This window comes from Alexandromys fortis, unplaced genomic scaffold (genome assembly GCF_014885135.2).
Source record: "Alexandromys fortis isolate MF-2015 unplaced genomic scaffold, M_Fortis_MF-2015_v1.1 scaffold_55, whole genome shotgun sequence".
Lineage (NCBI taxonomy): Eukaryota > Metazoa > Chordata > Mammalia > Rodentia > Cricetidae > Alexandromys > Alexandromys fortis.
This window is the reverse complement of record NW_026067936.1, coordinates 10637946-10782124: the sequence shown is the minus strand read 5'-3', so window position 1 is coordinate 10782124 and position 144179 is coordinate 10637946. Positions and strand designations below refer to the sequence as shown.

At 46.0% G+C, this 144179-nt stretch overlaps 1 protein-coding gene across 2 annotated transcripts; it reads right to left on the bottom strand.

Annotated features, from left to right (window-relative positions):
* Window positions 1–36261: 36261 nt before the first annotated feature.
* Prag1 (PEAK1 related, kinase-activating pseudokinase 1) lies at window positions 36262–90956 on the bottom strand. 2 transcript variants are annotated; one of them, XM_050146859.1, is made up of 6 exons: window positions 90774–90956; window positions 85166–85583; window positions 80618–82425; window positions 52838–52995; window positions 43805–44562; window positions 36262–37795 (listed from the first exon to the last, which is right to left on the bottom strand). In XM_050146859.1, exons 2-6 carry the CDS (start codon window positions 85454–85456, stop codon window positions 36665–36667), a joined length of 4146 nt encoding a protein of 1381 aa, XP_050002816.1. In that variant the 5' UTR covers window positions 85457–85583; window positions 90774–90956; the 3' UTR covers window positions 36262–36664. The 2 variants fall into 2 exon arrangements, with proteins under 2 accessions (XP_050002816.1, XP_050002817.1); XM_050146860.1 differs by lacking the exon at window positions 90774–90956 and adding an exon at window positions 90104–90251.
* Window positions 90957–144179: the final 53223 nt, after the last annotated feature.

Here is a 144179-nt window from a genome sequence, read left to right as displayed (position 1 = left end):
TATGCGATGTTGCCAGTGCCTCACAGCTTGAAGAAGTTGGTGTGGGCTGGGAAACATTGTCCAACGTCCCTAAGCCTCCATTTCCTCATTTCTAGAACAGGGAGAAACGCCCACTGTAATCAACAGAAACCCTTGTTTAAGCTGGCTTAAGTGATAAAAAGATGGGTTAACTCAGAGGAACTGAAACCTGCTCTGGGACAGTGTGTCTAAACTCTGGCTCGTGGCCATGCCCTACTCAACTCGCCTGCTATCCTCTCCCTCTCAAACTCACTTTATTTGTGTGTGTGTGTGTGTGTGTGTGTGTAAGTGTACGTGCACAGAGGCCAGAAGAATCAGATGCCCCTGAATCTGGAGTTAAAGACAGTTGTGAGCCCCCAGGAGGATGCTAGGAACTGAACTTGGGTCCTCAACAAGAGCAGTACACATTCTTAACCACTGAGCCAGGTCTCCAGCCCTAGTTACTAATCCTGCTTTTCCTGGCCCATGCTGTCCGATGAACAGGTTTCAACTCCAGGCTTGTTGCATGTCAGCAGCTCTGAAACAATCTCCTACTTCTCATGTTTCTCTTGGGGATGATGGAACACCCCAGAACTTTGGAGTGTGTCCCCTCCTTAGCTAAAATTGGGTCCGGTGCCCATTCCTGAAAAATGATGAAGGGCAATTGGGTAGACAAATCAGGTCCACCCTGGAGCAGAGTGTTGGGGGCAGTGGGAAGTGAGAAGAGGGAGTGAGTGGACTCTGGAGACAGGAGCAGGGCATCCTTGGTGCTGGACGAGGGCTGCTCACGGGTATAGGATGCATCAGTGAGAACGACATGCCCAGTGCCAATGACTGCAGAGCACTTGGACAGCCGACTCAGCGACATTGCTGCAATACAAGGACAATTCAGGAGACTTCTGGGGCTCAGTGGGGATCAAAATACCTACTGTGTTCCCTTCAGCTCCAGCCGGAACACAGCACTGGACACTTTTCCCAAGGGTGACCCATTTCCTAATAGACTTGCAGTCGACTGTCAAAATAAATCATTGGGCAGTGGCTGTCAGTCCCGCAAGGGGGACATCTCAGTGAAAGATACTGGGTATCCCCAGTTTTGAAGACCTGAACTTTAAGAAATCAGAAGATTTTTTTAAAGGACCACCTGAGTCTTTTATGCAGCTTCTGTACGTTTCTTCTTCCATGTACCTCCTTCTGAAACTATCTAGACCATGGTCCTCAGACCGCTATTTCCATTAGTTCTTTCTCCAGTGACTGTCTGACCTGGGACACTGATCCCAGCCACAGCTGTGGTGACTTTTATCCACTGTGATAATGGGAGATTCAACTACCTTAGAAATGTAAGGTCCGGTCCCCCTGGGAACATTCTATGAGACAGAAGTAGGGAGAAGCCATGGGTAAGAAGCTGGAGGTACTGGTGGGGCAGGCATTACTTTGGGTCTCTATTAGTTCTAAATGCAGCCCACTGACCTAAGAGAGTGGTCTCTGGCTCCTTCTGGGAGACAGCACCAAGCCCTTCTTTCTGTTGTTTTGCTAACCCATTTGGCATCTTTACCTTAGAGCTCACTCTCTATTCGGCCCTTGAGATCGCTGACCCAGTTTTTACAATGTTTATTCTGGCTCCGACTTTGCATTCCTTGGGGACCTGACTTTTCAGTATGTGCCTGTCTGTACATTGCCCAACTCCCGACAATTACTGCCTCACTTCTCGGCCCCACCCAAGCCACAGTCTGAGTATGCACCTGGGCCAGGGCCCAGAGATGATCCTAGAATCCATAGTCACATCTCCTTTCCCCCTACCGTGGGAAAACCGCTGTTCCTCCTGAGATCCTAGGTCATACGGGAAGGACTAGAACCCACTCTGTGCACAAGGGTGCATCTTAAATTTATCTCCGGCTTTTTAGACGTCAGTGCGTATAATGAGGTGCAGTGTTTAAAATGCCATTGAGTTGATCCCTTCTGAGAGAAGGGCTCTCCTCACCCCAGTCTCAGCTGGGCCTTTGAGGATGTCCCTGTCCTTACTTCTGAATCCATGGACTTCCAAAAGGCTTAGAAATTTCAAATAGTTTCGGTGTGTGTGCGTGCGTGCGTGCGTGCGTGCGTGCGTGCGTGCGTGCGTGTGTGTGTGTGTGTGTGTGTATGGGGGTGGCTCACACACGGGCATTCAGAGGCCTGTCTGAATGGCATGTTTGGGTTGTGAACAACATATTTAATTTACTTTAACCAATACTAAATCTTTTCTGTGTGTCTAAGTAAGCTGTTGCAAAGGGCACGAGTGCACAAGCCTTTGCTTTCAACTCTGTCTAGAACATTCACTTGGATAATGGCTTTTGTGTTTGCGGCTTCACTCAGTAGAACTTCCTTCACAGGATGAAAGGCGTGGGGGAGGGGATTAGACTTAGTAAAGGAAGAATTCTCTCTCCTCTGTTTTCAACGCCAGGGACCAAACACGGGGCTTTAGTGCACGCCAGGCAACCACTTAACTCTTCTTGTTTTTACTGTCAGCCTTAAGTGAAATTTTAAGATGGGGTCTGTCTAGTGCTCTGTGTTTGGAAAGGTTTCGAGTGAGGTTCTGTTCTTCCTTATAACCTGTCGTAGAGAAAAGTCAGAGATTGCAGATAAGCAAAACCTGCCTCTAGGCAGGGGAACCTGTCCTGCAGATATTTAGCAAAACAATGAAAGGATTAAAGTGAGCAGACTAGGGGCTCTTCCCAGGTGAGGTCTGGTTAAATCCGTGGAACCACGGGCTGAACACTGAGTCACCAAGGCAAACGCAAACGAAGATCCGTGTGACTTTATAGACTCTAAGGATGTAGAACTTGCTAGACTAAGCATTTATTATGTATCTCACCAAGCCTGTGTGAAGAAAACCTTCCCTACTGCGGAGTCCAAGCCTTTGAACTCACCTGCACAGACAGTTCTCATAAGTGCCGGGCTATTTTTATGAGGCTGGAAAAGAAAACGTTTGCATAAGCATATAAAACCCCTTTTAATGCACGTCTCTGGGATCGTAGTAACATACACGCCTCTAAGGAGACCATGGGAGGTCAGCAAAGAACACAAACGCACCCTGGGCTCTCACGTGTTGTGCCCCACGCAAGAACACGGGACATTTCTCCACTCAAGGACGCTTCCGTGAGCAAATGCACCGTGGCCCAGCATCAGTGTGGAACTGCGATCTGCTGAGTCAGCTTATGCATGAAACGGGAGGTCTGTGTCAAAGTCAAGTTGGTAGTGATGTTGACTGACAAGGTTTTCAGTTGGGACGCCTTGGGGTTAGAGAGTGTGCACAGTCTCGAGGCCAGGTGCTCCCACGTAGTGATAATAATTCCGTGGTTATTTGGAAAAACTGGCTTGGCCTCCGGAACATTTATCTATATACATGGCAAGACCAGAGAACATGTCTGCTGACATTCGAGATGAAAACAAAACAAACAAAATGCTTGCAGCTAGAAGAAAACCAGGGGAAAATGCAGCATTCCTAAAACTGAGTATTTCTCAGATGCTGACGGACTCTGTTTCCTCTGAGCTGCTGAGAACACTGAGGCAGATGCTTGACCCTTTCTGTGCTCCGCTTCAGAAGCACAGCCAGAGAGGAGCCAAAAGAATGAGAAATTTAAGATTACTATAAAACTGCCCTCGCTTTTCGTAATTAAAGAGCAGGCTAGTCTGATTCACGGAAGGGCTAAATGAGAGAACGCCTCATAAGAAAGACAATTTATGACAGGAGAAGGAGAATCAACTTAAAAGATTGAGACTTTTAAAAAGTACCAATAAAGACGGAACTCTTGTAAATCATTCATTACTGCACACAAAGGATACACTAGACTGGTTTCTCGTATTCTATTGGGAAAAGCACATTCACGTCAATATTTATGAGACCAAATATGCCCTTTCTTTAATGATCACCGTCCCGCTGTGTGGTTCGTCTGGAGGGACACCAAAACCTAAATCAAGAGTCCAAACTAATGAATTACGTTGGTTTTCCCACTATTGGACCAGTGAGAGTTTACATCAGTAAACACTTTGGCCTTGCCAATAACACGGCTTGTAGAGCTCTGGGTTTAGGGAGATACAACTTTTAATATTTTCAGGAAAAAAAAAAATTTTGAGTGTGTGACAACAAAAATGCACATTCCCAATGTGGCCACCAGAGGTCTACTGGAACTGCAGAAGTGGCCGGCTGCCGCCGGAACTGTGGGTGCACACTTGCACATGCGCACTCTGCCTGGTGAGAGCCGCAGACTCTCCAGCCCTCCCTCTGCTGACTCAGAGATTTTCTGTAACCCCCACAGGTGACTCACATTTGCGAGGAAGAGCGAGAAAGACTGCTGCAAGGGATGAAAAGGAAATTTGGTATGTTCTATGTGTGAGGGAGATTAAGATATTTAAAAGTTCAAGCAAAGGCACATGCCTTCAATCCCAGCACTCAGGAGAGAGAGGCAAGTGAATTTCTTAGTTCAAAGCCAGCCTGGTCTACTAGTGAGTTCCTGGGCAGCCAGGGCAGCCAGGGCTTCACAATGGCACCTTTCTGTCTGTCTGTCTCTGTCTCTCTCTCTCCCCTCCTCCTCTCCCCTCTCTGGGACACACATATTCAGAGGAAGATGTCAACCCCCCCCCCCCCACACACACACTTAACACGTTTTTCCTAACAGTGTTACAACTCAGATGCTACTTTCTTCTCAAAACCATCCTACCTGGACCTGATGTCACAGGCCTGTGACACCACAGCTCTAGATATAGAGGCAGGGGGATCACAAGTTCAAGGCCTACCTGGGCTACGGAGCGACTCAAACAAGACTGTCTCAAAATAAAAGGTTAAAATGGGTTTGGGGATACAGGTCAGTGGTAAATAAAAGTAAATGTTGTTATTTACCCAGCTTGCATAAACTTCAACCTCCAGCAAAAAAACAGTTTAAAATAAGAAGAAAAACACTACTCTGAGGTATTTCTTGTAGGGTACAATCTAACTCCGTAAATGACCAAAGCTGTATTTTTAATTTATTATTTGGCTTCCAGATACTTGAAAGGGGAAGAAGCCTTACATATCCCCCAATGCTAGTCTACATTTTCTTATTTTACAGAAGAAACACATGACCAGGGATTGGTGTGGGATTCCACGCTCGATATGAGATAGTTATCTTTTACTAGAACCCAAACCTCCAGAGGGGGGGTCACTGAGGCTGTGGGTTCCTACTCTGTTAATCAAGATATCAAGAAGTTCAGAGCCCTGAGGTACAGGGGTTCTTTCACCCCAAGTCTGTTGGGATTCTATGAAGGACATCCCTGAACGATTATTAGACTGTTTTTATTCAGGGACAGGATTTCCTGTTGCCTTGTTTCTCTGTGTCTTGCCAACTCTCTTTTTTAAAGAATGTATTATTATCCAGTTACTGAGGTTCCAATTTCCATTTTTTTTCATTTGGGTCCTTCTCCTCCTCCTCCTTCCCTCCCCCCTCTCTGACAGTGTCTCACTACATAGACCTGGCTGGCTTGGAACTCACTATGTATCTCAGGCTGGCCCCAAATGCACCGAGATCTGCCTGCTTCTCACTGTAAAGTCATGCAGCTCCACACCTGGCTCTCACTTGGTTCTTCTTCAAGTCAATTGTCAGTTCTCACACCTCTGACTCCACTGTCATTCTCTCAATTCACCAAATACCACTTCAATATCCATTGTCTCTAGACACCTTTCTTTCCCCATGGCTCTGCTGAACTGCTCTCAATAGCCTGTCTTACTTCTTCCTTCTTAACTGAGTTGGGCTTACAGGCCCGGGGCAATTTCCATGTGGGCTAGGATCACAATCACCCAAAGGACTCCACCAGCTAACAGTTACTTTAAGCTTCAACCTGTGGTTTTTAAGCCACACAGACAGCAAGCATTCTAGTTTTGAACACCTGTAGTTAGAAATTTTCATGAGCTCGCTTCTACTTCTCCCTTGGTCCCACCACAAACACAGGTAACACAGGCAGACCCACTTCTTCCTTTTCCTCCAGGACAAGGTCTTTCTTAATTCAAACTAAGCTTGTCACCCAGGAGTAACAGCCTTGTAGCAAGGTTCTCAGGTGGGGTTCTCCACGTTCAGGTTCTAGGCTCTGTCTCCGCAAGATATACATAAGGAAGTTTAGATCTTGTCTATGTTATTACTGGAAATGTGTCTGGTTGGTTATTTGTGTGCACACAAAACTTGTTGGTTTGCCCAAGAAAATCTTTTACGAGCCTCTGTGATGGTTTGAATGAAAATGACCCTCATAGGCTCTATTAGGAGGTGTGGCCTTGTTGGAGTAAGTGTGATCTTGTTAAAGGAAATTTGTCACTAGGGGTGGACTTTGAGGTTTCAGATGTTCAAGCCAGGCCCAGTGTCGCTCTTTGTTCCTGCTGCCTGAGGATCCGGATATAGAACTCTCAGCTACTTCTCTAGCACCATGACTGCCTGCTGCCATGCTTCCTGCCATGATGGACAATGGACTAGACATCTGAACTACAGCCAGCCCCCAATTAAATGTTTCCCTTTAAAGGCTGGAGAGATGGCTCAGTGGTTAAGAGCACTGGCTGCTCTTCCAAAGGACCTGGATTCCATTCTCAGCACTCACCTGGCATCTCATAACTGTCTGTAACTCCAGTTCTAGGGGATCCTACATCCTCACACAGACAAACATGCAGGCAAAAAAAAAAAAAAAATACCAGTGCACATAAACAACAACAACGTTTTCCTATAAGAGTTGTGGTCGTAGTGTCTCTTCACAGCTATAGAAACAGCTAACCATCTCAAGGGGGTGATAAGGATGGGAGCATTGGAATGGTGGAAGTCGAGAGGACAGAGTCAGACTGATGGAGGCTTGAAGATTGTAAAAGAGCCACAAGAAAGTCTTGGCCACTAGAAGAATACCAGAGAGGCCTCAGGCTCAGAGCAAGGGTCTCAGATATCCTAGATCTGGAAACTGTAGCACTTACCATGGTCAAGGCTGATGCCTAGATCTAATGCCCACTGGTCATGCTCCTCTCTAGGCCCACATGGGAAAGGTAACACTTGAAACCTAAGGGTCCTAGGCTGAGTTTTACCCAGCAGTGTTTTGCAGATCCAGCTGGCTCCCTGCCCTCCTGTTATGCACCTTCCATAATTAATAATCAACTGTTGGAAATTAAGGAAAGGACATCCAGGAATTTAAATCATCTCAGAGCAAAGGAATCTGTATGTGTAGCTTATGGATTCCTAGCTGGTGTGCTAAGTGTGTATCAGTACACTCCCCTGCAACCTCGGAAAGTGTTCTCAGTCTCCCCTGAAACCTCGGAAATTGTTCTCAGTCCCCCCTGATCTTCAGAGCTGCCGGGGCTAATTACTTATCCCAGGTATTTCTGGTAGGACCGAAAGGTGGTACACTGTTGAGTAACTTCTCTACTTCTCATTTTCTAGTGCTGGAGTTCATGGAAGATAATATTCTTAGGGCGGGAAATGGTTGGCTTCTGTTCTCTCTGTGCCTGTCTGTCTTTCTTCCCTCTGTCTGTCTCCCTTTCTGTGGGAAGATCATGCAGTCCATTGACCTGGGAACCTGCATCCTGTCTTCAGTAGGGAGACTATTGAAACTGGACATGAAGGACCCTTGGCAAAGGCAGGGGTGGCTGGCTTTTTCCTGGGCTTGTGTTTCAGAGAAAGGATGCAACCAGTTGCAATGATTTTACAGAATTTTCTGCTCGTCCCATCAGGAGGGGAATCACACATAAGTCACTGAGGTTTTGTGTTAAAAAGAAATAGTTCTTTTTAAAGAGTTTCTTCTACACACAGGTGAAGGTTTACGAGTGCATGCCCCCCACCCCCCCAGGTGTCTGTGACCCACAGCACTGTCCGTTCTCAGGCTGGCTGCACACGTACGGGCCCCACTTCCACAGGAAGCTGTGGAAGTTTTGAGGCAGAGATACCTGCAAACCACAGTGATTCCACCCACTGTTGAGCAACCCTGGGTGCAGATATTTACCCAGTTCGTATGGCTGAAAGGGATTGTTTTTCAAAAAAAAAAAAAAAAATACGTATCAGATACTGCTTAAAGGGCTAGGAGTAAGACATCTGTGGAAGTGCTGAGTGTCCCCAAATCAAATTGCTCTCAAGATTTGTGTAACTGAGCTTGTTATAAGTTTTTAAATCAATTCAAAGTTACCTAGAATAATTCTGAATCTCAGATTTGTCGATTTCCTTGGATTCAATCATTCTTTCATTCTTTCCTTTATATATTTATTATTTGTTATTTTTAGGATAGGGTCTTACCTACTCTGTAGCCCCAGATGGATTAAAGGCCTGTGCCGCCACACCCAGTGCCCAGCTGAAATCTATTATTCTTAAATTGCTTGAGCAAACGCAGTTATCTTGTGGGGCAAGTATTTGTGCAGTATCAAGGATTTCATATGGTTCACCTATATACATGAGAGGAATTCTGTTTTCTGGTCAACATGTAAAGATCTTGAGACAGGTCACTCTTGTCTTCCTAAGCAGGAAAACAACCGGACAAAGTAGAAATCAACAGCTGTTCTAAAAACTGCTGGAGAATTGAGGTTCCTGGGCTGAATGAATGAGGAATTCTTTCCCTGGCAGCAATGAGGAGGTTCTCAAGGGAGCTACCTGTGCCCTTCCCTTTGGCTATCAGACAATTGATCCAATGGCCTGAAAGGAATTCCAAGTCTCCCAGGAATCTATGGGGGTGGTGGAATGAAGGGTAATGGGCCTTAAGCCTTGGTGTCAGGATGGGCCAGGACTGTTTAGTAATGTTTCCCTCTTGCTCTCCATTTAAACCTAAAACCTCACATCTGTCCATCTGTGCTCTGAAGACAGAGGTGTGAGGAGCCAGGGGACCCCTTCATTTGTCCCTCCCCCAGGTGTGGCCACACTGAATAGACCACCTCTCTCTGCTCTTCTTGTCTATTTAATTGGCCTGTTGACAATGAGTGGCCAAGCCTAGCTTGTTAGGGCTGAGAGCTTTGGGTCTTGACCTTTAACACTCTGATAACACTCCTCCAACCCCCACCTCACCCCACCCCCCCACGCAACAAGAAATGACAGGCAGAGGCGAAGAACCTCAGCTGACTAGGAGCTGAGCAGGAGGCAGCCGCCTGCACTGCAGCCCAAACCAGCAACCTTACTTTCGTAGTAGTTATGGTCGTTGTTGGAGCTCTGTGAATTAGCCTGAGAGTTCCTCAGGAGGCGACAGACAATCTCAAGTTAGAGACCCCTCGATTTCCCAGGAGACCTAGCAGGTACTCATTTGGAAGAGCAAAGAAAGATTATCTTCCGTTTCTCGCAGAGAAACGGGTGCATATATTTTCTTGAAATATCTCCACAGACTTTTTGTTCAGAGAAGACCTATCCGTGGGGCGGGGGGGGGGGGGGGGGAGGTACCATATTGCCAGAACCTAACCAGGGTTTTGTTTTGACCAAAGCTTGATCAACAGGCTGAAGTGAAAAGACAGAACTGAGGCTCCCTGAAGGCCTAAACCCTAAGCCATGGTCTCTAAATGCCTCTTCTTTCCCAGCTGCATTAATTAATCCAGATGAAGAAATTGCCAGCTGTATATCCTACTTAGGGAATCTCTGGGGAAGCTCAGCTACAATAGAAACAACAAAGCAAAGACCCTAAGGATTGTTTCGGCCATAGGATCCTTGAGCCTTGAGGTTTCTCAGGCCGGAGTCAATGAGCTCTCCAACATGGTGCTGGATTTCTACTTTAGTGAGACCAACACGAGAGAAAAATACAGACCGCATACAATAGTGCACGAATATTCACAATCCCTTTGTACATTTTAAATATCAGAGAGCAGCTGGAAGATGAGGAGTGGACTGTTTTGAGACCATGATGGAGACAAAGCAAAGAATATTTGGGAAGGAACTATGGGGAGGAAGACAGAAGGAAGGTAGTGTGGGAGGTCCTTCTGTCTATGTGTTGCTTTTATTGGCTAATGAATAAAGAACTGCTTTGAGCCCATGGCAGGGAAGAACACAACTAGGCAGGGAAAGCTAGGCTGTATGCTGGGAGAAAGAAGGTGGAGTCAGAGAGACACCATGGATCTGCCGCTGGAGCATTTCTAGACACGAAACACAGTATCCCCTCCTCCCAAGCATGTGTTTCTATCCCAGACTAACCACACTAGTGTCCCCAATCTGCTCCATTCCTCATTTCCTGCTTGTCTCTTCCTTTGTCATGTCTGCTGCCTACAAAGACACTTGGTGGAGTCCCATTCTCAGGGCAGCCTCAAAGAAGGATGAGAATCTATGCAAAGCCCTTGCCCAGTAGCCCCAAAGCCACCCACATTAAATGGCATTGCCAATGTTGGATTCCAGAGACCTTGAAAGGAATGCCTCCGTCTCTTACTACCGCAGATGGTCACTGGGTTCGTCAGAAGCACGCCTGTGCTCCGTGTTTTATTGTCTGGCCTTTAGTTCCTATTTCCACAAGAGACTGAATCAGAACAAAGAGCAAGAAGAAATCCTGAACACTTATATTCTGTCCCTTCCTTCTGTTCTGAAAAGAGCCCCTGCCCTTGCCATGGTGTCCTTTTGAGCACACAGTTACTCGGCGACGGAGATGCCAACCTCCACTGGAACCCAGTCCTAGCCCCAAATTATCCCCCAAGGACTTGGTGATAAATAAGCATGCTTGCAGCGACAATGACATGTCTAGTTGGGCCATGATGTCTTCAAAATACTAGTGATGTCACGGAAACAGCTGCTCTGTGTCACTATCCACAGAGGGAGTCCTTGCCATCCATGAGACTTCAGCTGTGAGGCCAGTGGGCTACCTGCAGTTCTGAGTCTGTCACTCTAAAGGGAGGCTGCTGCCTAGGTTTGGTGCATACGTAGGGAGATGGGAAATAGACCCATAGTGAGCTGGGCAGGTAGGTCAGCATCACAATGTATGCTTAACGTGAGCAAAGGATTGGATTTAATCCCTGGCAACCAAAACAAAAACAAAAGAATAATTAAACGCATAATATGTTAATTAAGTCATGTTACTTCTGAGCTTGGAAAGGGTAAATGAACAAAGATGCATTTCTTAAGAAAGCTTTATCCCCGGTTCCCACGTTTCTTGCCTCCTGTGCCCTAGACACAGTTTGAGACCTGACATTTTTGGGCAGTTTGTTGGCCATCACTGTTCAGAGCTGAATCTCAGAAGCTGTTTCAGCAGGCCACGGGGTGAGCGGACCTCTCTCCCTCCCCTCCTGCGTGCGTGTGAAATGGCTCCGTTGTCCCACCTTCTCCTGCCAGGAGATGTGGCCACGCCAGACTGTTTATCACTTCCTTGTTTCCGGTCACATACTATTCATCAGGGCAGGAGGGCTGACAGGATGTGTGTGGAGCTCTGAGTAATAGCTCTTCCCTGAGAGCACCTACTCTTTCATCTGGACGCTGTTGCTATCTCGCCATCCTCTCTACCCAGGCGAGAGGTCGCGGCTTGGCAGAAGAGCTGACGCAGCGGGTGAAAAGGTCACACCAATGCCTACTACTATGATTCCATTTGTAGAAAACTTAGAACCTTGGAGAACCAAAGACATCTAAGAGCCTAACTAGCCTGAGTACTTACAGCACTGCATCTAAAAAAATATAGCTTTACGAACCATATATGGTATGCATATGCTAAGCATATGTAGAGTTCTATTTCTAGATGCAATGATGTAAGTATTCGGGCTATTTAGGTTGTAAATAAATAAATATAGTAGAGGAAGAAAGTATTGCATACCATATATGTGGTGTATAAAAACATACACACGGTCTGGATATATAGGGTGTACATATACCATATGTGTGGGATATATACATCATACATATCACACACATGGCATATGTGTGTAGCAGATATACACCCATATGGTACTAGTATACATATACATGTAGTATATATTTTATATATCTCATGTACATACAAATACATATATATACACATACATGCATGATATATGCCATATATGGGCTCTTTAAAACTGTTAAGATGACATTTAACACATGTGGAAAAAAATGATGTACAGAGGCTCACTATGCAAAAAATATATGCAGGACTGGAAATACTACCCTCCATTTTTCCTCTTCTCTTCCCTGCAGGTTTCTATTATAATTTGATCGCAGAACAGAGCCACACACTGCCGCTTCGGTTTGGTGCATTGAGTTGGGTGTCGGATGATCAAAGTCTGAATGCTTTTCAAGGCTTAAGTAAAACCTGGGACAACTCACTTCACACGCTGCGAAGTCTCTCCGTGTTTACCTATTCCATCGCGCTGCCTGCATTTAGGAGAGAGACAAACGTACCTACGGGAGCACAGACACTCAAAACACACCCGAGCAGGACAGCCACGCGCATTCGATGAGAAGTTGCTCTGAGCTTCCTTGGCTTTGATTTTATTCAGTGTAAGCTGAGACAGGCGATTCTGGCTCAACCGTTTACACAACTGGCCTAGGTCAGTTGGATGGATGGTGATTTTTTTGTTTCCAGTTTGCTTTTGATAAACAGTCAACATTCGGCAAAAGATTAGTTTTGTGTATAAACATGTATTCCCTGTGCCCGGGATGTGTCAGGTGTGCACTAACCCCCTTTGTGTAAAGATATCATGCTTAAATCCCTTGAGTGGCTGTTCAGCTAAAGTTTAGTCTCTTAATCTAGTATTTGATGCTAAACCAAATAGGCCCTTAGGGAAGAATTAAGAACAAGCCAGACAGTATAAAATTCTTGTTTTGTTCAAGTTGAACCGTTTCTGTTGTATGGGGTGGAACCAGCGCCATTGCTGTGGGGGATAGTTAAGAACACTGTCTGTACACAAACCCTCCAAGATAAAAGGGTGTGGGAATACACATGGGCTAAAGAGATGAATATTTTATCCTAGATTTTGCTACTCAGAGTCTTGCCCTTTTCAGTGAATGAAATGTCACTCAGATGAATAGATAAGGTCAAGCTGAAAACAGTAACAACTAAATGAGGCTAGTATTGAAAATCTTGACTCAAATGCCATGGAACGTCCTATGTATTTTCTTCCCCCCAAGACAGAGTTTCTCTGTGTAGCCCTAGCTGCCTAGAACTTGCTGTGTAGACCAGACTGCCCTCCAACTCAGAGATCTGCCTGCCTCTGCCTCCCTAGTTCTGGGATTAAAGGAGTGCACCACCACCACCCAGCAACTTCTGTATTCTTAAACCTCGGATCCTGTCTACAGAAACACTCTGGGATTATCCAAACACTAGGGAAAGACTCAGTGACAAATAGAAAAAAAAATCCAAGGGAAAAATGAAAAAGGACATGAACTCTATGGAACACTTAACACTTAGACCTGTAATGACTAAGTCTCCTTGAAGGCCAATAGTTTTTTTTTCTTCCAAGGAAAATAATTGCATGAACACATTTTTCTGAAAATCTCTTTACTATTTCCACAAGGCTGACTGGGTTTCCTTCTCATTGGGGGTTAGTGACATTTACGGTCCCTCACTTGTTTATTGGCCCTGCCTCGTATTTTGTTTTCAGGAACTTTTTGGAGGCTGTTCTTTGATCTACTTGCGAATGATATGTGTTTCTGTTTCTTCCTGGCTTTCAGTTTAGCCATCACTTCGCTACATGTTTCTGTGAGTGGCAGGTCCCACCATTGCTTCTAGACACTGTGGCTGCTTCTATATGAATCCGTATTTCCATTGGCTCTTGCAGGGCACTCTGCCTTTCCTGGATGCTAGGCATGAGGCTGAGCAATACAAGTTGCTGGGTGCCTACCACATGCCTCTGCCACCCTACTACCACTGCCTCCCACAGCCTGGCACCCGTATAGCAAACCCAGAGACACTGAACTTGTAGGCTGGTGAAAACCTGGACAACAGATGATTCACTTTTAGTGGGTTCCACTAACTTCTATACAGCTTGTACACGAATGTTTTGAGAAACCATCCTTTTCATTTTTGCTTACTCTACTTTGAGAACATTCCTGTAAGACTGAGGTCCTAACCCTACCATGAGTCCATGGTCTGGACCAGGGGACAAATCTGAGGGGACAAACACGCCCATCCCTTTCTTGGCTCTCTGAATCTTTAGGTTTTACAAGACTTTACAGACACCAGTCTGGCCCTCCTTCTCTTAGGCTCACTTGTACATAGATGTGTGCTCTCCTTTCTCAAGAACCTTGGGTCTTCATGGAGAGAAACAACTAGTTACCCATGCTGTGTGTCAGTGCCAGAGAAGGACATAGCTGAGGTCTGAGCTGCCATGACAATGGATAATGTTATTACTGGCATGCAGTCTTGCTTGGTGAAGACCAGGAAACATGTTACATGAGAAGAGGAGGAGGGGCACTAATCTCAAACTTCAAGACTAAATTTATTCCTTGTATACTTACATGATGCTATACGCGGGTGACAGAGTCTCTCTCTCTCTCTCTCTCTCTCTCTCTCTCTCTCTCTGTACTACCATCTATTAGATGCTAGGCAAGCGCTAGATCACAAAACTACTTCTCCCCCCAGCATCCGTTCTTACCCACGGTCTACAACCACAGATTATTTCGATGCCTCAGTCATCTCAGCCAGGAGAGTTAAATCAATCAATCAATAGTTCATGCCTCTAAAAACGCTTATGCAGGCACCGCTATTTAAATCTCAGCGATTATTATAATTTCCCTTTCTATCGATGTCGTCACCTCCTGTGTCTCAGAAGCTCAGGCAGCCGTTTCCACAGGTGACTTAAGTTGTTTTCCTCTTTCTCACTTTTTATTTTTGCCTTCTGACTTCCTGTGTGAGGATTTTTCCTTTGAGACATCCTTCCTGCCTTTGTGTAGTCCCTTCCCCCCCCCCCAGACACTCTCACTACATCGCCCCAGGCTGGCCTCAAACTCTCAGTACCCCTTCCTCTGCCTCCCCGGATGCGGGAATTAGACAGGTGCTGTTCCCTACGCGGGGCTTGCGTGTCATCTTTGCTGGGAGTCCTGCATGGTTGGCTTCTCTGTTCCTTTACTTGTTAGATTCATGATGCTTTCTCCCCCACTAGGCACCAAGTAAATAATACATTATTGATAGGGGAAGTGTCGGATCTGGGTGACAGTCATCTAGCAACGAGCGACCCAGAAGGAGGCATGTTTTCGCTACTCCCCTCAGATGTCTAAATTCAGACACTGCAGGGGTTTTTCATGGTGGCAGGGGTTAGAAGTCCAGCCCTGCCTCTGCCTAACTTTCCCTGTGCGTACAGGTTTGTTATTGTTCGTTCAAAATGCCTGAACCGGGAAGGGAGAGACTAGGAGTAAGACAGGTTTCCTGGTAGGCAGACAGATGGGGAGAAGGGCCTTGACTGGGTGGTAAAGGTGGCAAACCCGAAGATGGCTGACTTCTGCCTCACCCTCCCAACCTGAGACAAACACCTGGTGGCCTAAAACAAAGACCTGGCTAGTCTGTGACAATCCAGCCCATGTCTGCCAACTCCCCCTCCTTGTAGGGTCCTCTGGTGATGGACGTGCTCTAACAAGTTCAAGGCCAGATCAGGATCTGTTTATACCAAAGTTGTGGGGCCAATGGCCACCCTGTTTCTCTGATGAATTAACCAATCCTAAATTAGGGGAGGAAGACCCCTCCATCCCCTCAAACCTTCAACCTGTGATAAAACTGGCTTTTCAGATTTCTGATTCTTCTGTCCACTTTGCAGAGAGGAAACTCTTTGTGAGCTTGCTCTGTGTGTGTGTGTGCGTGTGTGTGTGTGTTTCTATACATGTGCTTTCTCACACCCAATAAAATCTTTTCTTCATCAGCTGATTCTGTTTTCTGTGTTTGAGATTCTTCCTGCTCCTGTCACTCAAGGGTTTTTCTGCCTTTTGATTCTTTAAGTGTCAGAGAAAACAAACCCTATCAACTCTAGATAGTAACAGTGTTTTTGGATTAGGCATCTTTTTAAAGTTAAGACTATTTGCATACTGTATTAGTCAGGGTTCTCTAGAGGAACAGAACTAATGGAATGAATACACACACACACACACACACACACACACGATTTATTAGACTGTCTTACAGGTACTCCAACAATGGCTGTGTACCAACGGAAAGCTCAAGAAACCAGTAGTAGTTCAGTCCCATGAGACTGGATATGATAATTGGTCTTGAGTATATGCTGGAAATATGAAGAGTGAGAGGAGACAATTATAAGGAAGAATATGGGGTTTTCTCTCCTGTAAATGAGGTACTTAAGTTTTACCCTGTCTGCCCGGCTGCTCCAGCTGAAGGTCTATGATCAGTCACCACTGACTGACTGGAGATGAGGTCAAGTTCACTACCTTCTGTTCACTCCTTGATTGTGCAAAAGTCTGCTCTTGGCGTAATGAGAGATGCTGGAACCAGATCCAGCTCTAAATACATCAAGCATGTACTGAGCATCAAAGCCCAGCAAAACCAGATCACTACCCCATCCACCACAGGGTTTTCTGCTACCATGAAGCATTGTCGTTTACGCTCAGACCTACAACTGTGACTTTCAGAGAACTTCAGAACCTAAAACACCAAACCCATGCTCCAAGTAACATACCTACCCAACTGCAGTGTGGAACCTCACCAGACTCCTCCTGTTTCGACCCGGGTAAGTAGACCTTTCAGGAAGATCCATGATACATTTAGAGATGAGTTGTCACTTGGAATCCTCAGGAAATGGGATCCAGTCATACCCCCTGCCCTAATGACTATCCAAATCCACAGAGGCTCACGTCCCCTGTATGAAACAATGTAGTATTTACACATAGCCTCTGTGAATCTGCTGCACACTTGAAACCTTCTTCTAACACTTAGAAAACACAGCACAGCCTAAATTCCAGGCTATCCTCTATTGTTTGAGGGATGATGGTGGGAAAAGTCTGCACATGCTCCGTGTAAACATAATTCTTTTCTCCCCGCTGCATGCTTAATCTAAAGTTGAACGAATCTAGAAATACAGAACCCATATAATGGTGTGGGGGAGGGTTGAATCTGGGGAGTGACCGTAGGCCGGATCTCACTACCAGGGCCACTGCAGTCTTGCCTCTCTCTCCCAGCTGCCGGTTTTTCACCTTTCCAAGTGCTGCACCCACCGGTGCTGATTCTGGGGCAGTGAATTTTCCCCTTCCATCTTTCCTTCGAGAAAAGATGACTCCGTGAGGGCTTAAGGGAGGGAGTTCTGGGACTTGGAGTAAACGCAGACCTTCCTATGTTCAACTCAGTGAGTCAACGGGTGTAGGTTCCTTACCGTGTGTAAGGACAGCACACCACCTTGTCCTCTGCACAGGTTAAGATTTCCCCTCTTCCTTATGGCAGCAGCTGGTGGAGACTGGTTGCTTCCAAGTCATCAAGAGAAGACCCAAGCCATTCAGGAAGGAGCAGGGAGTTTCAGTTTGTTAGACAAGAATGTGCCAGTCTAGCTGGATGGGACTTGAGCCCAACCCTAGGTTCTAGCAACAGCCAAGTACTCCTTTGTTGGGGACAGCATATACTACCTCCTTTTGTTTTTTCTTTGCTCATGGCGTGCAGCTTAGCATATGTCTACCAGGGCTCCTCTCTTGCTTCTGACTCACAGACCTCATCTTCAACCTTGACTGGAAGGAGTGACGCTCAGAACATTCCATTGAGTTGACTGCAGCAGTCACTACCGCCTCACCCACAGGGCACTTCGGCCAGGACCACTGTTGGTTTGCCACCTCCCCTTTCACAGACAGGTCCTGGGAGAAAGCAGTTTTACTAAGAACTTTGCAAATGGCACCATCTCAGAGGCCTGAGCATTTCCATATGGGGGCAAGATAGCTACAGAGCAGTGAGCAACCTTAAGCAGAGGCATCTGGATGGGAGAAAGAGAGCTCACCCAAAAAGGACTCTAGGGCTTCTGGACCACAGAACATAGAACATTTCCTCCATCACAGCCATGTATGGAGTGGAAAGGGGCTGCTAAGGGGCCTTGAAGAGCCCCAGGAAGACTTGCTAGCTGTGGGAAAGGAATGATTAATATTGCCTCTTCTCCATATTCATGAGTCCATCCCATAAATCCCCATACATTTTTGGAAGCATCCCTCCAAAGAACAGAAAAAGACTGGATCAAGTCAAAGGGCACATTGAGTTCTGCTGATTCAGATGATAATTCAAATAAGATGATGAGAATCTGGGTCATCGTTGGCCTCTGAGTCACGGTGGAAGCCAGTGATGCAGTCTTTGGCTTTGGTCCCATCCTCCCCTGATTTTAAACAGAGTTAATGGTATCTATCTTCAGCCATATCCAAAGGACATGGGATCAACAAACGCTCAAACAGTAGTGGCAGTGTGGTCAGAAAAAAAAAAAAAATCAACAATCTCTACTCTGCCAGAAGAAGACTGAGAAAGACCAAGTGTGGGAAGAAATTCCCCCTCCCACTGCTAGCGGATGGGTTAGTATCTTGGATTTGCAGCTCTACTTTGGGAGGTGGGTAGACTCAGAAAGGAAATGTACTACTTCCGGAAGTGCTGGCCACCTGGACAGGGCTGAGGACTCCGCTGGGAAATACCCCTGGGTGGGGGAATTCTCTGGGAGTCTTTCAATTCATGGAAATGCTTTCCCACGGGCACAAGGTGGGAGAGAACCCAGGGAAGCCAGAGAGAACAAGAGAAGGGTAGCATGAGGAGAAAAAGGGGGAAAGGAAGTTGCTTGTGAATTGGGGAAGTCAGGGGCAAAGTCCTGCTGAAACGCGACTTGAGCATCTCTAAATGGTCTTGACTTTGTACAGAAAAAAAAAAAAAAAAAAAAAAACATGAGCTTGACGCAGCAACTCTCAAGAGACATTTCAGACGAATGATGGTAAGAAAAACGCATTCTTCTTTAATGACCTTCCACTATTAGTGGTGAAGGTGGAGGCTCGGAATGGCCCGTATATTCAATAATGTTCACTTTAAGTTAAGACTGACTGCATCCAGTTACAGCTGCTTGACACTCCTCCCATATGCCCAAGCAGGACCTCAGAGGTGACTACAAACACAGGCCATGCCAGAATGTCCCCAAACACTACCAAAACAAATGGCAACATCAGAGAACCAGCCCCCTGCCTAGAGTCATGGGATGATACATCCTGTGCCCTTGGACCTGCATTGGGGCTGGTTGTTGTATGACAAGAGTCGTCATGCCCAGTTCCTCTCCAGGGTGGGACAGGACTGAATTCCCAGACTTAGCAGTAATGCAAAATGATGGGATTGTATACATTTTCAAAAAATTTTATAGATCTGATTTTATAGATCTATTTTATGTGTATGAGTCTTTTACCTGTGTATTAGCCAGGGTTCTCTAGAGTAATAAAACTTACAGAATGAATCTCTCTGTATATATATAGAAAGAGGATTTATTAGAATGACTTAGGGGCTGTTTATTAGAATAGAGGATTTATTAGAATGGCTTATAGGCTGTAATTCAGCTAACTCAACAATGGATACCTAGGAAAGAAAGGTCCAAGAATCCAGGAGTCGTTCAGTCAGTGAGGCTGGGTGTCTCTGCTGATGTTCAGTTTAAACGGAACCTCAAAGAAGTAGGCTCTAATGCCAGTGAAAGGATTGAACTACTTTCGGAAGAGCTGGCCTCCTGGACAGGACCTTGCTAGCAAGGTGAGGGCAAGCAGGCAAAACAGCAAAAGCTTCCTTCTTCCATGTCCTATAGGCTTCCAGCAGAAGGCATGGGAAAACCTACCTCTAAGATCTGTATTGTTTTCCCATCTCAAAGATCAGGTTAGAAGTGCATCTTCCCACTTCAAATTAAACAAAAATCTTTCATAGGTATGTCCCACTGTTCAGTTTTAGCTAATTTCAGGTGTAGTCTATTTGACAGTGTCTGTGTGTGTGTATATATATGCACCACATGCATGTCTGGGACCTAACGGGGTCAAAAGAAGAGATCAGATTCCTGGAAAATGGAGTTACAGATGATTGTAAGCCACTGTGTAGGTGCTTGGAACCAAACCCAGGTCCCCTGAAAGAATAGTGAGTGCTCATAGCCTCTGAACCATTTTGTCTGCTCCAGGGATTGTATTCATGATGAAGCTATTCAGCCTTCATGAAAGGAAAATTCACTGCTAGAAAGACAGAAGTGGCTGGGCGGTGGTGGCACACACCTTTCATCCCAGCATTTGGGAGGCAGAAACAGAGGAGTTTGAGGCCAGCCTGGTCTACAATGTGAGTTCCAGGACAGCCAGGGCTACACAGAAAAACCCTGTCTCAGGAAAAAAGAAGAAAGAAGAAGGAGAAGGAGGTGAAGGAGAAGGAGAAGAAGATGAAAAGAAACAAGTGGTACTTCTAAAATAGTCCTAAGAAAACTGTGTAACTGAAAAATATAACACCAATTGCCTTCTAATGTAACTTCAGGACTGATTTTTTTTTTAAAGCAGAATGATTATAAAAGTCAGGCATATTCACATGATTACAAATAAGTGGTTTGTAAGACACAAAGAAATAAAATCTGTGTTTTAAATCAGGCTGTAAATAGCTATAAGTAAGCTCCATGCTTGGGCAGAAACTCCAGCCAAAGCCTGGAAACAGGCCCTGGGTGCTTTTGACAGCTCCTTTCCATTGTCACCCCAGGCTGTGGCTCCTGGCTCCCTACTTCACTGGCTTCCTTTACCTTGTTTGCCAGAGAGATTCATGGAAGATCTGGGGATCATAGCAGATGCCAACGACCACAATAACAAGAGAATTTGGAGGTGTGAAGCCCCACAAGACAAAACCTTCGCTAGGAAGGTGAATTAGTTTGGATGGATGTTATTTATACAGATAATTTGTGACACAGAACAGAGAGCTGAAAGTGATCATATCATGTCTAGGACTGTCTCTTACGTGAATCACCAGAAATTACCCCTTCAACACACACCCGACGCAGACACAGATGGATAAGTTAAAATGGAAAAGACTACCCTTGCCAGCTTATACGGAGGAACTAGAACTTCAATATGCTGCATGCAAGTATGCATTACTTTAGAAAACCCGAAAATACTTGGTTAACACCCACTTTGGAAGCCTCTTACTCTTACGTTTTTACCGGGATAAAAGAAAACGTATGTCGTTCGAGACCAGCCTGGTCTACAAGAGCTAGTTCCAGGACAGGCTCCAAAACCACAGAGAAACCCTGTCTCAAAAAACCAAAAAAAGAAAAAAGAAAAAAAGAAAACGTATGTCTAACTAAAATGTGTGTATGTGAGTGCTCCCTATGAGTGCTCATGGCCGTCTTACCTGTTGTAACACCACACTGGAAGCAATACAGTCTCATCAAAAGATGACGATGACTGTGCCTGTTACTATTGAGAACAGTCACATACCATATATTATTTAAAAAGAAAACTACAAGAAAATATTTTGAATGCTTTTCCATTGGTAAATATCAAGTGTGTAACAAGAGAAGCATTCCTTTAACCTTAGTTTAACACTGACCAATGTGTACATGTGCCAGATAATCCATGGTACCCTAGTAATGGGCACAATTTTGATGCCTTTTGTCTACCAGCTTAAAAAAGAAAAAAGTTAAGGCACACTGCAAACCGCTTTGTATTCATACAAGGGAGATGCCACTCAACAACAGAAAGGAATAAGATATGAACACACTCAGTAATGTGGCTCCATCTCAGAATGTTTAATACTAGACGGAAGACCAAAAGATCCACATCCTATGATTCTATTGCATGAAACTCTCAAAAAAAAAAAACAGAGATTACCTGTAGTCAGTGGGAGCAACAGCAAAGGGGTGGGTTATAGGAACCCATAGGAAACATTTCCAAGGGAATATGTTCATTATTTCAATCATGGCATTGATCTCATGGGTATATGTATGCTTATATACAGATATATGTGGAAAAGTCTATTGCGTTATATATACATGCATATATAATACCCCAAAATATGTTAAGAATAAAACTTCCATCCCACCCTTGCCCCAATGATGGATTTCTAGGTATCCTCAGCATTTGCCTCCGGTATCACTTGCCCCAATGATGGATTTCTAGGTATCCTCAGCATTTGCCTCCGGTATCACTTGCCCCAATGATGGATTTCTAGGTATCCTCAGCATATGCCTCCGGTATCACTTTCTCTGTGATGCTTTTCATGCTTCTCTTCGCCCACCATATAAGGCAAAACCTTTTTGCTCTTATATATTGTCCTTGCACACAGAAGCATCTCCACATAGCGCACATGTATGCTCATGTTGGTAGCTCTTCCGCATGTCACCATTTCTATTGTTATTTCCATCACCATTAAGGTCCTAACAAAGGCTTGTGATATAAACAGCGCCCTGAAGACTGCCTGGCCAGCACCTTAATGTGACTATGGAGTCAGCATACAAAGGCTTCTAAAACGTAGCAGATAACTTGGCAAACTTAAGTCTTTATATAGAGAGAGAGATGAAAAGGGTCATATGGAAACCTATTACTATAGAGGCTTCTTAAAACACATACATAGATGAAAGAAATATAAATGAAATCACCAAAGAATGGGGGAGACAATGCCCCAACTGGACATCTTATGGTAACAAATGAAACTTCTGGTGCCAGGAATGGGTTACATCTAATTGACTTGTTGGCCTAAGGAGCCCCATGGAAACCACTCCCCCCCCCCCACTTCCAAACAACTCAGGCTATTGCCAAGGCTCATTGTCCTCCAAAAACTGATGGTAAGGTCGTAATGCTGAAGACAATACTAACATACCTCACTGAACACAGAGAAGTCATGCTGGTGCTTGACTGGAGGCTTCACCCCTGCTGCTCTTGAAAGCCATTCTTCATGCTACCAGAAGGGAAAGGTTAACACCAAGCCAACTACAAACCTTTTGATTCACAATGGTGTCCTGTCTGTATAATACGCTAGTGCCATAGTGGTACAAACCCTGCTAGAGTAACCAACCACTACCGGATTAGATTTAAGGCCCACTCCTAATGACATTCTGCTATATCCATGATTAGTGTATTTTTCAGGCATCATCAAAGAAGCTTCTGCTTGCAGGAACAAATACAAAGGCCCACACTGGACAACGCACAGAGAGTAAGAGATCTTGGAACACCTAATCCTAAAGAGAATGTCCTCACCAAAATGCTCCCCTCGGAGATCAGGGAGATCAGAGAGCTATGGGAAAGAAGAGGCAGAAAGACTGAGATAAGAGACAGAGGGGATGGCAAGAAGCAGTGTCTTCCAGACATGAGCTCACAGAGGCTGTGGCAGCTTGCATAGGGCCTACACAGGATCAAGCCAGACGAAGGGGGGGGGGGGAATCCAATGCTAAGAGGGAAAATGAACATGATCTCGCACCCTTAACCAAGAAGCTATCTCCAATTGACAAAAGCTTGGAAAGGGAAAATTATTTTTCTTTAATGACATCTCATTGGGTATATAAATCACACTTAGGGACAGGTTCTCCAGGCCCAGCAGTACTTGGCCAGCACACACATACACAATCACAATGGTGTCTTTTAAATTTTTGTTTCATATTGCTTTGTAAGAGCATCTTTTATCTTAGTGATCTTTTGCCTAAATATTACGTTTTTCGATTTTGTATTTTCATGGGTTCTGTTTTTATGTGTGTTTTCTGTGCTCTTTCATTGTCTTCCTCCCTTCCTTCCTTCCTTCCTTCCTTCCTTCCTTCCTTCCGTCCATCCGTCATCTTTTCTTCTGGTTTGTTTGTTTGTTTATTTCCCTGTTTGTTTTCTAAAGAGAGAGAGAAAGAGAAGAAGTGGAGTAAATGGTTGGAGAGACAGGGAGGATCTAGGAGGAGATGGGAAAGGGAAAACCATGATCAGACATACTGTATGGATTTTCAATAAAAATAATAAAATATGTCACGTAAATGTGCTCAGCAATTGTAATCATTTTGCCAAATCCAAATATTCACCAGCTGGTGGGTGGCCAATGCATTTTTTACTAAAAATGTTGAAGTCATACGGTACACAACTGAAAGTATCTTAGAGGTGTCAAAGGGATTTGAGATAACTTACCAAGATTATTATAAAGTAACATAGCTCAAATTTCTATCCATCAAAAAAGCGGTGGCTGCTAAGACCTCAGAGAATATCAAACAATGATTTCATCACAGTGCTTGGATTGACAAAGGAAAGACATGACATACTCCTGGATTTCAATTTATGACATGTTCCACAAATGTTTGAGTAGAGATAAATTTCCTTGGGAGTCTTCTGATGCAAGAACTAGTTAAATTGTTAAGATTTGCATTTTTTATCTCTTGAGTGTCTTTTTTTCTTTTGAAATAATTTCAGGGTTGGGGAGATGGCCTATATACCAGAGTTCAGTCCTTACAACCTACCTAAAAGGTTGGCTGTAATGGCAGGTGTCTGTTATCCCATCCCTCCTACATCCATAAGGGAGGTGCAAACAAGAGACTCACCCAGAGGCTTGTGAACCAGCCAGGAGTACCCTGCTGCATGGCAGACACAAGATCTTGCCTTGGAAAAGTAGGCAAGCATGGGCTCCTCACAAATTGGCCTCTGACCGCCAGCTGTGTGCTCTGGAACAAATGCACCTGTGTGCACACACATTGACATGTCTATTCTAATTAAAAGATAATGTAGATCTCTATCAAGGTCTCAGAGTTTGGCAAGCTTTGGGTGTTGCTAGCTACAATCCAGAGATAAATTCTGAGGCCTTCTCCCTCAGCAGGTTCTGATTGCTGGTCTCCAGTTCCTGGTGGTGTATGTGTGTGCCCCCCCCCCCCCGTCTCTGTCTGTGTCTCTGTCTCTGTCTGTCTGTCTCTGTCTGTCTGTCTCTGTCTCTGTCTCTCTCTCTCTCTCGTGTGTGTGTGTGTGTGTGTGTGTATGTGTGTGTGTATGAGCTGGGGAAGCCTGCCTTTTATTGTCTTCACTTCCTCTGGCCTTTCTGGATGATGGCAGCTGGGAGGAGCCAGTAGCTACAAGCTTACTCTGCTACAGCCAGGAAGGGTCATTGCAGCCAGCGCCCACCCCCAGCCCCCACCCCCAGCCCCCACTCCGGATGCAGAGAAAATTGTCATTCTCAGCCAAAACAAACACTTTCCCATCTGGGAAGCCCACTGAGTGACAAGTCGCTTTTGATATAGACATCACTGCCCCAGAGAGCTATTTATTTGGAAGCAGGAAGAGGAGGAAGGAGCTTGTGTGCAGGGACCTGAGCTATCATATCCGCACTTCCAACAGCACAATCTTCAGGGCCCAGGACTGGAGGAGATTAATTCCCCTGGCACCTGCAAAAGTAGTTTCTGAAGCCACGTTCTTCCTGCCATAGCTCTGACATGGCTTCAGGAGGACCAGTGAAATTATTTGCTTGGGGTTTAGCTTATTTTGACAGACCTTCAGACCAGAAATGGGAGCAGAATCAGGCAAAGTCTGAATCCACCAAGTGCAGTGCAAGGGTACTGGGGCAGCTTCATCAGACTCCTGAGTCCCAGGAGGCCAGGGAAATTACTTAGGAAAACCAAATTTTTATTGTAAAAACAGAACAGTTGGAGGCAGCTCCAAATACAAGCACCACGAGCCACTGCCAAGAAATAGAAGTGTACTTTTAATGCAAATCCACATTTGGGGAAATTCATCAATGAATTTTTTTTTCCTTTCTGGAGTTGGGACAGTATTCCTTTATAATGACAATATTTAAAGGTTTTATCTCTGTGACTCTAAGCATAGAGTTGTGTATTCTGAGCCAGCTTAAGGCTTAGTGGCACCGGAATAGTTTTATTTAGGAGTGGCTGGGACAGTCTTAGTTAACATAAAATGATCGCCAAACATGTTGGCCTTGTAATAACACAAAGATTTCTAAACAGATCACAACAACACAAAGACTTCTAGAGCACAAAGGAGGCAGCTAAAAAAAACCCAGAAACTCTTGCTCCCTCTCTGTCCAGGTAGCCCATTTGGTAGGCGGGAAAACTGGGGATTTCATACATGCTTGGCAAAGACACCACATGGTCTCTCATCAAGTTGGAGTTGAACACTGAGAAATCTGATGGGCAGAAATACCTCGGGAACTTGACCATAACATCCCAGTAGTTCGAATGCAGGTTTGCTGCCAAGGGGTGTGAGAAATATAGAAGCCAGGTGCAGCAGGTTGGTATGGGCTGAACTAGGTAGGTACCTCCCCCATCTCACAAGGACATACAAGGTCTCAGGACAAGAAGCTGGCATTTGGAGCAGAGCATGGGCTTAGAGGGAGGAGCTGATCCAAGAGAGAATTGCCTTCCTTCAAGATACGAAAGGGAACATCACCAATGCAATTAGGATCATTCAACGGAAAATGGTTCTAATAACAGTAGCGTGTGGACTGGGCATAGTAGAACATTTCTGTGTTCTCATTGTGTAGAAGCCAAGGCAGGAGATGATGGGTCCCAGGCTAGCCTGGGCTGTATAGCAAGACTTTGTCCTTCAAAAAGAAGCTTTTTCTGATGTTATCTCTCTCTTCGTCCCGTCGCTACCCGCTCTAGAAGGCAGACAGTATTGCATGGCATGCCTAACAAAGCATAAAATGCTCGCTTGAGCTTAATAGTTTGTTTTTGCTTTGAGATAGGGCCTTGTTTTATGGTCTAGACTGGCTTTGAACTCATGGTAACCCTCCTGCCTCAACTCTCCAAATGCTAGATTAGAGGTGTGTGCCATCACACCTGGCTGACTTTAATGCTAATGGCGTACTATGCTGTCACCCTTGTGGTGGAAGCTGTCTAAGACAAGAAAAAAGAATGATCAGCTTTAGCATGAAGGGAAGAGGTCTGTGGGTTTTTGGGCAGTGGCCTGTCCGCCTTTTCCAGAAACAAGGATGACGCTATACCGTGAGGAAGAGAATGCTGGCTCTGAATATAGAAGACCTCCACCTGGTTGCGCCCTGCCTCTTCTGAGGCATAGGACCCTCCGGCAACTCAATCTCTCTGAGGCTCATAGGGATGCTGTGTGACCCTAGAGAGCTGTAGGGAGAGAGTGCAGGTGAAAGCATTCTCCCCACAACGAACCTTGTGCAGCTCGCGGGGAATCATTGGCTTGTCAATCATCACCTGTAGCCAAGCAACCATCAGAGACGTCAAAACGTATTTGTTACGGCTTGAATCTGAATGTCCTTCTCAGGCTCAAGTTTTGAGTTCTTGGTCCTCAACTGTTGTTACACATTTACAGACTGTGGGGTTTTGGAAGGTACAACTGGGCTGGCGGAAGTGAGTTGCTAGCGGGTCTTTGAAGGTTGTACCTGACGTTGTTTCTGGGGCTGGTGGATTCTGCAGCTACGGCAGGAGCGGCTGCAGCCCCCATGCCTCTCTCTTTCATGACACACTGAAACTTCTAGGAAACAGTGAACCAAAAGAAATCCCCCCCCCCAAATTGTTTCTGTCACAGTAGTGGAAAAAGTGGCATTGGCTTAATACTTACTGTATACAAGAGACTGGGGAGATGGGAAGGTGTCTGGGACATTGCCAGTGCCGTCAAATGGCTTACGAGGTCTACTTAATGAAAAAGAATGTGCTTTTGATGGAACAAAAGAATAGATCTCCCAGATCAAGAGTGATCTGGAAGTGAAATGGGTTCAGAGAGAAAAAGAAGCATTACTGTGTTGAGTCAGGATGACTTGAACTGAATGTTGAAGGAATGCCAAAATGCTGAAGTGTCTCTCTCTCTCTCTCTCTCTCTCTCTCTCTCTCTCTCTCTCTCTCTCTCTCTCTCTCTCTCTCTGTATTAGATATTTAATAACCCATACGGTACATAGGTGCTTAGCTTAGCAGAGAGAGCAAGGCACCTCGGTCAGACTCTAGTCATAGATACCCCCTTCTTTCATGTATATAAACATTAAGCTTCTGTTAAACTCTGGCTCACCTGTCCAGCTCTCCCCATAAAGCAGAGAAATGTTGTAAGGAGGTAGACTAATATTTCAAATGTCAAGACTCGCTTAAGTCTTCTCGAATAGAGAAGCCAGGTATACAAAGAGACCATTATTACACCATTCATAATTTACCAGAATTTACAACAGACACCACACTAAACCCTCTTCTCATGCAACCATAATAGGTTACCGGTATTAACGAATAACTCTCTTGCCCCACAGAGCACAGGGGTACTTGAGTGAAAGCTAGACAGGAGACCTGAATGTCCAGCCAGTTTCTCGTCACCAAAGGGACGCAGAGACACTACACAGAGCCCAGTAGTAGCATTCTTTCCCAGGGCTCCCTGCATGCTCTCAGCAACATCACTCTCTCGGAATATTAAGTGTCTTTTTCTACCTCCTTTTTTGGCCCCTTCAGAGAATTGTCCACAAAAGAGAAATTCCAGACCTCACAGGGCCTGTCCCCTGGAATGTGATAATACCCCCCACCAGTGGAGCAACACCCACCCCCAGGCCTGAGCCCCAGTATAAAGCTCCTTTGTAGGGACACTTATGAGCTGGGTGTTGCTTAGAAATGGCTACCCTACCAAAAGGACACAAATGGCCTCCGTCTCCACGGAACAATGCCCTTGGTTTTTAGCATTCCAATGCTGTCCCCAGTGGGCTATCATTGCCTTTTCAGGATTGAAACAAAAGGGACTGTGGGGTGATAAGCCAGAACCCAGCAGCTGGCCCGGGTCTTGGCTGCTATCAAATGTGTGATTCATAGCGGGGAGGAGCCTGCCAAGCCCAGCTGGAGGGGCTCAGAGAATGCCAATGCCGCGGCTCTGTGCCCTTTGCTGTGGGTGCCCTCACGTCCCTCTCTGAAGCTTGTCCCCACAGGGAACAGTTCCCATTGGTTCACACCCAGCCAGCTTCATTCTGCCCATGTTCCATCAGGTGCTCGAAACAGTCAGCGACTCACAGACAAAACTAATGACACCAGGCTTTTTTTTTTTTTTTTTTTTTTTTTTTTTGGTCCAAGTTCCACAAATGATTCCAATGAGTGGAGCCCTTGTTGCTGCGTACATTGAAACGCCCTAAAGTCATGGAAAGAGATGACCACAGTGGAGTCACCAAAAAGCCAGGGCACAGGGTCACACAGCCTCATTTTTCCTTAGACACCCGTCTGGAAGTTTATGCTCAAGTGCTTTCCCCTGAGAACTGGCCGCACTCATCAGGCTAGGTTTGCTGCGAAAGATCAAAACCATGTTTTTGAAGTCGAGGTTCAAATGCAAACACTAGGTACTGTGATGGGAGGAAAGTCAAATGCGTTCACCTGCCTACTGTGTTAATTCAGCCTAAGAAAGAAGCATACGATTATCCCTCCATGGTCCTGAGGACCTCCCCACCCCACCCTGGCCTATGAACTCCCAGCACTTTGGATACTCAAGCCCTTTATATAATAAAGCAGAATCATATTTGCATATAGCTTATGCAATCCTCCTTTATACTTTAAATAGTATTAGACTGCTTATGATGCCTAATACAATGTTGTTACACAGTACTGCTTAGGGAATAATGAGAAGAAAAAAATGTCTTTGTGTGTTCGGTACAGGTGCAAGTTTTTTCATGAATATTCATAATCTCTGGTTGGGTGATTCTCCGTGCACAGAAGCCATTGGTGTCTGGCTTGGCTGTACAAATGAAACACAGGGAGGCTAAGGCAGAGACTGGGGCAGTTTGGCTGCTCTAGAAAGTGGCTAAGGAACAGAAGGAAGAAGGGAGGAATAAGAACAGGCTGGAAACATGGGGGAAAGTTATTTCTCCGGGTTTACTGTTTGGAAAACCTTTAACTTTTCATTGCCGTCTATTATTTAGTTAACAAACAAACAAAAACCCAGTGAGGTGAGGAGGAAAGGGGACAGAATCCCACTGCTCATTTAGGAGAGCAGTCTTGTTTACATCATCACGGTGACAGGAAGTGTCAGTTGCGGACACAACACAAGTGACATCACCTCTAGGCTGAGGGGTAACGCAGGGCTAGCTGAGCATGCCCAATCCTGAATTTTACTTTCTGTGTCACAGAGAGGCAGACTCTTAGTCTTTTAATCTTTAAGGAATCTAGGACTGCCAGTTTGGAAACTGAACTCCCCACAATCTAGAAAAGGGAAAACAGGCACAGCTTCCTCCTTCCTGCAGATGTGTAAGAAGAACACAGACAAAGAAGTGTCTTTATGAACCCAGTAAATGCCAGGCAGACACAAATGGCCTTCTAGGGTTGCTGGGGCAGTCACAGGGTTGGAGGTAAGCATGTGGGAATGCGGGCGGCCTGTCTTGTCATCTTGTGTGCTCATTTTATTCTTCCTCCTCCACGTTCAGCTTCTCTACCCATCTCTATCCCTGGTTATCATTGAGAAGGCAGAACAGTGTCTAGGAAGGGCCTTTTAAGAAATGACCATAGGGTTGGCAGTGGCGGTGCACACCTTTAATCCCAGCACTTGGGAGGCAGAGGCAGGCAGATCTCTGTGAGTTCAAGGTCAGCCTGGTCTACAGAGCAAGTTTCAGGATAACCAGGGCTTCACAGAGTAACCCTGGTGATATGGATGTCCTTCTGTACAGTGTTGCTCTTATTGGTTAATGAATAAAGCTTCTTTGGCCTATGGCAGGGCAGAATATAACCAAGCTAGAAGAGATATGGTGGGAGAGGAGGCAGAGTCAGGGAGATGTCATGTAGTTACGGAAGGAAACAGACACCCAGAACCTTACCGGGTAAACCATAGTCTCATGGCAATACACAAATTAACAGAAATGGGTTAAGATATAAGAGCTAGCTAGAAATATGCTTGAGCCATTAGCCAAACAGTGTTTGTAACATTAGGGCCTGCTTTGTTAAGGGTTTCTGTCCTCCCACCAGATCCCACAGCTGACAAACCCCAAAGAAATCACACAGAGAATTTGCATTAGATATAAACGGATTGGCCCATTAGCTCAGGTTTCTTGTTAGCTCTTGTAGCTTATATTAACCCATTATTCTTATCTATGTTAGCCACATGGCTCAGTACCTCTTTCAGCGAGGCACGTCACGCGAGGCAGGTCACGTCTTGTCCTGCTTCTGCGGTGATCCCGGCAGGAGTTGGGGGAATGGGCTTCCTCCCTCCTAGAATTCTCCTGTTCTCATTGCTCCGCCTCTACTTCCTGTCTGGTTGACCCGCCTATACTTCCTGCCTGGCCAATCAGCGTTTATTTAAAACATGATTGACAGAATACAGACAATTCCCCCCCACACACCAGGTGTTGTAATTGATGTAGTTTTTGTGTGATTTGTTGGGTCAAGGTGACTGGGAAATGAACCAGCAGACTCCACTTACATAATGGGGGCAACTATAACCACATAAAACCTAAGAGAGCTTGGGAAGGAATTTCAGACACAAAAGAGCAAAGTTAAGTACACCTTCTTAATAGCAGCATTTCCTTGGGTAGGCTCTGTTTGTTAGAGGCAAGCAGAGGCACAATTCCTTTAAGAGAAGGCTTCCTGACTCAGCATTAGCAGCAAAAACTGTGTGGCTCCTTTAAGATCCAGCTTCCTAGATCTTACCGATCCTGTTCCCGAGCCCTTAGAGGAGGTCTGTGAGCAGCATTTTACAAATTGCTTAATGGCAACATGGACCCTGCTGCATCCCTGGAGCCAGGGCGGCGAGCATGTCTTTCAGAGTCAGTGAATATGTCTCCACCACGTTGGACAAAGTGGAGCAAACAGACACGGCTGCAGAGTTGGCCCTAGCCATGGCTGCTTAACATTTTAAAAGAAAAAAGAAGGTGCTTTTAGTCAGAAATGATTATAGATATTCAATAAAGACAGATTCAGAGAAAAATAAACCTCTGAATGGGTCATAGTGTGTTTTAAAAATGTACATAGGCTTAGGTGAGAGAAGAAAAAGAGTTTAGACAGTTATATAAAAAGAGATAGTTTTGGCCAGGCGATGGTGGCGCACGCCTTTAATCCCAGCACTCGGGAGGCAGAGACAGGCGGATCTCTGTGAGTTCGAGACCAGCCTGGTCTACAGAGCTAGTGCCAGGACAGGCTCCAAAGCCACAGAGAAACCCTGTCTCGAAAAAACAAAAAAAAAAAAAAAAAAAGAGAGAGAGAGATAGTTTTAAAAAAATAAAACAAAGTCTTTATAAAAGACAGAAAGAGTAATATAAAAGAGTACAGAGAGTCATAGATAAAAGGAGTAAAGAAAAATAAGCCATGTAAGGATGAAATATACACAGATACACAGAGAGTCTGGATTATGTATATTATTGTGTTTTCTTTGTTTTTTGTTTTTTTTTTGGTTTTTTTTTTTTTGGCTGCAAAGAGACATTTGATTCTGAGGGGTGCTAAGTTAAAGCAACATAAAGATATCTTGACTTCAAAATTTGGGTCTAAGTTACACCCTGGTTCCAAAAGCAAAACTAATAAACAAAGAAACCAGAAAAGAAATGACCGTAATTATTTTCTGGGGTAAAGAGCTGGTGACTTCATAACTTCACACCAGCATTAAGATATGTAACCAGTGTGTATGCTCAAGTTCTCATTGTGATAAAATGGAAAGAACCGAAGTTGATTTGACTTTGGTCCCCTGAATCCTTCAAGTTGGGATAAATAAGGTCCTGGGAGTTGGGGACAGAGAAGGCTGAATCCCCCGGATCTGGTAAGGATTCATTGAGTAATGGCCCAATCTCATCTTTACCTGAACTGATGAGATTATTCATAATTTAATGTGGACATGTTTTCCCGGGACCATGAAACCCAGCAAGCTACATCCCCATTTCTGGGATGTTAAGTTCTGTTTCTAGGACAATCGTTTGTTACACACTAGCTGCCCCTTTCCTATATTAATTTGTACTGGAACAAAGGAGAGAAGCTTGGCTTGGCATTCATCCTCAGCACCTGAAATAAATATTTTATTTTTTTTAAAGCAATAACATAAACTAGGTTGCGATTTAAGTTTTTATGAGTGTGTGCGTGTGCGTGCGAGCATGTGAGTGTGAGTATGTGTACCTGTTAGAGTAAGTAGAAGCCAGAGGCCAACTTAAGTTGTCATTCCTCTGTGGTACCCACCTTGTAGACTTGAGACACAGCTTCTCGTTAACCTGTAATTTATCAAGTTGTGCAGAAAGCTTCAAGGATCTGCATGTCTTCACAGCTCTTGCACTGAGAATATGAAGTGGTGTCACCATGTCTGACTTTTAGTTTTTTTTGCAATAATATTGAGAATCTCCTGCAATGTATTTTATCATATTTATTCTCCTCCCCTAACACTCTCTTGGGATTGGCTTATCTTGCCCCATCAAACACTGAGGTTAGCAATGTCTGCTGGCCTGGCTGGCTTTTACTCTGTTGGTAGAGACCCAAATTCAGGTTTTAATGTTCTCCTAGTGAGTACTTCATCCACCGAGCCACCTCCCCCACCCCATTGGCAAAGCTGACACAGCACAGATTTCAGAGGAGTCATTGGAGTAACATGTATGTGCGCTCTTCCAAATGTTCACAATATTTTGTGTGCATGTGTACATCACACGGGTTTTCTCCAACCCTTGGCTCTTGGAAACCAGTAAGTGTTATATAAAGTGGTAACTGGAGCTCTCTACAGAGCTGGGCTTTTTAGAGCTGAGCCATGTGTTATGATAAACAAACAACCCCCCAAGTGCCTGTCTTGCTTTTGGCAGGGGTGATCGGGATTCAGCTGTGAGGCGGCGGAACTCCTACAGAAAGAATTCGGGTAAAGAGAAAACGATTCCCCGCCTGAGCACGAAACTAGGAAAGGCCCACAAACAACAAAAATTGCATATGTGCAAAGGATATGGGGGCGACCTGACTCAGAACTCGAGAAGAAAAATACCAGTAGTTAAGTTCTCAAGCCAAGAGGAACGAGGGAGGTGAGCTCACAAAGTGTGTGTGTGTTTTTTTTTTTTAAATCTTTGGTTCACTGTATTGAAAAAAAAAATTTTTCATGATGGTGAGTGAACCAAGTGCCCCATAATACTTAAGCTTGTCCTCTTGCACCAAGAACCAAGCCCTCAGCCCCAGGGGAAGTGTGTAACCAGCCAGGTGCTGTACCAAGTCCTCATACCCTGGGTATTTCTGTTCTATAGCCCTACGAAAAAAAACCTGTTGCTTCTGGTTGGGTTTAGAGCAGGAGCTTCAGGCAGGACGAAGCAGCACACCCAGATGAATTCAGAATGAACAAGACTGTTTTTATTTTTATCTATCGACCCTCTGAATGTAGCATGCCTGAAGCTATTCACCAAACTGCTCTTTGTAGCTGGATGTCACAATGACTCCAGGGACTTGCCTTGATGGGAAGAGGCTTGAACCCCACACACTTAGCCTTTATTCATGGTGGTTATAAGAAATTGCCCTGTTTTAGAAAAATGCCTTTTCTTTCTTTCCCTTTCAAAACAGCTACTAGGATATTAATTATTCCATGTCTTCAAATGAAGGATCCTAGACAAATTCCCTCTAGAAGTAAGGGCTGGGCAAAGGTTCACTCCCCCTGGTGAATAGTTCCTTAAAATTACATGAGACAGAATTCTGCCAGAGGGGGCTTTCTTCTTCTAGGCGAGGCTGGTGAGCGATCCAAAAGTAAGTTTAATTGGTCTCATTCCTCTCAACTAGAATTTGTTGCCACTGTTTCTTCTTTCACACCCTCCCCTTCCCTCTTTATTTGGTTACTAAAATCATTTTCACAAATTCAACTCCTTTCTTTGCCTAAGGTGGGTGGACCCAATTAACTCAGAGATTAGAAACAGGCCTCCAGAAACGTTTGTGCTTCCAGCTGACCCTATAGCTCCCGGGCAGAATGCTCCTTTCTTCCCTCTCCATTGTTTACTTATTTCAAGAGAGAAAGGACCAGGAAACAAAAGACAGCATCAAGGACCTAGGTTTTGCCTGAAAAATTCCCAGCAATGAACCACATCAGGCAAACATGGCTCCATCCATTTAGACAGATCCTGCTGAGAATCACGATTTCTGTGTCCTAAGTTCCAAGACCTTCCATGGACACAGTGAGAGCTGGTTTGAGCCAGTTCTTTCCTCAATGAAAATATAAGATTCTCTCCCCCCCCCCCCCCCCCCCCCATGCTTCTTCCATCGCTGGTGGGAGGGGAAAATGGATGTGTTTACATGGTGTCAGAGGATGGAGCTGCCAAGGCAGAGAAGTAAAAGTGTAAAAAGGGACAGGCTGCTGGGCTGCTAATCACAACCCCAGATCTCCCAGACATCTATACTATTACCGCCTTTATGTGTACTTAAAAACTGTCAGAGTCGTTAACAAGAAACGGGAAATGAGTGGGTTTGGTAGCTGGAAGATGATCCTCAGGCAGAAACACAAGGGCCTGGGAGATACTTCTCCTGAAGTCATCCATGTGTGCATCTGGTTTTAGGAGGAAAGACCCAACTCTCCTAATTAGATTCTAATTCTCTTAATTAGATCTACTGCCTCTTAACTTTGTGCATTTAAAAAAAAAGACATACCAATAATATTAGCTTCCGTACATAACAAGCACTGATGCATGTTAAATGAGTTTGATGAGTTTTGTTTCTGTAGACAGGCCTTCACTAGGTAGCCCAGGCTTACCTGGAATTTGCTATGTAGATCAGGCTGGCCTCCAGCTCAGGGAGATCCAACTATCGCTGCCTCTCAAGTTCTGGGATTACTGTGGTCAGCTGTTCAACGATTTTTTTTTTTTCTTCTAAAGCAAAAGATTCACAAGTGGGTTTAGAATGGAGATCTCCCGCTGGCAGCTAGACCCCAGATTACATCCTTGCACTGGTCTTGTCTGGCAGGGAAGTACGCTGCTTGCTACTTGGCACCCTTTTCCTTCTTCCTGCCTGGGGAGACGGGCGCTGTTAGTGGCATCATCCAAGCTCCCTGGCGGTCAGATGAGCCTGGGGATGGCAGGAAGGAAACGGATGCACCAGGAAATTCTACCCTTCCATCTCTGCTTGCAGAAGCCCCACAGCAAACACCTCCCAAGCAAGTCCTGTGTCCTGTGCTTGCGTTTGTTTGTTCTTTTAATGACCCACACACTTTCTAAGAAGACTGTAAGGGTCTTTCCTTTGAATTAGGCTGGTGGATTTTGTTTGCAGCCAGGTCTCTCAGAGATACAATGTTGACAGATTTGGCAAACGGGAGGTGGGTTTGGAGCAGCAGTAGGGTTAAATTTCAAACACCTGGGATCCCACCCCAAGTTTTCTTCCTCGCAGCCTGCTGGGTGGGAAGAGAAACAAGGAACACTGATCCACACCAACACACCCAGATTTCTGTGGATTGCTGCTGTACCTGGTGAGAGATGCAAGACAGGGGCGGTGCCAGCCAGTTCACTCCTCTGCCGCCTCTGCAGTATATAAGAGATTCTACTCATCAACGAGTACAGTGCACTCAGGCATTCGGAGGTAAAAGGGCTTTGCTTGTGACTCAATCTAAAATACTACTACTACTACTAATAATAATAATAATAATAATTCTGTAAGACTTTTTCTTTCTTTCTTTTATTTTATTGTGGAGGTTGTTTTTTAAATAACAATTTGCAAAAGGGAGAGGAGGCTCCGTAATGGGGTATTGAGGCAGGAATCTAAGCTTCATTCTGTCAGTGGAACTGTCCTCAAGACCTTGCGTGAAGCTAGAACTGTACATAATTACAGAGGTGGTGGTGGTGGAGGGAAGGGGGCTCTGTGAGGAGAGGGGGCTGGCGTATGTGAAATGACATCCTCGATCTTTCATATTTATATTATATATGTATATGTATATAAAAATATTACATCCAAGGGCGACAGTCATTTGTACCATTTCCCAGGGTAACCCGGACGGACGCAGGCAAGGAAAGGGCATGGGGCGGGTGTGGAAGGAGGCGGTGGAAGCGCCTGACTGGAGGCTCAGAGAAGCTGCAGGAGCTTCAGGGACTGTAGGAGGGCCCCCGGCTCTGCCGAGGCCAGGTACTGGCAGCAGAGCCAGTCCTCCAGCTCCACACCCCGCCTCCGGTCCACCGCCTTCTCTGCAAACTTCATCATCATCAGGGCTCGCTTCATGTCGATCCAGTTGTGCAGGGTGCTACACAGCACCTCCTCCGAGGTGCACGGCTGCTCCACCAGCTCCCGCCGGGGTCCCCACAGCAGACACTGCAGCACCCGCTTAGCCTCACCTATGCGGATGCGCTTGATGGGGTCGGCCTCGAGCAGCAGGTGAGCCAGCTGCTGCAGGCCGGGAGAGTAGAGGGACAGTGTGGGTAGCGGGGGTAGGTCCTCCCGCCGGTAATCTCGCTCCCGCAGCTGGGCCCGCACCTCGAATGGGTTGGGCTGGTGGAGCAGCTCATAGATGAGGATGCCCGTCTGGAACTCATCAAACTTGCGGTACTGGGAGGCAGACACGATCTCGGGGGCCAGCCGGGCCTGGCTCTTCTTCTGTTGCAGGTTGGTGGTGCCGCCTGGCTTCTGCTTGGCCTTCAGGAAGTTGCTGATGATGAGTCGGGGCAGGTGCTTCTCACCAGGTCCTCCCTGGCATGCAGTGGTGGCTGTTGGCGTGGCCGAGGGGCACCGGGATGTGGTGGTGGTGGTGGTGGTGGGGGCGGTGGGAGTGGCAGAGGGTCCCGGGGAACCCTGCGGGCTGCAATGCGCCAGCAGCAGGTTCTCCAAACACAGATCCCGGTGGATGATCCCGTGCTCCTTCAGATGCTCCAGCCCATTGCAGAGCTGCAGAAGCAGGAAGCACACCCGCCGCTCGTAAACCTCAGGCTCTGCCCGATGGCTGGCCGCAGAGTCCCGCACGAAGTCGGAGGCCGTCTGGTGCGGCACCTCCCGGGTGATGACAACCACGCAGTCCTGTTCCTGGGCAGGGGAATGCGAGGGTGCAGCAGGCACAGCAGGGTCCTTGCTGGATGTGTCGGGGGAAGCGAGCATGCTGGAGGGCACAGAGGCCACAAAGTGGCCGCAGTCTTGTTGGATGTTGAAGTGCACGGGCACAGACGGGCTACAGTATGATGCTGATTTGGGTTCCGGGGTTTTGCAGATCTGTGGAGAGATGGAAAAGACGAGGTGAGGAATGGGATCCGTGGTTCTCTGAAACAAATGCCAGGCTATTCAGTATCGTACCAAGAGATGGACACCTCCTTACGTCATATCATACATTAAAAAAAAATACTCAAAGGGCTCACCAAGACTTAAGAGTTAGTTCGAAAGCATTCAAATTTTAGAAAAATATGGAAGAAATATATGACCGCATTTCTGAGACTTCAATTTAAGCATTTTCTCTCTCTCTCTCTCTCTCTCTCTCTCTCTCTCTCTCTCTCTCCTTTTCTCCCCTCCCTTCCTCTTTCCTCTATTTCTTTCTGCCACACTGAAGTGTGGTCCACACAAGAAAACAATCCAACCCCGTGTTGCTTCAGCAGCACTGTGGAACAAGAGAAAGATGGCTCTCGTCCACCGAGTGGCCAGCATGGAGCCTCAACAAAGCAGAGCAGTTTCCACAGAACTCAGGCTGACTCCCCATCCTTTCCTGTGAAAGCAGGGTGGGGCTGTGAGGGGATTTCAGCAACCAGGGTATTCCCGCACCTTTAGGACTTGGCTGTGTTCTCCGCTTAGTTCCTAGATCTAGGTAGATATGCAAAGCCTGCTCTCTGAAAGGACTCAAGGGCTGACTGGGTCGCTGCTGTGCAGGAAGCTGTACTCTGCCCCAAGCCATAGCCAGCAGGCGAGGGCTGATCACGATGGTGTTTAAGAACTGACACAGGACTTCCTGAAGTTGCGCCGCACAGACCTCTCATGCCATTTATTTCTACTGCAGCCACATAAACCATACAGCATGGAACTCTGAATCAAAGAGTTCATTCAGTCTCTGAATAAAGTTTTTTTTTTCTTTTACAAAGCTACCCAGGGAGTGGGTAACACATTAATACGCTAATCTCTTCATTGTGGAGGAAGACTTGTAATAAAAGGGAAGTATGTCTACCCAGACATTGTTCCCTATTATACTAATAAAACCGATTTGGAATCCACGTAAAGGAGTTTGCCTCGGGATCTTATTGCAACATACCCAGCCATACCGCTTTTAAATGACATTCCCCTGGAATCCTTTTATTTATTAAGTGCAACGCTATTCATCATTTTTATTATGAAGATGATATGTGTGTGCAAGGAGAGGGGGACGATGTGTGTGATTGTTAGCCGTGGAGTGTGGGAGAGGTGGAGGGTATCAAGGGACAACGTCCCCTGATTGGTTCCCTCCTACCACAATGGGTTCTGGGGCTCAGACTCACGTTGAGGCTTGCAAGGCAAATGGTTCCACTGGCTGAGTCAGCTCTTTGGCCTTGGGACGCTTTTACATGAACAGAAATTGGTGGGGACAGGTCCCTGAGAAAGCCTTGCCTATAACACTCAGTGACTGCCCAGCCACTGTCTGTCAAGCTCTCGGAGGACAGGTAGAGGATGCCACTCTGCGCCCACAGCAGATACACACTGGACCCTTGCACATGCTGGGCACCACGTCACCCATGCGGCTCTCAAGAGACTTCTCCTTAAATCCTGCAAAGCTCAGAGCAGTAGGTGCTCGAACAGAGGGTAAACCGCGGCTTTGGGAGTTGAAACTACCTGACCAGGCCCCTGGGAAGCGTTCTCTAAGTCAAATGCCCAAGCTTTGGAAAGAAGGAGAGGTGGGTTTAAATGTCAACTCGGCAACCTTCGACAAGTCACAGGCGAATCTTTTCTGAAGCGGTTGTAGTCTATCGAGAAGCTTCAAATACGGAATCGAAAAATATGGAACAACGCAGGCTCCAATAAATACAGGGCAAGGTTTCAGTGATTCTGGTCACTGATGGCTATGTGACTGTCTTGTGCACATTTCTGTTGAGAGTGGCCCCATTTAATCTATATTGTGAACAGTGAATGCACAGCTCACACACTACGTAACTCCTATATTCTCAGCAAGTCCCATCACGGGCTCCCCGTGTAGGAACACTAACAATCCCTTAGCATTACACTCGAGGGGGAGGGGGTTAAATATCAAACTCATGAACAACACCAGCAATGCAAAGTATAAAAATAGTGAAAAAGGGAGGCGCGGAGTATACTCAAAAAAGAACACATGCTTTTGGTTGGAGCAGCGAGCAGATGGAAACACGCACACTGGGCCATCCCCCATTTTCTTCTGCCCTGCACACGTCCGCAAAGGATGGGAAAATGCTTTGAGTATTGATCTGTGGGTTACAAAATGAGTTTCAACGGGCAGATTATGCTACATATATGGAAGTGACAATGCTGAGAATCGGCGACATTTATCTCTCATTCTGTTTTCTTTGTGCTTTTAACTGGGACAGTGGAGGCTCCTGAGGATTAGCTTAAATGATACAGGTATGGCTTTGGGCACCAAGCCTGGCCCATGGTGAGCCTGCAATGAAAGGGTTGCTATGGTGACCGCTCCTGCCATTATGTCTGTAGCCATGTGGTGGGGCAGAGCTATCCAGAGCTGGTTTGCAAGTTCTCTACAACCCTTAACTGAGCAGCTGCCAGGGCCTGGGACAGGCTTTCCAAAGCCCTCTTTCCTTCAGGGTATAAAAGGCTCCAGCCCAGCACATGCAGGGGCCTGGAGCCCCAGCTGAGCCACTGACATTTTGCACAGAGATGTAAATGAAGGAGCAGGGTAAATAGTAACTGGCTGGATGCCTTACAAAATCAGCAAGCGGGGCCTCAAGCAAAGCCCACACCACAACCTTCCCCTCCATTGGAGTGAGTTGCTCCAGGAAGAGCTAAACAGTGCGCCCTCCCAGCCCTGGGTGGGGCATCCTACAGCGGTGCGATGAAGACTGAAAAATGGAGAAGTGAGGGCGATCTTCATCCCTTCCTCCTCTGCCACCCGACTCATCCAGGGGATCCTGTCCTTGGCTTTAGCTCTGGAACTTTCCAAAGACCTTGGGATCGGCTCAGGTTGCAAACTTTGTGGTGCCTTAATAAGCTTTGGGCCTCATCGATGGGTGAAAATCCGGACTAGTTCCGGTCTGTTAAACAATGTATAAATAAATAAAAAGAAATAAAAGAAAAAAAAGATCCAAAGCCTCATTGGTCACTAATGTTGAACTGTATCTCTACATGGCTGAGAAACAGCTTCAACCCCCAACTCCAAAGAACTTGTGGTTTTTCTTCTCCTCTCTGCCACATATTCAGGGAGTCAGGCTCGAAGAGCCGGTTTATGTCTTGATGTTGCAGGTCAACAAGCCTGTGATCGGAGGTTCCAGAGTCAGGTGCAAGCAGGTGCCCGTCTGCCATTGTTCACCGGGATTCAGGAGCAACGCTGCATTTGATTTCGGTGTCAGCTCCCTGCTTAACATGCATAGATGAACTGAGCTCAGGGATGCGTGCACGAACACACAGGCGGCGGCTGGGAAGGAGCCCAGCTCCCCCTCCCCTGGGCTCTCAGATGACTGTATTCCGTCTAGACTGCAGAGCTAATGAAGTGGAACAGCTGCACGTGCCAAATGATGCTTGCAGCTCCCTGCCCCCCACCGCCACACCAGGCACACTTACAAAGTCATAATGCCTTTCCCAATTACAGGATCCCAAATACAGGATGCGTATGAGATACTGTTCTCCGAACTTTGTTTTACAGGTGGTTCAATGAACAACCACTTCTCCAGCACAGTCAAAATAGGAACCCTCTGGGACCCTATCCCCATTGGAGATGAAGGCTAACCTTCAAGATTCCTCCAGGTTTAAACTCCTAATACAATAAGGGTAACACTTGCTTCTGCCATCCTCTGGGGAGGCTGAACTTTTTCCTATGTATTGGGGAACACTGGCTGTAGAGTTCAAGCTCTCTACACAATCACTCATAGGTAGGGAAAGAGTCTCTGCCCAAGGTTTGAACTTGGTGCTAGCCCCTCCCTTGGTTCTTGCCGTGTAATCCCATCACTTTCTTTGAATTAAAGACTTTCTTCAAGACTGCATGAGACTGATGTGGGATTCCCTTCTGTATGTTATGAATATGTTTTATTACCATTGGTTAATAAAGAATCTGCTTTGGCCTGTGACAGGGCAGAATAGAGCTAGGCCGAAAACTAAACTGAATGCAGGGAGAAAGAAGGCAGAGTCAGGCAGATGCCATGTAGCTGCCAAAGGAGAAGGACACCAGAACCTTACTGGTAAGCCACAGCCTCATGGCGATTCACAGAAGAATAGAAATGGGTTAACTTAAGAAGCAAGAGCTAGCTAGGAATATGCCTGAGTCACTGGCCGAACAGTGTTGTAATTAATATAGTTTCTATGTGATTATTCAGGTCTAGGCAGCCAGGAAACCAATGCACAGTTTCCGTTTACATGACACCTCCAGGTTCAGCACGAGGAAGCAAGGTAACAGTAACCAAAGCTCATGAGCACAAGACAAGGGTCACGGTCTGGAGGACAAGTCACATACCAAGTTCTCATATTCATGGACCTTTAAACGTCTGTCCAACCTCTCCACTCAGGGAGCCCGCATGGCAACAGTTCATCTTGCTCAGATCCCTTCCCAGTCACCCTCTGCCCTTCATATGCTCCCCAATTGCAAACAGTTACAAATATGACTGTCTGCTCTACTTTGTGATGGTGCCCAGGCAGAAAGACAAATTCAGTAGCAGTTGTGCTTCGTGGTTGTGAATTGTGCTTTCCCTCGGTTGGCAAGATGCAGGGAGACTCTTCCTTGGGATGGGGCAGGGGCAGTAAGAAACATTTCTCATCACAGTGGAAAACAATGGTGACGCCATGCTGGCTGGGCTGCTGAGCTGGACATTAGACTGCATTTTCAACTTCCCACATTTTGCAACTCATATTGAGTACTTGGGGACAAAGCTTCAGCATAAGTCAAGAAGTAAATTTACTGGATACAGCCATCCTAACAGAAAAAGAAACTATGGGCCCTTTTCTTTTAACTTCAGTTGGGGCGGGGAGGTGGGACATGAAGTTTAGTCTACCAGGAAGGCAGCTTCTAGGTTCAGACATAAAGTGCCAATGAAGCCCAAGAACTAATACCATAGAAGCTCCCTTGGGACAGTCACCCTCTTCCTCCCCTTCCCTCCCTCCTCTCTCTTCATTTCCTGTGGGCTCGGTGATTAAAGCAGTGTCCTCACATACACTAAGCAAGCGCTTTACTACTGAGTTACACCCTCAAACTCCTTTTTTTATTGTAAGACAATCTGGTTGACTTATGCAGATTGGCCTTGAGCCCAGGCTGTGGGCTCTGTGTAGCCCAGGCAGGCTACTTTAAATCCTCCTACTTCAGCCTCCTGAGAAGATAGGATCACCAGGCCTGGCAGTATTTTCTTGCTACCAGTGCCCACTCCCTTAGCCATGATCTGATCCATGTCTTCTGTGACCCTGGTATCTGTAAAACTATGAGGAGCTTCCTAGTAGCTGTCCCTGCACCCTCTTTATAGAGGGGTGGCTTCTAAGTGTGCAGAACTCCCCGGAACTTACTTGCCACGGCTCTCAATCTGTCTTTTCTGGTGGTATCAGAAGTTTCTCCAAAGTAAAATCTTAAGATTCACTCCAGTGGCATTGGTAACTAATCTACCAGCGAGGAATCTAACTGTAACAGTAAATACTGAGCAAATGTTACCATCACTTACACGGTTCAGGACAATGTCTAAGTCTAATGCTCCTGCCTCCAACACTTGAGAGCAGGCACCTTAATGATCCTTTTTTTTTTTTTTTTTTACCGGATTATAAACTCCACAAGGAATCTCATGTCCACACCTCTCAGATCTTTGGGAAATATCCAGCAGAGAGTAAAAATCCGCAGAATATTTGACTGAACTCTGCTGCACTAAAAGCTCTTTTCCTATTGCAACTGGACCACAACCCTAAGAGCATTGTCCACATCTTATACTCATGCTAAGAATCTAACGGCGCTGCTTCCCAGGGCCAGGCAGAGAGCAAGAGCACCAAGTACAAAAGGCAGCTTGCTTATCTATACTTCCAGAACCTTGGAGAGGTGGAATGACGGGCCAGGATCGGCTAGTCAGAGCACAGAATGGGAGGGGCGAGGGTGGTACCTACTTTCACAGCATAGGTGCTGCCAGGGTCCTCGGAGCAGGTGGCACAGTAGTAAATGGCATCCCCCGAGTCGCAACAAGGCTTGTTGCACGTCAGCTTGAAGAGCGACCAGTTATTCTCATTGAAGCGCAGTTCTTTCTTCTGGCCACCCATGAAGAGGTCTTCACACTTGGTCACTAAGCGGGCCAGCGACTGTGTGTAGAGGCCACCCAGCTTGGCGTAGGTGCCCTCCTTGCTGCTGATGCTACTCAGAAGGCTGTGCAGCTGGAGCTGGGTGCTGCCCGAGGAGGCCTGGCTGGACACGCTGAGCTGGGAAGAGGAAGTGGAGGTGGCCGCTCGGCACGGGAGACTGGGGCTCCCACAGCTCCCTTTGCTGCCTGCCAGCCCCAGAGCTGGACCCCAGGGGGCACTGCCTTTGAAAGCTTTCTCCAGAGGCTCAGAAGAGGAGAAGATAGGGTGGGGATGGTCTCCAGAGTTTAAGGAATAGCTAAAAGGAGGTTCATCGTGGACACAAACATTGGTATCCGAGTGGCTTAGGTTCAGCTTGGGACTTGCCGTTCGTGGCTTAGGGGAGCCTTGGGTCCAGAAGAAGCCATCAGGGGATGAGGCTGCACGGCTCACTATCTTTTTCTGGGGCAGAGGAGGAGGCTGTGCAGGACCACTGGGGGACACATCCTCGGTGGAGCCTGACGGAAAAGGGACAGGAGCAAAGAGTTTTTTCCCACTGATGGTGGGTGAGTGGGCGGGCTCATATGAGGGACCTAAAAAAAAAAAAAAAAAAAAAAGAAGAAGAAGAAGAAGAATCAGGTTAGAGACCAATGCCACCGACCCAGGTGTTGTAGGATTTTTTTCTTAATTGGTCAAAGCAATCATTTTATTGTATCCCTTTTCTATTTCTTCAAATGGTGGGTGCACACTGGACAAAATGCAAACTACACAAATGTTACAGACTGACAGTTAAGTCTCCCTCGTGCTTTTTCCCTTAGCACTAAGTACCTTTGATCAGAGGCCTTCTCTGTCAGCAATTTCTCACGCATTGTTCTAATAACCCAAATAAATCTGCATGCGTGGGCACAAACAGCATCCGTTCTTTGGAACACTGCTTTTCTTTCATGCCTTGGGTAGAGTTCACCTACTTCATTCTTCTGAATAGTGGTGTCATAATATATTATTGGAGGTAAGTATCACAATCTAACTAGCAGTCTCTTGATTGTAAAGCTTCGCCCACCACGCTGCTACAGCAACAGTAAACTTGAACTCACATGACTTTCGTGACTTGAGTCCACTTCCTGACAAGTCAGGTTTAAGGACGTATTATGTACTAGAGTAAATGTGGTTCTTCCCCATCTTTGATGTATGTGTTTCTGTGATGTGCTCATGTGCGTTTATACATATATGCACAAATACACGTGTGTGTATGAATGTGGAACCCAGAGGTCAACTTTGGATGTCATTTCTCAGGTGCCACCCAACCTGTTTTTTGAGAAAGGGTCTCTGGTTGGCAGGAGGCTTACCCATGAGGCCAGCAAGCTGGGCAACAAGCCCCAGCTATGAAATTATATCTGTTTCCTGGGTACTGGAATCATAGGTGGTGTTGTCACACCTGACACACACACACGCACACACGCATGCACACACACACACACACATTTTAACATGGGCTCTGGAACACAGGTCTCCAGGCTCACACAGTCTAGCAAACACTTAATGATGGTGCCATTTCCCTAGCACAGATCTCTATGTTTAGTGTGTAGTTCTTTGGGATTTCACAAATACCTTTCTGGTGTCAGAGAATGGCAAGTCTGCAGAAAGTTTAGAAATCAGAAAGGTTCGAAATTCAAAAATCATCTTTAATTGTGTACTGAGTTCAACCAAGGCTAGCTAGGGCTACAGAAGGCCCTATCGCAAGACAAAAAAAAAGAAAACCAAACAGCAAGAAATGGAGGGTGGCACATGGCCCTTTTTGCCCTCTTCCAGCCTGAAGTGGCTTTTGCTCTTGGTTCCTGGTTGGTCATACACACACAGCTTATCAGGGTCACAGCAGCTGTCCTTCCCACCTGGCCCTGCTCAGCTAACGACTGGCAGGTTTAGTTAGGGAGGGAGCGTTGGGTGTTCCTGCCAGCAAGGCTAACTGAATGATTTATGTTTCTTCCAGGAGTCTCAGGTTAATAACAAGTGAGAGAGGCACAGTGCGGACCAGCAGGCCTTCCGTGTCTGGGAATTCTCCTCTTGTAGTCTCAGCAGACAGTGATCCAGAACCAGCCAGCGTGTGGCAGGGAGACCACACTGGACTCTGCAAACCTGGAGTCCTCGGGTCTCCTGTCCCAGGCTCCCCAGGAAAGTGCCTCTGCTCCCATGGACTGGGTCAGGAATGGGGACAAAGTTTACAGATGATTCATTTCCTCTCAGCGCTAGCAGGAGAAGTGGAGCGGGGAGGAGGGTTGTTTCCTCATACCCTGGATTAAAAAAAAAGCCAGGGACATGATACCTGCCTATGAGGCTCCCTGAGCCCAGAAAGCCTCTGCTAGTGAGTGGAGTTTCTATTTACAGCAGCCGCTACAGCACTTAGCAAAGCCTGAAGAAGACATGCCTTTCCTGACATCCAAAATGCTTTCATAATTCACAGGTAAGCCATTGGTCCAGGCCTAAAAAGACAACCTGAGTGACTTTGGCCAATGGCCAGAAAGACTCATATTCAATGGCAAACGGAAACTACTACAGCCTGGTTATATGCTGGCTTTGGACAGCTGTCTCCAGTGAACAGCAGGAAGGGCTAAGAAAGATTTCTGGGAACTAGGCAAACGCTCTAATGTTGAGCTAAATTCCCAGCTGAGTAACTTTGCATATGAACTAAGACTAAGGGTTCCAAACACCATTTCCCAAATTTTCCTTCCGGTCTCCAGTGCCACACACAGCATACACAGATAGAGAGGAACACCCAGCACCCCTTTAGTGCGCACGCTTCTGACAAGAGAAGGCTCCAGCATCACCTGTGGCATGCTGGGTGGGTCTCCCAAAGGCGGAGGGAGGATGTATACGGGTTTGATATCTTTATATTTAGAAGCAAAGAAGGAGTCAGGATTTCAATGGTTGGGAAAAACAGGTTAGTCCCCACTCAGAAGGCAGGGCAAAAGTTCAAATGTGGCAGCGTGAGGTCTACCTTATGATAGTCTTCTCTTCTTGCTGGGTTTAATAGGTACTTCCACTGTCTCTACAGCCAAAACAGAGCTGGGCTTACGGAGGAAGTGGTCAGCTCTGTTTGAAGCCACAAGTGAGCATCATTCAGCTCTTCTCTGCTCCATTCTCTGCCTGTAGCCAGGCTGGAGCAAGCATTGAGGCAGAAGGCACAGTCCCTCCCAAGATCTCCAAGCTCTGCACAAGTATGTTAGTCTCTACCCTAAACATGGGTGAGAAAAAGCCAACTGAATGTGTGTGGGGGGAGGGTGCGTGTGTGCGCATGCACATGCTTGCGTGCAAAACTTGGAATATTCTACAGATTGACCCTTGACAACCAAGTATAGCCAGGCGAACAGCCGTAGAAATGTCTCACCCATCAGTTAATGTGTTGGGAGCAGTGAGACCCCAGATCCTGAATTTCTTGTAATCCCCTGATCTGAGTGCCTACAGCTGCTCTGAGCACGAGACCTTCAGGAGTTCCTGATGGCAGGAGAGTGGTTTCTGGTGGGTTTGGCTGGGGCTTGGCTATCTCTATATAATCTGCCCCTGAACACAATAAAGGGGGAATTCAAGGATGACCCGTGTCGCTGTCTCTCTGTCTGTGTGTGTCTGTGTATTTTACCCTCCAGCCCCCTTGCCCGAAGCTCGCGAACTGGGTGCCAGCGCACAGAGCGCAGACGCGGGGGCGCGGCAAATGTTTCTCAAGCATCTACTAAATGTGAGACATTAAAAACGAATTCAAGTGGGAAAAACTCTGCCCAGACCCTGGGGCAGTTTGGTCCCTCGTTAGAGATGAGGAGGGTACGGCCAAACCACCTGTGTTGGCACCTTGGCAGGCACGAAGAAGCAGTCAGGGAGGTTTCTGCCAACCAATGGGTAAGGTAGGGGCTCAGGGGTTCTCTGGCCTCGCAATTTTCCAAAGGGAAGCTGTGCAACTTCTCATTTGGTTCCAGAATCTGAAGAGGCTCCTCATCACATGTCCAAAGGGACAAAGCAGAGCCGTCCTTTCAGAGGAACGCCTGGCTTTTCCAGGAAGATAAACGTGGCTAGAGTTGGAAGCATGTTATTAGCATTTTGCAGCTGGATGGGAAATGTGGCCTTTGGGAGGAATCTCTCCAGACCGTCCCTGCAAGCGACAGTATGATTTGCAGGGGGCAAAGGTCTCAGTTTGGAAGACAGTTCCCAAGTCTCCTGTGCCAGCCAGCGCCCCGCTGGGGCTCTAGAGTCGGGGCCTTCTGCCTCTTGCCGTGACACAGCCAGTGAGGCTTTCTCCTTGGGTAGTTAAACTGAAATTTCCTCCAAATCACTTTTCACTGTTGGGAGAAAGGTAAGCTGACGTTTTCAGAGGACAAACTGAGGATGACGACTTGAAGGACAGCCACGTGTTAACATACCAACTCCATTTCTTCTAAGAATGAATCTCAGCCATTCTAACCGAATCTCCCCACGATCCCAATGTAGTTTTCGAACAGAACAGCTTGAACAAGGATTGGTAAGTGAGGGGTTTAAATGAAGGTCACAATGAAAATATATATATATATATATGCAGCGACTTTAAAAACTGAGTTACACTAAAGGTTCTGACTGAAAGACTTCAAGTACAAAAGCGTATACAAGTGAATTTTAGGGTACCCGAGAGATTCATAATGAAGTAGAGAACAAGACGGGGTGTCGGGAGAGAGACCTTTCACCGCTTATCTCCCTGTCCTGGTTGATATTTAATCATGACACATACGAGCTTATTGAAGTAATAGTTTAAGACTCAATTTAAAGAAAACCATTTAAGATAAAGCCTCTTTGCTGACAGGGTAGCTCAGGATACTGAAAGAGAGTATTTAAACAGAATATATTTTCCTCTGCGACAAACCCCTGTCCTTCAGTAACATCTCCGAGGGCAGAATGCCTGATTCAGTTCCTGATGGGCTGGGGGTATATACGGTGTTAGGACAGTTACTTATATAATATATTGGACTGAATCTATGGATTTAGGATCAAGCGATCTAATAAGCCCATCTAATCTAATAGAGCATACCATACATTCAATTTAGGTAGACAGTTGCCGGAGGATCTTTTTGAAAAAAAAAAACGTGACCTCTTCTGCAGAGCTGGAGGAGACTGTCGGGGAGGGGGACAAGGGCCTGCTGAAGGTCACGCTGTCACTCGTTCTGACTACAGTCTAATCTTTGTGGACTTCCTATCTCTTGCCTTGACAGGCATTCCTACCCCTCCCCGCCCCCTTCCTGGCTTGTTCTTTTGCCAAAGCACTTACTGCAAGTGTGGAACTAGCCACGTGCCCTCTGAAGAAAGGGACTGGCAGTCATTTCTGGGTCTTTGGCATCTGGAGTCATACCCAGCCCATAGCTGGTGAGAAACAGCTGCCAAACGAATGACAGAGCGTATGTACAAACACACCCACCCCCACCCCACACATATGTACGCATTATTTTAAAACCTATCGGCATTGCTGAGGAGGAAAACAAGCGGATTGATGCCACAGTGTTTAGTTACGTTGCTCTAGCCCTGGCTTGCTAGCTATAAAATAAGGATCAGCAATGCATCTGGCTCTTCTATAGGGTGAGGTTCTACCGTCCCCTGCAGGGATAGAGCCCTCTGCCCTGTTCCATTGCCGATGCTGGCCGCCTTTTTTTCAACAGCAAATTCTAACCTCCGTCTGTTGAATCACTCAGTTAAAAGAGGGAAGTGATTGTAATATGACAGTAAGTCTGTGTTTATCTGGGGTTTTGTCGTTGTTTTGAGTCAGCGTCTCTTTACAGGAGGCTGGCCTGGATTCCGATCACATTGCGGAGGACGACCTGGCACGCCCAGTGTTCTTGCCTCCCACCAGCCACACACAAGGACTGCAGGTCTGAACCACCACCCTCGGCTTTAGGTTTGCATAGTTCAAGGTGGCCACTTCGAGCATAAGCTGGCCATTTGGCTGATGATGTCCCCCTCACAGCCACCCACCCGTTCTCCAGAACAGACCCCACTACAACTGCATTTGTCCTTCCAGATGCTGAGACCACTCTGTCCTTCTACTCAGGTGACTGTCTGCTTAGCACACTGCCCGCACAGACAAAATGTCCTAACAGATGTACTAGGAGGAACATGAGATCTGATAAAGGTAGAAAGTGGAAAATTTTACAATGATATAAAAATACCATTTTGTTACTTTAGAATTTCGACAAACGCCTACTTAAAAAATTTAACGGGTTTGAAATATATATCTGAGGAGAGGTTGGTTTTTTCTAGAGAGTTTCTCTGTGTGTCCCTGACTTCTTAGAACTCACTCTGTAGACCAGGCTGGCCTTCAACTCAAAGATCCACCTGCCTCTGCCTTCAAACGCTGAGATTAGAGGTGTGTGCCACCACCAGGCACATTTACATTCTTATAAAATTTAAATTAAGATATTTCTTTTGCTATGAAACCTGGACAGAAGATCTCTAATTTTGACCACCAACTGTGATAAATTCCTAACAACTTTCCATAAGCTACTGCTGTGATGGAATAGTTTGGAATGACTTTTTCCTTAACACAGGCCACATCATGGATGCAAAAGTCCAGCAAGATGCATTGTTTCGCCAGCGAGTTCTTGCTGCAGAGAAACGCAGAGCCCAATGATTTCTTTTGACTGTCCTCAAGACTCCAGAGAGGCTGACACTAATTCTCATTTCATACAACTTCAGCTTGAACAGATGCCTCATCCCTTCTGATTCACTGCCTCACTGTCTGTCCTAAATGTCAAAAAGTTACGACGCACTAGTGTTCCCGTTGTAAGATAAAGGCAGATAAGAACCTGAGGGCAAGCTGGCAGTGTTGGCCCATTCCTTCAATCCCAGCACTCGGGAGGTAGAGGCAGGTGGATCTCTGGATCTGAGGCCAATCTGATCTACAGGTGAGTCCCAGGATAGCCAGGGCTACAGAAAGAAATCTTATCTCAAAAACAAAACAAACAAACAAAACAAAAGGATTTGAAAGTGAGTGGACCTGAGCTGTGGTGAGAGGCAGAATGAAGGGTTTCTCTTGTCAGTTTCAAAACTCAGCCCTGATTTAGGCCCATACGAAAGGGCAGAAGCCAGTACGGGAAGGGCCAGCACACCTGGCTGGGGAGGAACCTACGTTCGAAGGGTCTTGCCCACTGAATATCTCACTTGTGCTAAAGCAATGACCATGGGAATAAATGCATTTTGACTCCTGCTATTCAGAAATTAACGTGAGAAAAATGCCTTTACTGGGTGCCACCCCTGTCCTCACAAGATGCAGGTGGCTCTCTGTGCCCTACTCTACAGCTTCTAAATGTGCAGCACCCAGCTTCCAGCAGCACAGCTCCCCTTACCTGCACCCAGAATAGCACATCAAGCTGTTCTGCTTTCCCAGCATGCTCACAATAGCACGTCAAGTTGCTCTCCTTTTCCCAGGATGCAACGCTCCCCTGCACCTTTGGCTCCTCTTGACTGGTTTAGCACCCTGGAAAATCCTTGTTCCTCCTCTCCTACATCCTCATGTCTAACCATACCCGTCTTTTCAAAAAAAGGCTTTTCTGGAACCGTCCCTCAATTTTCATTCTAGAAGCTCTAGTGTTCAGGAGCAAGCTGATTTCCTGTCTTAGCCCATCCACCCATGTGTCATGCATGTCTTAATCTTATCTTTCCCAGCGCTGAGAACAGACACCAGGGTTTAGGATGAAGCACCTCAGTCCAGTCCTGGCATGGGAGCAGGGCTCAGACACTCAGGCCTTTAGGGGATAATCTGCCTCATTGAAATTTTGCACAGTGGGATGGGAAAAGGAAGGAGATATGAGTCCCGAATAGCTACAGAAAGAAAAAAAAAAAAAAAAAAAAGACAGACAATCTTGCTTCTGCTACATTTCCCCCAAATCCAGACAATCACATTTCCTGTTTGTGAGTAAGAGCTAGCAGAACTTTCTCATTAGAAAAGTTATAATATACATTTGCTGACAGAAATGTGTCTTGGGTTTTTCTACCCCAAGAAGAGGTGCTTCCATAGAATGAGGATGTCACACCAGCTGAGGTGTAACTCTAACATGCTAAGGCAGCCTAGGAGAAGAGCAGGAGAGGATGCGCACAGAGCATGCCCAAGGGGTGAAAGGTCCTAAACACCACCATGACATCCACAAGGGAAGAAAACCTCAAGCTCCTTTTTGGGAACATGCCTAACAGGACACATCCACATATTATACTTCAACGGTTAATACGGAATAGGGGTGGGCAATGACGGCCTTCCTTCATGTTTTAATTAGTAAACATTTGCACAAACATCTACTGTGTACGTGTATGCATACATGTGTAGGCATGTAAATGAGACACCACGATATCTGACGTTCCAGGGTCCTCAGTGGACAGGAAGGATATAAATATCTAACTTGTGACTCATTAGTCAGAGAATCAGAAGCCTTTCAACATACTTTGTGTGTGTGTGTTTGTGTGTCTGTCTGTGTACACACACATGTGTTAGCTGCATCAGCTAGTAAGCCTCAGAGATCCTCTGATCTTTGCGTCCTTAGTGACCAGGATTGAAACCCAAGCCTTTATGCTTGTCCAGGAAGTACTACATGAGAGAGCCATCTGGTCAACCCTCAACACCTGTTTGAATGTAGCCTCCTTCTACCCTGTCCCCAAGCCAGTGCACTTCTAACTGCGGAGGGTGACACAAGGAGGTAGCTTGTCATGTTCATGAGGGATGAACTTCCCCAGCCCCTGGGAAGGGTCTACTTCTAGCACAAAGCAGCACCAGGACTAAAGGCCTTGTTTGAGCCTTTCAAATCCTGGCAACTGACTCGGGTCTGCTTTGCAGACTCTGCAGATCGGAAGCCCGTCTGTCGAGGACTGCTTTGTTACCTCCATCGCTGCAGGTCCTGGAGTCAGAGGCGAGGCTGTCCGTGGAGCCCGTGGTGAAGCTGACGTGGGCCCCCCTGAAGGATGGGCTGAGGCTTTCTGCGGAACTCTGGCTCACTTTTTCCAAGTCAGAGCTGCTCTTGTTCATTTTTAACAGGTGCCTGGAGAGGGAACAAACAATGGGCGTGAGGACGTGAGGTTCAGCTGGTTTCCAGTGAGAGACCTGCTGATGGGTCCCAGGTCTCCCAAGCTCTCAAAAACCGCCCAGCACCAGGAAGTTATACACAAAATAATCCGGGGGGGAAAGGAACAGGGGTTCTTATGAAATAGTATGCACAGGAATACTGTTTGCTGAGACCGCCTGGGAGAAGAGTGAATGAATTCAGACAAGCTCCAATGTCCCATCTTGGGAGGAGATGGCTTTCCATCTGATCCCGTCTGCCATCAATGCCATCTAAAATATCTGGGAAATGTGGCTTTAAAAAAAAAAAAACTGGGGGCAGCGGCACCCAGTCCACTTCAGAGTGACGCATGGAGATTGTATAGAGAGTTGCAGAAACCGGATGCTTTTGCAAGCCCTGGACTGAATTGCAAACTAGGCCTAAAACCGTGGGCAACCTTTGTGCTCTTCTGCCGCGGCTTCGGTGGTCTGCTCCTTGGACCCAAGGAAAAGCTTCTTTAAATTTTAACCAGACTTCCCGTGAAACACTTAAGCGGAATTAAACTACCCCTTAAGCCCAAACTGCCCTTTGGCTTCCTATGAGATGGTTTGTTCTATGACTTAGATAGCATTACCGACATATAAGCAACGGGAATTCCAACTGTAAGGAACAAAGACCTTGCCTCAAAACAAGCAGCACCAGGTCAAGTGTTCAGGTCACTGAGCCCTCCTTCCTTCCCTAAGAGCCACATGACAAGTCACTTGTCACCTGACAGTTGCACCGTGAAGTGAGACAGACCCACCATCAGTCCAGTTCTTCCCCATTTGCCTGAATGGAGGATACGCCTTGAAGGCCTCTCTGTCTCACTATGGTGGACCACACTGCAATATCTGCTGCAGGAAACTTTCAGTGCGGTATTGATTAGGCAGCAGAACTAACTGCCCTACTTAATATCCATGACCTTATAGCATTGACAGATGCTTTTTTTGTGTGTGTGTGGCGGGATTGTCTTGCTTTTATTCGAAAGGTTTAGAGAAAGCTTGTGCGAGATCATAGCAAAAGCTCACTGGAAATCATGTAGCTCCCAACCTCGAGACCTGTATTAACATTTATTTTAAAGCCTTCAAATATTGTTAGCATGACGGTAATGGGAAGAGTAGATCTTAACATTTTAGAACCATGTCAAGATCTGGAAAACAAGACAAGACTAACCAAGAAATAAAAGAAAACAAAAACAGCAACATAACAATGACGTCTTCATGCTGTGGGAGTAATGGTCTTTATTTAAGCCTCGGCAAGATTAATAATATATTTTCCTCATCAGATATTTCAGCAGCAACATCATGGTTTATAGAGCATAAGCAGCCTCCAAAGCTTGTCTGTTTGAAGGCTTTGGCCCTTTGTGTAGCAGAGTGTGAAAGTGGAGACTTTGGGGAGGTGACTGTTGGCTTTGGATCTCTGACATCATGGATGGATTTAATATAAATTCAGATCCTAATGGGGTTTGGCGAGGCAATGGAGCACTTGGGAGATGAAGCCTGGCTGAAGGAAGCAGGCCATAGGGGACACATCCTTGAAAGGTATGCTTTATATCCAGCCCTTTCTCCTTCTAGCTCTTTCTCCTTCTAAGCATTCTGTCCCCAGGCTACCATGAAGTGAAGCGTCGCTCCGCTTCCCTGGCACCAACCAAAACATACTACCTTGTCCCAGACCCGGAAACAATGGATCCAAGTCATCAGGGACTAAAACCTTTCCTCCTTCATGTTGGTTTTCTCAAGTATTTAGTCACTGTGATGGGATGCGAACAGAAATGGTTTTCTCAGAAGTCACAAGATAAAGCTTTGACAAGGACAGCTCGGAGAAGGTTTTGCCCAGTCCCCAGACCTAGACAATCAGGGACGAGGGAGATGGCTCAGTGGATAAGAGTAATTGATCTGCAAGGATGAGGACTTGAGTTTGAATTCTTATCACCTCCATAAAAGGCAGGTGTCACTGGGGAAGGCAAAGAAGAGGGATCCTGCAAGCTTGCTGGTTATATAGCCCAGTGAAAGTGGGAGCTTCTGTTTTAGTGATAGATTCTGTTGGTGTAGGAGGTCCTTCTATTTGTGTGTTGCTTTCAATGGTTAATGAATAAAGAAACTGCCTTGGCCTAGTTGATAGGGCGGAACTTAGGTAGGCAGAGAAAACAGAACTAAATGCTGGGAGGAAGAAGGGCAGAGTCAGAGAAGCCATGGATCCTCTGCCTGAGATGGATGCTGGTTAGGTTAGCATCTCCAGTAAGCCACTGCCACGTGGTGATACACAGATTAACGGAGATGGGTTAAACTAACAATTAGCCAATAAGAAATTAGAGCTAATGGCCAAGCAGTGTTTTAATTAATACAGTTTCTGTGTGGTTATTTTGAGTGTAAGCTAGCCAGCTGGGCAGACGGGACCAACAAGCAGCCCATCCCCTTACAACACTCTGTCTTGGGGAGTAAGGCAGAAAGCAACAGAAGAAGAAACCTGGCTTCCTCAGGCCTCTGCATGACTAAGTGGGCACTTGTACCTACACACACACACACACACACGCACGTACATGCACACACACAGATATTAACAAACAGCGAGAGAGCAGGGTGGTGGTGGTGCACATCTTTAATCCCAGCACTCGGGAGACAGAGGCAGGTGGATCTCTGTGACCTTGAGGCCAGCCTGGTCCATAAAGCAAGTTCCAGGACAGTCGGGGCTACACAGAGAGATCCTGTCTCGCAAAATCAAAAAAGAGAGGTGGGGGAGAGAGAGAAGAAAGGGAGAGAGAGAATCACTAAGGCAGAAACTAGAGCACCCTGATTCCTGAGCTGGCACTGTGCCTACTCCACACACTGAGGAAACACTTGTGTATAAATAAACAAATTTAAGAGACTCACAAATTCACCTATGTGTGAACACACACATATGCAGGTGTGCCAAGTTTGAAAGAAAAGGGAGCACGTAGGTACTGGATGCCAATCTTCTTACGAAAGCAGGACCAAGAATGATGCTTCTACACAAAGCAGGACAAAGGATGCTTCTATACAAAGCAGGACTAATGATGCTTATTAGAAATCGGGACCAAGAATGCTTCAACATGAAACATGAGCTTGTTGTGGGCTCTGGCAGACACGTTTCATTTACAATTTATCACCCATTGCTGAATTTTATTGACATGTAATTTAGGGGTTTCATATTTATATTCATTTAGAGGCCAGCCCACAATTTCTCTTTTTTCTTGTCTTTCTGTAAAGGTTAAATCAGAAGTACAGAATGAACCGAATCGTTTTTCTTCTTTTTCAATTATCTGGTGTCATTTTTAGAAGGCTTAAGCGGTTCTTGAAAGGTCACTGGAACTTCCCATACAGTCACCGAGGCCTTGCAGTGTAAATGACATCTGTAAAGAGTTCGCTCTGGTGATCACGGGACCGAGATATGACGTGAGTCTCACAGGTGTCAGAACTCGCCGTGTGTGACACACCCACGCTGGAGTGACGGGAGGAGGGCAAGCGAGTCTGAAACTTCGAACAACCGTCTGTGACGGGCACAGACAGTAAAGCGTTATCTCAAACTGTGCTTAAGCGTGATTTTTTGGGTGCTTAAAAATAAAACAGGGTATCTTTAAATCTATAAGCGGAAGCTATCAAGGAAAACGTTTCTGACCTTAGGTAAGAAAGTATGACTTAAATAGGAAAGGAAAGAAAAAAAATGTAGATGAATGGCTAGATCACTTCCCAGGCTTTGAAATTTCAAACTTCTGGGTGATGGAAGGGGCTGTACAGAAAGTGAAAAGCTGAGTCTTGGGGTGAACAAGCTACAAATCTGCCCCCCCATACGCCATAAGTTGATTCTGGAATACCCAAAGAAGGCCTAAGGAAAATGGCCAATGACTCCCTTGTAGTAGAGGGCAGCAGGATGGCTCAGAGGGTAGGGGTGAGGGCAATCAAGCCTTCCTGGAACTCACAAGGCAGAAGCAGAAAACTGGCTCCCCAAAGCTGTCCTGTGACCTCCACATGCATTCCACGGCAGGCACAGGCCCATACACATGTACTCAGTAAGTTTCAATTTTTTTTGAGACAATAGAAATGAACAAATAATTCATCAAACAGGACCCAAGAAGTCAGCCAATGCACAGAAAGATGGTCAGCCTCACTAAGTAAAAAGTTTGTAAGCCAAAGAAACTCTCAGTTCATCCAGTAGGATTAGCAATCAACATGCATTGTTTGAAGATGTAGGAGAAGGTGGGACCATAGACATACAGATACACACACACACACACACATATATATGTACATATATACAGACATACACCACCCACCGTCACCGCCACTGCCACCACCAGTTTAATGAATCCTGAAAATTAGTCCAATGTAACTCTGTGTCCACTTTGAGGTCTACATAAGAATAACCTTAAGTGAAGTTATTAAAATCGCTAGCAGAGAATCGGTGACTAAATCATTCTAGTGGTCACAACAATTATTACCAATAGTTCATTTCAACTAAGTAGAAATAACCAGAAAATATCTACAGGGAGCTTTTGTGAAAATCTGTTTTGTAAAACTTTTGTTTCAGGTGCACATTTATGTGTGTTGGATAAAATACTAAACGGTCCCTATGCGGTCCTCATCTTTTACAAAAGCTACTCTAGAATTCAGATCAACAGTTTTCCTAGGACAGCCACGCAGTGAGTGCTAGAGGCTCGAGGACCGTAGGGACAGGAACTGCTCAACTCTGCTGGCATCTGACATGGCAGGAAAACTGCCTCAGCCAGCCACTGAAGACAAGTGGGGACGCTTTCTAATAAGACGTTCTTTCCAGGAGGCTGCAGATATGCAACAGCCACCATCTCCTGTTCTAGAGGAGCCTTTTCTCCAGAAGAAATACAATGCGAATTATACACGTGACTTAAAATTTTCAAGTAGTCACATTTAAAAATATAAAAGATCAGTGCGACTAATTTCAGTGTTGCATTTTAGTGTAACGAACCAAAGGACTGTCACTTCAACAGGTAATCAATTTTTTTTTTCCTTTTCTTTTTCTTTTGACAAGGTTTTTATATAATAGCTTAGGCTGCCCTGGCACTTGCTATACGGCCCACACTGGCATCAAACTCTTGGCAATCCTTCTACCTCAGCCTCCCAAGTGTTGAAATTACAAGTATGCAACCACCATACCCAGCGAATACAAAAGGAGAAAATTAATGAGTCACTTTAAGTTCTTTTTTCATTCTAAGTCTTCAACATCCTCCATGTACTTATAACCCAGTGAAAGCGCTAACTACACTTTAAGCTAGGAGCCACCGTGCTACGGAGTGAACACTTAGAGACAACTCTCATTTATGTACAAGAACGTTGAGGACAGACAGAACTCTCCATCAGGAAAGGGACACAGAAACCGTGGTCCAGTCTTCTGGTGGAATAAAATACGGCTGTCAAAAACAAGTGAACAGGATTATGTGCAAACATATAAAATTTTCACGATGCTAAAAGATGGAGAGCAGTTTGGACCGAGGCGCAAGTGCAGTGTGATACCATCCGCAGACTTTCAAAACATTTAACGATGGGCTTATTCTTTAAAGCATCTAATAAAATGTAAATGATGTTTGTCGGCTTTAAGGCAGTAACTGTGCTCGGTGGGAAGAGTTGAAGTGGGAACTGGATGGGGAGGACTCTTCCGTGGTAGAGTTTAGCCAAGTTCTACTAAAATAAACCTAGGACGGAGGGAGCAGGTCAGTGGTGTAGTGTGTGCTTCATGCACTCCCAACACCACACAAGTAAACAAAGCAAACGAAAAACAGTTACTATTTGAAAAATCCTAGGGGAAGAACCTGAGTATCAGTTAAATTGCTACTTGAATTTCACTGTATGCTTCCTTTGGGTGTGTATGGGGGACAGGACCCACTGGGGCCTGAATGGAAGGCAAGGACCTGGTACGACCTGGAGAAGCATCATCCATCCAACTCCCTGAGGAAACCGCAGGCTCAGAGATTGTTGGTTCCCCCTCAAGAGAGCCTGCGGATAGAAAGCGGTGCATCTCAGGTCTTAGTCCTTGTGAATCGGTGCCGTATGATGGGGAAGCCATCTCTATAGAGTCTCACCCAGTGGACACAGAGCACATCTTTTCTTGTCTGTGGTTTCGGGATAAACTCTCAGTATATGTGTGTATGCACACTTCGGAAAGGACAGAGGTACCCAACCGGAGACTGGGTAGTATTCACATCTGAGGCACAAGCAGAATTCGTGACTTCTGAAGATCAGAATATTGCTTCCTACTGGTAAATCTCATCTCATGCAGTTGGATTCCCATAAATAATTCAGGAAGCCTTGGGAGTGCTTGGATATACATAAGGACATACTTTCTGATATACACTGGGGCGGGATGGGGATCCACTAAAAAAAATAGTAAAATGTTAGGAAGGGTCAGGAATGCACAGGTAAACCACTTGCCTATGTGCACGAGGCCCTGAGCTTCATCCTCACTGCTGCCAATCATAAAATCAGCAGCCGAATCCCAAAGCGAAGACTCTCACGGAACAGCATCCACAACTTCCACCCTGGAAACCTGGGCCATCTGCCCTCTTTGAGGATTGCCACTTTAATCAGGGAACAAGCCAAAACCACATCAAATTTTAAAATGAAAGGCAAGCTTGCCATCAAAGCCCAGACTTATAATCAAGATGGTTTTGATTCTCCAGTCTGTGTGTGCAACAGACTTCTTAAGACTCTCTGAGAAGGGCTTAGAGTCCCAAAGGCGGCCTCTGAACCTCAGCGGAGCGCTCTGTCAGACGTAAGGCCAAGTGACAACAGGAGAAATCTAACGATGTATCACAAGGCTATACTTATAACAACAAGTCAATTTGTTTTGTTTTCCACGGAGCCGGTGCAAACCTTCTATAAAATGAAATCTGACATCCTATGCCTTAAGGAAGTAATTTCAATGGACAAAACCCCCATACATTTAGCCTTTTCTCTTCGGTGGGTAAACAGATCCCATGATGTCTGCTCCGTCCTGTGACACACGACCTATTCTTGCTTAGACTTCCTTTCCTGTCGCCCACTGTTGATTGTGTGCAGGGTCACAGGAGATCTGTGTGCAACACACAACTCGGTGACACAGCGTCTTTCCACACCTCGCTCTGCAGCTGCTACCAGGCGCTTTTAGAATGGCTTTTCCCTCCATTGTCCTGAGTGAAGTTTCGCAAGAGTGCTCTCTATGCTACACTGGAAGAAGGCTGGGGGGTGGGGTGGAGGGGGAGGATCAGCCGGAAGTGCCATCTGCCAGACTTCCTCATTCATAGGAAGAAGCCTCATCTAAAAATACCGCCCCCCGCCCCCCAGAACCTCCAGAATGAGAGTTTTCCAAATGGCTGCATGCTTCATGGAGGCCATGTGCCCGTGTGCAGCTTGAGGCCACATCTCCCGTTATACACAGCTGCGGGAACCGGCTGGTGATGGGCGCAGTTAACAGTGTGACGGAAGCACACTGTCATTCTCTCGGCTGGATTTAGTTCAGCTCCGAGACACTTACAGAAGAGCTTCCTGCCTCTGCAGCTAAAGATCCAAAATTACAAAAACACCTGCATCAGAGTTTGAAGCAAACTCTTTCAATTTTGATAAACACACCACCAAGTGTCGGAACCCATTACGTCTAATAATAAGTTTAGTGATAATGTAAAAACTTCAGAACTAACATTCATGCTCCAGAAGTGGAAACCCACTGAACACTTCTACACACCTTTCGAGATCACTAAGCCGAGGTCAAGCACTGCTTTCAGATTCGAACAGTCAGTCCCTAGGAACAACAAACAGCTCTTACCATCCTAGCCTCCTGCTCGAGGTGCCGTCCTCATCACGGTGGCCTCTTGAGCCCCCTGACTGGCCAGCCAGTGATTTCGGGGTTGCATGGAGCAAACCGAGGTGAAGGGCCAGCTCCAGAGGCGGTCCAGCGTGCTTCCTTACACAGCTGTGGGTCCCCAGCTCCGGGCTCTGTGACTCCCTCAGTTCCTCTCTGACTTTTCTATGAAATGCACTTCCTGCAGGAGCACAGGAAAGCAGGGACGGCACTGCCTCTGACTCGCGCCTTTAATCACCAATTGTCTCATTTGGGCCGGCTCTAAAAATACATTACATTTCTCTCCTTACTTTCTAGTACCGAGCCTCTCTCTGAACGTTCATAGAGAGATTCATATTGGATTGATGACTAGGGCGAACACCCCTCTTTGAGTTTCTCCCACACGTCCGTATTCATTGCAACCTGTCCTCCTTGCTGTCTAGCTGCAGCAGCTGTCCTAGGATCTCCGACACTACATACACATTGTCTGCTCTGTGCTGAACGTCGTGTTAGGGGCTGGAGGATGTAATGGTGAGAGGAACTGACACAATCCCTGCGCTTCCAACCTGCAAATGGGTAGGGAAATATTTAAGCTCTTTTAGGGAGAATGCAAGCCACGTCTTCAGGAAGTCTTGCAATCCTGGCTTAAACTCCTTTTATGGATCGATGCTATCTTCACGACAGCTGAATGCAGGATCCGACACTGAGTGCCCACAGGGCTCCTTTATCTTGTTTGCCATATTTTTGTCACTTGTTTGTGCAGAAAAACAAATCACACACTTTCTTTGATAATCTCATTTTGAAATATTCTCCACTAGTATCTACATACACATTAAAAAACCCACTAGGAGGGAGAACTGGGTAGTCTGGAACATATCTGCAACCATGGTGCTGGGCAGTGGGTGGAAAGTGGATCCCAGAGCTGAAGGCATCTAGACCAGTGGTCCTCAACCTTCCTAACACTGTGACCCTTTAATATATAGCTCCTCACGTTGTGGTCACCCTCAACCATAAAATTGTCTCACTGTTACTTCACAACTGTAATTTTGCTACTGTTAGGAATTGTAGTGTAAATATCTGACTTGCAGGATATCTGATATGGGACCCAGTTGAGAACCGGTGATCTAGCTGAAGGGATAATGTGGTTTGAACTCCAAATGTCCTGACCTGCTCATCCTTTTAAACACTTGATCCTCGGGTGGCAAAGATGTTGGGGAAGGTTTAGAAGGTGTGGGCTGGTTTGAAGAAGTACATCACCGGAAGCAGGCTTTGAGAGTTTAAAGACTAAAACCCTTTCCAGTTAGCTTTCTCTGCTACATGTTTGTAGTTCACAATGAGAGCCCTTGACTGCCTGCTCCTGCCACCAAGCCTGCTGCCCCTGCTTCCACACCTACCATGATAGACTCTAACCCTCTGGAACCATAAGCTAAAACAAACTTTTCTTTTTCTTTTTTTTAACTCTTTTTTTGTTTTCCTATAAGTTGCCTTGGTCATGGTGTTTTAACATGGCAGCAGAAAAGTACCAAATATAGTAAGTTCAAGGTTCAGGGATAAACTGTCTCAAAATATAATAATAACAACAACAACAAATAATAATAATAATAAAGTGGAGAGTGGAAGAAGACTCCTAATATTAACCCCTGGCTTCCTGCACACATACACATATACACATTCTCCCTACGTACATACAGACACAGACACACACACACATATACACTTTTCCCTCCTCCCCAACACACATACAAATGTTATGGAATATTTGTAACTCCTAACTAGCTATTGGTCATTCAGCTTTTTATTACACTAAGGCGGGAGGGATGGGTAGGATTTCCAGGGAGAAAAAGGAAGAGGAGGAGGAATCTAGGCGTGTCAGAGAAGCCAGGAGACCTGGAGAGGACATAGGAGGTGCAAGATGGAAGAGACATAAAGTGATAGAACATAGATGAATAGAAATGGGTTAATATAAGTTATAAAAACTGCTTAAGAACAAGCCTAAGCTATAGGCTGAACTTTCATAATTAATAAGTCCCCATGTCATTACTTGTGAGCTGGTGGCGCAAAGAAATATCCAACTACATTTGACACTCTTACATGTGGTACAGCCACAAGGACAGAGAAGAGGTGCCAGCAGGTTCCACACACAGCAGTTGCATTCACAAGAGTTGGCTGCTGTTCATGTGGACTCTGCAAACCAGACTCAGCAACTTCCCAGGACTGGGGTGGTAAACATGGCTCCCACTCATACCCACCAGAGTAAAATAATAGAGTGAAGTCTTAAAAGACAGAGTAAAACAATTTTTTAAAAAGCCACATAAACACGGGAAATGCACAGGGAGTCTGGATCATGTAGGCTGCTTTGTTGACTTTGAACTTTTTGAGTGCTGGTAAGTGACCAACAGCTGCTGAAAGACACTGGATTAGGGAAGGGACTGCTGAATTAAACCAGCCTAGACACTTTAGAGATATCTTGGCTTCGACATGGAAGTTGAAGCATGTGTTGCACTGGAGGAGAGGTTATGCCTTTATTTCCACAGGAAACAAACAGCTTTGGATTCCTTCAAAGTTAATACAGATCAGATTTGACCAGCGGAGACCATCTGAGAATCATGGCTGCAGACATGAGAGAGGAAGTTAGAAAAAAAAACTACCAAACAGGTGATGTGTATGCTGATCCTTCTGCATGGGAATAGATCTGAGACTGGATGAGACAGGAAAAATCTTGTCTACAGAGTCCTCATGACTTATTATTACCTACCATCTTTTCATGACATGGATGGAAATTTATGGTTTGGTTATACAATCCAAAACGATTTATAAAATTAACAGATGCCCTTTATCTGCTCAAACACACAACAACAACAACAACAACAAAATCTTTAGCCGACTTGTGTACACTGTATATTCCATACTTATGTTAATGCAGATAAATGCTACCTTTAAAAGTTTATGCATTTTCAGAACAAAAGAACCAGACACCAATGAAGACAAGTAGCCTCTCAGAATGCCTCTGTTGCACTTTCCTCAAAATTCTGTATCTAGAACAACTTCAAAGCTGCTAGCTGAGATGGTCCAGCCCCAAAGACTATCCACCCATGCTTCAGATAAGCCCTATACTTTCCCATTACACAGAGACTAAACAACTATTGCGGAGGGAGCAGGCCCTTTGGTCGTCCCTGCTAGCTTAATCTCCGCAATAACCACAAAGAAATTGTATTAATTAAATTACTGTTTGGCCCATAACCTCAAGCCTCTTATTGGCTAACTCTCACATCTTGATTCAACCCATTTCTAATAATCTGAATGTCACCGCAAGGTTGTGGCTTACAGGGAAAGATTTAGCATGTCTGACCTGGCAGCTTCATGGCAGCCTGGCTCCATCTGCTGCTTTCTTCCTCCCAGAATACAGTTCTGTCTTCTCCGCCTATCTAAGTTCTGCCCAATCAGGCCAAGCAGTTTCTTTATTGATGAACCAATGAAAGCAACACAAATACTGAAAGACCTCCTACACCAAAAACAACAACAACAAAATAATACAACCAGCTCTTCTAGTATTTGGCCATTATCCCAATTTTCTCAGGGTTACCTAAAGATGCCATCACCCCCAGGAAACAGGAAGCAGTCTAGAGAACACAATGTCCACACTGGATGTTTTGGGGTGGATGTGTTTTAGTTGTTCAATGTATTATGGATGTTTACCACTGTTTAGGAGTTGGTTGCAAGTTGTTGTTCATGGTCAGGGAAAATAACTAAACGAAGAAGATTAGATTTAGGGATCTCTTTCTGAAGTGAAAGGGGGGGGATATATTATTAAAAATGATAGGATAAAAGGGTAGATTATTGAATCTACTTTTAGACTAAAAAGGAACCAAGAAGTCTCAAATATTTAATACAGGCATGGTTGCAGAGCTGTGCCGTTGGCAGGGCCCGCTGGAACAGAGTGATTAGGAAACACTTCTTGACTCAGTTTTTCTGCCTCTGTTTCAATATCTCCCCAACATCCGGGAGAAGAATGCTTTCCTTAAAAAAGAATTACCCTTGCTTAGCAAAACATGCACGGGGCAGGAATGCTGAGCAACTTTTGTTTGAATGAAACTGTTATCTACAAAATACAATGGTCTCAAAATAACTTATATTTCAATACATTGTATAGTCTTTTTGGAAAATATGGGATTAGGCTGGTAACAAACCTAACAAGAATTTTTTATTATTTTTATTATTATTATTATTACTGTCTTTGGTGATTGTTTAAATTTTTTTCTTGTTTGCTTGCTTTGTTTTTTTGAGACAGGGTTTCTCTGTATAGCCTTGGCTGTCTTAAAACAGGTCTCTGTAGACCAGGCTGGCCTAGAACTCAGAGATCCACCTGCTTCTCCATTTGCTTCTGGGATGAAAGGCACGAGGCATCAATCCCAGGCTTCTTTATTTATTAATTGTTTAAAGACAGGGTCTGGTGTGTTCCTAGCTGACTTTCAGGTTGTGATGACCCTGAACTTGCCCTATTGGCGTTGTTTGGTGAAGATGTTCTAAGAGCTATTTTGCAAGGTCCCCAGTGCCAGCTGAACAGACTAAAAGGAACAGACTGCTCTGTGGTACTTTCCCCACTCGTTTGTTTGCACGAATAAGTATAGAAAAACCAGTTTCCTCTGCGGTCAGATGACCTCTGGTCCCCACCATGCTGGCTCATTCATTTGCATGTACAACCAATGCCTCTCTATTCTGATCAGATTTTACAGCCTTAAAAGGCCCTTTGGGCTCAATTTTGCATTTAGTGCAAACCATTTAAAAGTAAGAATACATCTTTTAAATAAAATAAAAATTGAAACAAAGCCATCATTAATTCAAGAGGAACTGTGGTAATGTTAAATGTCTATTTAATCTTTGCCCTAGTTTCTTTGACACACAACTCCTGAAGTTCTTAGATTTTCTAAGACTCTAAGGATCTTTTTATATACCAATAAGTTTTTTAATAGCTGATAGTATCTAGAGGAGTCCTAGGGCGGAAGATGGTCACAGGAACGAAGACCACGGCAGGATCAGAGGGTTGGGACTTTTAGCCTCATTTCCCAAGCTCTCAGGAATGGAGAGGGCTGAAGGTTAAATTGATCACTAATAGGGAATGCTTTAATCAATCATGGCTGTGTCATAAATCCAAGGGCTGGGGCTTAAGGAGCTTCCAGGGAACTGAACACATCTGTTTCCTGGGAGTGGTGACCAGAAAGGACACGGAAGCTCCGCACCCTGGCCAAGCACCTTGACCTATTATTACTCCACCTGGTATTCATCAGAAGCCTTTGGGAGATCTTTACAATAAACCTGCAAATGGACCTATTTCCTGAGTTGTTCTAGCAAATCAATCAAGCCTAGGGAAGGAATTATGGGAGCCCGATGCACAGCTCAGTCAGAAGCACAGGTCAAAAACAACCCCGGGGGCTTGTCATCAGGATCTGAAAGAGGGCAGAGGCAACCAGGGACTAAAACCTTAAACCACAGAAGCTGATACTGTCTCCAGGCAAGGAAGTGACAGGACAGGGCTGAATCAGAAGACGCCTTGCTCCAGTTCTCTGCATAACTAACTGCTTGGTGTGTGCAAAAAGGCCCATGCAATTGATTATAGAAGCCTTCTGTGTGCAGTGCTGACTGAGTGTATCAGACCAAGCGAGACTGGTTTTTCCTGCTGCTATACTTTGCAGCTGGAATCTCACCCACAGACTCAATGTCCCCCATAAACTCATATGCTGAGTCCCCAGCACAACTGTGCCCAGAGATGGCACCTAGAAGAAGAGACTGGCTTGTAGTGCTAACCCACTCGTGTGGGGGAGGGGCGGGGGGCTTCACCTGAGTTATTACTGTGAGACAATGGAAAGGTTAGCAGAGGTAGTGAAAGGGTATGCTTGTTGGCAGGCCCTTCCTCACTATCACCCTGCTTCCTGCTTCCTGGCTGATGGGGGTGAGCAGGCTACTCTGCCGGGACATTCTGAATTACCCCAGGCCCAAAGCAAAGGAGCTAGCTCACCATCTTCAAAATCTTCTGAAGCATGAGCCAAAATGAATCCTCCTACCCTCTCTCTACTGAGTTCTTTTCTGAGGTATTTTGTCATTGACAATAAGCTGACTAGCATACTGATAGTCTCCGAGGAACACACAGACACACACACACACACACACACACACACACACACAGTGTTCGGGTTACTAGTTGCGTTCAGCCAATGATCAAAATGCTGAAACTGGTCAACAGAAATTCGCAGGTATCTGCCCTGACTCTACACTCCGCTGCTAAAAGACACAACATTAGTTAAAGATGGATCATTTGGGTTTCTAAGAGGCAGTCTTGTGTTTACGTCACAAGTGTGTGCTTTCTCATAGGTGTGTTGGGCTGCCAGGTCCTGGAGCCTCCTGGGATGAGATTTCAGGGAAGACTGAAGATGGGGAGACACGGAATTGAGGCGGAAGGGTGAGTGCTGAAGAATTCAACTCCACTAAGAACACGTGTTCCAACCCACAGTCTGGAAAGTTTGTAAGAAAGAAGGAGGCTTCACTTTTCTGTTCACACATGAGGGGTGGCTGGGGAGAGGCGATGAAGACCGTTAAAAACAAGCAACTGCCGGTCACAGAGGGTACTCCCATGGCTGCCCTGTACATAGGCTGGGCCTTCGGGAGCCTGTGGAGAACAGCAGCCATGCAAGCAATTGACTAACCTCCTGAATGAGTTTCCGGGTCACCTCAGAGGCCACCCGTGTGGTAGTTTAGCCCAAGCATGGGGATTTCCCAACATTACTAGCTATGGTTTAGGGGGAAAAATGTACTTAGTTTCTTTGCTTTATCTTCCCATTTATAATGTAAAAAATGAACATTTGTCTTTAAGGATGCTGGGAAGGTTCTAGGGTTAGTATTTACAAAGTTCTACGAATAATCCGTGCATACAGAAAGTGCTAGTTGGATGGATGGACAGACAGAGGAATAGAAGACAGGATGGACAAATGGAGAGATAACCAAGCGATGACACCAGCGACCTCCAGTAAATCAAGCCGTGTCTTTGCCACTACAAAATCAGAAGGGTGAGCGGCTTCACTCTACCTTCCTGCCTTTTTTCTCCCTTATGGCATTTTCAGGGAGTCTAGAGGGGAAAGGATAACCAAGTCGACACATTTAAATTTTAAATAAACCACAAAGAGCTAATTTGTTCAGACCTCGTTTTGAATCTATGTGTTAAACATTTAGATCATTTAGAGCATAGCTCCAGATGGAGACATCAAGACAGCTCCCAGCCAATCAAGTTACTCAACTCATTGTCCCCAGCCAATCAAGTTACACAACTCATTGCCACCCCCTGCCAGTCAAGCTACTCAACGCATTGCCCTCAGCCAACCAGATTACTTAACTCATTGTCCCCAGCCAATCAGGTTACTCGACTCATTGCCTGGCTTTCAGCATAGGAATCTGTAGGAAAAGAGCAGCCCTTATTGGATTATCCCATTGTTTGCAGACGAGAAGCTCCTTAGAATACCTCAGGCTCCCTAGGACAAAAATCATCCTCTGCACACTCGTCCTCATGAGCCAGCAAATCCTTCTAGTGGCTGACTCAACCTCCTGTCTCCATGTGAGTCACTTTGGTTGGCGCATTAGTCATCTACCCACCTGCGAAGATTCCCAAGGCCTGGTGGTAATATTTTTCTTCCTAAGCTATTGGCTTTGGTGAGTCTGGTTTCAGACCTCTCACACTCTTGTCTTTGGATGACAAGTAGTTCCAGTCCACTCTCCTGATGATGCACCTGTACCCAACTATCGGTCTTAAGAAACCAGTGTCTCTTTACAGCAGACCCCGTTTCTACTGCCCTCGCTTGGAAGGCTGCTTGGAGCAACGCTGATAGGACGAACTCTTCCCCTTCTTCATGCTGCTCCAGGCTGCGATCCCAGAGGGGTCAGAACTACTCACAGGCTCTTTTGACGCCCCCTGGTCAGTTCCTCAATAGCTCCATTTCCCTACCGTCAGCCTTGGCTACAACCACTATCAGTCTGGATTACTCCAAACACCTGCCATCTTTGCTCCTGCCAAGTACTTTTCTAGAAAAATGCAGCAATCATCTAGGGCCACAATTGATTCAGGATAGGTCCCCCCAGGAACTGAGATTTCACCCTAAGGTTGATATGAATTCTTGAGCCACAACAAATAGATGAAATAGTGTTGTCAAAGCTGGAAATCTCAGTTTTTTTTTTAATTTAAAAAGTTATTAGAACATGGTGGTGATTGAGACTATGGAACTTATTTGAACACATATGTTCAGACAATATTCATCAAGGCGGCAAGACCATTTGATGGAAAAAGGCAGTCATTCCAGTGAGTGGTGTTAGATTAGAATATTGAATAGATTTGGATTCTAATCAATGAAAACTAACCCAATATGGATCAAAGACCCAAATATAAAGCCCAACGCCATCACATTGCTAGAAGGAAATGGGACCAAAGCTTCATGACATTGCATTTGGCACTGACTTCTGGGAATTGAACCAAGAGATGCACAGGGGAAAACAGTAGGTTGGACTGCACCAAAATGAAAAGCTTTCCTCCATCGGCGGGCACACTCAACATAGGGGGAGTGCAAACACTACGTCTAATAAGGATTCAACACACAGTGCACATGGGCTTCCACAACTCAGTAGTAATTGTGACAAAAGTAACAACAACGGAAGTTTAAAATGGGGAAAGACCTCAAACAGACATTCCTCCAGAGTTTAGAATAGCCAGAAAACACATGGAAAGGTTTTTTTTTAAACATCAGTAATCATGAATCATGAAAGAAATGGCAATCAAAATCACGATGAAGGGCTACTTCATGCTCATAAGAAGAGCTACTATATATATATCAAACAATCCCCAGGAAGTAACACGTTTTAGAGAGAATACGGGGAAACCCGAGCCCTTGTTTACCACCGGTGAAAATAATGGTGGTACAACATTTGTAAGACAGCACTGGGTGGCAGCTACTCCAAAAAGATTTTTTTTAATCAGATACAAAATGATTCAGCTATTCGAACTCCTGGCTATATACTCTCTCCCACCCAACCCCTGAAATCAAAGACAGGGCACAGGAGGCTATGAACGAAGGAACATTATTCACAACCGCTATAAAAGTGGAAGCCATCCAAGTGTCCATTAACAGACGAATGGACAAGGTACAGGACACAGCAGAATATTAAGCCTTAAGAGGAAATTCTGCCCAAGCATGACATGGATGAAACTTGAAGATGTTGTGCCAAGGGCAATAGCCCGTCACAAAAAGACATCTAGCACGTGACCCCACTTACACGAAATATCTAACGCAGAATCAGAAGCAGAAAATTGAATGGTTGCTGTCAGGGGTAAGGGAAAGTGGTGGGTTATTGTTTGATGTGCAGTTTCGGCTTTGCAAGATGAAAAGAATTCTGGAGATCAACTGTACAGCTATGTGAATGGGTAGTCAACTCTCAACCCACGGGTTCCGTTTCTGCAGGCCTAGCCAGCCATGGGGAGACGGTATTTAAGAAACTGTGGTTTCTGTTGAGAATATTCACAACTTTGTTTCCTACCAATACCATTGTTTTCCACACACTCCAGTACAACAACTCTTGACAAACCATTTACACTGTGTGGGTTGTTCAGATAACGCTACTGATGATTTAGGGTAACTGAGCATAAGTAAATGCTAAGGTGTGTGACAAGAGGCCTGAGCATCCAGGGAGGTTGGGATCCTTGGGTAGAATCCATTTCCTACGGATATGGAGGTGTATTGACTACTCATTTTTGCATGTAAAACTGGTTTCGGACTGCAATCTTTGAGCTAGGTGTAATTCACCCCAGCTTAAAAAAAAAAAAAAAAAAAAAAAAAAAAAAAAAAAAAAAAAAAAAAAAACACCTAAAAAGGTAAGAAAATTTTGGGAAGAGAAGCTGGGCCTGGGCCTGGAGTGCAGACCTGTAATCCCAGCAAGCTTTAAGATAGGCCTGGGCATGTGGTTCAGTGGTAGAGCAGTGGCTTAGTAGGTGCCAGGCTCTGGGTTCCCTCGCTGGAAACCTTCCCACAGCCCAGAGAGATACGGCCTGTTACACTGCTACTTTGTGCCTGCATTAATGCATATTAACTGCATTCTGCAATGTGTCCTCGGTCCTTCGATAGGTCCATCTAAGAGTCTGGACACATTTTTCCCTCACTGTTTTGGGCTTTCATTAAGCAGTTCTATGTTATACTCCGTGACATTTCACTTACCTGTTTCTCGAGAGATGACTATCTGAGATTGTTCAAACTTCCTGCTATTATAAACAATACTGCAACGGTTTTCCTTGTATATGTATGTCCCTTTACTGACCCCTGGGTGTACTTCTCAGGAATGAAGATTGTGTGGATATGGTATACTCTAATAGTTAATTTTATGAGATAACATCATACTACATTTCACGAAACATTTTACGAAAATAAAAGTCACTTCAGTCTCAACTTTTACCACGAGGACACAGATAGCTTTATTCCCCTTTACTAAAATCTGGTGATACCGGATGTATAAATCTGGTGTGTGGCAAGCTTGTTGTTTCTTAATTTTGCTTCTCTTTATTGCTATTGCCATACTTTTCCATCTTTGTGTGTACGTGTGTGTGTGTCTGCATGCGTGCACACGTGTGCACCTGTGGAACAGGTATGCTGTGATGTGCAAGTTGAGGTTTGGGAGCAACCTCAGGTCTCAGTCCTGGCCTTCTCTTTTCACTGAGACAGAGTCTTCTGTCCATGGCACACAGCAGGCTAGCCATCCCCCAAGCTTCTAGGGATTTTCCTATGTCTGCCTCCCATCTCACCATAGGAATGCTGGGATTACATACGCATACTATAGCATCTGACTTTCCGTGGTTCTAAGGATCTGAGCTCAAGACCTCATACCTGTGCAGCAAATGCTTTACCCACTGAGCCATCTCCCCACCGTCCTTTGAGTATCAGTAAGATGAAAGAACTCCACCGCCCCTGTACACTTTGTTTCCCCCCCCCCCCCATGGTCTACCCACATCTCTTGGCCCCTTAGCTACTGGTTTCCTCATTTGTCCCAGGTGCACTGTGACCATCTGACACCCTCTGTTTCTGTCTTTTGTCACCTTTCCATCTCCTACTCAGTAGCTCCCTGTGTGCGGTACCCTCCTCATTCAATAGAAACCCCCCCCCCCCAATTGTTATATAGCTTGTATGTTACAGCGAAGATTTTCCAATCCTCCTTTTGGTTTTCTCTCTCACACTGTCATTATCCCTGTGCGATCCATCTTTATAGATGATGATATAAAGCAGACTTTCAGTACGGTTTTAGTTTCATTCTTTTTCCTTATGGTAAACTAGTTTGCTAAAGTCATCTAAGAAACGGTCCATACTTTCCTCCACTAGTAAGTGGACCAGGCTCTACTCGATATATAGGGATGTATAGGGATGAAATAAACATCAACATAAAAGAAGCCACCGACCCTGAACTACAAGGGCCTGGTCTACTATACATAGAAAACACACAAGAACTTTCTTTACACTTTTGGAGGAAACGAGGACAAGCTTTGAGGGCAATATCAGCAGAGGATGGAGGGTGTATGTCTAGAATTTACAGAAAATTTCTCTACTGTAAAATTTGGGGGTAATGTACATAGAAAAAGGACATTTTTAAACAGTAATGACCGAGGCCGAGGGAATAGCTCAGTTAGTGCTTCTGTGCAAACATGGAGGCCTGGGTTTGATCCCTAACATCCACACCAAAAGTTAGGACTAGAGGCAATTAATAACCCCAGAACTGGGGAGATGGGGGCAAGGGGCTTAGTGGTCAGCTGGCCTGGACCAATTGGCAAGCCATAGGTACTGGTGGGAGATTCTGTCTCTGTGGCAGCAGAAGCATGAGGCAGCTGGTTACATCCATGGTCCACCAGGTGCAGAGGAGACAGGAAATTGAATGGGTCTATAAATCTCAAGGCTCAGTCCCTAGTTGCTATGAGACAATGCTCTTGTCCATTGTAAAGATTTGTCACTGATATTGCTTAAATAAAACTCTGATTGGTCAGTGGCCAGGCAGGAAGTATAGGCGGGGCAACCAGACTAAGAGATTTCTGGGAAGAGGAAAGGCAGAGACACAGTCACAAGTCAGACACAGAGGAAGCAAGATAAGGATGCCTTACCTTACTGAGAAAAGTTACCAAGCCATGTGGCTAAACATGAATGAGAATTATGTGTTAATTTAAGTTGTAAGAGCTAGTTAATAATAAGCTTGACATAATAGGCCAAACAGTTCATAATTAATATGAACCTCTGTGTATTTATTTGGAAGTGAATGGCTGTGGGATCAGTTGGGACAGAAACTTTTGTCTACACTTGGTGATCCACTTCCTTCAGCTAGACATCTCCCTCCTCCTAAATGTTGCCCCTACAGAAATGACCGGGGACAAAGTATTCAAATACATGGGGACATTCTAGACCCAAGCCGTAACACCAAGTAAACGTAACACATGGGCACATCGACTTTCAGAGATGGACCCTGTCCCCAGAAACCATCTTTATATAAAAGATGATCTTTTATCAGCATGTGTTAGGAAAATCAGTTTTGTTCTGTTTGTCTAATTCAAATTCAGAACATTTCATTTCCATATCCAGACTCACCATACTCAGGATTCTGACACATTTCCCATATCCGCCCAAGGGACAAGCCAAAAAGGAAAGGGTTGAACACACTCTGCTTCACAGGTTTAAAGACTGAAAAAATTAGTGTAAGGTCTATAAAAATAAATACCCCCTTAAGGGACAGGTAGTCACTTAATGATGATTCATGGATCATCTGAATCATTCATTGAAAGGGAACAAGACTTTTTGGCTTGCCAGCCAGAAATCAAAGGTTACATTTTCTACTAATACTCAATTTAGGAACTCTAGACTAGAAAGAATAAAGATCCCCATCCCCAAAATAAAGGCACCACTGAATTACTAAGTTACCATACAGAATGGTTATGAAGCACCAGCCTTTTTTTTTTTTTTTTTTTTTTTTTTTTTGCATTTTAGATGGCAAATTTTAGGTTTTTACGCTGATTTTACAAATAGCTACCACACGTGTCAGGACTTCCATCTTTGCACACCCTGCAGACAGCACTAATCAATTGCGGCAAACTTTCTCACAAGCTAGGTTCTCACGTAAGGCTCCAGGGAAGTATTCTAATGGATCTGAGCTGGCGGAGATAGATGATTCAAGGACACTGGGCTACAAAGGCTTACTTGTGCTCTGACCTACACATTTGAGGAAGAATTATAGTAAATGATGACTTATTTTAAAATTCCAGACTCTGCTCTCTGACCTGTCTTCAAGTTTAAGTTACTTACTGCTATGCCCACTGATCTCAACGATTCTTGTATTTATACAGCATGTTTTTATTCCCGTTCATCTTGACTACTGACATGGAACTCCCACAGCACAGCAGCTGTCCTGATGAGTCTCCGACAGTTTGAGAGCATACTGTGACACCCGATGGCCTAGCTTAGTTCTAGACTTTTAGAGAGGTTTTGAAAACACGTCGGTGAATGAGTATGAGATGGCTGTCAGCCAAACTCCAGGTAAGTTGGGGGTCATTTGATAGTGTCAGAAACTACACCTGAGTAACAAGAAAGCCCACTGGACTGAGGCCATGGCTCACCAGGTAATGTTCGTAGACCAAGAATGAAGTCCTGGATTGGGATGCCCAGCCCCCACCTAAAACACTGGACAAGGGTGGCGCAAAGCTGTGACTCTAATGCTGGGGGAAGGACGGTGTATGTGGGGGCAGAGGAGCTTGCTGGCCAATCTAGTAGAAATGGAGGGCTTCAGGTTCAGTGAGAGAATTTGTCTCTAAAACTGAGGTGCACCCTCACAGAGCTACATACCTGCACGCATACATGCACATGCATTTATTACACATGTAAAAGAGAAAGAAAGGAGAGAGAGAGAGAGAGAGAGAGAGAGAGAGAGAGAGAGAGAGAGAGAGCGAGAGAGAGAGAATAATCTAGGACACTGGGCATGAGCTAGGTGAAGCAGGGAATTTGACAACACCGCATAGGAAGAACATGAACATGCTGAACACCTAACATTTCCTGGGATCTTACCCACCGCCCTTAGAACGATTTCAAACACACAGATGGAAGACGTTTAACATCAGAAACGCACTTGCTACCTGCACGAAGGGCAGCCAGGCCTTTCTGCCGTTCATCTACCAATCACAAAAGAAGGACTTAAGTGCTCATCAAATCTACTATCCCCATGTACAAAGCAAGCTTTGGGGCACCAACAAGAAAACTGTCTACCAGATGGTTACTTCCATGTCTCCCAAGCCGTCAGGTCATCAAGTCCCTTTGGTTACTAGACGCAGACAGAGAGGTCCCTGTCACACAGAGACCTTAATCTGTGTTTCCTAACCAACCTCACTCAGAAAGGACGACAAAGTCATGCTCAGAGAAGCAACGTAACCCTAGAATTCTTATAATTCGCTGCTGGGGAAAGAAGATTCTAGGTGATTACTACTCGAAAGGAACATTCTCGTGGCAAGAGGGGACTGGCTCCACACACCTGTTCGGCTTAAAAAAAAAAAAAATACAAAAAATCTCAGCAACAACAACAAAAAAACAAAGCTAAGTAGCAGAGGCCACTTGCAAGATTAAAATGGACAATCGCTGGAGAGTGATTAATCCGTGAAAGAATGCTTTGTCCCCCACCCTGTTTGCCCACCTTGAAGCACAGACAATGATTAACCTCGGCTTATTTAACCCGAGGTGGCAACATTCTACTGAGCAGAGACAGCCACGGAACTGCAACGGTCGTCTGTTGAAAAGTCAGATGAAAAGCTGTTTAATCCATAGTGTGCTATGGCCTCCTTAAAAATTAAAAGTTCTGGGCGGGCGAGATGGCTGAGCAGGTAAGGGCATCTGGGCAGGCCTGCTGCCCTGAGTTCGATCCCCAGAACCCTCATAAAGGTGCAGCAGGCTCCACAACGTTGTTCTCTGACCTTTACACACATCGCATGGCACCTATGCCCCCCCCAACAATAACTGTTTAATGTCTACTTAGGTAATCTTATGTGTATCTATGTGGGCCTGCATATATTATATACAGTAAGTGTATGGAGGTCAGAGGAGGTGTTGGATCAAGGCAGGGTGGGCCTTGGGTGGTCAGACTGCAGGCCTGCTCATTTAATGCTCACTGATGAATCCTCAGACCCCACGAGAAGAAAATCCCTATAGCTCTTCACACTGATGAAATCCTGAGAATCTAAGAGGAAAACCCCCTTATGACTGGACTCTAAGGATCTTGCACACAGTCCAATAAAAAAGCAGGTCATTAGTAGATGTCCAATGGTTTAAAGATTATCTAACTTCTAGGCAGTCAAGGACATGCTCAAAATTGCATAGAAGTTCCTTAAAGAGTATATATATACATACATATATATCTCCAATGATGGATGGATATATATACATATATATATATATAAATATATATCCACCAAGTTAAAAATTGTTTAAAAAATTATAGAACAAGAGAACAAGAAGACAGAAATTAAGTTTAATACTTCCTGCTTATGATGTATGAGATGCCCTGTTTCCAGATTCTACCTACAAGCTCATGGGAAGGGGCCAACTGCTGGCTTGCCTGTGGCATAGCGGAGTATAAACTTCATTGTTGACACACGTGCCTTGCTCCATTTGCTAAACTGTGTGCGGAGGGCATGGAGTTTCTCCCACGGACTGTGCCCGGTATGCATTCTCCCTCACCCCATTCCACCTCTTCCTTAAACATGATCAGAAAGGCTACACACAGTCAGAAAAGGCTCTCTATACACAGTGCTCCCTAACAAAAACTGGCTTTTCAAATTGCCACCCAGGTGAGCCCATGAAGTCTCGAGACTTCCTAGGCATTGGTGTCACCCCTATAATTCACTACGGTACGAAATGGGGCTGAAATCAAGCGTTAGAACCTTTAATCAGATTGGGTATGGAGGATGAGGGCAAATGGCCATTTTACTCACGCCGCCCTTCCTGTCCTTGGGGCCATACTGTGTGACCACGCTTCGGGGGAGACCACACAATGGAGATGCGCCACTTCCTCCTGCTAGCAAAGTGGCTGCCTTCGCGGACAGAAAAGAACTCTACCGGGGACGTTGTCCCTCTGACGCAGGAGGGAACTGAACAAGGAAGAGCACTGCCTCCCGGTATCCTCCAAACAGAAGAACACAGCATGGAATGGATTAAATAGAAAACTGGTAACACTGAAACAAACAAACAAAAATCTCCGCCTTCCATGGGAAACTTTTCTCTGAATTAGCCTGACCTGGACCCACCCGGACTGTAGAGAAATGCAAACGCCCCACCTGTGTTCTTGTTCCACTATCAAGGCCATCTCTGAGCCCAGACCTACCCTTCTAACTTGGGTCCCTCTGTGAACTGCTCGCCTGCTGGTCCTAATCAGAAGAATCGCCTCCCGCTGACCTTGTCTCCCTAAAAGCCGTAAGTCAAGTCACACTAGATATGTGTTCCGCCCAGAAACAAAAGGCAGAAAGAAAAGGGATTCTTGTGCATCTTAATTGTTTTCCCAGGTGCTGCTGCTCTCCTTGAACTGCCTGGAGACTAGAAGGGGAAGCGGGCATGCACGCGCGCATGCACAGCCCACACTTCTTGCCTGCAGTTTTCTGTTTCCTAGCCAACAACCAACCGTACTTGTCAAACCTTATCTTATACTCTTGCCCTGAACTGGGACAAGGTGACCCAGAAACCTGGTAAGGTCCGTCATCCTAAGCCGTAGCCGTGTGGGTTTGTAGGCAGTTGTGAGGATGTAGGCAGTTGCCTTGGCAGCGGTCAGTAAGAAAGAGTCCAGACTCAGCCAAGAAAGGCATATTATTAAATAGGCTTGCAGAGTTGTCTTGCAACACATTACAGCGAGAGGTTAAGTATCTCAAAGACAGATAAGCAACTCCACATTCACCATAGGACCAGAGAAAGCCAAGCCACTCCCTTCAAGATAGGGGTCAGGAAGCAAGTGAATCTGTTTCTGTTTCTCCACACTATGTAAGTAGAACATAACTCAGCCCTTGCAAGAAGCAACCTTTGTCCGGGTCCATATATATAACACACCTAACGAAGCTGATCATTAGAAACAAAGCCTAGCCCTCTGCATGGAAATCAGATTAACCGTCCACGTTGCCTGAAGACGCTCCACAATTTCCATCTTGGAAAACTGATATCATCTTCCCTAATTACCGACATGCCCCGTGACTGGTATTGACTCAGCTGGGGCTGTGTGGCTCCTAATGGTCTCATTTGCCTATACCTTGATTTCTGAGATCAGGATACTTTGGGATACTTTGCTGGCTTCCTTAAAAGAATTCAATGCATACTGAGTTCCAGATTTCAAAGACAGCTTATAGTCCCAAACATGCTGTCTACCTACTCACAGGAGAGATGCAAAGACTCCAAAGACGATGCCCAGCAGCACAGGAAAATGAGAATGCTTTGCAAACGAGCTAGTTTGACTTACTCTAAACCGAATGCCGTGGTATTGAGGTTTTTGTTTGTTTGTTTGTTCTTGAAAAAATGGAACCCAGAACCTCTGAGGTTCCTACCTTATTTGAGCTACATATAATCCAAAGGTTTCATCATAGCATACTGGACCTAGAGTTTCTCAACTCACCCTAGATGCTAATTAAAACCTTTCCTGAGTCATGTTGCTATGGTGACCAGGACTCCTCCAAGTCCTATGACTCTTAAGGGAGATGTCTGAGTTACTTTTCTAAGACTTGGCTGGTATTTCCAGGACTGGGTCAGGCTGATTCCTCCAGGATAGGAAAGCCACTGCCACAGTTGAAACCCTGTGGCACCTTTTACCTGAGTAATAACTACCGTCCTCAGTGAACTCTGTTCGTTTCATTTCAAGAGTCCGAGCTGGTTCAGCTGGTAACGGAGTTCAGTGCAGAGCCCGACCCCACAGGAATGGATATAGTAGAAGGGGCGAACTGACGTATGCAAATTGTCCTCTGGCTACGACACATGTCACGTGGGCATGGGCACATACACAGAAATCAGTGTAGAAAACGATTGAGAGAAAGTGTGTCAGACAAGTACAGCATCCCATTTTGGAGACTCTGGGAGAGCATGTGGCTTGCTCAACCTATAAACGTGACGTGAGACGGCATAGGTTGGCACTGTGATGTTGAATCTGGTCTTTCTCCGGCACCCAGGACTGTTCTGCTCCCACACCCTGCTCTTGTCCTATATGCTTGGATGTGTACTATAAGGTTAGGAGCTGAGCTACAAGTTGTGGAGGCTGCTCCAGGGACTGATTTCTTCAGCTCTCAATGCATTTTGTGATCTGTAGACTGTGGCTGGTAATTCATGTCTCGGGGGGTCTAATCCAAGAATTAAATGAGTTATTATGTCTCGCGTCTGAAAAACAAAATCCATGCTACCCCCACAGTAAGTGTCCTATAATGCGAACTCAGCTACTGACCCATTCATTCCTTGAGGGAGTTAAAAGTGTAGCTGAGGGACCCGACTGAGTCTACAATCACCTAAGACTCTAGAGGGTGTCGATACCGTGTCTTGGGTAGCCAGTGGAATACCAGCACAGAGCAGCGGCCATGAGGGCAAGCCCATGTTAGATCACATCACAGGCTAAAACGCCTTGATGTTCAAAGCCAAATGTCACAGCGGCTTCTGTCTGTGCTCAAACCTAGAGGTCGCTGCTCAAACGGAACCCCGGCAGCCACAGATCTTGAGGGACCGTTTGGAAAGCCTGGCTTTTGTAACAGCAGGTTGTTCCTTCCGCCATCAAAATCAGTCTTGCTTGCTTTCACTAAAAGGGGAGGAGAATTCCCCAGAATTTAAATTCCATTCACAGTTCAATAGCTTAGAGAAGACATTTATCTCCCCGGAGCTTTTGAAAGGCGCATTAAACTAGCAGAGGAAGAGCAAGGCGATGGAGAGAGCTGTGGGTTGCAGCACGCCGACCCCAAGCTGTACTCTTTTTTTTCCCCTTTGAAAAACCCACATCAGGGGTGTTTAACCACGTGCAAAGCTTCCTTTAAAAAAAAAAAAAAGTTCCCCGAGGCTCAATATAGCTATAATAGTTTACTGACCACATTCTTGACTTCACCTACCTAATTCCTAGAAGTGTGAGCCCTGTATTAGCTGGCTTTTCTATGTTGCAACAGATGAAGTTTCCAAGCTTTTCAAGAAAACACTATGGAAGATACTTAGAGATTAGAGGAGGGGGTCGGCTTTTTAAAAAGTAGCAAAAGGAGCAACAACTTAGTAGCGTTATTCTGTTTGGCTTTGTGATGTTGGTGAGCCAACCCTAGGCCTCACTGGGCTAAGCATGGGCTCTGTCATTGAGCTTGCCCACAGTGCAGCCCCAAGCATTTTTTTTTTTTTACAGTGCTAAAGATTAAGGCATCTGCTATAAGCGCTCTGCCACCTGACTATATCCCCAGCCCCCTGGTGCTTCTTTGCTCTGTAAGATTCTTTATAAATAGCCAGTCCACAGAAGGCTTCTTGGCTTGTTTGCCGAGCACACACACCAAGCAAGAGTTCCTGCTTTCTCGAGGCTGAGCTGGGGCTCTGGGAAATTTACATAATGCACAATGGCCTTTGGGCAGACACTGGCACTGGCGGGCAGCACTCCAGAATGGACCCTAGGCTTTCCAGAGAGGCGGCAAAAGCAAAGGCTTCTGGGAAAGGCCCTACAGACCAATGCTTTTTCTTAGGACTGTTGCCACACAGGCAGTGGTACTCACCTTGACTTTGGAGGCGGGGGAGGTGGCGAGAAGGCCTCCATCCTGCTTCTGTCCTTGGGGAACTCAAAGGCGAAGGAAGCCGATTTGCTCATCCCAGTGCTAGCTTTGTTGTAATGGCCAGAGGAGCCGTCCGTGGGATGGAGCCGGTGCCAGGTAGAGGAGTTTGAATGGTCCATGGTACCATTTCCCACTTCTTTCCCCCAACTTTGACTCAACAGTTCCTGCCCGACCTCCTTCTCTTCCTCTATCCGACACTGGCGGCTCCAAGCACCAGTCTGGTATCTTGGCCGTCTCTGGTCCAAGGCTGACGAGGAGGTGGCTGGTGGGGGACACTTGGCCGGGTCCCCAGTGGCAACGCCATTGGTCTGGCAGGAAGAAGTTCGGTTAGTAGGAACTCTAGACAAAATCTGGGGTCCAACGCTATTGCAACCAGTGTTCCCCTCACTGTGGTCAGTCAGAGGGGAGGCTGCCGGTGACGCCGGGGACCCTCCCGGGCTGCTTTTGGACAGCTTGGGAGGAATGGCGGGTTTCTCTTTGGGCATGTTCTCAGTCACATTATGTAGATGGCTCTCCCTTGAGCTTAGCCCCTGCACAACCGAGGGTTCCTCTTCGCCAGCCTGTATGTCCTGGGTCAAAGACCCATGTGGCCACTGCACCCCCACGGCAGAATCAGGACTGCTCAGGTAGATCGTCCTGTGGTCCTCTTCTGAGTGAGCAGCAATGACAGTGATGGTGGTTGCCACCTGAGGAGCCATGCTTGCCCCTTCCTTGTCCTGGCTCCAGCCAGAGGATGTCTTCTGAGCCCAGGCGTCGCCTGTCCATACTTGGCCCTGGCTGTGGTCAGCGGCGACCTGCTCCGCCTTGGTCTCGGACCTCGAGGGCACCGGCACTGCCTTCTTCCTCTTCGTACTTTCCGCATAGATGGGTTCAGGTTGCACAGCCTCCCGAGGCAGGGCTGGCGGCTGGAGCTCCCCAGCTTGCCCCACACATTTGCCAGAGGTGCCAGAGGTGATGACATGGCAGCCAGAGTCCTGCTGCTTCCCCGGGCCTGGTTCCTTCACAAGGGAGCAGTAGTCATTCTCAGGGTGGGGAGCAAAGGGGCTGCTGGCCCCACTGCTGCGGCTGCCACAGGACAGGCCGTCTGAAGAGCTGGCAGCCTCCGAGTTAAGGGATGGCTTCTTGGGGCCCAGACGGGGTGGGTTCACCGTGGATCCCTGGCCACAACACTCTCTGGGCAAGCTCAGAACCCGTTTTTCCTCTTCTGTCGCTCTTGTACATGTCCTCTGCTCCCAGCACATGGGTGAGCAGTCCCCTCCCCGTCTGCCAGGGGTCTCAGTGCTATGCACAGCATCCTTGGCTTCTGGACAACAGTCCAGGATGGAGCAATACTCTCCACCTTCACTGTCTCCAGAGGGAGAGCACCTCTGGTCACTGTCATCCTCTGAGGGCAGGGACTCCCGCAGGGGCTGTGGAGAAGGGCAGGGCCTGGGGCCCTTGGGGCAGCTGGATGTCAGCCCTGCAAAGGCAGCTAGCTTCTGGCGGAAGCTCTCCTGAGCCGAGGGCAGCTCTTCCCTCCCAGCCTTCTCTTCCTGGAAGTTTACTGGTTGGAAAGCCGTGTTCTTCTCCACACGGGCCTCTAGGCTGTGCAGGCCGACCATGGCGTAGGCCGGGGGACAACAAGAGTTGCCATCTGTGCAGGCCAGGCCACCTGCGGGCTTCTGCATTCCTCGGAAGCTGCCTAGGTAAACTATTGGCCCATCTTCCTGTTTCTGGAGTGGGAGCTTGCCTGGGGCCCTTCTCCAGTTGACCTGCACAGCCCCCGGGGTTAAAAAAGAAAAAAAAAGAAACTCGTTACCCTTTATCAGAGAAGAGAAAAAGTTAAAAGCAAGTAATATCGTTGTCACCTGCCCATGTTTGACCTTTGACCTCCGCAGTGGAATGATCATGATTAGGGTACCCAGTGAGCCATCTGTCTTTCTAGATACTGAGCTATGCGTCCCACCCAGGAATTATAATGTTTTCACCTCATGTCTGCTAGGTAAGAAAGATCAAAACCCGAAACCGAAAAAGAGGGAAAATTCACAATGACTAGGGGAAAGAATTCCACCAGATTGGAAATGGTTTGAAATTTCGTTTAGTATTTCCTTCTGCTGACTGGTCACTGGATAACCCCGGCTATGGAACATTCCTGAAGAAATAAGCCATAATGATTGCTTTCCTTTCTCTTCTTTAAAAAAAAAAATTATTCTATTATTCTGGGTGTATGGGTGTTTCGGCTGCATGTATGTCTGAGCACCACATGTGAGTGCCCGGTGCTTAAGAAGGACAGAAGAGGGCACCGGATTTCTTGGAATTGGAGTCAAAGATTATTGTAAGTACACATGTGGGCGCTGGGAATTAAGCCAGGGTCCTCCGGAAGAGCAGTCATCTCTCCAGGTTCCCGGATGATTTTTGTTTATTTGTTTTGTTTTTTTAAGACAAGGGATTCTCTGTGTAATAGCTCTGGCTACCTGGAACTCACTTTGTAGACCAGGCTGGCCTTGAACTCAGAGATCTGCCTGTGTCTGCTTCCCAAGTACTGGGATTAAGCGCACAGCACCACTGTCCAGCTCCTGAATGAGTTTTACACGCACCGCATATGAGAAGTAGGTGCAGACTAGGAGGCAAAGAGATGGCTTCTGAGCTGGGTCCAGGCTTCCCTTTGGGCCATGACACTTGGCGGCCCTTTCTGCCAGAGTATAGCCGTGTAAGCTCCACTCCCACCGGCTTAAGCGGCTGGACGAGTTGAACAACAAGACAGAGATGTGTGTGACCTGATCATGCCCATCAATGAAGTTACTGTCCCTTTTCCCTCCCTTCTTCACCACCCCCATCTGTACAGATAGCCTCAAAGCAGGGCTTGTCTGGGGCTCCTCACCCACGGTATTCGGACTCCAGAGTCACTGGCTTATGTAGGTGAAAGTTGAAGGTGTCAAGACTGGCTGGGTGAATGGGTAGAGCCAGCTCCCGGAAAACGGAACAGCTCTAAAAGGGACATGGGGCTGGCTGCCACCACAGGAAATGCCTCTCTTCACAGAAACCACTCTAGATCTAAAACTGACCTTTGCTTTCACAGACACTCACACACCCTTCCTGATCTGTGCACCGCACGGGCTGAAGGAAGCCGGACACTAGAAGAGGTCACTGTGGAACAGGAGTTCTTAGACCGTCTTAAGCATACCGTCTCAGAGACACGTCCACAGACAGCGGCCTCCAGAGTCCTGGCTCACACACCCTCTCCATAATTATACCTTTCGAAAGGTTCCTTTCAGGAGACGAAGAAAGGTCTAACCTCTAGCGATATAAATGTTTAGTGGTCCTAAATAGAGCTGACTAAACCTATACTTCCAAACTGGAAGTATGAAGGTCAGGGAGAAGGCTCGATGGGTAAAGAAAGCACTTGCTATGCAAAGATGCATCCCTGATACAGATGCCCAGAACTCTCCTAAGAGGCTGGCTGCGGTGTTATAAACCACTAACACCAGGGCTGGGGGAGTGAACAGAGACAGGCAGATGCTGGTGGGGGGCGCTCAGTGGCCAGTCAATTCAGCCGAGAAATGTAGAGAGGGCAGGAGGGACAGCCCAGAGGTTAAGAGTACTCGCTGCTCTTCCAGAGGACCTAGGTTTTGATGATTCCCAGCACCCACAGAGCAGCCAACAGCCGTCTGCAATTTCAGTTTCAGGAGATCTGAAAGCTTTTTTTGGCCTCTGCAGGCACCAGGCATGTACATGGTGTAATACATATGCAAGCAAAATATTCATACACATAAGACAAACAAACACACAAAATCTTTAAAACTAAACAAACGAATAAGAAGGGAAAGAGAAACCAAGGAAGAAACCTTAGTGGACTTCTGGCACACACACAGGTACATACATACGCACACCCCACATACATGTGCCTACACATACACATACAATTTCAATAGAAAAAATATAAGCATGAACGAACAATGGCTGAATAGCAAATGATTCTAAGGAATTAATTTGCTATTTTAGAGGTGATTGTGTGTACTGTGGTTGTATCTTTGAAGGCTTTATCTTTTAAATATATGTAGCCATGATTCCTCTGCAATGCACAGGGAAGGGAAGTGGGTGGAGACACTGGTGACAACGACACTCGTCATGGGCAGAAGCTCACTGGGGAAGGGTGCTGGGTGCATGGCAGGCACTGAGCAATGGCTGCAGCAGCTTCTGTAATACCTAAAGTTACACCCAGTAATGCCAAGCTTCTGTTTTTCTTTGTTTTGCTTTTTGTTTATAAGTCTCCAAATCGACAGATAATCCTACAGTACTGGACTAACAGATATTAGCCTAAAGGAAGAACTAGAAAGGCAGATGGGAATAGCCAAAGAGCAGCTGTAGGGAGGCAGTAACCTCAGGGCAAGCTAGTAGGCAACTATCCTGCAGAATTCTTGCTCCAACAGCCCTCCCTGGCTAGCAGCCAGCCACCATGTGTTAGATGAGGAACAGCCCCTGTAAAAATACCAGCGGGTTAGTCAGCCTCACCTTGGGGACTTCAGCGCTCAGGCTGGCCTCAGTCCACAAGTCGGAGGTCTCAGAACTCATCATAGTGGGCTTGACAGCAATGGTGGGCTTTGAGTAGGCCAAGCCATTCACACCTTCATCTTCCAGGCGGCAGTTCTCAGGCCTGGCAGGCAGGCGACTTACAGCGGGGAGGCTGCTTGCTCTAGCCTTGGGAAGGCCAGTTGCTAGCTGGTGGTCGCTCCGCAGGCAGAAGCAGTTCTTGCAGGATCCAGGTTTCCAGATGTGCTCCACAAAGTCGCTGCACGCAGACATCTTTGGGCTCTCGGGGGTTCAGTCGAATGGTCTGGAGCACTGTGAGCCGAGAGGATGCGGGCTCATCTTGGGCCCGGCTCTCTGATGTAGTCTTGTTGGAGGCAGAGATGGGCTCCAGAGCAGCTCCCTGGAAGGCAGATCATTGCCTGATTAGGAGTCTATCCCACCAGAAGATGTGTGAAATAATAATAGACTACTATGAAACTAGAGACGAGGCAGGATAAAGTAAGGAGTAATGATGACCAAAGGGGAATCGACCTTGTTTTCCGGGGCCTGGGCTCAGCTGTCACAAGCTCTTCGATATTCCTTAGTCAGGCAGATTTATCTGAAACTATACAAATTATCATTGCCCCTTTTCTGAAATAGACAGCACAGAAGACATTCCGGGGCCTGTGAAGAGGGCTCAGTAGTTAAAAAATGCTTGCTGGGCAAGCGTGAGGATTTGGGTTCAGATCCCCAGCACCCACTGAAAAGCTGGGCATGATGGCACATTGCACATGTGTAATTCCAGAACTGGGCAGTAGAAAGAGGAAGACCCCAGGCAGTCTAGACAATCAGCGAGCTCCAGGTTTAATGAGTAATCCTGTCTCAAAATAAAATGTGTACAACCATAGATGAAGACACCCAATGTCAATGTCTGGCCTCCACATACGTATGTATAGGCGCACGTGCGTGTATACACATATATATACACAAATGCATGCATGCACGAACGCAGGCACACACATGTGCAACGATTCATTTCCTCAAACACTGGGTGTTTTAGGGTTTGATATAAGAAGCCTGTACCAAGTCCCTATATTTTTTTTCCAGAAATTGAGGTGTCCAAAGTCTGAGGCACAGCCCAAGAACAAAACCACAAAGTAGTACCACATATAAAATCTAGGGTTTATAGGTAATAATGAAGGTTTTGAACAAGAGCTAAACGGGAACAGAACAGACACAGGCAGGGACTCTGAAATGGAAGCAGTTATCCACACTTCTGACAAGTTGTGAAAAGGGAGTGCGGTGTGGTGCTAGCCTGTCCCTAGGGGCACCTCGGAATGATGTTTGGCATCCCGTGAGTTCTGCCTCCCCTCCCCCCCCCCCCCCCCCCCCCCCCCCCCCCCCCCCGCCTTGCTTACTCTACATCACTGTATTCTGTGCTGAGGAAAACAAAACAGGGTGCTACGTGCCAAGTTGGAAACAGAAGATAGAAATGCCTAACTCCGCAGTCCTGGCCTAACAGAGACTGGACAGAATATGGGAGAAGGGGTTATTATTCATTAATAGGTTTTCCCTATCGTATCCATGGGGAGAGGTGGTCACCTTGTCAGAACAGTTTGTTGGTTCTGAAAATAAATATAACAGCTCAATTTTCTCCCATAGTCCTCAGGAAATTCACTCCTCAAGAAGAGCCCAAAGGGCTGTGGCCTTTTGGATGATGATCTAAAACCATCACCCAGATGATCCAAATAGCATCCTATAAGGTAGCTACGAATCCTATTCTACAGGTGCAGATTTTACAGCAACAACAAAGCCTGGAACCTGGCCATCGGCGCTAAGTGTGCTGGTCTAGGAAGATAAAGCAACTGCCTGGACCGCCCCACCTCACCTTCACCTGGTTCAGGACGCCAAGTAGCTTGCCAACAGCCCATGGCTGGCATCCTTGAGGGAACTGCTCCCGAAGGAAGATCTTGTGGCCATTCCCGAGGTGAACAGATTCTCCATATACAGGGAAAGCACTGCCCTTGGGGGTTAGACTCCACTTCAGCTGGTGAGAATTTGCCTGAGGTTAATTCTCTCTAAACAATCAACAGTCAGACTAGCCAGATAGAATCACCCGGGAGCTCCAAAGATCATTCCAGATTCCTTGTGGGAAGAACTCCTTCTCTCCTCTCCCACACTCATGGACAAGGTGCTTATCCAAGGAGTATAGGAGCCAGATGTACCCCGATTCCAGCCAATTAATGAGGAAACAGCTTCATCATTGAGCTAAATGGACACTCTGAAATCTGAACGTTTCTGCTGTCACTGGAGGGGCTTTAACAAAGCAGGCTAGGCTCTTCTCCTCCCAATACACCCAAAACAGCAGGTTCTTTCCTTATCAAATCTCCCAGAAGAGGTCACAGGCTTTCAGCAAAGCAGAGGAATCATGACCACCTTGTGTCTCTCCCCTATAGTCACCAGCCCCAGAGAGCTGCAGGCTTGCTGCTAAATTTTCTAAGGGGTGCAAGGGTAGGGGTGGCAGAGTGTGGGAGGAGGAAATTTTTTGGTCTTCAGAGAAGCTGATTTGATATTCTAGGGACTCTGATGCCGACCAGACCTGCCAAGTCACAGGAAAGCCATGTCCACTGTAGACAAGATTCTAGTGCCCCTCAGAGGACTTTGGGAAGAGAGCATGAACCTTAACTCCACGGGGCTCCTCTGCTTCCTGATCAGGCTGGGGGAGCCGAGGAGGTTGGCATCCAACCACTTCCTCAGAGGCTGCTACACATTCAGACAGAAGCAGTTTGGGTGACCTCGGCTCATTTCCTCTTCAACAGTCAATCCAGAACACCGACACCCCACTTTCTAAGGTCCCCCCTCCTTTTCTTGGTAGCCGTTAGCCTCTGATAGCCCAGAGAGTTCAGTGGGCTCCTGATTACCATAATCTTGCCAGAAGCTACCTTGAGACCCTTCACTAAATTCTGAGCACTCCTTTGCTGTCTCCCGCAACTCTGACTTTTTCTGCAGGCTGATCACAGCACGGACCATACAGCCGCCCAGAAGCACAGAGGATTTTTAAGGGGACATCACGGAATAAGATAAACAAAGGAAACTCTGGGCTCCCCACCATCACTGACTCACTATGAGGGGCTGGTTTCTTAGTCCCTGCACACAGAAATTCCCACCTTTTCTATGGAGCTAGAAGAGCCTCTTCCAGCTGCCCTTCTGCGCCTGGAACTGCCTCCTGTTTGCCTCCAGTAAAATGATGGTGAAACATGCAAGCGACACTCACAGAGCAGGGGCAGAGCGCCCCGGGTAGTGCCAGTTCTCCAAAGCCTGGGAATGGTACCTTTCTGGCTCACATTCCTACCTCAGAGGGTAGGCGGGCCCCCAGAATTATGCAAATTCTCCCAATTTCTCAGTGGGAGGCTGCCGGTGTAAGATTAGAAAAAGGTCTCCGCATTCTTTGTGATCCAAGTCATGATAAAATTGCTTTGCCTCTGCAAACTTCTGCACTGGCTTTGCGGCTACAGTTTACAAGGCTGAGCTGTCAGATACACTCCCACTCCGTCTCTAGAAGAATCTGAAGAATCAGGGTGGCCAAACCCCATTAAACTAAGTATTTTGGTTCCAAATACCCCTCATATTTGCATCCAAATTTGCTTATGTCTTACCCCGATAGAATTCCAGAAAATTCTCACCTTAATAATTCTATTTTCGCAAAGAAATGAACATTAATTAATGTAAAATTTAAGAATTAAATGAATGCAACACCCAAAAAGGTATGCATGAAAAGTATATAGATTGCATTATGTTCCATTGGCCAGAGTGGTTCAGGCAGAAAGCAGAAGGTGACCACCCTAACACCCCACCCCCAGGCACTGAGGGTAAATATGATATTTACATAACTTTATTTATTTATTTATTTATTTATTTATTTGCTTTCTCCACTGCTAAGCATTCTAACTCAGCAAGAGGAATATGGACTTGCAGCCCCTACAGTCTGAACCAATAAGGGAAGCAAAATTCTGAAGGACCCCACGAAAGCCAATTTGCTTTCCTCGGGTCTTCCTGTCAAATGTTTTCAGAAAGAGCTATAAGAGATAGTTGAGAGCTGCGGATCGGTTTAACCTTCGCAGCCTGGCTCTGGACTGAAGCCACGGCAAAACTCCTCACCCTTAGACCTTTGGGCTCTGCAAATGGGCTTTTCAACCCATTGTAGAGCTTCACCTGGGAGAACTGACACAGTGAAAGAGCGCTGTCGACTGGGAATGCTCAACCTCCTCCATTCCCGTCCCCAGGACTCACAAGTGGAGATTCTCTTTTCCAAGTGCAAGCGTGCATGTGGGTTCATGTGGGTGTGTGCGCCCGGCTGGAGAGGGGGCAGTACAAGCAAAGGTTGCGAGCCAGTTCCAGGTATGGAATGCTCACCGAGGTTCGGCAAAAGGGCATCATCACCTTCCTTTGGAGATCCGCTGCTGCCTGGAGGTGAGAGGTGGTTTCTCTGAACCCCTAAATCGTCACCTGGGTCTGGTTGGAGCAGCCCGGATGGCCTCTGTCCCTCTCTCCTTTGACAATACTCACGGCGAAAAGCAGTCCCAAAGAAACAAAACAGCGTGGCCAGACCAGCAAGACCAGTAAAACCATCACAACAGTCGATTCCCCCCTGCCCGGAACTCTAAGGAAAAGTTTCCCGGCTTCAAAGCGAGCGTTTCTCGAATGAATTGAAAACACCCCCTCCGACTCCCCAGCCTTCCCGGCTCGGCGCCTGCACCGAAGGCACAACCCAGCGCACGCGGTCCGGACTCTCCACGCGCTCAGATCGGTCGCCTGTCACCCCGGGGGACGCCAGCAGGGGCTGGCCCGCCTGGCCACCGCAGCGACCCCGCGAAAGCCCCTGGGCCGCCACGTTCGCCAGACAAAAAGCAAGAGGATCTGGAGAGAGCGTGGAGGGCTCACCTCGGGGCTGCACTCCCGAAGCCTTGCCGTCAGTGGCCCAGTCGTCCGCTGCCCCTCCGGGCGCCTCTGAGCATTGTCTGTAGCGTGTCTGGGCGCAGAGCTTGCCCGGCCGCGGGCGGCTGTCTTCTGCCTGGGCCCGGCGGCCGGGTGGCAGCTGCGTTCGCGGCTCCGCCCCCTCCGCCTCGGGTGACGCCGCCCGCCGGGCTCCCGCCGCACCCCCGCAGTCCTCGGCCGTGCCCGGCGTTCCCACCGGGCCTGCGCGTCCCGCCACTCCACTCGTTCCCAGACCAGCCAGGAGGGCGGCCGTCCCTGCCCGGGTCCCTTGGAACTCCGCACCGCGCCCCGCCCACTCGCTCGCCACCCTGAGGCTCCGCCCCCAGCCCGAGCCCTGGCGCCCCTCGACCCGGGGCTGAGCCCCCGAGAGCGTCCCCAGCTCAATTCCTGCTCGGCGCAGTTCGGCTTGAATGAGCTCTCGTGCTCCCAGCCGTCCTTAGCCCAAGTGCACACCCTAGGTGTGTCGGGGTAGATGCATTCCACTTCTCTCCGTCCAGCCGACCCTGGGAGAACCTGGCGGGCTGCGAGAAAACGCGGAAGCGAGGGGTCGGAGTGCGAGACGAGATCAAGGGCGGTGGGTTGTGAAAGGGGCGTGGGCATCGTCACCGCCACTTACTGTTATCCTGGAGAACCTTAAGTTGACTGGTGCAGGGCTAGCAATACTGATCTTCCAGGTCCCGCTTAGCCCCTCGTGTTCAGGCCTTCAGCAAAAGGCTCAGCACACCTCTTTGAACTTTAGCGTTTAGCAGTGGAATGCAAGAGCTGGCCTAGGGGACTGGCCTTCAGTCATGCTGGGGCACCCCGTCCTCCACCTGTGTTTACACCGTTTTCAGTTGCGTGAGTCACTCGCCGAGATACGAGTTCGAGATATTGTTCCTCAGGCGAAAAATCTCTTAACTCCCAGGAGGAGGACAGCCTATGAACCAGCCAGTCCCCGCCCTTCCTCCGGCTGCCTGAGTAGGACAGACTTGCACCTTGACCTGGGTGTTCCCTAAGCACCCAGACACAGAAGTTGCGTCAAGTGCCAGGCCCGAGTGTAAGCGGAAAGGCCCCCACAAACACACCTGGGTGCCTTCCTCTGCCCTTTTGCTTCACCGAGAGGCAGCTTGGTGTAACTCCTACTTGGGTCCTTAATCAGGGTGACTCGGCTGAGAGAAGGAAGGTACCACCCCAGAACCCCATGTCCTCGTCCTCTTTATCTGGTATTAACACAGCAGGACTACATAAAAAGATGAAAGAGGGAGATATGGGTAGCGTCTGTGTGGAAAGGGACCATAAGGAATATTTTTACTCATCACTCAATGCCCCCCCTCCCATTAGTCCTAAGAATACCGGTAGAGTGGAAGGAAGGTATAGACGGAGGGGAGTAGTCCTAGCGTTCAGAAAGAACCTACTTCGTGCTAGGCAACCTCACAGGACCTGGTTAGCCCATTTCCCACAGCATGGGACGGGCCTGGAAGGTCATATAATTTGCCGGGTTCCTCGGGTGGAAAGTGGCAGGATTGAGATTGGAACCAAGAACCTCTTGACTCCACTGATCGTCCGCCATGTTAGCCTACCAGACACAGGCAGTTCTGCCCTATTACTCTTCTTAACAGGAGGAGAAATCATTTCCACAAACACATAGGAAAACCGGCGGCATTCGGTCCTAATGGAGGATCCTGCCTGCCCACTTACAAAGACGCCAGAGGGAAAGGTGCCAACAACAGGCGGGTATACAATGGTCTGTACTGGAGACACACAATCCTGACAGCAGGTGCTGGCAGTCCAGTGACACTGGGTTCTCGTGGGGGGGAGGGGAGTGTGTGAGACATTCGTGGTTCTTGGGATTCAGGCTCCACAAACCATTCAGTTCTTTCTCTGTAAAGCCCTCTCCAAGGGGCACACCCACCTAGAGGGATAAATAAAGGTCACGCCAAATGCACAGGGGACACCTTCACACTTCTTACTGCCTCTACCTAATTTATCCTTAATGCACACATAACCTAAGGGACACAATTTAAAAAAAAAAAAACAAAACGCGAAGTTTGCAACATAGCAAGACTGCTGGCTCCATAGCATGCCACAGTAAGTGAGGGGTTAATTTGGAGTTTCTGCTCAATAAACTGTTCTCAGATGGTTGGCGGTACCCACAGGAGATGAATGCCCAATGCTGTTCTTGCTGATTCCTAACGTGGGTTCTTTTATGACAGCAACATGGCCTGACTAATGAAAAGACTAAAAGAAAAAACAAAAAACAACAACAACAAAAATATGAAACTTCGAAAGAGTGCCTGAGACGCGCATGAAATACCCTCCTGCACAGCGTTCCTCCTGCAGCTGGTCAGTGTGTCATAGCTGCTATGACGCTGGTGAGCCCATGCATGTGGGGGACATTCTGCTTGGACTTGTACCCTGCCCTCTGCAATGCAGTACAATTTGTGTATGTGCGGCATTTTGTATCTGGCCACTTACTGGTGGATTTTCATGATGCTTCCTACCCAGGGCTTGAGGGCTCTGATAGAGATGAGCTCTTTCCTAAGAGCAGTTCTCTGGGGTGTTTTAGTCCCTAGGGAACTGCTAAATTTTAGGAGCTTGAGAGACAAGATTGGCGTGGGGGAGGGTAAAATAGTTTATATCTAGAAAGTCAATGGGGCCCAATCAGGAAGTGTGTGCCATTCATTAAATTATCCTAGGAAAAATGCAAGCTGGGATGATTGAGAGGGTTCAGACGGCATGAGGACTGCACCAAAGAATTCTCATGCACGGGGTTTCTCCATCCGGATGAAACAGAAAGGTCTCTCACCTCAACATCAGAAAGGTATTCAATTCCAGTCAGTGGATATTTATTGAGTAGCTTCTACTTAGGAAGCACTGGATGAGATTTTATAGGAAAAGAAGTAAAAGACAAATAGAAACTCTCAGCAAGGGATAGATGTGAGTTGGGGCAGTTCAGAACAAGGGACACAGGCAGTCCTTTCGTGGAGGAAGGGGCCTTTGCACAACAAGGAAGGCTGCCACTTGAGGACATTGGGGACTTTCCAGGCAGAAGGAATGGTATCTACAAAGGAATGGATGTGGGAGTGGCCCAAGACTTCTCTGGCAGTCCGTCCTGAGTGTGATGACAGGGGACACACTAGAACTGCATGGCGGCACTGGATCGAAAGGGTTGGTTTCCAGGGTAAGGACTCTTCTGAGTAGCAGGGCCTTCTGGGTTAGTTTCTCATCGGTGCTCCTTGGAGCTTGTATTCCAGATGGAGCAGGAAGTAGGTAAAGAGATGAGAAACAAGAGACATGACAGAGTTTCCGTCCCAGGGCCAGATGAGAGACAGTGGGCTTTGATAAGGACAAGGCAAGGAAGAGAACCAAGATGCGTATGGGTGGCTTTTGATTGGGACAGACTTGGAGACCACTACAGACTGATCAGATGCCGTGTTTACACAGTGAAAGGTTACATAAGGAAGCATCGACTGTGTCGAGCCGAACGTGCCCAGTGACCTACTTGGCTTCTCTTATTCAAAACTCACAGAAACGACCATGTGGAGGGCATTAAGAAGGAAGACAAAAGAATTAAAGATGCCCAACAGAACTCTAATCTCTAAGGGCTCACAGGATTAATAGATAGTACCCTCAACACAGATAAGGAAGTCAGTGGGAATGTAACTCTGTGGTAGAAAGCTTACCTGGCAGGCAGGAGACCCTATGTGCAATCCCAGGCAGCCATCTGGCAGAGGAGAGGATGGTACTGCAATCCAGAGAATCAATATTGTCAACAGGAAGCACAAACGACAAGAAAAAGTGGAGGGTTGGAGGACACGGTAGTCTAGAAGAGACCAGGGAAACGAATGCCAGCCCATTTCCTCCTGACTTTGAAAATCCCGACTGAAGAGAATCCTGGCTGAAGAGAAAGAAGTCTTTGAAGTCTAGAGAGCCATGGAAGAGGAGTTGTCTGTTACAGGAGTTCCAGGCTTAGTCTCTAGCGTGAGGTAGGGGAGCGGTTGAAGATAAGTTTCAACTCTTAATTACTTTGTGGCTAACAGGAGAAAACTGCAAACAAACACCCCAGAAGAAAGAACCCAAGTGGACAGGTGGACTGGACAGGGTCCCACGGGGAGAACAAGAGCATCTCACTGGGCAGGTGGCAGCGGCTTGTGACCAGGAAAATTACCATCAGCACGCCATCAGCAAGGTACACCCTGAGAACTGAGTTTGATATCAGGCCCGGGCTGGTGACATTCAGGGTCCCAAAACCGCCACAGAAGGGATTGAGAGTGAGTAAGGCAGGGAAGGAAAGTTCTTCCTCAAAGTTATGTGTGAAGAACTCTCAGGGGTGGGGTGGGGCTGGCATCAAGATCTCATAGCGCATACATTTGCTGAACAATCTTGAATGACCTGAGTTTGACCCCTGGAACTAACTGACTCCTCAAAGTGGTCCTCTGGTCTTCATAATTGTACACACACATACACACACATGCCACAAACATACTTCTACTACTACTAATACTGTCTGAGCTCCTCTGTCCCACTAGTGAGCGACATTCCTTACAAACTGGAGAAAGAGTGGCTTGCCAACCGTTCACAGCCTGGTTCATCCACATCTTTCCTCCCTCAGTCTTAGCCACCAACCCAGAGCTATTTCATCTGAGGAAGTCTTACCAGTTCATCCTTGTCTTATAATAATTATATTGTCAGATCCTTGTGGGTCAAAATATTTTTTAAATTCAATCAGTGTGTACAAGGGTGTATATTGACTCCTTATTCACTCAATTCTACTCAGGAAGCTGAGGCAGGAGCGTTACTTGGGTCCAGGGTTTTGACACCAGACTTTGTGATGCAGTATGCAGGACGCCCATCTTGAACCACAAAACAAACAAAACTGAGCTAAATTAAACTTCTAGGTTGTGCTGGGGTAAAGGCAGTGGTAGAGGGTTTGTCTTGCATGTACAAGGTGCAAGAGTTGATCTCCAGAATCTACCTCCACCTCAAAATAAAGAACCTAAATTACTCTGTTTTGTCTTTTTTTTTTTTTTTTTTTTTACAAGACAGGGTTTTTCTATGTAGCCTTGGCTATCCTGGAACTCACTCTGTAGCCCAGGCTGGCCTCACTCTCAGAGATCCACTTGCCTCTGCCTCTGCCTCCTGAGTGCTGGGATTAAAGGTATGCGCCACCACACCTGGCCCAAATTAAATTTATAAGCAAAACTTGCCCAAAACTTGCCTAACTTTGGTCCTAGGCTTCTAAATTCAGTATCAAACATTTGGAATCATTTGTTATATACTAAACACTGAATTGTTGTTTTTATCTTTTTCTGCCCAAACTGGAAGGCATTTAAATATCAGTGCAAGATGCCCGAAACACAAGCCACATGGAACTGAGAGCTGAACGTTTATTTCCAAGTCTCTATGGGTTTTCTTCCTACCCACACACTGTATGGTCCAGATGTCAATATTGGGGGGGGGGGGAGAAGCCATCCCATTTTCTCTTTCACATATAATAATTTCCATTAGGTGTACATTAAATGACAATTCAAAAAATATTAATGTTTTTACAAGAAACAATTTTTAAAATGTTGCTGCCATTGTTTGAGTTGTGCCCCCTCAAAGATATGTTACAACCATAACCCCTAGACCTCAGAACATGATCTCATTTGGCAGGAAGTTCTTTATGGTATAACTAAGGTAAAACGAGGTCATTAGGGTGGGTCCTCATCTAAGGTAGCTGATGCCCTTCTGAAGAGGGAAACTTGGACAGAAGCAGGCACACGAAGGACGGCAGAGTGACGACACTCAGGAAGAAGACGTTATGGGCAGTGCCATGGGGCCACAGAATGCCAAGGGTAGTCTGCGAGCCTCAGTCACCATTTGAGAAAGAGGGCATCATGAATCCATGAAACAAAATGCCAAGGGCCACCTGCACATATCAGATACCAGGAGAGACAACAGAGAACTCTCCTAGGACCAAAAGACAGAGCCTGGCCCTGTTGACACTCAGATTTTTAGATTTCAGAACTGTGAGAATAAAATCTGTATGATTTTGTTACCCAGTTTTAGATGCTTTTTAGAGTAGCCAGTAAGAAACTAACATATTTCTTAAAAAAAAAAAAAAAAAACATTCCACTGAGTGGCAGGCCCTCCCAAGTGAGAAGATAAATGGTTTTCTAAGACCAACTTTGTAAGAGTCTGTAATTCCGGAGCCACGTTCCTAAAAGCCACCTTGTAATAGGAAGTTCACAATCCCTTCATTCTGTCTACACCCCTTTCCCTGACTGGCAAAGAGGGTGCCCATTTTTGATTGACAGTTCCTTCCCTCTCCAGTTTTAGGGTGTCTGCTTGGGAGCGTGGCCTGGTTCCATAATTGAGCTTTCACGTGTCTGGGTGAAAAAGTGCATGGCTTCCCTCGGACAATGTGAAGTAACATGTACAAGGGGACAATCTGAAAATGAATTCATAACTCCCAGTGCTTGGCTTACTGTCTACACTGTAGTCCAAGCCAGGTGAAGCGGAGCCCATCACATGAGAAGGGATTGCCGAGGAAAGCATCCCCCTACCCACTTTGAATGGTCTATTAGGTTGCTCGAAGGAAGCCTCCTTCATGGACAGACTCTCTGGGAAACCGTTTCACGGTTTCTTTACAGGTTATACATAGTTATACATAAGCTTGTCACATGAGCCAGCATCCCACTCTGACCATCTGCCCAGGAGACAGGAAAATATGTCCACCCAAAGGCTTCCACACACAGTCAAACAGCATAGCCGATAACAGCCGGAGTGGGAAGAGCTCACATGTCCGTCGGTTCGGGAATGAGTAAAGAATATGGGATATACTTGGTACAATGGAATTACTATTCAGGAATTGAAAAAAAAAAAGGAAGAAGAAACTATTGGTTCACATTAAAACACTCGATGCTTCTCTAGAAGCTCACCCACCCTATGCTAAGTGAAACAGAACAAACATGGACACCTACTTGTGGTATCCTCCATTTGTATGGAATAGCCAGAAAAGGCAAGCCTGTGGAGACGGGAAGGAGACTGGGGGTGGAATAGAGCAAAGAGAGGGAGAGGGACAGAGGACCTGCCATCAACAGACGCCAGGGATCTTGGAGAGACACTACACATGTTCTCAAATGAGATTTCTGACCGTGGTTGAACAACACAACCAATTTGCTATAATTTATCACTGATCTTAATTTGATGGGAATTGTGCACCAGCCAAATTGCTCACTGGGAGAAAGGCCGTGGACTGATGTTCAGGTTGGAAGGAGAGCAAAATTCTGATGCCTGCTCCAACTCTCGTGAATGCAGAGGGAATGGTGCTTAGTAAAAACTAGTTATAAGATGACACTCACAGTTTCGTTTATTTGAGATACACAGAGCAGTCAATTTTAAACAGGCAGGACAGATAACAGGGGTGGCCAGAGCTGGGGGTGGGGGAGTGGAGACTTCCGGTTTAATGGGCACAAGCTACAGATTTAGAAGATGCGAAGTTCTAAAGATGGACCGTCCTGATGGGTGCAGAACAGCGAGAAAACATACTCGGTGCCATTGGATTTGTGTATTTAAAGTAAATAAAATAGCAAACCTTATGTCTATCAATCCATACAGATACACACACACACACACACACACACACACACACACACACGGCACGCGCGGTTTGAGCCAGAGACAGGGAATCTGTTTCCATAACTGTTTTTGAAAGTTGAAATAGGTCAGAGAAACCTCGTTGCCTTAGTCACTGAAAAGGCTATCGTTTATAACACTTATGAAGGAAATAAATCAACCTGTGATCCTATGAAATTAGGAAAACCCTGGATAGTTTGCTGCTAACTCTCCATGAGAAAACAGTACATACTTTGCTGAGGTTCAGTGGTCCCATCCCTAGGGTCTCTTCTCTGTCTTTCCACAGTGTGGGCCTCAGCCATCTCTGGCATTTTGCTCATCACTAGGGCCGGAGAAATCCCATGAGGGAAAATCTCGAATTTCTCTGCATGGCACATCACAAGGTAAAACCAATCCAAATAAAAACGGACGTTAACAAGTCTCTTTGCAGGTTTCTGATGGCATAAAATTCGGCTCAGAGACGTCTGTTATCTGGTTCCTGTGAGGGACATAGGAGGTGGCAACAGAGAGGAAGTGAAACCTTTAGCCTAGGATCTATGGGTGTGTGAAGAGTCTGTTTTTGTGTTGGGCCCACAGTTGCCAAGGTCCTCTCTAAGCCCCTTAGACCAGTTGCAGAGACATCCGTAAACACAACCGCATTTTCTGAAGTCATAACCTGTGTGATTAATAGTCTCCCCATTTGAATTTCAGTGAAGTGAGGTGTGGGATACTCTCACAGCCGGACCAGTCAATAATCCACCATCGAAAGTTGTAGAAAATAGATTTTTCTTTCCAGGCTCCCATCTCAGGGTTTCTGTTGCTGTGAAGAAACACCGTGGCCACAGCAGCTCTTAGAAAGGAAAGCATTACACTGTAGCTGGCTGTAGTTCAGAGGTTCAGCCATTATCAACACAGCAGGAAGCATGAGATCTTGCACGCAAACATGGTGCCGGAGAAGGAGCGTAAAGTTCAACATCCAGATCCTCAGACAGCAGGAAGAGAGAGCGACACTGGACCTGGCTTGAGCATCTGAAACCTCAAAGCCCACCCCACAATGACACATTTCCTCCAGCAAGGCCACACCTACTCCAACAAGACCACACCTCCTAATATAGCTTATGAAGTCCCTATGAACCTTTGGGGGGACATTTTCATTTAAGCTACCACATCACCAATTTAAATAAACCAATGGCTGTGCACAGTATCACTGCCGTTGCCTTCCATAGAGAGTCAGAGGGTGGCAAACATGTGGTCCGACATTCCCAGCTATTACTGGAGGGGAGGCCACAGCAATGGCGGCTGAGAGGCTTCCTAGAATGTCCAGTGGCTACAGAAAATAGACAGCAAGCTCTGCTGTGACCCAGGAATGGGAGAAGGTTTGGGGGGCAGGGGTCAGCTGGTCTAGGAGGGGGAGGGGAAGAGCAGCATGGACTCATTTACTGGAAAGCTCTAGGCCTTGCTAAGGACTCTTTAGGATAATAGCTCTTTTGACTGGCTGTTCGGCTTCTAGTCCTTTTGAAGGGGTAGCAGTGGTTGGCTGGAAGAGATGTGGAGAAAGCAGGGTAGGAAGGGGGTCAAAAGTCACGTGATGGACTCTTTAACAAGTAAGCTTTGTGAGCCGAGGCCGAGGGGACACCCGCAGAGCTGCCAGACAGGCTTGCCCGGGTGTGTGTGTGTGTGTGTGTGTGTGTGTGTGTGTGTATGGGGGGGGTGTTCGGGGTTGGGAAGGCTGGAGAGGGGTGAAGGGTAGGGGCATAGGGGGGTGGATGAAAAAGCAGGTTCCAGAAAGACACGGCCCAGAGGCATAAAAGCAGAGGAAAATGTACATCTGACACGAGGGAACTGAAGGGTGTTATCTCTAATGCCCCTTTAAATAAATCTTCCATTATCTAACATTCTCAACCCCGGGTCACGAGAGAAGACTGAGAGAGGACTCGTAGCCATGGCACAGAGCTAGGGGTTTTGATAACAAAGGAATCCGTCTTCAAACAGAAATAGATCCTCACAAAAATAATAAAACAAACACAAAAATCTCTCGCAGCTCAGCTGACTGAGCCCGGGATGACGGCAGCCTTCAGTAGCAGGGCCCTACGGAGCTCATGTCCAGAGGAAAAGAAAAGTGACTTTCAGATCAGGGCACAGACGAGCTTTGTTTATTGACCAGTGGCACACACCATAATGCTATTGTATTGCAGAGAGCGGCCTGAGAGTCACATCTCTCAACAATGCAACTTGTGCCCAGCAAACTGGCCTCCGGTAACTCATGGGGGGGGGGGGGATAGAAGAACCCCAGTCCTTGTTTCCCAAGAAGCTACATTTGGGTGGCATGAAGGAAGGAGAATAGAAAAACAAAAATTCCATGCCTTCTATAACCAATCATTTCAGCCAAGATTTATTCCAGATGGCCTTGTCTTGGTAGGTAACAATTTGTGTATATTGTATCTCTACAGAGATGGCTAGGATGCCAGATAAGTCCACTTCTTTGTTGTTTTGTTTTGATTTTTGTTTTTCAAGACAGGGCTTCTTTGTGTAGGTCTGGCTGTCCTGGAACTTGCTCTGTAGACCAGGCTGACCTCAAACTCACAGAGATCCACCTGCTTCTTCCTCCCAAGTGCTGGGATTAAAGGAGTGTGCCACAACCATCTGGGGGCATGGGGGCCTGGATAAGTCAACTCTTAAATTCAGTTCCTGCAAGACTGTGGAGGATTTAACAAGGATGCCATCACTGTTATCCCTTTGACTCTGGGATGGCCCTTCTTGGTGCTTCTATTGACTTCTATTTCCTACCAAATGGGATGTATATACGTCTTCAAGGGGATTACTTTAATTTTTAAAATTGTTTTTATTTTATTTCATGTGTATGAGCGCTTTGCCTGTATGTATGTCTATTTGCCGCATGCATACCTGGTACCTGCAGAGGCTAGAAAAGGGCATCAGATCCCTTGGGTCTACAGTTACAGACTGTTATGAACTGCCACAAAGGCGCTGGGAGATGAACCCATGTCCTCTGGAAGAATAATAGGTGTTTCTAATCATTAAGTCATTTCTTTTGCCCTCAAAGCAAGTACTTTGTAAATTAAGGACACTACATTTCCTACAGTATCTAGTTTGGAGTTTGGTATTTATTACATATTCAATAAATGCGGATATTTTAAAAGCATCTATCAAATCCTAAAGGTCATTTTCATTGTTGTTGCTTTGTTTTTTTGAGATAGAGTTTCTGTGTGATTCCCTGGCTTTTCTGGAACTCACTCTGTAGACCAGGCCATCTCAAACTCAGAGATCGGCTGCCTCTGCCCCTCAACTGTTGGGTTCAAAGGTGTGTGACACCACCACCTTACAATGAAGGCCATTTTTTTTTTTATATAGAAGTGTCCCATAACTGAGGACCCTTGCCAGGCCAGGCTTTCCTTAAAGTCCCAATGGTGTGATGATGAAGCAGCAAGGTGCCTCTGGACCCTTTTAATGGGACAGAGCCAGTGGGATCCCAATTTTATTCTTTGGAAGGATGCCACACTCCAAGACTACAAACTGGGAACTCTGAGGTTCAGGGAGCCAAAGAGGACTTCCCTACCTACCCAGGGATATGGGAATCGGAGAGCTCAAGGATCCAAGAGCCAGGATGTGGGAAAGGCTCTCTGGTCTGTTATTTAATTTCATGTTCTTGCAGAATCAGAGTATCTACTCCTGTGGACTAGAAAGAACTAGATCTCATGTTCTTTTGGGGAGGTGGGTTCTAGCCTTTGTAGCATAGAGCCCAGCTGAGGCCAGGGAGAACAGCTGTGGGGAACTGTATGGATGTCACCGAGGTGAAGGCGACTGTAGGGTAATATAGCACTGTACCAGGAGGTTGGAGGGTCCAATTCCATCTCTGGTCATGAGAAAGTTGGAGTCCCAAGGGAGGGTAAGATTCAGGCCTCTGGACTAGGCCACTTTTCTGAGTTGGGAAACAGAAGTTGAAAACACGGCTGCTAAGCCCTCTTCCGGGTCCAAAGAACAATATTAATGAAGGATGCTCGTGATGTTTTTCTTAACATCAAAAGGGGAAGAAGACAGGAATGATGAAACACAGTAAGAGAGGAAGAAAAAAATAGGAAAGACAGAGCAAAAGGGAAAAAAAAGTATCTTAAATTTTCAACCTTGAACCACCCAAATCTGATGACTGGCTGAGCCAATGAAAATCCATCCTAGCCGCTATCAGCAAATAAAACTTCTGCCTCCATCCTCCCAAACAAGCAAGCCTAGAGACTCCAGGTGTTTCCATGGTACTCTAATGGAGCAGTTTTCAACCTGTGGATCGCAACCCTGTGGAAAAGGAGGGCGGTCAAATGACCCTTTCACAGGGGTCACCTGAGACCATCAGAGATATCAGATGTTTACATTAAGATTCATAACAGTAGTAAAACTACAGTCACAAAGTAGCAACAAAAATAACTTTATGGGTGGGGTCACCACAGAAGGAGGAACTGTATCAAAGGGTCTCAGGGTTAGGAAGGTTGAGAGCCGCTGTCCTAAGGCTATCAGCTGTAGCATGGGTCCATGTGCCAAGCTCAAGGCAAGCCACAGAGACACAAACCCCTCTGAGAATTCAACCAGTTCATCATTATCTCCAGCATCCTCAGAGATGCAAAAGTTGGCATGCTGGAGGCTTCTGCTGGGCTCATTCCCTTAGTCACCTCCCTGGTCTTCCTACAGGTCAAAGCAGGAAGTTATCTCAACCTGGTGAAACAACTGGGTCTCTGTTGTTGTCTGGATTTTTTTTCCCAATTTTTAATTATTTATTTTTATTTTACGCTCATTGGTATTTTGCCTGCATGTATGTCTGTGTGAGGGTGTCAGAACCTCCGGAACTGCCACATGGATGCTGGGAATTGAACCCGGATCCTCTGGAAAAGCAGCCAGTACTCTTAACCTCTGAGCCTACCTTTGTTTCTTTGCTTTTTGTCTCCCTGCCATAGACAGCATGACTTCAGGATATTTATTGGACATAGGTCCTCTGCGTGCATGCGCACGCACACAGACACACATGCACACACGTGCACGCATGCACACATACACACACACACACACACGCGCACACACATGCCAAGGTCTTATGGCTGCTGTTCTGACCGAGGGGCCTCATCTTTAAGCAATCCTTATTATCATAGGTTAGTGTGAAAGCCAACACCAAGCTGATAAGTTGCCAAAAACAAGTCAGTGTTCTACCAAGCAAAGCTGAAAGTCCAGCTCAACCCAGAGTCTCCAGGTTGTTGGGAAATAGTAAAATGTGAGATGCTCCATCACCCAGAAAAGAGGACTTTTGCCTTGAAGGATGGAAACAAAGCATGTGGAGTTGCTAAGGTAAAGTTATCACATTTCATGGCAGCGATGTGCCACCTACAGAGCCAGCCAGCCTTTCATTTGAACTCAGGGTGCACTTTCAGTGCTGGGGAGTGGAGCACGTGAGAGGTGTGGAAGAACGCAATCACCAAGAAGGCTGGGCTCCGCTGTGCATCGCCAACACTTGGCTGAGCGGGTTAGTTAGCATGATGCTAACGACGCCTTTTTCTGCAGCTCTCACACACAGGAAGGGAGGGACAGCAGCAGTGCCCATGCAAGTCAGCAGCATGCCAGGCAGCAGTGCGCGAATTAATGCTCCTGGGTGGCCAAGAAGTAAACAAGTTTAGACCCAGCTGAATCCGCGGGAGACAAGGAGATATGCAAATTACGCTCTGGGGATGGTTCATGGTTCAAGTCACCGTTGGGTGCCATTTGAGAATCCTCACTTCTGATTTGGCGTATCTTTCATCTGTCTCTTCTCATCCCTGTGAAACCTCCTCTTCCTCTACCCCTCCTCCTCTTCAGTCAATTAGGATTCAATTATACTGTTTCTGGGGCTGACAGCCCATGGCCCAGAGTTCAAATGAAATGCTGGCTGGCACTGTAGGTGGCTTGTCACTGTCCTGAAATGTGATCGCTTTACCTTAGCAACCGCGTATACTTTGTTTCCATCCTTCAAGGCAAATAAAAATCCTGTCTTTTAGTCGTCTTGTCATAACATCTAAAGGGACGATGTTAGTCCGTTTTCGGTTGCTAGAGCATGATGCTAAAGACTGAGGAAGTTGTAAAGAGTCTATGACTGGCTCAGAGTTTAGGTTCAAGACTAGGGGCCCACCCATGTCGGTGATGGTTTGCTTGCTGGCGAAGTCAGGAAGGGATGCTTGTGTGTCTAGTTTCTCTCTTACAAACAGGAGGACTCAGTAACAGACTTTGCTCCAAGGTCCTTATCTAATAGTCATTACCTCCCAGAGGACCTATCTCTAAGCATCAGGATTAGGTTACATTTTCATCCCTGACTCTCTCACCACGTGGGTTAAATTCCAACAGGAGTCTGTCTGGAAGCCACAGGCCACAGGCCACACTCAAACAGTAGGTAGCATGAGGAGGAACAGTTTACTTGGTGGGAGCCCAGCAAAAGCGTCCATGCAGATCGTAAACCTGCCAGGCCCGCAGCAGGTTCCTCTGGGGAGCCATCCCTACTCACAGGCAAGTACCCAGAAGGTTTACGTTGACTTGCATGGTTTCCAGTCTTCCACGACGTAAGGAAAGAGCGGGAGAAACAGCCCAGGCGCTGGCAAAGCTCACCTGGCGGAACTGCACAGGAAGTGCGGTTTGTGTCCTGCTCTTTCTAGTCCCCCCGAGAGGCAGTGGCTTGGGTGCTTAGGGATGACTGGCGCCCTGGGAGAGTAAGCAGGGAAGAAAGGCCAGCAGGATTCTCCCAGTCGCCTGCCTTCCTCTTTCCTCAGCGACTGGTTTCCAGGAATGACCATCCCTTGAGATTCTGGAGCTGTCCTGCATGCCATTTCAAGGTCACGTGTGCTGAGATACACTATAAACACCAAATTAGCCATCTTTAGGTGCTATAGTTTTATGATCTACTTAAAGCGCAATCGCCCTTCTTAGATAGTATTTTCTGAAAATTTACGTAAAACAAGAGTCATGGGCCCACTAAAGTGAAGATCCCCCCAGATTTCTCTCCTTCATTGTCTTCCCCCCTCCTGTCTCCCCACACCTGTGAACACTCTCTTCTGTTTCTGTCCCTATAGTTTTGCCTTTTCCTAGACGTCTTACAAATAGGAGCATACGGTATATAGCAAATTCAAGCTAGGCTTCTTACATTAAACATGACATCTCTGACACCAACTCACAGTGATCCACATGGCAGTGGTTTCCCTTTCTTCTTGCTAAGTAGTATTCTACAGAAGAACCTACTAAAATTCATTTATCCATTTGTAAATGGATTCATATTTAGGCTATCTCTCAAGTTTGGTACTATTCTATAAAGCCCATTAAAAATCCTTCTCTTTCCTTTTTATTATTTTTTTCTTTTTTAACTTGGCTTAACTCACCCCCCCACCCCACCCCTCAGCGGGTTATAATTTATTTATACAGCAATTAGACTCTTAGTTTGGTGTGAACTAAAAGAACTGTCCTTTGCTTTTTGTTTGAAGCCTGTATCTTCAAATATGATTCTAACCAGTGCAGGCTGGTCACGGCGATTTGTCACAGACATTCCAACAGGCATCATTGTCTCTGCCCTTGTCCTCCTGGGTCTGAGTTTCTCCACATGGGGAAGAGCACACCACTTCCTGTCCACATCTGTACCAGCGGTAGGTCCGCTCCTGTGCTGCCTTTTGCAATTGAGCTTAAATAAATTATTGCATGCGAAAGGTTTTAAAACTTTTCCCATAGGAAATTGGGAGCCAGGGCTTTAAACTTGTTTCATTTTGAAAATTACCCACCAGAATAAGATGAAAAATACATACAGAGACATCAAAGGGCAAAGCGCAGTAAGTGCCGAGTTATGTGTGGTGTGCACCTAAAAGAGGAATTTGTCTCACACACATTTGCCTCGGGCATAAGAGTGTTGCAACATGCCGTAGTATCGCCCTGTAAAAGCACTGCGGTTAAGCTGACTTTTTATTATTTTTTTTCTCCAGCATCTTTCTTTTCTAAGAAAAACAACGGAGGGGGATCCCAGAAGACCTGGAGGACCACAGAGAACGAGAAATGGGAGGAGGGGATGGAGAAAAAAAGAAGTGGAAAACACGGTCAGTTCTACAGGCCCTCATATCATAGAACATCAAAAGGTGTTTGCAAAATCAGACCCATTTGATATTACATGATTGTCAGGACGTGGGAAATGCAACAGAAACTGGAATGAGTTATTATTAACCATGGCGTGGTGGTTAATTGTATGTGCCAACTTGGCTGAATCCTAGAGTGCCTAGGTATGTGGACAGTCATTGTTTTGGGTGTTTCTGTGAAGGTGTTTCTTGGAGAAGATGGAATAAAGATTAACTTCTAATGTGGGTAGGTCCTGTCCAGGCACTTGAGGCCTCAGCAGATCAAAGAGTCGGCTTCCCTGAGCAAGGGGGGTTTCTGTCCGCAGATGACCTTTGGACCTGAACTGAAGTTCCCTGGGTTTCCAGTCTGCTGGTCTACCCTGAAGATCTTGATTTACCAATCCCCCAAATCTCCAAAACTCCGTGTGCTGGTTGTCTACTGAGTCTCCTATTTCCCTTTTCCCTCCCCTCCTCTCCCCTTCCCTCCCCTTCCTTTCCCTTCCCTTCCTTTCCCTTTTTCCTTCTCTTCCTTCTTCTCCTTCTCTCCCCTCCCTCATCTTCCATCCTCTCTCTCTCTCTCTCTCTCTCTCTCTCTCTCTCTCTCTCTCTCTCCATTTCTATCTCTGTCTTCCCTTCCCTTCCCTTCCCTGTGTTCTTTGTGAACACACAGACACGCAGACACGCAGATACACACACTTCTTCCCAAAGCATCCCATTCCAGATGATATTAAAGACCATCATCTAGCCCTTCCTCGTCCATTTCTTCTGTAGTATCTAAGCAAGCATCAGACCCTCACCTGAGCATTTCCTGTCCATTTTCTGGTCCCGAAGCAGCTACTATCAATTTTGGACAGCCCTAATCGTTTCAATTTTGTTGTCCTTGTTTGTTTCAAATAGCAAGCTTGTTCTGCTTCCCAGTGTCTTCTGTACTTTCGAGCAGCTTCGTCCCCAAGGACTTCACAGGCTATTTGTACACAGGTGCACATTCCCCTGACTCAATTCATCTTAATTTGAATGATCTATTTGGCAGGGGGATTCTGAACCATTAACTAAGTTTTGTCCCCCCCCCCCCCTATGTGTCTGCTTGTGTCCATTTCATTTCCTTGTACCCTTTACTCTTCTTTCATAGATCACCTAGGACATTAATGCCTCTTGCCCCAGGGGCGTGAAGGAATCAGAATGGAGAGGACAGGGTCAACTGTGTGTGCCTGATGGATCAGGGACAGGCAGAAAAGGCACTACGAAGGCAGGAACTGCCAGGATGGCAGGTAACAACAACACACTGGCTCCCGTGTACCTGATGCCCAGGGCTAGCCAGTGTGGTGGCCCCTTTGGCTGCAGACAGGGATTGTTCCAGGACTAGATGAGGCCCGGATCCCACCACGGTTCAAGAATAAAAGAAGTTGCATGAACCAGACTAAGTAGGCCTCTTCCACTGAGAGAACAGAGGAACACAATTCTAGTTGAGTTTACAGAAAAATCTCCTAATAGCGCTTGTTCAACTGGGTATACAGATCGGATGCCGTTATCAGCCTGCTCCTCCCTGGAATGAAGCTATCGAAACGAGTCTTCCCTTTGAGAATGGCCCTGTCCCGGGAAGAAGCTCCATCCAGGGTAGGATATCCAAGTCCCAAGAAAACAGCCTGCGAGTCTCAGACTGCCACTTTGATCTTATATTAGTTCCTGTCTCCATTCCATCCTGCAGCCAACATTCCTTCAAAAGACATCTACGGACTGCGTGCTATGCGATAATTACTGTGCTAATTATTGGAAAAAAATCAAAGACAAAAGAAGCCTTGTGTCTGGAGGAGAGGGACGGGAACACAAAAATGTGAGCTCACGCAATTCAATTAAATGATGCCGTTAAACGGATTTAAAAACGCATGGACAAGAACTCGGATCCTTTCCCTAGGTGGACCTGCTTACAGGCAATGAGTGAATATTTATCCTTAATGATGGGTCACTAGGTGAGACCCTGAAGGAACCTCAGTCAGGATTTGGAACCAGTTTACAGAGCTTAGAGTTTACACATACAGTTTACAGGCGGGGAAGCGATGCTTGACTTCCTTGTTGACGAATGCAGACATTTGAGGACACCGTATGCGGGTGACAGTGCCGCCACTTAACAGTTATCTTGCTTGACAACTATTATTTTCCCCAATCTTCAGCACGGTTCAAAACGATTATTGGCAAAATTGATATGGAAATCAAGGCTTAGAAAGTCAAATGCCATGCCTGATGCTACATAGCTTGTTAGGGGCAGAGCAAGCGTTCAGATCCAGAATCCCTTTTCCATCATGTGTGATTACACCCTAAAAAATATGCAGAACGGATACTAGGAACACAGAGAACCTGCAAAGTGCCTGATTCTTCTTGAGAAGCCACGCCTTTCCACAGCTGGGCTGCTGTGACCAAGACCGTACAAAGCTTGCTTGCAAAATTGAACGCATTTACTACCTGCCGCTTTCTATAAAGTTTGCTGACCTCTGAAAGTAAACTCTCCTAAGCGATTTGACCGGGTGGTGGTCTCGATCCTTAACGGTGATCTTCCATGCTCATTTTGAGACTGGTGCCTTGTGTCAGACTTCAGGAAATTCACAGACACCAGACAACTGTGCTTGGTCTCTGTGACCAAAGTTGTCAGGTTGGAATGAAGATTAGTCCTGTGTGTAGTGATATTTTGTTTGTTTCTGACAAATAAGGCTTACCTGGAGATCAGAGGGCAGAGCTAGCCACTAGTTAACTACACAGGCCAAGGAGTGGTGGGCACAAACCTTGAATCCCAGCACTTGGGCTGGTGAAGCAGAACAATCAGGACTTCAAGGCCACCCTGGGCTGTTCAAGATTGATCCGGTCTCAAAGAGAAACAGAGTCAGGTAGTGGAGGTTCAGGCCTTTAATCCCAGCACTAGGGAGGTGGAGACAGAAATATAAGACAGGTGGAGACAGGATCTCTGGTGTATTCAGTCTGAGGACTTGTGGAGAGAGGGGGGATCTTGCCCCATTCGGGTTGAGGATTCGACAGAGGTAAGAAGTCTCTAGTGGCTGATGCTGTGCTTCTCTGGTCGTCCAGCCTTCACCCCCGATCTCTGACTCTGGGTTTTTATTAATGAGCCTGATTATGATTGCGCTACACTCATGTTGTCTTCAGTAGGATCTGAAAGTGCCAGTATCGTGAGTGGCAAACTTCAACCACCTAATTTCTGGGAATTAGTGGTACGGCCTAATCACCTTTGAGAGAAGGACAGAAATAATTACTTTAAAACGAAATGCTATCTGGGTTTTGGAACGGCGAGGTGAGTGATTCTGCTGGGATTGTCTCATTTGAATTAGTGCCAGTCACGGCAAGGCAAGAATTTTTTTCCTCAGGGGCAAAGGAAAACACACCCCAGGTGGCTGGTGTGGTCTTTTACAAACCAGTGTATATGCTGTAATATGCCTTTACTCACATGTATGTACAGACACATACTTGAGGCAAAACGTTTTCCCTGTTGGGAATGATTTTTGATATAGCTCTCCTGCATTGCTGCCAGGATGCACAGTCGTCTCGATTTTCATCTGAGGGTGACAACATTAATTGCGGCCTTCTCTCGTGGGCTGAAATCTGTGCTGGTGATTTCAGAGTAGGCAGTATCGACTTTGCAAGCTACTCTCCTCCCCAACACGGACCCCTCACACTTTCTTATCACTACTCTTACTTCATAGTATCTGCGCGGGCAAATGTCCAAGCCACGATCATGCCACCATCAAGGGGATTCAGGGAGGGTTCACCCACTGGAGGGTGGTCCTGCCACAGACGTGATGGAAACACATGCTGTCTAAGTTACCCTGGCGCAAGAGCTGTTTCCTGGCAGAACATGATTAGGCTCTTAAGGGTCAGGGTAAGTAATGGTTGGTCCCAAGAAGTAAAGGAGAAAAGCAGGGAAGAGGCTGGAAGAGTTCCAGAAAGCAGGCAGCGGGCAGGTCTTGAGCTGGCTCTCAGTAGCTAGTTCAGGATAGCCTTTTTCCAAGTGGGATTCCTGTCTCCCGCTATGGCCCACCTCCAGGGTGCAGATGGTGTAGAGGAAGATGAATGAAGCCTGAAGCCCAACCCTGTGCTTCAGGGAGCGCTCTGTGCATCCCAGATGCCTGGAAGAGTTGGCTTACCCGGGCAGCGCCAGATATAGCTCACTGCGTGAGAGTGGAATTGAGCATCCTCTTCTGGCAGGGAGGGCATTCAGATAAGGACCCACTGTTAGGGCTTTCCATCTTTAAAGGAACAATTGTTAAAGCACCACAGCTCTACCCAGGCTCTCACCCACGGCACATCAAAGCCAGGTGGTGTCCTGAGTACCTCGTGACTTTTCCTTCCCATCCAGACATCGCCACCTTTCCTGCAGGAGAGGTCAGCTGTCACACCGGTATCTCATTAGCGTTTCTGGTTAACATTTAGCATTAATGAACCTTTTTGCGGGTTACAGCTTTACAATATAAAGCAGAGTGAGTGTATTGAGTCTGTGTGTCCAAAACTTTTGCTCCCACTAATGTTCATACTTAAAGTGTCTCTTTAAGTATTAAAATTAAAATAAGAATTTTAATGAAATTCACCCTTAATAAAAAAAATCCTCAGAGTGCACACTGCCAAGTGTTCATAGACCGAGCTGAGGGGACTAACGCTGAGCCCAGTGTCACTGCTGATACTTGCAGGGGACTCTTGTCTACTCTAGAAAGTAGTTCTGTGTATTGATGCTGGCACTGCCTTTCACAGTAACATGGCACAAGCTCCTGGCAATCAGCACATTTTGGAGCAGAAGCGTGACACCAAGACCCTCTGACAAGACCCCACTTTGACTCCTTGTAGGTGACCAAGAAGACATTCTTCCAAGACAGTCATACAGATCAGCGTAATTGGTCTCAGATTATGACTCGTTAGCTATTTGTCACTTGGAGTTGATGTAAAAACCAGACAACCAGACACCCTCAATCAAGTCCCCTAGGACCAAATGTTTAAGATAAAACCAGGTTAAAACCATTAAAAATGATCTCAGTAGCTTTCTTAACCTTTAAAATATCTGACTTGCCATTGAAGTATTTGACTAAATTTTGTAAAAAGTGTTGTGTCATTTGTCAGATTTTACAAATCTTTTCTGCTCTATGGGGTTTGATCAGGAGAGGCCCGTTCAAGGCCTCGTCACAAATGCCTCATTTTGTCTTTGTAGAAGGTGTTGCTAAAAGAAGGCTAGGTCGTTATAAGTAGTTTGGTTGATTCCATTATATCTGATGTGTTTTAAAGTTGATTGAAGGAATCAACTTTCAGATATATTCCAAAGCACAGAGGAAATCTTCTGAAAATGATAATAAAGTTTTGAGCATGGGAAGGAAGCATAAAGAGGTACCTGTACCTCAGAAGCAGCCGAAGCCCCGTGTTTCCTCAGAAGCATCCTCAGAAGCAGCCATGGTCCAGCATTTCTTCATGAGCATCCTTAGGAGCAGCCATGGTCCACTGTTTCCTCATGAGCATCCTCAGAATCAGCTGTGGTCCAGCGTTTCCTCATGAGCATCCTTAGGAGCAGCCGTGGTCCAGCGTTTCCTCATAAGCATTCTCAGAAGTAGCTATGGTCCAGTGTTTCCTCATGAGATTTTCAGGAGCAGCTGTGGTCCAGCATTTCCTCATGAGCATCCTTAGGAGCAGCCATAGTCCAGCGTTTCCTCATGAGCATCCTCAGGAGCAGCTGTGGTCCAGAATTTCCTCATGAGCACCCTTAGAAGCAGCTGTGGTCCATTGCTTCCTCATGAGGATTCTCAGAATCAGTGGTAGGCCAGTGTTTGCTCACGAGCATCTTCAGGAGTAGCCGTGGTCCAGTATTTCTTCATGAGCATCCTCAGACGCAGCCAGGGTTCAACGTTTGCACATGAGAACACTCTGTAGTCTCTAGCCTCATCCTCACACAGTGGCATTGATTAAACTATACTCCCACCTGCTTCTCCTGCGCATCCATGAGCTGCTGGTATCTGTTGTCTGTCATTTATGTTGCTCTACCTGAATCCTTACCAAAGGACATGCTCAATAGGAAGGGAAGAAAAATGGAGAATGAAAGTATAAGCTCACTGATAAATATGAAGGCATTGGATGAGGCATGTGCTTAGTTGGATAAGACAAAACATTAACATTTAATAGGAGAATAAAATATTTATAGCTAAGAAAGATTTCCTCAGGATTAATATGAATTTATAATTTATCAGGTACCAGGGGCCTTATGCAATAAAAAATGAGTGCAATACCAAGGGCTTTTAAGTCATAAATATAAACTAAACAGGTGAGAATTTTCATCCCCAAGAATGACCTAGGATATTAACTATGCAGAGAAGAAAACATAAAAGTAAGGTGTCACTAGTATGAGCTTCTGGAGTGACTACATAGTCACTGTAGACTTCTAAAGGATTTCAAAAGTCAACAAAGAACTATTATGAAAATAAGCCCTCCTTACTTAAGTTTATACGTCATGTAAACAAAATATTTCAGTGAGCCTTACTGATAAGTGGTTGATTGAATTCTTTGGAAATGAAGGACTTTCCTTTTTCTTTTTTGTATCTTGAACAAGGCAAACACGTGGGTTAATCATTAGCGGACTCTCCAAGCCTTCCTTGTTGCTCCGATCCTCAAACGACAAGCTCATAAATCCTTGAGCTTCTTTGGAGTTACCGAGGCCAAGGTTCAGAGTTTAAGGTGGCCTTCCATAAGCCACCAAGCCTCGCTACCAAAGATCCCCTGATGGCAGCCGAGCACCCAGCCCTCTCTCGCCCTGCCTTCAAACCCATTTCTCTGAGGATTTGGTTGTTTACACTGTGGAAGGTGTGTGTGGGGGGAGATTTCCATTTTAGACCAGCTTTAAATTTCACTGCTGCTGTGATATTCTTGACAAAAGTAACTGAAAGACTTATTTGGCTCATAGTTCCAAACTCCAGTCCGTCATTGTAGAGCGGCGGAAGCTTGAGAGAGCTCATCACGTTCTGCCCTCCCAGGGAATTAATGCTTGCTGGTGCTGGCTTACTTCCTCCAATCATACACAGTCCAGGGTCCTCTGAGTAAGGAATGGCGCCCCCACAATTGAAATGGTCTCCCTGCATTAATTAATGATATCAAGACAGCTTTTCATAGGCATTTTCAGAAGCTAACCTTAAGGTCAATGATACCACACAGGTGTGCCTGGAGGCTTGTCTCCTAGATGTCAAGTTAATGGATTTATGAAGAGAAAAATGTATGGATAGTACAGAAAATCTCCATGAACCTTGAACCTAGTTTCCCATATTATTATGGTCTGTTGGCTGTAATTATTGGATCAATATGAATTTAAGCCCAGCAGTCGGGAGGCAGAGCCCGGAGAATCTCTGAGTTCAAGGCCAGCCTAGTCTTCAAAGAGACTTCTAGGACAGCCCCGACTGTACAGAGAAACCCTGTCTCAAAACAAACAATAACAACAAAACCCCCATAAGTCCTCTGGCCACTTTCTACATTCTACCCCAAATTCTTCAATGACCTAACTGATTGACATATATTTAAGAATTTTGAATGGAAATACGGCAGTTGAGTATACTTATGAAGTATCGCGTGATAGTTCAATACTTGTCAATATACAATGGACAGGGACAGATCAGAGTGATTGGCACATCAATCACTTCAGATATTTATCCCTTCTCGATGTCGGCAACATTTGAAATCCATTCTAGTAGCTACTTTAAAGTAGGCAATTAATTAATTGTTGCTCACCAGGGGCTGGGGTTTAGCTCAGGTGACAGAGCACTTGCCTAGAATGGTCAAAGCTCTGGGTTCCATTTTCAGCGCTGCCTACACTAGGCCCTGTAGCCAACACACCCGTAATCCCAGAACCCAAGTGGTAGAGGAAGAAGGATCAGAGGTTCAAGGTCATCCTCAGCTTAATATAGTGTTTAAGGCCAGCCTCAGCTACACAAGGCCCTGACGCTAATCAAATTTGGTCAGCCATAGTTATCCTGTTCTTCCTCCTACCCAGCTGCTCCCCTGAACTCCTCAGCCACCGTCTCCCTCTCCTGCCCCTTCCCAAGCGCTGTTGTATCCACTATTCTACTCTATATTTTTGAGGTCAGATTTTTATCTTCCACATATAAGTGAGAACATGTATGTCTTTCTGTGCATGATTCATTTCATATAACACGCACTACCCTGGTTCCATCCATGTTGCCATAGATAACTGACATGTATTCTTCTTTTCATCTGAATAGCCTTTCATTGGAACATCCCCCACATTTCCTCAATCCACATCCATAACCACACGTCCCAGCGATAATGAATGCAGTGCCATACATATGGGAGGGCGGCCATGGGACAAAATGACTTTATTGCCTTTGCATATACGCCACAATGGGATTGCTGGACCATAGAGTAGTTCTGTTTCTGATATTCTGAGGAACTTCTCTACATATACATATACATATACATATACACATACACATACACATACACATACACATACATATACATATAAAGTGTGTGTATGATATATGTGTATATGAGATACATATGGTATATATATATCATATTGTGTATATGCTAATTAACAATCGCCCTGGCTGTTTTTCCCACATCACCTGGTAGTGTCTAAGAGTTCCCCCTTCCTTATGTCCACTCTAGGATTTGTTACTTGGGATTTTAAAATTGTATTATTATAGACAATATTACTGAAGTCAGATGAGATCTCACTGTAGGTTTATTTTATCTGCCTTCCCACAATGATTAATCACATTGAATGTTTTCTTTTCATCCACTCATTGGCTATTTGCATCTTGAGAAACATCTACCGAAGTCATTGTCCACTTTTGACCAACAGTTTATTTTTCTTTTGCTGCTGAGTCAAACACTGTTAAGTTTGTATCAGCTTGGTGTTACTTGTCACTTTGACAAGCACCTCAGAGGAAATTTTGAGATGTACACTTTCAGAGGGTCAGGCCCATGGTCACATGACTTCATGGTTCCTTGGTCATGGTGAGGTCCCACCTCACTCATGGGAGAATGTGGCAGAAGGTATCTGCTCTCTTTGCAGTGACTAGGAAGGGGGTGGGAGCGAGAGGGAAAGAGAGAAGGAGAGGGAACTCGCTCATGCTGGAATAAAATATGGTCCCCAGAGACAAGGACATTGGAGTGACTTGAGTTTTCCACCTCTGGAATCTCCCACAGCCTCCTGCCAACTCCATCAAACTGTGACTCCTTTACAAGCACAAATCAGAGCCCCACAATCCATTCTCCATGGCCAGATCCAACAGCGGAGGACCAAAGCCTTTCGAGGGGACACTTCATATCTAAAATATGACAGCGTCTAGAACTCCGTGCCTTTTCAGCATACGTCCGTGTTGGCTGAGTACTTCACAAACACTCCCTCCCATTTTGTAGGTTTTCTTTTCATCCTGTGGATTATTCTCTTTGATGCTCAAAAGCCTTTTGTTGTGATTTCATCTCATCATCTGCAATTCTTGCTTTCGTTGCCTGTGCTTTTAGGATTGTGTCCAGAAACATTGTCTGGACCATTAAATGGTTTGAAAATATTGTCGTTTCAATTTATTCTTTGCAAGGACTTATTCTAATGGGAAAATAATGTTTTAAATCACTCACCACCCAGTAAAACTGATAAGCCGTGGCCCTTTACTAATTCAACTATCATTTCCCAAGTGTCTACTTTACGTTGTGACATAAGACTCTGTGACAGTGTCGCCTGGGGGGGTGGGACTCTCACACTTTCCGGATCCTTTATGCCCTCGGGTAATCTAGACTTAGGCATCTCCATTTTGAAAGCTCCAGAAACCGAACCGTGGCAACCACAACCACCTTTCAGAAATTCTCTCAGTCCTTGGACATGTAAAACCCCTCCCAGTGGTTCCGGAGTCTGCAAAACTAATCTATTTGGAAGCTGGTATTTACATAAGGTTAGGATCATTTTTCTTCTACTGTTCTTTCACTTTTAGGGTTTTTTTTAAGCAATTTAAATTTCAGGGGAGAATAATAACTATCAAAGACTCTGCAGCTTTTGTCTAATATGTACTCCGCCAGCACAATTTAAATTAGAATCCTAGTTGTCAATCTGGGAAGGCTGAAAACAACAGCTAAGCTCCTCTATCCTTGCAGGCGACCAACGACGAGCTTGCTTTCCCCTGAACTGTATTTGTTGCACCAACCACATTATCTAAAATGCTAATAAAATTGCATGTGCAAAATTATGTCACTAAAGAAGGAAAAGGCAGCTGTCAGCTGCTCTTTGGGGGTGGAGGTGGAGCAACGGGCTGGTTGTCTTCGGCAAATTAACAAGGACCCGTGGTATGGATGTTGATGCTTCCTTTGCAAATTTCCACCTTGCCTCACTCCAAGGATGGCCACATCTGCAATGGTAGTATGAGGAACATCTGTTTCTACACATGCTATAACAGAAGGTGTGACTGGAGACTAGATGAGAGCAATCAATATTCTGAGAGTACGGGACTGAACCAAAAAGCTCTAAGAAAGGCCTACTTAAAGCCAGCCCTTTGGAAACAGGATGCTCTGTGGACAGAGGGCTGGATCTTTGGATGTGTGAGCAGGCAGGGTTGAGGGCATAGGCAGTATTTTTTGGGCAGAGCCTCCCCTTGGGGTAGGAGGGGCTTCTGGGAAGGACATTTTAGCATAATTAATTGTAAGGCAAACAACTGTCCTCTGCCTATAGGGACTTGGAAGCCAGAGGAAGTATGTAGCAATATGATTAGTTAGAACGCTCTATTAGTTGAGCTAGAAAAAGCATTACCCCTTTATGTATACAAAAAGATATCACCACATGCCATGGGGAGAACATTACTTCTGAAGCGATTCGTGCTCTCTCTCTATCTGCACTTTCAAAACCTAAGTGGTTCATCCCGTGTAGTGTCTCTTCCGAGGTCATCAGAAACCTCAGGAAGACTTGCCGCATGTTTCAGTGGAGCTAGCTGGGCAAAGGCGGAGGGGAGGGGGGAAGAAAGCTAAACAGCTCCTCTACTAAATGACAGTCAACCATGGTTGCTGCCATTTTGCCATTGTCTTCCTTATCACCATCACCGTCATCATCATCACCCTCACCATCATCACCATCATCATGACCCCAGGTGGCAGCCCAGACCCCTGGCCTCAGCATGGTCTTAGCTGCTATCATGAGTCACAGACGGCACAGACTTAGACATGGCCCTCAGCTGCAGTCAGGGTCCAGATGTCACTATGGCACCTTGTGGCAGTGCAGGCCACTTGGATTTGTATGGACCCAGCTGCCGTATGACCCTCAAATCCCACCTGTCCTTAGGTAATGGCCCAGACCCCAGGTATTTGTATAGCCTTCAGTGGGTATCAGGAGTCATGGATAGCAGCCCAGACCCTGGCTGTGGTTGGGCCATGGACCCAGACATGTCCCCTTGCTGCAGCCAGGGCATGGATGTCAACATGATCCTGGTGGCATCATGACCCTTAGGCATTAAAATGATAACAGGTGGTAGCCAACACTCCAAGCATCCCTGTGGCCTTGGAGGCAACATGGGTTATGGGCATCAACATGTACCCCAGTTGTCATGGGCTCAGGTGTGGCCATAGGTAGCAGCCCAGGCCCAGATGTTTCCCTGGTCCTGGGTGGCAAGCACACCACCAACATCAGCTCATTCCTCATGGCCCTCATTTCTTCATAACTGCCTTATACCACAGCACATGAACCACTCTGCCTCTTGTTCTCTCCGATTTCCCCACCATATACTTGCTGATCGTATTGGCAGCCGGCCCCTAGCACCTGAATATGGGTGCTTCAGGCAAGCTCGATTGTGAGGACCCAGGCTGCCCCAAAGGTGTCTTTTGTCTGCCTGGGTCGTGTGACGTCAGGAGACCTGTGGATGCTTTAGGCAACCCAGACAATGATGTGTTTTATTAATTTTTAAAAATATATTTTAACCTCCTTCCTTCTTAAATAGCTCATTTTTCTCACAGGTGTGGGGCTATTCACAAGAACATGGCCAAGCTCCCCAGCAGAGGTCATATATTTAAAGAAAACTCACTCTCCCTTCCCCAGAGACCAACTGTCCATAGCTCCTTAGTTGGTATGATACCTCTTGAGCTCTTATACCAGCTATTCTAGTTAGGGTCTCCATTGCCGGGAAGAGCCAGAATGACCTTGCCAACTCTTATAAAGCAAAAACATTTAATTGGGTGGCTTACAGTTCAGAGGGTTTAGTCCATTATCATCAGCATGTAGGCAGACATGGTGCTGGAGAAGGAGCTGAAAGTTCTACATCTTGATCCAGAGGCAGCAGAAGGAGCCCGTGTTCACACTGGGTGTCGCTTGAGTGTAGGTGACCTCAAAACCCACCCCCACAGTGACCTACTTCCTTCAGCAAAGCCATATTTCCCAATAGTGCCACTCCCTATTAACTTGTTGGTACCGATGACATTCAAAGTATCACACCTTCTATGCTAGAATTATGACTGGCTTGACCTTGTGCAAGTCTTGTGCATGCAACCACAGTTGCTAGAAGTTCCTGAGTGCAATGGTCCCATCATGTCCAGAAGACATTGTTGTGGAATATTAGTTGAATATGTGTTACATTCATTTATGCTTGGGAATATTTGCTTAATGATGCAAAGATGTGTTGGATTCTTGTATGCTGCATCTCGTTTAAACACTGTAAAGCTGTGTTAGTTTGCCTGTCTAAAACACCTGATTTGACCAATAAAGAACTGAACAGCCAATGCTTAGGCAGGAGAGAGAGATAAGTGGGGCTGCCAGGCAGAAGGAATAAATAGAAGAAGAAACTGAGGCTTGAGAGAAGAGCTAGGAGCAAGGAAAGGAGAAGGAAAGGAGGATGCCCGGGGTCCAGTCATCCAGCCACACAACCAGTTATAGAGTAAGAAGGGATGAAAGAGATGCAGAATAAAGAAAGGTAAAAAGCCCAGGTGCAAAATGTAGAAGAGGAGAAACAGGATAGCTTAAGTTAGAAAAGTTGGCTAGAAACAAGCTAAGCTAAGGTCAGGTATTCATAAGTCTCTGCGCATTTATTTGGGAGCTGGGTGGCAGGCCCCCAAAAGAGTAAAGAAAAACAACAACAGCAGCAACAGCAAAAAAAAGAAAACAAAACCCAACAACTACAAGACACTGCTTCACTTTGGAACTCCCAGGTCTCTGACTATGATCACCTCCTTGTCCTCTTTCCTTGATGGTCACTGAGCCTTGCTGGGAGTCGAACACACACTTGTTTCATTTCTGTTTAGAAATTCAAGTTACATACATAGAAACAGCTTTTCTCCAGTATCTGTCTCTTTTTCTTTTCTTTCTTTTTTTTTCCTGGCAATATTGAAGATTGAACTTAGGCCCTTATTCATGCTAGGCAATGGTTCTACCACTGAGCTACAACCTCAGCCCCAACCACAGTTTTAATCCCAGCACCAACACCAGCCCCAGCCCCAGGCCCCGATCTTTTTTCCTAAGTTCTATGGCTACTCGTCTGGGGTCAGACTTTTTACACATTGAGTCTGTTCTGCAATGACCTGTATTTTAGAACAACCCATCTGATGAATAACTATAACTAATACCTGAAACCATTACATGGAGTTTTCTTGTTCAACTGTTTAAATTCTGATCACACACATATTCTCATTTCTAAACATTAATATAAGGAGCCTTGAATAATCTGTCTGAAATTGTCCTCAAAGTCTGGGTAATCTCTTCTTTTAGGGTGGCATATTCTTCTTGCCCAACCTGGATTTGCTCACCTTCAGAGGCAGGGTCAGCCTATTTAAGAAAGTGGATAATCCAGGGTGACTTTTTTTTTGTCAAAAGTAGATTAACTAAAACATAATCTATGATTTTCAGTGAATAAGTGAAAATTGTCTTGATCTATTCTATCTGTGATATGTTTTGAAAATGTACAAAGAGCTGAAAAATGAAAAAAAAAAACCAAGTCTTGTGATCAGTAGATGAAGAGCAAATGTAAATTTCAACTTCTGACTTAAACTTTAGGTCAGAATTTAAGCATGAAAGTTAAACGTGTTTGATTTGTATGTACTTATGTGTCTGTATGTCTGCCTATATATGTGCCTATTTGTGTGCTAGTACTATGTGTATTTATATGCTATGGTGTGTGTGGTCAGATGACAACCCTGGGTGTTAGCCTTTACCTTCCTCCTTGTTTGAGACAGGTTCTCTTTGGTGTCACTGCTGTGGTTGTATATCAGGCTAGCTGTCTCAAAAGCTTCTGGGGATTCTTCAGTTTTTGCCTCCTTTCTTAACAAACCTGAACTCAGGTCCTCAAGGTGCTGGAGCAAGTGCCTTAGTCAGAGAACCATATCCCCAGCCCAAGATATTTTAACCAAGGTAAAAACCAATGTGAAGGTATCTGGGTAAGTGAAGCCATAACTCCTAATTCTTGATATTCTAAGGACAGGGTAGACACTGAAGTAGAATGCATGACCACACCTAAGAAAATGGTCCATGCATTTTCCACTCTGTCTCTCCCCTGCTCCACTGTAGACATAGAGCATCTTGTCCATCGGTGCCCAATTTCTTAGACAAGAGAACAGCAAGTCAAGAGCTGTGTCACCAGCCAGCAGTTTTCCCAACATGTAAGGTTCCTGTTGCCTCACCATGAAGCAGTTTTGCATGGCCCAAGCAGCTGTGCATTCACGGAAATCCAACCAAGCCAAATGTCAGGAAGAAATGCCCTGATGGAGCCTGGGGGGTGATGCATCTATTTTGGGGCTTCAGCTGGTGTCCCACCCCGTTCTACACCATCAAGAAGCCTCTGTGCTTCCTTTCATTCAGATAATTTGGGAAGAGTGGAATTTAGGCTTGACATCATTGTCAGCGCTGCTTTACAGTCAACAAGTTCTTAGAATTCTTTCCACCAACCTGATAAGATCTGGGGCTCCCTCCTCCTGTGTGGAGTGTAGAGGAAATTGCAGTCAACCCCAGTGAGCTGAGTCTGGGCTCTATCACGTTGTTTGTGCGAGGTGGGGCCCCCTTCCATAGTAATTGGCCTTCCCGCCTCTGTAGACTTGCACCATATACCTAGGAGTGCCTGATACATTTATAGTCATAAACCCTCCAAGGCCTTCCAAGTCCCCGAATTTGCATTTTTCAAGGGTTTCCAGGTGGTTCTCTTACGCATGAAAGTTTGAGAACATTACCGACTAAGAGACACTAAACAGAGTGAGCGTTAGTGTCTTCCCATCGCCCCAGCCGTTTCCCACTCACACCCTCCACAAAGGGTCCCTCTCTGCGCTTCCGTTCAAAGAAATGCTTCTGCGGCAAGCAAATAAAACGCTAGCGTATTGCTTTTTTTTCACTGCTGTCAACATACCTCACAAATGTTTTAAGGGAAGAGGACTCATTTTGGCTCCTGTTTTGAGATGGTCTAGTACAATAATAGCAGGAGAGGCGTGGCGGAGTTCATGTCAGCTGGTGCCCGATGACGCAACACCTCATGTGTGGACAATTTGGGGGAACCAATGGCAGGGCAATGGTGGCACTTAGCTGGATTTCTCTTCTTTTCCTTTTTTATTTGGTCTAGGACCCCATGGAAAGACACCATCCACACTCAGTATGAGTCTTCTTTCCTGAGTTAGACCACTCTGGAAAAAAATCTCACAGACTTGTCCCAGTATGCCTTGTCAATGCCCATTGTAGTTTGACTCTGTTGCTTTCATGAAATATATTAGCAACGACAGAGTCTTAGGAAGAATGTGTTTTGTTTAGCTTACAATTCCAGGTGACAATTTACTATTGTCAAGGGCCAAGGCAGAAAGCTAAGCATCACATTGACAGTCAAGAGCGGAAAAATAGGAACGCACAAGCCCTTGCTGGTTGCCTGCTCTCAGCTAGCTTTCGCCTCTCTTATATTGTACAAAAGTCCCTTCCTAGGGAATGGTACCACCCACAACCGGCTGGGTCTTCCTAGGTCAACTAATAATTAACAGACTTTAGCGGCATGCTCTGATCTACATAAGTCTTCATCATTAAGATTCTTTTCCCCAGTAATTCTCGATTGTGTTGAGTTGAGAGATAAAGCTAACCAGCCCAGTGCCCTAGGTATCTCTTAATCCAATTGAGTCGACAATGAAGATTAACCATCACTATTAGCAGAAACCTCTCCAGCACACACATTTGTAAGGGCCTTTCTCATTCCTACTTCAATAATGGTATCTGGCTAGTGAATATGAAAACGAATGTACAAGAAAGTGATTTTGTCCATGTTGACTTCAGTCTCTAGAACAGTGGTTCTCAACCTTCCTAGTGCTGCCACCATTTAACACAGTTCCTCATGTTGTGGTGACCTGCAACCATAAAATTATTTCATTGTCACTTCACGACTGTAATTTTGCTGCTGTGATGAGTTGTAATGTAAATATTTGCTATCTGACTCCAAAGGGGTCAGGACCCACAGGTTGAGGACCACTGCTCCAGGGAGTCATTTGCTTCCCCAATGCCTAGAACATAGTTTGGCTTCTCTAGCTGCAATTGGTATGTCAACTCTCGGTTCCCTAAAGACCCTCATGAGTATTAGCTAGGGAATCTGAAATCAATACTTTCCCCTCAGTTGCATGCTCAAGACCCTGCCTCCATCCAGCACTCTATCCTGGCCTTCCCCTAAGCTCTTAGTTTCAAATAAAGTCTGACATATACAAACATGGTCACAGAATACATTCTGTATGCTGGCTTTTAAGCCACACAGAATAAAAATACTAAAAACGTGTTGGTACGGTTGCTCGTAGGACGCGTTTGTATTTTGTGAGCCTGTGTACATGTGTGATTTCTGCTTTCCTAAATGCCTGAAATAAGCTGTCTTTAATATACTCGGTTTAGCAAGTAGTTTAGAAGATGGAGGGAAACAAATTCAGATAAAAAGATACAGCGGTCCTTCAGAGTTTTAAACCCATCCCAAACCCACAGACATGACATTCAGTTTTATGCGTTAGACTATATTAATGATTGCAACGAATCAATAGGTTACAGTTCTAAAACCATAAAAATTATAGTCCATAATAGCTCATATATGTCAATGATTAATTAAGCAATGGATACATACAATGCTCAGTACTGCCTGTTTATGGGATCTAGAAAGAAAATCATAGACTTGAGTCAGGTCCTCAAGAAATGTGCAATTGGCTAAGTTGTAGAGGCTGGCAAGAACTAATATTCACACTAGTAATTACAGCAAATAAGAGGATTAGACGGTCCTGTTATTACCCAGGAGGGGAGGGAGAGGCAGGGGACTTCTGTGTCTGTTTTCTCCCCACAGAGAGACACAGCTCCAGGAGAGCAAGCTTTGTCATGTGTGTGCATGCATGCAAATCTCTTGTTGCGTGTGCATTATTTTAATGACTGCTTTGGATATTTTTTTATGTGACTACAAACTTAGAGCTCTGAAAGTAATTGATATATTTACCATTGTCTAAATAATACATGCTATAGACACTTTGGCTATTCCAGCATACCTTTTAGTTTTATCTTTTTTTTGTTGTTTTCACAGAAAGATGATATGATCATTCTCACTCATATTATGATTTGATTACATTGCCCAGAACTTCTATTAATTTCTTTACTCACATTTTTCCTTTAATCTCAGAATTTGTGACTTGGGTTTACATTTTTCATTAGGGAATGCTTATTCAGAAATTGTTATAGCCATGGTATATTTGATGTATTACTATTTGTTATTCATTTTAGAATATATGTCATTTTATTTTGGAATAATAAATTCACAGAGATTAAATTCTAGTTAGTTTTCTTAGGTTATGGAAAAAAATCTCATTTCAATGTTTTCTCAATTCCATTGCTGGGACAAGAAGTCAGCTATGAGGCTAATTGTCACTCCCGTGTGAATTTTACACATACACACATACACACACAACATATTTTTTTCTTTTTTGCTTACTTCTAAGTAAATCTCATTATTTTCTGTTATATAATGATGTTGAGTATAGTTGTAGATTCCTAGAAATTTAATCTTTGAATTTGTTAGTCTTTGAAACACGAAAATTGGATTTTTCACAGTAACCCAAAATCCTTAGCCATTTGCAGTGTGGCTATTACCTCATCCCAACTCTCTTTATTATATTCTTCTGTGACTTTTTGATTCTGAAACTAATGCCCTAATACTACAAGGTTCTTAATGTTTTTAAAAGTGATTTCTTTTATTATTTATTTGCATGTGTGTTTGTATATAGGTGAGTATGTGTGTGTTTGTATATGCGTGAGATGTGTGTTTGTATATATGTGTGTATATGTATGTGTGTGTTTGTGTGCATATGTGTGTGTACCCAAGTAGTCTAGAAGAGATTTTTAGCTCTCCTGGAGCTGGAAAACAGATGCTGGGAACTTATCTCCAGTTCTCTGAGAGAGCAATGAGCATTCTTAACCACCGAGCCAGCTCTTTAGGCCCCTTAAAATCTTCAACTGTTTTTCTGCCCATTTTTTTTTCTGTGCTGAATTGTCATTCCTCCAGCACTGTCTTCATTTCCTTTGTTTTCCTGTAATCTGGATTGGCCGAGTTTTTTTTTTTAATCTTAAAGATTTTTTTGGACCATTTGTAATCTTTTTAATTGATTTTAAAATCTTCCATCAATAATGCCTTGTGCTTGTATCTTTAGTGTGACTGTTTCTGTGAATGCATGCTTGTTGGAGCATTTACCTTTATTCGTTTTGAGGTCTTAGTTGAAGGCAAGTTTCTTCAGTGAGAAAATGACACAAGGAAAGCACCCCCTTCCGATTGATGAATATTTTCAAATCAGTTGTACACGGTTTGTTTGCTTTTTGAGTCAGTTGTACTTTCTAAAGACAAATCTGGGATGAACATTATTTTGAAAGTGGATACTGGGTACTATTTGGAATCTTTATTGGAGGTACTTCCCCTTTGACCTATCTCCAAGTCTGAGAGAGGCACTCTTTGTTGTTTGTTATTATTGTTTTTGTTTTTGGAACAGGATCTTTCTACACCGTCCTTGCTGTCCTAGAACTCACTATGTAGACTAGGCTGTCCTCTGACTCACAGAGATCCATCTGTCCTTGCCTCTCAAAAATTGGTTAAGAAAGGTGTCCACCACCATGTCCAGCTAGACCCGCTTTGAAAAGACGCCCTTCTGTAGGTTCTTTCCCTTCTTCATCTGTATTCCTTGATTTCCCTAGAGTTTTCCTCCTTGAATGCAAAAATTTGTCTCAGGTCTCTCACATTTTGCACAGTTGTTTCAAACAAAAGCTCAACGTAATCTCGGCTTTGCCTATTTCCAGTAGAGGACATAAATTCAGGGCTTTGCTGCCAGTATACTTTTTCTCCTTTGATCAGCTTTCACTGTCTGGTGATTTATTTTTTTCCCTTATGAGTTAATTTGGAAGAAGCTTTAATTTTGAAACGTTAAATAAACAAATAGAGCATCTCCCTCTGCCAATCCCAGTGGGAGAACAGATTAGGTAATGCTACCAAAAGCATGTCAAAAAAAAAAAAAAATAGCAGCTCATGGAAAGTTTAAGGGCTGAGCTTCACTTTTTAATCGCTTCCTCAAACCCCATCAGTTTCTGACTCAGAAGAATAGATTAAAATATCATCTACAAGGCTTGGCCTGCTCTTACAGTTTTACAGGGATGCAATTTGTATAGTCATAGATAGGCTCATAATAGAGGTTATAGCACAGGGTCTAGGGATGCAGCTCAGTAGTAGAGTACTTGGCTAGGATGCGAGAAGCTCCAGATTGGATCCCCAACATCGCAAAAGAAAAAAACCCCAAAAGTTACTGAAAGATAGGGTGCCACACTAAGATTCAAGAACCCTGTAAGGAACCAGGATGTCCTTTCCCATGGTACGTGTAGAAACCCATGAACAGTTAAGATCCCAAAACATGATAATAGGACTAGATCGCGGGAGCAGAACCATCAGCTGTAGAGCACGTTGATAGAAACGGAGAAGAAGGTTCAGCTTGTTACCACAACACGAGAGGAAAAGAAAAGGGGAAGCGAAAATGAAGACGGTCCTCTTGCTCTTTCCCAACACCATCAGGGCATCTCTGCTTGGCTTGCCCTACTTATTTTTAATAATCGCCCTGGTGGCACGAACCCAACTAACCACAAATGATAATCTAGGCAGTGTTCGCACTTGCTGGTACAATGATTTCTTGTAGAGGCCTCTGCATTGCTTACAGAGTTTATCCTGAGCCATCTCTGTGTCTCCGTCAAAGAGCAAGTCATGGCTGGCCTTGACCCAAGCCTTCCCTCCGCTCCCTGTTTGGAGAAGTGGGAAGCTGAGGTAATTGCTGTCCCGAGGTATTCTGCTGCAGGGATTCTCACCTTTCCTATTGCAGCAAACCTTTAATGCAACTCCCCATGCTGTGCTGACCCCAACCATAGATTTATTTCATTGCCACGTCACAACTGTGATTGTGCTACTGTTGTGCACTGCAATATAAATATCTGGTATGCAGGATGTCTGATATGAGACCTCCAAAGGGTCATGACCCACATGGAACTCCAAAGGGGTCGTGGTCTACATATTAAGAGCTTCTGCTCTAGAGGTGCAGGGAACCCCATTGTTTTCTTTGAGCTCTTTTAAAACCCGAGAAGTGAAATTCCCTTCTCAAAAGGGGAAAATCCCATAGAGGGCTGCCCATGCTGCAGGCGTAGGGTGAAGCGTTCTGGAAGTTACACAGAGGATAAGAGCTTTGAGCTTTCCTGCCAGAGTCCCACGAGACATATAGAGGCATCCTTTTAAACCCCAAGTTGTCCCCAGAACCAGAGGAGTCCACCTCTAAACAGCTCTTAGGGACTTTCTGCTTGGCTCTCAGAGGCAAATGCATATTGTGTAATAAATGCGCAAGCAACAGAGTTTTTTGTTAGGACCAAACATTTTCAGCTAATTTTGTTTCTTAACTTTATTATAGAGAGACATCACTGAGGGGCCATGGCTGAGTCAGGGTGAAATAAGCTGAACTCAGTTAGTTTCTTCTTTGCTGGGTATTGAAGGCAAAGAAATTAGAAGAGCAATTTCCCTTCTCGATTCTCCTAGTCCAACCCGGAGAAATGTGTTTAACGAAACTGTATGCATACTTGGATCTATACAGTATGTTTCCCATAGATGGCAAAAAGTTCTGAGAACAAAACAACAACAAAAACAAACAGTAAGAACACGACAAAACCAATGGTGGCTACTCTGGAGACAAATAGTCTTGAACACCTTTTTGCTCAAAAGTAATTCTCATACTGGGAATAGCTACTGAAGACCTGTAGAGTCAGACATGTGGAACAGGCAGACCTCTTCAGAGGTCTAGCGCTGTTACCCACTGCTGCAAGGTCAAAGGAAAAAACCCAGGTCAACGAAGGCAGTGGCAGCTGTGCTGGTGATGGCAGCGGCCGCTTTGAAATATTTCTAGGATTTTCTTCTCTTTCTTGATTTCTTTCGACATGCCAAGAGATGACTGACAGGTGTCTCCTAGACATCAAAACTAAATCCCAACATAAGCACTTTTAGCAGAAATGAGAAGGCTCCATCATAATATTTTAGCACGCCTTCTTCTGCACATCCTGAAGGATGGGAGAGAACATTGGTTCATGAAAAACCGCCCTTAGAGGGTGCACAGTCTAGAGCGGAGGTTCTCAACCTTCCTAGCGCTGTGACCCTTTAATACACTTTCTCATGTGGTGGTCCCCAACCATAAAATTTTTGTTGCCACTTCACAATTATAATTTTCCTATTGTTACGAATCATAATGTAAATATCTGTGTTTTGCAACAGTCTTAGGCAACCACCCCTGTGAAAGGGTCGTTTGACACTCCCAAAGGGATTTCAGCTAACAGGTTGAGAACCAGGCTTCCTGTATCTGGAAGCCTCAGTTCCTGTACTTGGTCTCTGCTTAGCCTCTGATTTCTTGCTCTAGAATGAGATGATCACGTTTCCTGCTGAAAAGCTGCCTCTCCACCAACATGATAATCCACATTAGACCAAATCAATCGAATTAGAAAAAGCCCAGGTTTAATGGATATAACACTCCTGGACGGCTTTCCAGCCCCCCAGAGAGGAGACCGGAAAACCACACACCTGTTTTCTAGTGAGTAGTTTAAATACTCTGTGTTATTTAAACATCTTGAGCATCTCTGAGGTCTTGAGCATCTCTGGGGAAGGGATCACCATTTGGTGGGCATGCAGCAGGGTTTGGAGAGAGATGGGGAGGGGTCTTGGAGTGCAGCTTCCACCCAAACATTCCAGACTCTTTGGATATATGGATGCCAGGAATGGGGTGAGGCTTAGCAGTTTAGGTTTGCAAATCTTCAGGACAGTGCTAACTCTCCTGTTCACACGTACGTTCTTCACTGTGTTTCCCTCATCAAGTTCCTTTTTCCTAGCCCTGTCCCCTCTCTCCGGTCAATGACTAGACTGTGATCATTGGCCAGAGAAGAGACATGAGCGCAAAGATCAAAAGAAAGGAAGAAAAGTCTTGACGCTTTTGATTTTCCAAAGATAAGTTCTTAGGAAATGGAAACAGGCCGGAAGTAATGGATTGATACACTTCAAATGGGTAGAGGAAGTCATTCTGTCCTTTATCCCAATGGCACACCAGCTAGAACAGGATGCTGTCAACTGGAGAAGAGCGAATGGGATGGAGATGCTGTGGAATCACAGATATTGGTAGGTTTCTGAGACACAGACCTCCTAGTCTTGGTTCCTGTGCCCAGTGTTAGGGATGCTGAAAGCCAGAACCAAAGCAACTCCAAACTCTGTTATCCAAGCTCAGACAATCAAAAGACAGAGTGGCCCCATGTCTCATCACTGCAGAGGTGGCAAGGGCTGGTGAGACTTGGTGGGTGTGGCTTCTGTGGGCCCATAGAGTTCTTTGACCTGGCACTTGCATGGCCTTCTGGCCCCCACTAGCAATAAGTGGCGGATGGGAGTGAGGCCTTCTCAGCAGTCACCTGGGTGGACAGTGTTGTTGGACAAGATGGTACACCTAGTAAGAGCTATAATAGCAAATGGCAGGGAGAAAAAAAAGATGAGAATAGATTTTCCTCCAACCTGTAAGGCTCTCCTGCGGTTCAGCTGGCTGGAGAAGGGAGAGGAATCAAGAAAGTTTGCCTCCCAAAATAAACACAAGATCAAAATAGACATTAAAATGAGTAGAGAAAAAGATCTAGATACAGATCCATCATCTCTATTCCCCTTACCCCCAGCGCCTTTGAATTTGCATATGGAAAGTCACACCTGTTCTACCTGCTTCCTCCTGACTCACACATGGCCCTCTTTCAGGGACAATGACCTAAGCTTTGCCTTGAAGGATTCAGTTCACCAACACAGGAGTCATCAGGGTGTGTCTCCACAGCCTATTGTGACCTAACCAGGACCAGAAGAGCCTGGGGACTTGGGAGCAACTGATTCCCTGTGATCACAAATAAGGATGGGGGAGGGTGGGTGCTGGAAGCTCTTCATGGGGAGGAGCAGAGAAGGGGAGCATTGGTCACCTGCTAGACTCTGCAGTGCATTGGCTGTGGTTGTCTGCATGCTGGTAAGATTGGGATGCTATTATCCTGGAGTGCCCCTTCCTTCCCAGGCAGAGTTCATCCAACAAACAAATCAATGTCTACCGTATTTCGGGAATTTTTTTTCTGCCTTCATTAAGTGTCTGTTCCAGGCTAAACAAGCCTGGTGACAAGTAGGTGGCATGGGGTCACAAAAGGAAGTCCAATCCAGAGGCTCCACAAGAATTCCTAAGCTAAGTCTTGGGGTTAAATGGGAACTCATTATACCAGACACGCGGTGGGAAAAGACATCTCTGGCTAAAGAGATACCCTGAGCAAAGGAATGCAGATGAGGGGTAGCATGTGTGAGAAGCTCAAGGCATTCAGCATTGCTGGATGATCCGTAGAGGTGAGCCTGAAGATGGAAGTTTGAGCCAAGGAAGTCACAGAAGGTCTTCCATGCCGTGATGAAGACTTTGACCTCGGTTCTGTAGTTGACGGAAAAGCTAGTGGCCGGTTTGTGACAGTTGAGTAGTAGGTGGCTTTATGTTTTCTAAGGCTTGGCAACGCGTCCAGGGATGAAAGCAAGGGAGTGAGGGGCAGAAAGAAGGGAAGAGGGAAAAAGAAAAGAAAGGGTTTGTTTTTAGTGTTCTTCCTCTCAAACCAGCTCTAGCAAGTTTCCAGGTTAACCTAAGAGTATCCCAGACCTGCTGCTTGCTTGTAGAAGGTCTTGAGGACTTTTCAGACTAGATACAAACAATCTAGGATCAGGTGTATCTGAGCTGAGGTCTGGTACCTAGACTGGTTCCAGCTGACCGAGAAGAGCCACGAGACTGTACTCCTTGAAGTCAAAGCCCCTGGCTTAGTTCCCTCCTGGCAGTGGAGGCTGTGGATTCCTCTCTCCTGCCTCCTGACCTGGCTGCTATGTGGAATTTCCAGTTCCAGCCCCTCCAACAATCCCCTTCCAGCTGCTCCCTGCCCCCACCCGAAACCGGGCGGTGATATTCCTGGAATGAAAGAGCCAGCGGGTCATCCAGCAGATCAACTGGTCAGTGTGAGGAGAGCAGGTGGTTGGCTCTGGGCTTCAGCTTGCTTGAAGCCGGGACGAATTCGGCCCTGGGCCCAAATCTGAAGACTGGATTCCTACTTAGAGTGGAGGTTTTCGTAATTAGTAGTGTGTCTGGGGCTTCCGGGATTGCAGTAACACGATACCGCCTGGTTCAAGGACTTGGCTGCATCTCTGAAAGCACGGTTTTTCAGTTCTGCCGGCTTCAGTCTGCCTTCCCCCAACTTATTATTCATGCCTGTTTCTCAGATTTTCGTATCTCACACCCATCCGTGGCCCAGAAATATTGTCTTGGAAATGGCAGGACAGGAGAACGGGGGCAAGACTAAACGATGGAGAGAGAGGCAGGTTGTGAAAGAGGCGCCTGTGTAGGACATTGGGATTCCGATTTAGGGGCAGATTTAGGGACAATTTGATGACCACATAGGACTGGGTAGGCTGAGAAATAAGAACATAAAGAGCTCTGAGAGGAGAGAGGAGGATGGGGCAGAGCGAAGTGTGTCTGTGACTGCCCTAGAAAAGGAAATTGTGTGACATGCTTACAAGATGACAGCGCTGCTTTTGCTATTGATTCAATTAGTTTATCTGCGCAGCCCAGCTCTGAGAGGCAAAGGCGAAGTATCTCAGTGTGTAAGTGGCAAAGAGCTCGCTGCTCGGAGGTCCTAGAGAGAAAAGAGCCGGCTCTGTTGCCCTCCTGCTGTTCTCTTAGGGGCCCTGGTGATTCCTTTGAACAATACAGCGTCCACTCCCTGCTGCCAGCCTTCAACCATCCTTTAGGTTGGGCAGTCCAGCTGCCTGCAGGGGTTTCAGTACACCGTGCTGGAGCTGTGGGCCTAAAGACTGAGGCTCAGGGGCTTTTCCGCTAGAGAACAGCTGGGCAGGGTGGTCAGCCAAGTAGACGGAGCAGAGCTGAGAGGGCACCTAATGGAGGCAGGAACCAACTCTACAGAGTCAATGGAGTGAGCCCTCAGAGGCGCTCAACCCTGGGTGCACAGAGTCTCATGTGGGGACTTTGAAGAGCGCACCATCTCCAAGCTCTGTCCCTGTGGGCTGAATTTGGTCTTTAGGTAAGATTCTTGTAGGCCTGATTTTCCCCCTTGAAATCAAGTGAGTCTAATAAGTATCAGTGTGGAGATATCCTGATTTAAAACATTTCATTTTTCCGGATAGGAGAAATGCAGCCCCTAGAGTCATGTGATGTTTCCCCGTGTCCACAGCTAAGAAAGGCAAAAGCGCTTCAAGCCACAGCACAGTGGCCTCTCTGTGAAGTCAGATGTCTCTTAGCACATAAACCTTCATGAGCTGCCTTCTGGCTTTTCCTTATAAGAATTGCCTGGGCACGCCTCCTCCTCCACACAGTCATTTGGTGGGTAGCCTCTGCAGAAGGATCTCTCCAGCCTGCAGCATGCAGCATCTTGGAGGACAGACACAGAAGCAGTCCCTACACACAGGATGATGTCTTCCAGCCCCAGTGCAGACACACAGGCATGTACATGCATGCACAAATACCGCAAAGACAGCCCTGTCACTCGTGTGCGATAGCAGGTGACTTTGTTTATGAAATGCAGTCATTGTATTGTAGAAGGACACAATGAGCTAAGGGACCTGCCCGGCAGAAGCCAGCAGAGCAAGGTACTTCTTAGAGAGCTCTCTGGTTTTCTCGTCTAGCAGGTTGGGCTTGGTAACTAGGAACAGTGAAGTGGACAAATCCGGAGAGAGAATGCCCTATCTCAAAGGAAGGAGCTTGGAGGATTTCAAATGCATAAAACACCGTGTGTTTTTCCTCTTTTCTAATCTTCCATTTGAATGCCTTTTCCTCCTCCCCTTTTCAAATAGATAGAATATCCCCACAGCCTTTTCTGCTTTCTCTTAGATAACCAGAATAGCTCTCCAGCCTTCCAACACTCAGGATACACACACCCTCTCTGTTGCAATACAAATAAGAGATTAATTTAATTTCATACCAGGCTGCACTCCATTTTGGAAGATCTCTGGGTCACATGTAATGAGAGGGAAAGCGTGAGCGGGAACGAAAACAGACGAAATGGCTTCAATATGGAGACAGCACTCCTGAACCCTGGTTCGTACTCAGGAGTCCAGCGGAGCGCGATGTGGAATAATGATTCTTCCAGTAGTGAGTCCTGGAGGCAGCCTTCCTCTTCCAGCGCGCACACCCTACACCACGGCAGAAAGACAGCATCTCATGCCACACCTGGCAGTGGCAGCCTGAAATGCTGGGAGAGTGCTCTCCCATCGCAACACGGCTGGATGCTTGCTTCTTAAATGCTGTGGGGTTCCCAGTCATGCATGTTCTATTCAGTCTTCAAGGTGTTTATAGGTTTTTCTGCTCAGGAGGGAGATCGTCCATGAGAAGGGCTATAGCTGGAAGGTTGGAAGGAAGCCAAAGTGCACTGGCTGGTGGGTACAGTGCTGTGGAGCCAAAAATAGAACTACAAACCAAATTTGCCCGTGAGGTCATCTAAAGGTACCATTCTTTGCAACTGTTCATTTGAAAACAGGGACATGGGTGCCTGGGGAGATGGCTCAGTGGGTCAAGTGCTTGGTTAAGGTACAAGAATGAGGGCTGAAGTTTTCATTGCCAGGAGCTATGTACAACTGGGCACTGTAGAACACCTGCAGTTCCAGGGCTTCAGCTTCCAGGCGGAAGACAGGAGAATTGCAGGAAGCTTGTGGGTGCACAGAGAGGCACGAGACCCCTTCTCAAACAAGAGGGAATGAGAAGACTGATACCTGAGGCTGTCCTCTGACCTCCAAGTGTGTGCTATGACACATGTTCACCTGCACTCACACACATGTATATGCCTAAGTACACCACAGACACACACACACAGACACACACACACACAAAGTATTGGGGTGCTGGCAAGTTAAACTGAGTAAAACTGGGTATCCTAAAGGTACGTGGTTGAGATGACTGAGATTTTTGTGGCTTCTGGGAGTAATTTTGGGACTATCTGTGTTTTCCTCGTGGAAATCCTCCTAATTTCTGTGAGAAAACAGAACTGAATTTCCATGGCTGCAGCCATCCCTGGGACCTCAGAGCTGACATAAAAGACTTACAATACAGCCAATACAACCACACCTTTATACAACCGTGTGCTTCCCTTTCTTAGCATTGCACAGATACAGCCAGTCATTTAGAAGTTTGAAACAGATTATTATTATTATTATTATTATTATTATTGATTTGTCTGAAAGCTGATCTTGCTGGTACATGCTTATAATCCCAAACTTTGAGTGACTGAGGCAGGAGGATCATCATGAATTCAAGTCCAGCCTGGGCTACATAATAAGTTTAAGACCAGCCTGGGCTACCTACCTAGTGAGACAAGAAGTGTTGATAAAGGACATAGCCTCAGAGAGAAGAGAAAATAGTCCCTAATTTCAGACAAGAGGGCAGGTGAAGGATGAGCTCAATGATGGCGGAAGGCAAGGGAGAAGAGCGGTGGCTGGCAGGACCCCCCCCCCCCCAGCTGATTTCAGTATCTGAAGAGGAGGCGGTAAGTCACTGGTGCATCATGGGTGACAAATGCTTTCCACATGGGGACGATCTGGAGGTGCTACCAAAACGAAGGGAGGGGCTGCGTTCATCTTAGAGCCGTGTTCTGGTTAAAACGCACAAACCAGCCAGTCCATGGCTCCTAACACTGCAATGGGGAGGAATGGCTAAACAAAACCCTAGTTCCCTGACCTCCGGCTGGAGAGCTAAGAGACAAAGGGACCCATGGTGTTTGCCAGCCTCCCCAGCCTGGGGGTGTGGGGGTGAGGGGGTGGGACACGCTCGTCACATTCATTAACTTGATGCCTGGAGTTCCATGCACAGTGGTTGGCACAGAAGGCACAGGTGATAAAGATTTATCTCATGGCCTAAAAAGACATTTTTTTGTTGTTTCATCTCTGAAACACAGAAGTCCCCCTCATACCCACCACACATTTTTTTATGGCAAACTGGTTGAAAAGAACAAGATGTTTTGGACTCATAGGGTGGTGCTGGTCACAAGAATGCACGCATACACACACACACACACACACACACACACTCCTATGCATTTTTGTTAGTATCATGAGAGAGAGGTTAATCCCGTTGGAGCACCGTGTGTGTGTGCACACACTCCCCTAAACGTAAGCGCTGATGTGAGAAGAGACATTGCGTGACTCACAGACAAGAGGATTTATAAGGAAAGAGAGATGTTATAAAAGCTGGGAAGATGGCTCAGTGGGTGAAACTGTTGACTGTGTAAGCCTGAGGAGCTGAATTCAGATCTCACCATAGCCCACACAGAACCCAGATGAGTGCAGCAAATGTCTGTAATCCTAGGACTCTTATGGGAAGGTGGGAGGTGGAGACAGGCTCTCAGGCTAATCAAAACTATGCAGCAGAAAAACAAGGGACATTGCCTCAAACAAGGTAGAAGCCAAGATGACATAGGAACGTGTGCAGTCACAGGCGCTATAGGCAGCAGGTGTGTGTGTGTGTGTGTGTGTGTGTGTGTGTGTATGTGTGTGATAATTAGGTCTAGAGAGAATGTAGAAGTAACCAAGCGTTCCCGAGTTCCCAGTCGCAATGGCTTCTTGGCATGTGCGACATTCAGGACTGAAGCAGGAAAGTTCTAAGGAGATCAGGTTGCTTGGACACCGCACCATGAACAGAAACGTTGCATGGTAATATTCAACATCCACTGCATCCATTTCCGCCCGTAGTGTGGCTTCAGAACTCTTGGAGACTCCGAGGGGAAAGTCTCCCGGGGACGGACATTAGACAGACATCAGCAGGCTGAACTTGTTAAGAGCACAAATGGCACAGATTTCTAAACTGGACTTTTGGGAAGCTTTCTAAAACTAAGTAATTGATCAGAAGGGCAAAGTACTCCATCTAGCCTCGGGTGATGTCTCCGCTGCACTGATGCACCAGTTGAGAGCATGGCTTTTTAATCAGGTGCCTTGGTCCTAAGTCTACCGACCAGCCTGCTTATAGTGCAATGTTCTACAAACTATGGGGAAAGATCTTCTCTCGTTCCCCCCCCCCCCATGCCCATAACTTACCCCTCCCCGGGGATGACATCCTGTGGTGTGGATGCCACCCTCCCCCCCTCCCCTGCCTCCAATTTTCTGATGTTAATTAAGTACCAGGAGAAACACAAAGGTCAAACAAACAATAAGGCAGATGGGTACTTATTAGCTTGCTCTGGTTAAATAAATGTTGGAGTATAACAAGAACGCCGTAGACAAAAGCAGCAATATGTACACGTCAGTATATAGACAACAGAATTCTAATTGTCTTTAATCAATCAATGTATGGTCCGTCAACAAAGCCACCTCTATCGGCGTCTTCCTTAGACCAGGCCCTTGGCCCATCAACCAACTGCCTCATTCAGCAGTGATCGCAGTGGGAGGAGGGGTAGGGAATAGGTGTACTCAGAACTGGCCATGAGGGCATAGAACAGCACAGAACAGTCCAGAAAGTATAGTGGGAAGAACAACCGCACACCAAGATCCCCGGGTGAAGGGAAGGCTGCTGGTCCAGCATTCCGTCCATTGACAGTGCCGTGCTGAGCACACACACAGACGCTGTGGCTGACTGCTGCCCTCAGGGTCAGTGGGTACTCAGCCTGGCTGCATGGCGAAAAAGCTTTTAAAATGCTGGTACTGAGTGCAGTCTTTGAGGTTGTCCTTTAAGGGGTCTGGCTTGCGGCTTTCGCTCTGGGTTTTCTAGGTGCAGCCAAGATGAGCTGCTGGCTGGGGAAAATGCACAGGTCAGTGGTTTCCAAGCTCACTGAATCTCAGAATCGCCCGAGGGCTTGGTAACCAGTTTCCTGGAGATCAGTCTCAGAGTTCCGGACTCAGTAGGGCAAGGTGGGGCAGGGTGGGGCAGGACAGGGTGAAGCAAGGCAGACTGGAGTAGGACGGCTACTTTTCTGTAGTTTTGACACGCTCCTGGGTAACACTGGGCTTCTGGGCAAAGAGTCATAGTTTGACGGCTGGTGTGCTGGCTGATTTGAATTATCAGCCTGATTGGATTAAGAAATGCCCAGGGCAGCAGCTGAGGAACACCTTCAGACACATCTGGGTAGGTGTTTCCTGAAAGAATGGCCCTAAATGTGGGTGGTGCCATCCCACGGGCTGAATTAAAATGGGGAAGGAGAAAACTGGTGAACGCTACTGTTTCCCAATTCTTTGCTTCTTGAAGTCTTACCAGCAATGAGAAAGCTACTGTGTCCTCTCCCTGCCTGTCATATCTTCCCCGTTCATCAGCTGTTGTATCCTCAACTCTTTAGCCAAAACAAGCACTTATTCCTAAAGTTGCTTCTTGGCAGGTATTTGGTTACAGCAAAATAAAAAAAAAATGATTAGTGATGACCTAACACACCTGTTACTGTGTCCGAAGATGGCTCAATCTGCCGAGGATCTCAGTTACAAATACCCGAGGGCCAAGTCCTCCTGCCTCTCGACCATCCAGTTCCTTCACAACAGGCCTAGTAGGTAGACTTTCTTTTCCCAGCCTCCAAAGGAGGGGCTTTATTCTTTGCCGCCCCTTACCCAGTAGCCTTCTGAACACCACTGTGGGGAGGTGGCAGTCCCAGAGAATATAGTGTCTTGGCATAGCCAGCCAGCTTTGGAAAGTACTTTATGGCTCTTGGCCCTCTGCTAGCCTAGAAACTTCTCAGTTCTACTCTGTTCCATTCTGGAGCCCCCATCCTCTACACTCCCGGTGACCCTCACCCTATCAGGTAGACCCACAATGTCCTAGCTTCCTTCCTTGGATACGGATCAGTACACACAGGTGACTTAGTGGTCAAAGTCATATCAGTAATCAAAGCTGCCAATCATGGAGACTTGTGTTGGAACTCCCACACACATCACTCGGTGTTATTCTGATGCCAGCCTGAAGAGACAAGAATGAAGCCCAAGCAGGAAATGAGAAAATTAAGGCCCAGAGAGCGACACATCTTGGAGCTAGTTAGGGATGGTGAGAGAATGTGAAACTGGGTTTGCAACTACCACAGCTTTCTGCCTGCCTGGCCGCAGGCGGACCGCGCTTGGGAAAGAGTCCTGGACTCTGTCGTCTGGTACACGGCATGGTTTCCATTTCAGATACAGCTGAATGGGCTGCGACTTTGGAAAGACCATTTGCCAGACCCCAGCCTCAGACCCTCATCTCTAACATGAGAGGTTAAGCTAACCAGATGGCAAATGCCTGCTCAGGCACTAACATCCCCACAGTTGAGGAAACCATAACTCTTTTTCCCGGGACGCGGCCCCGCCCTGCACCAACAAGACACAACCAGAAACCCGATTTCCGCGGAGTGTGCTCTCCAGAACAGGCCAGCTACAGCTCCGGTGGCGCCACTCAGCCAAGTGGCAGGAGGTTATGTCAACCTTCTGGAGAACACCCTTATTATAGTTTATGACCCAGTTGTCAAATATCCCCCAGGAGACCATTGGCATTCCGTTCTCTGGGATAACAGAGGATTGAGAAATGGTCACTTTGAAAGCAGAAGGGGAAGAAGACGGAAAACAGGTTCACTTGCCTGTCCTTCCTGGAGCAGCAGTCCTGGACATGTGTTCTGAAGAGGAGCCCGTGAAGGTCAGTGCTGAAGCCAAGTTGGGCTCCGCTCTCTGCAGCTTTTCCAAGCCAGCAGGGAGTGGGTGTGCTGTCTGCGGGCTGTTCTTGCAGAACTTCGTTAAGACGGTTACTGATATTACTGGTAAAGAGGATTTCCTGCTGTTTTCTTCCAAGGTCGATTGCATTTGACCTTGAATTAAGAACTTTACATTGAAATTGTTTCTTTGATTGAAAATGCTCCCCTCTCCCATTCCTTCTCCCCCTCTCCTTATCACCTTGCTTCTGGGCCATCATGAGAGGGTCCCCTGCCATACATTTACACTGCCATGATGTTCTGATTCAGACAAAGCAAAAGAGACAGCCAACAACAGACACCTGAAAACCTGTCCTTCAAACTTTCTTCCTCTTTAAGATGATTTCCTCAGGCTTTCGTTACAGTGATGCAAAGCAGACTGGTACAGGATCATGCTGTACACCAAGAGCAGCAACCACATACAGAACTTTTAACTGTGTTATCATTGTTATCGTAGTGCTAGGGACAGCATCTTTTCTTTTCTTTTATGTTTTTGTTTTGTTTTGTTTTGTTTTTGAGACAGGGTTTCTCTGTAGCTTTGGGGCCTGACCAGGAACTAGCTCTTGTAGGTCAGGTTGGCCTTGAACTCATAGAGTTCCCCTATTTCTGTCTCCTAGTACTGGGATTAAAGACCTGCGCTGCAACCCCCCCCCCCCCCCCCCCCCCCCCCCCCCCCCCCCCCCCCCGCCGTGATGAGATAGCATCTTAAATTCAGGAGTGGTTTGAACTCATATGCTTCCTTGGTAGGGATCCAAGGTATTTTATAGACATTATCTTGTCTGTGTTCACAGTGACCTTCTGTAAAAACAGGGAGAATGAGAAAAAGAGACCAAGAAAAAGGAGAAAATGCATGCGGTGGTTTGAAAGAAAATGTGATGTACCATTATATGTTGGAAAGAAGTGATCTATATTTTTTTTTTATTTTATAGTGGATTGTATTTAAGAGATAAATTTAAGTTCAAAATCTCAGAAGAGACTTTGAACTTCAGACTTTTAAACATTGTTGAGACAGTGTTAGACTATGGGGACTTTGGAAGTTGGACTGGATGCATTTTTGCATTATGATGTGGCTACAAGCCTTTGGGGGCCAGGGAGTGGAATGCGGTAGTTTGGGAAAAAAAAATGACTCCCAAAGGGATTAGCACTATAAAGAGGTAAGGCCTTGCTAATGTAGGTACGGACTTGTTGAGCAAGTTATCACCTATCACCGTGGGGCAGGCTCTGAGGTCTCTTTTGCTCAAGCTTCATTCGGTGCAACACTCAGTCCCCTTCCTGTTGTTTGCAAGATGCAGAACTCTCAGCTCCCTCCCCAGCACCATGCCTGCCTGCACACTGCTATGTCCCACCATAATGATAATGGACTGAACCTGTGAAGCTGTAAGTTCCCATCCTAATTAAATGTCTTTCCTTTATGAGAGTCGCCATGATAATGGTGTCTCTTCACAGCAACAGGAATCCTAACTAAGACTATTCATGTTTACCCAAAGTCTAAAGGATCCCAAGAGACCTAGTGAGTCACCTGCAGCCTCCCAGGTGCTGGTGACCTTTGGATTAGCTTAATTGACTCACAGTTCAGTTATTTGCTAGGTAAGATTGTGGTGCCTCTGAAGGTTATAGCTTCAGCCAGAGGGGAAAGAATGTGATTACTTTTTCAAGATGCGTTTTTTATTTTTAATTGCCAGAGCAAGCATGCACGTGAGCGTACATGCATCTCTCTGTTTGTGTGTGTCTATCTCTCTGTGTGTATGTGTGAGTGTGCATGTGTGTGTGTGTATGCACATGAATTTTGGTGCCCACAGAGCCCACAGACATCAGAGTCTCCTGAAGCTGGAGTTATAGGTGGTTGTGAGCTGCCCAAAGTGGGTGCTAGGAACTGAACTATGGTCTTAGCATTGGGTGCTCTTAACTACTAGGTCATTTCTCCAGCCCTCACGGAATTTATTTTTAAACACCCAGGAGGCATGGAGTTATGTTTGTAAGGGGATTTTTCTCTGTGACTACATGGCTGGAACAGGCATGTGGGCCTGAGACTGAGGACGAGAGGAAAATGCACCCTGACAGGACTTTGTTCTGGGTACAATGACACTCCCTACACTTTCTGGGTGACCTTTAATAAGCTTTGGTTAATAATATCTGATTTGCTTGTAAGTCAGAGAGTAGTATGTGCATGTGTGCATGTGCGTGTGTGTGTGCATGCGTGTGCGTGCGTGTGCGTGTGTGTGTGTGTGTTTGTGTGTGTGTGCGTGTGTGTGCGTGTGTGTGCGTGTGTGCACCATGAGTGGTGGAGGATGTGGAAAGATAACAGGGGTAAAAAGGAAAGGAGAGAGTGTCTGTATTTTAGGCAAAAAAGAAAAATAGGCTTTTTCCCCCCTGGTTAAGAATATGAGGTCAGGTGGAAACATTAGTAATCAAAGTCAGTAAATGATATAATTAGATAAATAATTTTTAAAAAGTGACTCCCGAAGGGCTCTATGATAGAACACTTTGTATAGCACATGCAAAGCCTTAGGACCTTTTCAGCAACCAAAATAAACAAAAAAGTGATTGGCCTTCATGGGGAGGACCAGAGAAGAGAACTACCTTTATGTATAGTCACTTTTTAATCATTTTAATTAGTGTTGGTTGGTGAGTACTGGCAGATTTCCAGCGACTGTGTTCCTACCCAGGAACAAATCAGAGTTCCTGGAGCAAAGTCTGTCCCCAAGATGCAGAGACAATCTTGGGTGAGCTTTGATTAAGAAATAATCTTAAGAAACAATCCCACAATTAGAACCAAGCCAGCGGGAGATGTCGTTTACCTGTACCAGACATGATTGATTCACAGTTTGGGGAGATGGAGGCCCCTTCTTAGCTGAACAAGGTGTGTAATTAATTGGTCGGCTGGTCTCTGCTCAACCAGTTATCGGCCTTAATTGTTTTCTCACTGAAAACAGGAGGCTCACAATGGCCCGAGCTCTGCTGCTGTTGCCATTGTTGCTAGCGCTGAAATTATCCCTCATCCCGTGGACTGACAGAACTGTGCAAAGACGCTTGGCTTCAGGTTTCCTTCCTTCCTTCCTTCCTTCCTTCCTTCCTTCCTTCCTTCCTTCCTTTCTTCTTCCTTCCTTCACTCAGTAGATTAAAAATGTATGTTCATACCAGTTGTGGAGAAGTGTTTTCAACCTCGGTTTTGGATGGTTTGTGCTGCAGTAGAGGGATAGAGACATGACAATATACGGGTGCCATGTCCATGAGCCGCTAGAAACCGCATCGAACAGCTGCTGTGAATGGAGTGGGGGGTTTGTTTGTATGATGCGTAAGGACCCAGGAGAGGCAAAAGTGACACCTAAACTCAAGATTGTAGTGTGTGTGTGTGTGTGTGTGTGTGTGTGTGTGTGTTGGTAGTATTTCTGTGCAGGAGGAGTTTGGAAAGATTAAATTGTAGGTGCTGAAAGGAGCAGGAGCAAGGCGAGAGAAGGTAGAGACGCCCATAGGTTTTTCCATATAGATGGACAAGTGCATTATGGTCACTGCAACTTGTACTGCCCAGGGAGATGAAGAGGCAAGCTGTCAGTATCCTCAGATTCCAGGGAGAAGCTGAAAACAAGAAGAGTGGAAAGAGAGAAAAGAGGAAGGGAGATATTGAAGGAGAAAGGACGAAGCCAGAGCGAAAGGTTAAGAAAACTCTCTACTCAGCCTTACAAGGAGGAGGTTGTGAGCCAAGTAGCCAATACTCACCCTTCTCTAGTTTGGAGGCTGTCAATGGTTCAGGCCATTATAGAGAAAAAGCCTAAACCAACCTAGGATAACATTATTCTATCTAAGTTGCCTAATATAGAAAGAGTAGAAGCCGTAATACTCTTTTCACCAGTGTCGGCCTAGTTGTTGGAGCCGACAGCCTCCTCCATCAAACCAAGAGCTGGTTATGATCTGGTTCATTCTAGGAGGGTAGAAAGATCCAGAGTCCCAGTCAGAAAAACAAAACGAAACAAAAAACAACCAAGTGCTTCAAAAAACAAAACAAGTAAACAAACAAACAAACAAAAAACAAAACAAGTAAACAAACAAACAAAATGCCGTTTCCACTCCTTCTTTAGCAGGTCTATATGGGCAGCGTTTTTTCCCAGAAAGTAAAGCTGCAAACCCTTGGAGCTTTAGTATGAAACAATACTGTTCATACCTTCTAAATTAATGCTCTTCAAGTTTTTCCTGCAGGTTGTTCCTAGCCATAAACATATTTTGAGCACGTAGCTTTAATATCAATGCACCCTTTCATTTAATTGATATTACTGATTTATCTCTGTGTGTCTTGCTACTAGGAACTGAACCCATTGAGGGAGACTCTTTGCCAACTATTTATTCCTATCTAAATGACACCGTTATACTTCTGTTTTGATGTTGATTTTCAAATACATTCCAACATAAACTTTTTAAACTTATTTTAAAAGTTTTAAAATGAAAAAAAGTTTTGTTATTTTTTTTCTTGTACGTTCATTGACAATCCTTGCTCTCTCAGGACTAACGCACTTCTGTTTTGGGGACAATTCTTCCCCAGACTGATGCGTTATTCTCCCCTGAGTGGGAATCGAACACAATCTTGAACACCAAGACGCTCACACGTCCCATTTATGGCCACTTCTAGGAGCTCACTGCTTATCATCCTTCTGTCTAGGCTCACAATGAGGATTCGAGTTATAATCGCACACTTCTCTGTGTCAGGGAGGCCTGCTTCTGACTCTGCACGGGCAACTAGCTGCAACCGTAAACAACACTACCGTGGGCCGGAACCGACGCACGGACGGCGGTGGCCGGAACCGACGCACGGCAGGCGACGCAGCTGGCGCGGGCCGGACCGGCGGGTACTGACACAGTGGCAGGCAACGCAGGCGACTGGGACCAGCACAACACTGAGAGCAGATCGCCCCAGGACAATTAAATCAAAGAGGTAGGCCATTGGTTGGCGAGGTCCCTGGCAAACAGGGAACCTGGTTCTTTTCCTGAAGACCCGCCTGAGGGGTGAGAGAGATCTTGGCCCCTGGCAGAAGCCAGGAAACAGAACGAGGGCATTTTGCAAGAGGAGCCTCTGGCCAGCAGGGAAACCTGATCTGGTTTTAAAAGACCAATTAGAGAGCATCAATAAGAGGAGATGGGCAGGCACCAAGGCAAAAATTCACCCAATAACCTGAAAAACAACATGAAAGCACCAGAACCCAATGATCTTACAACAGAAGGTCTTGAGCACCCTAACACAGAAGAAGTGGAAAAAATCGACTTTATGAAAGCAATAGAGTCCCTTAAACAATATGTAAAAAACACCTTTATAGAAATGGATGAGAAGTATAACAAAAAGTTTGAAGAATTGAGTAAATACGTACATGAGACCCTGGGAAACCAAGAAAAAACGAACAAACAGGTAATGGAAACAGTTCAAGAATTGAAAACTGAAATGGAAGCAAGGAAGAAAGCACAAACTGGGGACCAGCTGGATACGGAAAATCTAGGTCAACGAGCAGAGCCTACAGAAACAAGCATAATCAATAGAATACAAGAAATAGAAGAAAGAATCTCAGATTCTGAAGACACCATAGAGAAAATAAACGCACTGATCAAAGAAAACAGCAAAGCCAACAAATTCTCATCACAAAACATTCAGGAAATATGGGACACAATAAAAAGACCAAACCTGAGAATAATAGGAATAGAAGAAGGGGAAGAATTACAGCTCAAAGGCCCAGAAAATATATTTAACAAAATTATGGAAGAAAACTTTCCCAACATAAAGAAAGATATTCCTTTGAATATCCAAGAAGCATACAGAACACCAAACAGACTGGATCAAAGAAAAGCATCCCCTCGCCATATAATAATCAAAACACAAAATATACAGGTTAAAGAAAGAATATTAAGAGCTGCAAAGGAAAAAGGCCAAGTAACTTATAAAGGTAAACCGATCAGACTTACACCTGACTTCTCTATGGAAACCATGAAAGCCAGAAGGTCCTGGATAGAGGTTCTTCAAAAACTAAGAGACCATGGATGCAAACCCAAACTTCTATACCCAGCCAAGCTAGTATTCACTATCAATGGAGAAAACAAGACATTCCAGGATAAGAACAAATTTAAACAATACGTAGCCACAAATCCAGCGCTACAGAAAGTAATA

Bases quoted from the DNA above. Each gene is read 5' to 3' on its own strand.
- Prag1 (XM_050146859.1), bottom strand. From the start codon at position 85,456: ATGTCTGCGTGCAGCGACTTTGTGGAGCACATCTGGAAACCTGGATCC. The intron at 52,996-80,617 runs GTGAGTACCACT...TTCCCTCTCCAG, and splicing joins CCCCCGCCTCCAAAGTCAAG to GCACCTGTTAAAAATGAACA. The intron at 44,563-52,837 runs GTAACAAAGCAG...TTTTTTTTTTAG, and splicing joins CAGGACCTGCAGCGATGGAG to GTCCCTCATATGAGCCCGCC.